Genomic DNA, 116540 nt, shown 5'->3' on the forward strand with positions numbered 1-116540 from the left:
CATTGCAGAGCGACGGCAGCAGAAAATAGGGATTAGCGGGATTAATTCTCTGTCTTAAAAAAATTCCCCCCTCAAAAATGCTGCACAGACTGAAGTCGGATAAACTTCTTTTTATTGTCTGAAAATGTCTGTCATGAGAGGATTGTCAAAAGTGAGTAGAAAATAGAAAAAGTCTTTTAAAAAGCTATATAAATAAAGTATAATGAAAGATTGGATGCAGAATTTCATGTAACGCCGTTTCCCCCGGCAGCCAAAGGGATGGCTGGGAGGCTCTCTGAGGTCACGGCTCTCTGTCTGGGTCTTTGTAGCAGACACCAGCTCCAAACCGACTGACTGAGTGAGATAAGACACTCAAAATACCAACCAGTCATTTCATCTACACCTATTGGTATGCCTGGTCTGTTTTCTCATTTCAACTTTTGGAAAAAGGAGAGGAGGTGCTCCACTTTAATGTGGCTGCTCTCCGTATCTGACATCAACCTCAGGCACAAGAAAGAGAAATGAACTGACAGCGCTACGTGGACGGAGATAGAGGTGGGGGACAGAGGGGGGTCTCACTGTGTGGATGGAGACCTTCAAAATAAATGTCTCTCTTACACAGCTTTATCAATGAGACAACATCCAACCATTTCTTTTCCAAATCATTGGGACGTCACTGGGACGTTCCTTATAAAGCGAACTGATTTGTTCGCTTTATATGGAAGGAGGAGTAGATGCCGGTGAGCCAAATAAACCAAAGAAAAACAAAAAAAGCATTTGCGGAGAGTGTGGTTTCCCCATCTCATATAAAATAAAATACACAAAAGAAAAACCCCCACAGAGACCATTCAGTTTGATAACAGTTTGTTTGTCAGACTGCTAATTTACGTTCTTGGTCCTGGAGGACGATGAAGTTGTGTTGCTAATGGAAGAAGAAGGAGAGCAAAGGGAAATAATCGGATGCTAATTTTCACACGAGGCACCGAGGAGTGTAGCCGATACAGGGCCTGGATGCAGTTGGCCTTAGAATTTAATTCCCTGCAAGCTGTCTTGTTTTATTTCTAAGTGGTGCACTGAAACAGGTTTATCAGCAGCCAGCACAAGCTGGAGGAGTTAGTGTGGAGTTAGTGGGAACGTGTGCTGGACGGGTGCAGATGGTCGAGCGGGGCTGAGATTGAGTAGATGTGGTCTACAGCAGAGGTTTTTCAGGCCAAGGACCCCCTTAGACTTATAGGGACCCGGAGGAGGGACCCCCATTGTATAAAATGGTGTTGCTTATTAAACCGGTCCAATAATGTGTATGCAGCCTATAATGCCATGTATAAAGGTAATTTGTAATGATGTTTGTATACAATGCGAAGCCATTAAAATAATAATAGTTGACAGAATCATTATATATACTTTATTATTTTAGGTTGTATTCATGTTAAGGTGTACTTTTGGACATATTCTAATTTTTGGAAGAAAACAAATGACACTCTGGTCTACAGTATCTGTGGGACTAGTTGGTTAGTTGTGTTCTTTATTGTCATACAGCCTACGTGGGCTGAAATGACACCTAACTGTTGCAGTGGTGAAATATTGGTTGAACAAGGAACAAAGATCTCTGTCTTCTTCTTCTCTGTATTCAACAACTAAAAACTGGCTCCTTATAGAAGACACAAGTCAATATTTTCATATAATTGTCAGACATGACAGACAATTTACCAAAAGGTGTAGCCCTTAAATGATCGTATAATTATATATTTCTACAGCGAATGTATCTGCATCTGACACAAATCTGTAATACTGATGTTTTTTCATGAGAACATATGTTTGTCATTTTAAAAAAAAGTGCATCTTTCCTCGTACAAAACAAATAATTTGTGAACATGACACTGGGTTTTTCTACATATAAAAATAAATAATTTTCTACAAATTAATGATGGACAGTTGAGGATCGTTGTAGGGCGGCGTTTCAAATGTTAACAAGTCTGTTGCAAAGTCAAATCCTGCCACATCAATCACGTCTGTTTTCTGCTTATGTGTAATTTATATGAGCATTATATCTGCGGATGGAGCTGAGCATCGCCACTTCATTTACACAACATGGTAGCGGGCCTCCCTGTAGGGAAGTGAGTGTGAAACGCGTCGTCCTATGAATAAAATCTCTGCATTTCTGCCGGTCAGCAAAAAGCAGCTTATTGGTTTGCACGTAACAACAGCACTTTGGCACTTGATGCTCTGCTCAAAGGCACTGACTGAGTCACAGACGCCCAGATTAAGATTCCTCGCAGAGATGAGTCCTTTTGCCCGACATTTGATTGATCTGAGCGTCCAGAGTCTTCTGTCTCTCACTTTATCGGCTCTCTCAAGGTCATAAAAGATTCATGTGCTGTGGCTTGCAGTGTTTTTCGATTTACTTTAAGTAGAGCACTGCAGAAAGACACCAAGAGAGAACAGCGGTGTGTTGATTTTATAAATGTATTTTCCAAGCCCAAAAAAAAAAGTTGTGTTGGAGCAGAGAACAAAGTGTAGGAACGCTGACTGATGAGCGATGAAAACAAGCTCTTTAAACCAAAGTAGCCATGAAGCAATCTCAGCTTTTTTATTTGGTTACTTTTTAAATGCAGAACTACTGCCAGGCTTTCTGCTTTCTTACTTTTAAACGAATGCAAACAAACTCACTAGACATGAAGTCGTGTTCCTCAGCATCTCCAGTGCACCAAACCACACACATTCAAAATAGTAGATGATGGGTTTTAATGCACACACATTTATATATTTTTACTGATATATTCAACCAGACTGATATGAATATGATTCCTTTAGCTGAAACACAAACCCAAAAAACTTCTGTGGCGATTACCATAAAGCTGCTCATTTTTTGGAGGTTATAGAAGTGCTGAAGCAGGCAGCTCCTCCGACAGCCCAATGAAAGCTCAGCCTTTTCCACTTGCAATCCATCACTGAGCTCAAGCTTGCTTTGACAAATTTCAATCTGTGCACTTTTCCCTTCATGCATATGATGTATCATCCACAGTTTCATTGGGAAAAGGACACCTGTCGGGATTCGTTCTAAAAGCTTGATCTGGAGTCAGCCAAGACAACCTGTGTCATCTCACCGTAAAACAATACATTTAAATATATGAGAATGGGAGAAACGGAACAGGGGGCGGGGCTTCTGCACATTAAAACAGTTCTGCTGATAATCTGAAGGTGAAACTCGGGTGATTGAGGTCGCTGGTGCAGGTGCACTTACTGCCCCATGGCTTATCCCACACACACACACACACACACACACACACACACACACACACACACACACACACACACACACACAAACCAGTCGATACACACCGGTGACCTGGATGATGTATTTTCATGGTGTACAGAGCCAAAAGGACATTTTGCTGCATCAATTTTCATTGTCCATCTCTGATAATGTGCAGTGGTGCAATGCTGGATTTGTCGATTGTCTGTTTTTAATACTTATTTTACAGGAATAATGAGCACACTTTGCTTTCTTGAGTGAGATACGTCTCTGCTCTTATATGAGCTGAAAGCAGGGAGAAACAGCTAGCCTTGCTCTCTCTCCACCAGCACCTCTAAAGCTCACAAACTGGCGCTCTAACTGGGTTTTCTTTACACTAAGCTAAGCTAAACTAAGCAATCAGCTCTGGAGACGTATTTAATGGACACAAGAGGGGTGTGGATTTTCTCTCCAACCTCTTTATCAGCAAATTGACGTTGAGTCGATGTCAGTCCAACTGCTCAGTTTAGTTAGTTCAAGGCCAAACAATGGAGACTGTTGAATAATTCAGAGTTGCATTTTTTTTTCTTGCAAGGCTAACGATTGTCCAGGAGTGATAAAACAGTCGGTGCTCACATATCTCTCTGCCAAACGGCTGCCTGGCGTCTTAACCTCCTACAGGCGAGAAGTCAAAACACAGCATGTGGTTAGGAGGAATGAAAACACCGTGAGAGGAGAGGATACAGCGCTGCCATCGTTGCAGCTTCGCAGACATTAAGAAAGATTTATGAAGGAGTTTGAATAGAAATGGTTTCAGGAAGGAATATTCTGCCCATCTGACAATTAAATCTGCAGTTCCCATATCGTGTTCCTCCTCAGTATAGTGCAGCGTTCTCGTAGCTCAAACACAATCCCTGACAGTTGTTTACTGTTTACTTGAGAACGGCATTAAAGAATTGATTAAGATTGCCACAGATGATTCCTTTGGAGCTCCATGAAAGAGCTTCTGGATAACAACGGCTGCTCCAAAGAAAGAAACGCATCACATCCATAGCATCTTCACTATGAATCAATGTAGGAGAGACAACAGCTTTGCTCTGTGAATCCCGAACTGGTACGTTTTTGGCCCGTATGGATTTTCTCCTCTCCATAATCCCACTTTCCTCATAAAACTGAGTGAACGGACCATTTTCCCACAAGAGGAGAGTACGTGTGAGAAAGGAGAGCAGCTTTATGAAGCTTCTTATGGGCTCTAATGGAAATTATGCAAATGAGGCCCAGACTTAAAAACCTAAAAAATATTAACAAGTTGTGAAAATTAGAAAAAATTCTTGATACTGGATAAATTATAGATTCATTTATCTCCCCATATCCCCTCTTTTACTGCAGTGGTTTTTTAGCGAGTAGCTCAACTGCAACTTTTTCCTCCTCAGGAGACGGGAGGACCTCACGCTTGTTTCTGGGAGGAACAAGGAGTTGCCTGCATGAATGTCAATCATGTTGCTGCTGCTGTGGCAAGACTTCGACAAAGAAATAAGAGTTGGCCGGATATGATCGGCATGTAAGTTATGTAACTGGTGACTTAGCAGCAGAACCGTTCTCCTTTTTATATCATTTTAGGGGAGGGGGTTACGCCCTCTAGTGCATCATGGAGCCACGATTTCAGGCTGAACACAAACAGTTTACAATCAGTCTTTTCACGAGTCATTTGGTTACAAATCTTAAATTTTACTTCACCCAGACTTTAAATGCAAAACAAAGTGGCAACCTCATTGTGGCACTGAAGTGAAAAGAGTGTAATCAAAATCAATCAAATAATTGAGACTGTTTCAGCCTGGACCAAATATGTGAACCTTGGCCTTGGCTATAGAAACAGTATCTACAGTGTCTGCAGAAACAACTCTATACACTGCATCTGCTGCCACCGAGCCCTGATTCCATGCATACTGCACAGATTATCAGCTCTGTGTTAAACGCTCCTCCGCCTCATTATTAACACGGGGACACTGCTGCAGATTAGCAATCGGCAAATATGTAATTATGCATCATCCACCACGTTGGAATGTGATGAGGCAGAGGCGGGGATGTTTTGTGTGAATGTGTGTGTGTGTGTGTGTGTGTGTGTGAGTGTGTGTGAGACAGAGATGGATGTAGTGACAGAGTGTAAATGTATCTGTGCTGTATGATTGTATGTGCACAGCAACACCGTAGACTGAAAGGATGTACAGAAAGAAAACAAACAGGAATATAATGAGAGAGTTGAAAAGGATCAGGCAGAACACGTTGTGTACTCGGGGTGAAAGAAGCAAATGATTCAATAGCAGAGACGATGTTCTTTCGCTGATTAATCCCCGGAAGGTTCTCATGTGTCTCAGCTATCGTAAAACAAGGAGAGGTGGGTCTGGAATCCTCCTTTGTTGTGTGAACCAGATCCCAGATCTTAAATAGTCTCATCCTGCAGGAGCTGAAACACCAGCACCGTCTCATCATTTTTAAAGAATATTCATTTTGTTATGAAAATGCATGCCAGTGGGGGGGGGGGAGAAATCGCTAGCAGGTGACGGGAAGAAGGAGGGAGAGGCTGAAGTGCGGCGAGTCTGCACGGTAACATCTGACTGCTCCAGTTGAGCAGAATGGAGAGGCCTCATTAAATTTTAATTGCAGCGCAATGCTGAGTGCATTGCCATCTACACCAAAATACATGTGACCTTCTTTTCTTTTTTTTTTTAGCTACTAAGTGTGAGTGTGTACAATCTTGTCTGCACTCTTGTCAGCTTAACAGCCTCGTGATTAAATAAAAAAGGATGTTTGGGAGGAAAAACCACAGGCTTGTTTATTTCCACCATTTCGATTTCTTTAAATTTGATAAAGCCAACAACACTCAAAGCTATTCGGCATCCCACAAGAATAAACCTGCATTTGCACCGTGTTGGAAACTGTTGCACACGTGTTTGGTTATGTGCTTAAAGCAAGAAAACGTGTGCAGCTGCACTCATACGTGACACCCGTGATCCTCCCAAGACGTGTTTCAGTGCGAACAATTTCCCACTTAAGGACAAGTGTGTGCAGAACACCACCAGGCCGTAACAATACTAATCACACTCCAGCATCAAGAATAAAAACCTGAGTCACGACGCTTCTTCACAGTTTGATGTGAGAGTCACGTGAGCAGGAAGCAGCCTGTTCAGTATGCAAGCCGGAGGAGATTAGTGCGTGTTTATCGTCTTCCTGTCCTGGATGGCTATTGCATTACAAGGTATTGTCTCCAAACTGCCAGAATCAATTAATATGAATAATGAATGCCGACTGGCGCTGTTGGTTTTGCGAGAGCTCTTTTTTTTTTCGAGCTCCCATTGTTTTTGTTTTTTTGGTTTCATGTTTGCAAGGAGCTGATTCCTTTAGAGAAGTAGAATATTCTTTATGGAGGTAAACAACGAGCCGCACAGCAGAGCTCAACCTGAACCATCCTGAAGGAGAAGGAGGGCGATCTCATCTGGAGTGAAAACAAAGAGACATGGCCGGCATGAGTCGCCCTACTAAGATCCCTTTACACACTTCAGCAGCCCCAGCTGGAGGAGTCACACATGGCAGCAGGTCAACGGGCACTAAACAGCGGCCGCCGAGCACCAGCAAACACTCTCTGCGGCTCGCTTCAGAGGGAGGGCACGAACCCTGCGTGTTCAGAAAGACCGCAATGTAAAAACATGTTCATCTGTGATGAAGGAGGAGCATCATTTTATGTTATCTGAGAATAAAAGAAGGACTGTACTCGCGGCTCTGTGAGGCTCCACTGAGCACAACTTTGAGCTAAAGGCTAACATCTCCCACAATCACGATGCAAACACACTGATGTCGAGACGTTAGCTCAGTGTGTTAGCATAGCAAAGCACAGCGGAGGCTGATGGGAATGTCACTTGTTTTGCTAGATAAACTCAAATTCTACCACATGGTGGCACTAGAAGTCCATCCATCCATTTTCTACGGCTTATCCTGTATTCAGGGTCGCGGGGGGGCTGGAGCCGATCCCAGCTGTCATTAGGCGAAGGCAGGGTACACCTGGACAGGTTGCCAGTCTATCACAGGGCTGACATGTAGAGACAAACAACCATTCACACTCACATTCACACCTACGGGCAATTTAGAGTCATCAATCAACCTATCCCCATCCTGCATGTCTTTGGACTGTGGGAAGAAACCGGAGAACCCGGAGAGAACCCACGCTTACACGGGGAGAACATGCAAACTCCACACAGAAGGGACCCGGGCCGACCCGGGAATCGAACCTGGTACTCTCTTGCTGTGAGGCGAGAGTGCTACCCACTACACCACCATGCAGCGCACTAGAAGTCATTTGAAGTAATTAATCATCTGGAAACTACCTGAAACGTTGTGCTCATCCATCTCCTGGTGCTCCACCTGCTGTTGCTGGGACTTCACCGTGATTTCACGGATCAATAGTACCGCTCTTTACATACAAATAGAGCTGGACACACTTCCCGATGTGTTGCCATGGCGATCGGCCAAGTATCGCGGACCCATTAATACAGCATGCGTCACACTCTCCTGAAGTGAGGAGGTTATAAAGAATTCATTATCATTGGTATAAGTTACCAGTGTCGTGTTATTGGTTGTTCTGTTCTGAATATATATTCAAGATGTTTGACCTTTGACCCTGTGTGGCGTCCAAAAAGTTAAAGGTCCGAGTTAATTTGAGCAAAAGCAAATTAAAAGCTTCATCGACAATTTTCGACCCATGTAACTTATTGATTGCGATGCCGTTAACGCCCACAGCTGCTGTCATTTACAGCCAAACACTCATTTCTCAGATTACTGTTTTTAATGAGCAGGAATTCATTTTCTAACTGGGTTTTTTTGTTGGGATATTTATTAAAATCAACAGCAAAGTACATACAATGTTTCTTAATTTTCAAAAAAAAAGAGAGAAAAAGAAAGTGGAACACTCACATGACACAGAAATTCAAATACAGATAAGTGGTAAAACATTAGTAAAAATGAGGTTTATATGCCAGTTCTCCCCGGAACCATAGTGCTAGTAGCGTGTTTAAACATGAACTGTTACATTTTAATTAATTAGTTCGGGGTTTGTTGTTGCAGCTCCGCAGGTTACAGCTAAAATCGATTACATTTCCATTATTGACTTTTATCTCAATGAGCAATTAACAAGTTGGTGATTAATTGGAACCCGAGAGCTGCAGGCGAAACCCGGAGCTTGGTATAGTTTGAGGTGTATTAGGTTTCACATGAAAGTGTTACGTTTGAGATGATCCATCCATCATCTGTAAACACTTACCGTGTTCCGGGTCGTGGATCCGGAGAATTCGGAGGCCAAGTCAACACCTCAAACTGGTTGTTTGTGTTCCTTGAACCTTTTTTTTGCAGTGTGGTAAGGCACTTTTTCAGCAATTTGAGCTCCAGTAGCTCTTCTGTTGGATCGAACAACACGGGCCCGTTGCTGGTTCACCGGTTTTCCCTCCTTTGGACCACTTTGATAGGTTCTGACCACTGCAGACCGGGAACTTATCACAAGAACTTTGGAGAAGCTCTGACCCAGTCGTCTTGCTATCACAGGTCTTCGTCAAATTTGCTCAAATCCTTACGCTCGCCCAGGTTTTCTGCTACCAACACGTCAACTTCAAGGATAAAATGTTCCCTTCCTGCCTGACCCCCCCCCCACTGCCAGGTGCCATTGTAACAAGATAATCAATGTAATTCACTTCACCTGTCAGCCGTCATAATGTCATGGCTGATCGCTGTATGAGGCAGTTAAAGCGCCCCGAACAATGGCATCGTCGCATAAGAGAACATCAGGACATTACTGATATATACACTGATGCAGTGTTGTTTTCAAGCTGGAAAGACTTCTCGCGCCTCATATAGTTTAAGTCTGTCTCGGCGGTGCAGCTGCTGTTCGTCTTACCCACCACATAAGCACACCTGTCTGACTTCTCCATCTGAAATCTGGCTGCTGCCAAATGGCTCCAAACAACACAAGGAAGACCCTTCATTCCAATCAAGGCTCCTCAGGATTCTTGTTTTTTAATGTTCAGGCAGCTGCTGGTGGGAGATGAGTTAATTAGAACTGACAACTAAGTAACATTATGAGGAAGATTTAATGCCATGGCTGCTCGTGTGTGAGCACTTAAGTCGAGGGTTACCACAGGCGACAAAGTGCTGCCGTGTGGGGGAAAAGTGGAAGAGCTTGATTATTTCTGCAGCAACTGTTCCTCCCTGCCGCCGCTGCACCGCGTTCACGTTTAACCCTGCTTGTTACAGCATTAATTAATGCATGACATACAAAGAAAAGGGTGATCAAGATTCAATGAAGGTGTTGAATCACTGGATATTTTAATTATCTTTTCACATGTGCATTTTTTTTTATTCTGGGAGTTAAATAAATCAGCGATAGGTGGGCTCATATCTATTATTTCCAAAAGATGCTCCACAAGGAATGGCCGTCTCTTTTTGAACAAATATCACCCTCTTGTGGTACATTTACTGTCTTACAAGCAGTGTTTTGTGGAACAAAGCCAACCTCATCAGACAAATAAGGATTTCCACCAATATAATCTAACCTTGGTGGATTCTCAGGAAGTGTCGACTGGCTGAAAAGGATTTGTTAAAATCCACAGTAAGATTTGGAATTGATTAACAGGTTGAAGGAAATGTTTGATGGCGGTTTAAAGGCCCTTTGCACTCATTCACAGGTTGTTGTTTTCACCTATTCTGGCTGATTAGACTTCTGCTCAGGTCGAAAACCTATTTTGCAAAAAGCAACAGATGTTGCTCGTAACGTTAATGATAGCTGTGCAAGCATCCCAGTTAGCCATTTATTTAATTAGGTAAACTCATTGAGATCAAGATGCCTTTTGCAATAGAGACTCGGGTACAACAGATAAAAATAAAAAAACACACACACAGCTCAGAGACGATTACAGGCTTCACTGAAGAGAGTCAAAGTTATGACTTTAGCAGGAGAATCAAACGTGTGCAACGGGAGAGAGACGTCAGCCAAACTCATCCACACAGTCATGAGAAGGTTTCTAATTCAGGAAAATAAAATAAAAGACACCTGTTGGGTTGTACCAACAGCTGGGCCTTTAAATGGAAATAACAACAACAAAAACACACTCTTTTCAGGATAAGCAGTTTTACATTTTAACGACCTCGGGGCCTCATATTCCATTTGTGTGCTCTGTTGTTGATTTATGTTTTACTGGTTGATGCATACTTGTCTGTAGGTCTGATCTAAGCACAAAACAACTGTTGGTCAGCAATATTTGTCAGCAATATTTTTCTGTACAATCTCTGGAGATTCAGCAAATACATTTCTTCCAGAGTCTTAATACCTTTGAGTCACAAGAGGGAGCCTGAATGTTTGTATTCTTCTGATACTTGTATTGAATTTAATATTAAAGGCTTGTGTTTATTGTGTTTGTTTTACTTGTGAGAGAAAAAAAATGATTAACTCCGCCTAAATGTGTGTATAATGTGTATGTGCATAAAACAAAGTGGTGAATTATCAAACGTATATCTATTGGTTCACCTATTCTACATAATATAACGGCAGTAAAAATGGTCATGAATATTAATTTACCCACAAATTAAGTCATTTTAAGGCCTTTTTGTGAATTAGGTCAGGATGGTTTGTCATTTGGGGAAATTTTTAACAACAACTAAGATAAGAACAGAGATGACTTGTGAATACATGCATACATGTATGCTTGTATTCACATATATTTACACACAGCACACAGTGGTGTATACCTCACACACACACACACACACACACACACACACACACACACACACACACACACACACACACACACACACACACACACAAACACAGGCCTTTTTAGCCTGGGTCACTTATTTATTGAGTTGTTCTAACCTGAGCTGAGTCTTTTATGCCATGAAGTTGTCATCCAGCAGCAACTCCTTCTAAACCAAATACATTTGGGATCATTTTGATTTGGATGAGCCACATATTTTGGAAACAAAAATGCAAAAAAAAAAAAAAATGATGACTCCTCTGTGACAATGAACAGCTTCAGGCATATTAAACCATTTCTTAAATGATTTCACATACGCAATTTATGACGCAATAAGACAGAAGTAGCAGTGGTGAGTCAACTGATTGCACTATTACACACACAGCAATACGATTAGCAGTAGATTTCTGGTATGTTGCAAGTCGTAATCAGGTTAAAGAAGCACTTCTAGTGTTCCACTATTCCAGATATAATACTTAGTTGAAGCCAGACCACCATAATATGTGTCCTAACATGATTCCAAGCACGCATGGTGAGGCCAGCAGGCTGGCAAATACACTTCAAACATATTAGGGTTGTCTTCTTTCTGCAAGTTAACCAAGATTTACACAAACAATCATGTCACACAGGAAGGATTACAAACTCCAACCAAGCAGTGGCTCTTAGAAGTTGTTATTGGAACCGTCCCCTCGGTAACCAGGCGAACACAATCATCATACCTCACAACGCGCCTGTCTTTCCATCAAGGGTCGAAGGTGACATCAACAAGTCGGTCCTCTCTTTGCACACAAACCAGCCGGCTGCTTGCCTCATCATTGATGTTCACAATGATCCACTTTATACATCATGACATCGGATTTAGTGTATAAGTGGATGATCAGATGTGACGGCCAGAGTAACACGGATGCTAGATTCAGATACTTCCTGGACTAAAGTGAAGGAGTAAACATGGTAACAGCTGAGCCAGCTGCTCGCAGCTAACAGTGCAGACAGAACGAAGAGTGTTAACCTGAGGGGGAACTGGAGGGTGGGGTGCCACGCTTCCACACCATCGGTGGGTCATGACGGCGTTACCAGTGGTAACCTCTGTATTAGTGCAGTATAGAGCAGCAGCCATTAGCCAGCCGGTAGGGCTCTACAGAGACTCACGTGCACTAATAGTGCATGTGCAACCAGCATAAACAAAGCACAGAATTCATTCACTCACTATTTCTTTACAATGCAAATAGTTGTTTGCTGCTATATTAATGCTCTGAATCCTGAATATTTACATTTTAAAAGACACAAGTTTCTGTCGATGCGAGACATGAACTCTCGTGGCCTTAGGAGCAGAGCAATGCCATAATTTTACAGGAAAGTGCTTCATGTATGATGGTTTGGTATAATCAACATCAAGCCCTCCTACATCTGACTGAACAACTGAGCCGTCACTACTCTCAGTGGTTGTTCTGGAAACATTGTGACTTTTTTCACTAAATTATCCATCATTTATTTCTGGGGAAATCTAAGGCTAAAAGGACATCATGCAGCTGCACTGCAGGCCTCATGTACTGACTGATAACACTAATAGTTTGAATAGTTATTTGAGAGGTTTGGGGAAAATGAAAGGCACAGTCTTGCTTGGATTCATCACTTCTCAGAGGGTGTTTTTCCAGACTGAAATCTTCACGGCAGTGTCGCCCTCTGGTGGTCGTCTCCCTGCCTTCATCCCCTCACTGTACAGTCAGTCACTACAAACTCACACTGTGAGGACAAACTTTTTACTCAAATCCAGTTATGTATTTTTAAACTGTAGTGCAGAGCCCAAAGTTTGCAAAGACACAACATAAAATCGTATAAAATGATGCACAAGACATGTAGAATATTTCAGTTTAATAAAATAGTGCAGCCACAACAAAGACACGGCGTCAGCTGGAATGAGGATCTGACACACAGTGTATTTGTGATTCTATCAACCTTAATGCTACATACAGTAAGATGTTATATAAGATGTCAAACAAAAATGGCTTGAATTCTGTATTCAGTATTTTTATTATATCGCCAACTTAATAGATTATGATTCTTGGGTGAAGCAGACATTTATCAGCCATTCTGTATTGCACTCATTATCTTTCAACATTGTTTTATAGCAGATTAATAATACATGGAACGGTTCGCCTCATTAGCCGTGATGCATGTGTGCTGCTTTTCTAATGTGGCTCGTACGACGCTGATGGAGTAAAGCTGGGAGTTAATGTGTAAAGCAGGCCGCTGTGTGAAGCCGAGAGGAGGAGGAAGGCTGCTGACTGGCAGATCGCCTCCGAGGCTGCAGAGAGAGACGTAGGCAGCAATAATTTCATCACCGGCAGTTGCTCTCGTCTCCTTATCATGAGCATGCACGTTATTTATCACACTAATAAAGTTACACGGTCGAGGAGGGAGACACTCCTCCCTTTTGATAACCATTGGCATGTATTTCCATCTGGCAGCAGAATGCTCCATCCAGGCTTTCGTTTTCTTGTTTAAATTTGTGGCTTCATTAGACCAGTTACTGCTCATCTCATCAAGTGTTTTGGGTCGGAAATGCGATTAGAGCCCTTCGTCTGCAACCTTTATTCATGATTTAATTTGCATTTGTATCAGGAGTTCAGGAGAAAATGGTTCATTTGAACACTACTGATGGTGGCTGACTCCAGAAAGGAGACTCTGCCGCCCCCTTGTGGTTTAATTATTCACACCCTAAACCTGCAGAGAGGAGTAGTGACAGAGTTCATCAGTGGAAGTCTGACAGGTCAAATTAATGTCCTTGAGTTATAACAAACAGCTTATTTACCCTGTGTTTGATTGAATATCATATAATACACCTGAGAAGTGTTATATGTTTATTATTATTATTTTATTATTCATTATGTCTGCTTGTATTCAAGTCTGTAATCAGACAGAGGATTATATATTTTTAGTATTAAGTCATACTATCTTTCAACACCAATTTATTTTTCTGAGTTGGTAAATTAAATATAGTCTGTATATTTAATTTACCAACTCAGAAAAATACAAATAAAAAAACAATTACTATGGTACATACATAACTATTATTCATGTTGGTCCCAATATATAGTGTTTTGTGCTATCAGCCTTCCTCCAGAACAAAAGGGGATGAATTTGTATTTTGTGTTTTTTCCTCCTGTATCATATTGGTTTTAATTTGATTTTCTTTACATGTACATGTGGGATTTAATATCTCCTTTTTGGGGGGTGTAGGTGTGTTATTCACGTTGTTTTATAATCCAAAGAGTTCTGCATGATTACCAGCCTTAAAACAAGCCACTGACAAACATGTGGCATTCACGTATTCAGCGTAAAATAAAATAATAAATTAAAAGCAGTGTGTAAACTCAAGTTAACAAAACAACCAAACTTCGACAACAAAACCCCACCCAGTTTGATAAGTGCGTCCCGATTGGCGCGCGCGTCTGTAAATCCGTTCCCTCTTCATTCGGCTCGCGCCATTGGTCGGCGGTGACGACAATCCCGAGACGTGCTCCCGCCCACCGAGCGGATCAAGTTTGAATGAACAACAGCAGTCCGTTCCTGGAGGTGGTACTTGCATTTGCGGTAATTATTTAAAAAAAAAAAGTGTGCACCGTGTCGCCGGGGTGTGCGCCGATCCGAGGATGGACATGAAGAAACGGATTCACCTAGAGTTGCGGAACCGCACTCCGTCAGACGTAAGTTGGCCTCGCGCCTCGCCGCTGAACGCTTACCACTACTCTCTCCGCTAATGGAGAATCTCTCGGCGTGGAGGGGGGGATGCAAAGTTTCCTCCAAGTTAAAAAGATGATGGGAGACGTCGGCTCACGTCGTCGCCTTTGCGGCCGTTGTTTGCGGGTTGAACTTTTGTGCACGTCTTTGATGTGCAGTTTGAGAACGCAGCGCGGCTTCTTTTCTTCCCCTCTCTCTCCTCATGCGATATAAACAAGGCGAGCAGCACGAGGAGCCATATTTGTAACTTTTCATCCACGATCGCGCCCCTTTCTTCCCTCTCCCCCGTTTTAAAAACCACCGACTTGTGTTTGTGCTCGTTATCTGCATGCTTTTTTTTGACGGGGGGGGGGGGGGGTTGGAAATGCGTTCACGTGAACGGCGTTAAGCCGCGCACTCACGCGGATGCGGATACTCAAAGTCATGACATTATTAATGATGCATAAAGATCACGGCATCGAACCGTCGCCTCGCAGCTGCACAATACACCCATGGGTGCTCGCGCAGGCCGGCCGAACGCGTTTATTTCTGCAGGGAGAGCTTTAACGTGGAGTGGGCTCGCGAGCCTGCAGCCTCGCGCAGCCTACAACCGGAGGAAGGAGGAGGGGGGGGCGGGGGAGCAGATGGCCGGGGGTTAGCGGCGTCAGCGCGGACCGTTACGAACCGCCGGTCTGGTCTAAAACACGGTGAAAGATGTTGAAACACCGTCGTTTAATGTCGGCCGTTTCTTCGAGACTCTCGTGGGTTTGTTTGTGGGGGGGTTTCGACGACGGGAATCCACGACAACGAAAACAAATCGCGCCGCGTCGTTGCTCTAGTTTTCCGGATCTAGGACAAGCCGCCATTTTAACCGAGACACAAAAGGACAATCCGACACACTCACACACACACACACATCGAATATCCCGTTCAGTCGACACACACACACGACGAACGAGTCGTCTTCGTCGTACCTTCGTAATAACGGAAGTGTACACGCGCGGTTTTCAGTCCAACGGGCGAACCGTTTTAGCACGAGCGACAATGGGACGTTTGCCTGGCAGCTATCTAATCCGCCTCGGCCGCCCCTCCTACTCTCAAATGAGCCTGTGCACGACTCGTAGCTCTGTTTTCTGCCTCCGACTTGTTTTGACTAGTAGCTCTGAACAGTCCGCGCGCACTAATTCACACGCACACACACACACGGCAAGAAATAAACACCGTGATATTTACGTAATGAGCCAATACATCGCGATAACTAGAGCGTAGAAATTGGTCTGCAGATTTTTTTTTTAACAGTTCCAATCGCAAGTGCCGATTGGTTGAGTCACTGTTAATTATTCCATAAATGTACACCTGTGATGTCACGATTCGCCTGCCCGAAAAAATAAATTGCGATCCACGATCATTATCAAAATGTGCTTAAAATGGCTCCAAAACCTACTGGTTAGAAACAAATGTTTTTATTGCATCGTAGCTTTTAAAAAATGTTTTTATGATTATCCCCCTAAGGAAATTTCACCACGCTCAACTTAAGGTGCGGTTTCATTTTCCTTTGTGTTTTAAAAAAGTTCTGCGTTTAGACGACATTGTGAGTGTTTTTTTTATTATCCTGATATGCAATAAAAAGCTGTGTCCTCCCATCCCCTTAAATATCAATGTGCCGGAACAAAATCAACACTCGTATTACCTGCTCTAGTATCTAATGTGTTTATCAGGGCTACATTTGATGGAAGGACATTTTATTTTCTGTTTAACAGCCGGCCACTTTAATTTGTGTTAAATTATTTATATTTATGAAACATTCAGTAGCCTAGAAGTCGGTGGTGGAAGAAGTATTCAGAGCTTTTACCAAAGTAAAAGCAGCGATGCACTACGATGGTGTGGAAATACTCTTTACAAGTCCTGCTTTCAAAACTGTGCTTAAATGAAAGTGCAGCAGTGAAGTACCAAAAGTACACAAAAAAATACTCTTGTCCACTTAGGCTACAAGTCCTCCTTTCACAATGTGTAGTACTCAAGCAACAGAAGGTTTGCATAATGTATTTTATGTACATTTTAGCATTTTAATGATGGTTTACATGGAGCTAATTCTAACTACCGGGTACTGTGTGTGTCTGCGTGTGTGTCTCTCTCTCTCTCTCTCTCTCGCTCTCTCGCTCTCTCTCTTTCTCTCTCTCTCTCTCTCTCTCTCTCTCTCTCTCTCTCTCTCGCTCTCTCTCTTTCTCTCTCCTGGTCAGTTTAATGTAAATATGGAACATATTTAACAAGTTGATCATACGTAAACAAAAAACAAAACTGCAAAGGAAATGGTTACCATACAGGTTAAATAAAACATGGAGTAAAATATCTCCCTCTACTTGATTAGTAAATCATCCTATTGTTTTCTTTTGTCTAGTCAGGAGAAAAAGTGCTTGCTTATCATTTAGTGTGCCAAATAAGAATTAACATTTTTAAGTTGTTATTTACACGGTTTTCCAAAGTGACTAACAAGTAAAGTCACGTTCAACCTCAATAGGAGCTGGAGGTCTTTATCGCTCAATAGCTTAAAATCAGACATATATATTTTTCACCCATTTATGTACTTTGTAATTTAGCAAATGCTGACTGGATGTATTTGTTTGCTCTGCAGGTCAAAGAACTCGTTCTAGACAACTGTCGCTCAAATGAAGGAAAGATCGAGGGTCTAACGGACGAATTTGAGGAGCTGGAATTCCTCAGTACAATCAACGTCGGACTGACGACAGTCGCCCACTTGCCGAAGCTCAATAAACTTAAAAAGGTGGGCCTTTTTTTCCTGTCTGTGACTTACGGCTTTAAGGTTTTGCACATTTTCATTGATTTATTTTTTTTAAATGATCAACAGCTTGAACTCAGCGATAACCGGATCTCAGGAGGGTTGGAAGTCCTGGCAGCGAAATGCCCCAACCTCACACATCTCAACCTCAGCGGCAACAAGATTAAAGACCTCAGCACAATAGAGCCATTGGTAAGCACCGCCTGAAACTGCTCGGAGGAAGAGCGCAACATGCAAAGCAGCCGGCTGTTGTTATTATTATCGTCAGTCAAACTTGTTTTGTTCTTGCAGAAAGAATTGGGGACCCTGAAAAGCCTTGATCTGTTTAACTGCGAAGTGACAAACCTGAACGAATACAGAGACAACGTGTTCAAGCTTCTACCCCAACTCACGTACCTGGACGGGTACGACAAGGACGACAAGGAGGCGCCGGACTCCGACGCCGAGGTCTACGCTGAGGGGTTGGACGACGACGAGGACGACGAAGACGGTGAGCTTGCAGTGTTCTTCCTCGCATCTCTCAAAGCTGCTAATGTCGGTGTTTGAACAGCCGATAAATGACCACCCGCTGGTTTCACCCGGATGTAGATGAGGAGGAGTACGACGAGGATGCAGCACCAGGAGACGAGGACGACGAAGAGGGAGAGGACGACGAAGAGGAGAATGAAGAAGAGGAAGAGGACGACCTCAGTGGAGAGGTGAGAATACATTAGATTCATGTTTAAAAATGTTGAGCCTGGAGAAAAAAAATGTGCTGACTTTCTCTTCTTTTTGGAAAAGGAGGAAGAGGAGGAAGATGTGAATGACAAGGAGGTTGACGATGAGGATGATGAAGGTGAGCAAAATGGTGTCCGGGTTTTTAAACCATGAAGCTGTCTCCCAATTCCACGCTGCCTGTTTAGTGTTTATAACACACACACTATGTATTAATCGTTAACGTATTCTGTTTTGCAGAAAAAGGGGAATGTTTGTGTCTTTGTATTGCGCAAACAATAGGGACCCGCTCAAAATCTGCTCGATAGCGCTACTAGTGGTCAAAAACTAAACAGCATTTTTATGCTAAGCAGAAAAGCTACGATGAGCAATGCAAAGGAAGTCAAACTAAAACTTACATAAATACATAATGTAGATTTGTGACTCAGCCGATTCAGAAAATCTTTATTGTTCATCACAAAGCGATGTGAATTTGTCTTGTAATGTGAAGGTTGTGTACAGTTTGAACCTGATGTCTTATTTTTTAACTTCTTTTGTAGAAGAAGAGCGAGGTCAGAAGAGAAAACGGGAACTGGATGAAGAAGGGGAGGAGGATGAAGACGACTGAGAGTCTTCTTGAAGCTAAGTTGTGAACTGTTTTAAACTTGTATCTCCCCGTCACTTCCCAACATGTATCCCCCCCCCCTCCCCCAGTTTCATATTGCAGTAGGAGTGGTTTTTGTTATTGGCCAGTCAGGTAGACGGGGTTGTCCGGAATAATAAGTTAAATTATGTACCTTTTATGCTCCCGTGTTCCAGTCTTTACAGTCCACTTTTAACGGCTTCGTGGACACCGATTTTTGTAATATCAAATAATAGCAAAGAAAACTTTTTAAGAAAATGTTTTTCTTTTCTCACTGTTTGTGTAAGACCAGTTTCTGACGACTTCTGTATTTTAAGAGCCCCCTTCAAAAGAAAAAAAACAAAACAAACAAAAAAAAGAGTGCATGTCTAATACATTTTAAAGTCAACTACTGGATTTCATGTATGGCTGTCCTCTCCTTGTCTTATTTTTTGCATTGTATTTTTTTTTCTCTTTTTTTTTTTTTTTTAAGGAAAAATGTAAGTTATGTATTTGTAGTGTCACCGGTATGCCAATACTCTCTGCTGTCCTGGTGTGAAACTTCTGTCTGAACATGCACAGTGTGACCCTCACAGGGCATATTTTTACATCATAGCAAAAAAAAAAAAAATGTCTGCCCTTGTCAAAGCTCCTCCTGCTTAAACCCTCAGCTTTGATAGTTCGGAAATTACGTGTTCTTGTAAATAATGACCAAATCTATTTTTTTGTATTCTCTTTGATGACGGCAGACATTGAACAGACAAAGGTGAAACTATGAATTGTAATAAGATATTAAATATGTATGCTGCTTTATCTAAAAGACGCAGTGTGAAATTTCTTGAATTTGAACATAACTTTGTATGCAGAATCTTTCCATAAAGAGAAATGTTCAACATCAGAACTCATCATCACCTTTTTTTTTTTTTTCTCCATGTTCTTTTTCCGTGACACACGGGTGGCAATGTTTTGAATTTGTGGTGGTAGTGTAGAGAAGTACTTGATTATAAATGGAGGTTACAAACGGCAACTTATGTGCATTGAACATTTATTGTTTCAAAGTGTAAACTCTGGAAAACGGTCAGTTATTTGGACTTTGTTTTCACTATTATACGTACTGGTCAAATTGGCCTACCTCAGTGATTTTTCACTCCATGTTAAATCCACTGTCATCAACCAAATTGTTTGTTTCCCTCCCATTCACTTCAATAAATCCCTTTTTATATATACGCTTTTGAAGTTTGTGGTCCTTGTAGTCAACTCAAACGGTGAAGTGTATTCATACAGGATTCCAGTTTCAGGTGTGAACTGTGGAACATTTCCAGCAGAGCGAGATGTGGTTCTTCTACTCTAGATTGAACAAAAGTATTTGAAGTACAAAGACCAAATTCAAGTTGCCTGCTCAGCTGCCTGCAAGGAACTGCCATAATAATGCTTGCATAAGCCAAAATTCAACCTTCAATTAGAAAGTGTACATTTTAAAAGCCTCCGTCCTGTGATCCCACCTTCCCAATCATTTGCCAGTGGAGTGGTTGGTTTTAGTCCTCGGTACACCTACACCAGAAGCCCTGACATAACAACTCCAACTGTCTCTCTGGAGCGCATCCATCTCTCTGTCGACGCTTCCCCCACTGTCTACTTTCACTGTAGCCTTTTTACTTCTCCTGCAAGAAACATTCGCGTTTACAATGACTTAGTCAGCGGATCAAGTCTACAGTTAATGGTTTTTATGTTGTCTGTTACCATTTTTTCCTGATTGTTTTAACTGAAGCTATAAAGCTTTGGACCCTCTGACATTCACAAATTAAATTCTTGCCTTTGATGCGGCCGATCCGGATGACCTGAAGTCTCCGGAGCAAAACTTGCACATCTACAGTAAAACACATTTCACTAATAGTGATATACTTAGTTTAAATGTAAAAGGATGGTTATTATTAGTTTTCTGCTGTTAGGAAAAAGGCAAAATTCTCTATATATTGTTTTTACCGTATGCAACGTTATGTTGTTGGAGTCAAAGAACTAATACCATATTTAAAAAAAAAAAAGGTACAGTTTCACACAAATCTGGCACCATTTCAACCGGAAAACATTCAGCAAAACCCATCAAGCATCACAATCGTTATTTGCGCAGCCACGTCATACAAAAAACAATGGGATTAACAAATATACATGTTATTAGCTATAAAGGTAAAATGTGACAAATAAATAGAAGTAAATATACATTACTCCCCCCATCCTCAAAGGTAGCCCTAAAAACCGATAACAGCCAGCAAAGGTTCCCATGTGACTATACTTGAGTTACATATGTGGATCCACGTCTCTCCTGCTCCCACGACTTAAATAAAGCATCAAATACTGAAAGAGAATGAACCATCCGTCCTGCTTGTGAAAAAGAAATGCTGTTTGGGTCGCTGTGTGTCAGTGCTGGGAAGTGGATTTATCACCAGCAACGTCTGTAGGCGAGGAGAGAAGCTACAGGATAAGCAGCTCGGTGAAAAACATGATCCGTGTCTGCAGAAAGCTCGTCTCGTCTGTCGGGCGCCATTTTGAGACGTGGTCGCAGCTCGCTGCAGCAGCGTCTAAGGCCTTGTGGAAGGGAAAGAGGAGCCAGTGACAGTCTCTAGTTTTGCCTTTTAACAGTGATCAAGGTATTGCCAGGTGAAGGATGGTAGTAGGCACAGTGAGACAAACACTCAGGAGGTCTGGCAGGATAGATAACCCATCAGCAACACTTGGAGAGCGTGCTGGATCACGTATACGTTGTAAAAACAGATCACACCCAAACAGATCTCAAACCTTCCCTTATTGACGCCTCGTCTCCATCACTCATCATCGTCGCCGTGATTACAATATTCCAGTAATTGCAGCAGTTAAAACATTATCCAACACTCATCACGTTATAGTGTGCTCTATGCGGGGGAGGGCAGCAGGAATGAAGTTATGATATATCAAAAAACTGAGGCATTAGGAGGGCTCAGAAGCTTGTTTGGAGGTCAGAATTTGGGGGGCAAAGGAAGCAGCTTTGCCAGTCCAGAAGGCTGCGAGGTCAAACGTTGTTGGGGCTAACGTTCTTCAGGTTGTTGAGCTCCAGCTCCAGCTGGCGTATCCGCACGTCCTTGGTGCTCAGCTCCTCCTTCAGCCGCCGCAGTTCATCCTGCTGCCGGAAGAACATCCGCAGGAGCTGCGTGACGAAAACAACACAAACATTCAGAAAAGCTCATGCATGTGACGATACACTTCAATCCGTGTGCTTCTCTGCATCCGTCCGCCGCTCATCTCGCATCCTGCTGCACCAAACTGCTCAATGTTTGGTTTCTCATTCATGGCTCGTGGTTGCAGTGACTCACACGCCATTGAAACGCCTTTTATTGACTGCTGACTCATCATTAAATTAAATATATTCATATTGCATCAAATCATAACCTCGAGACGCTTTTCATTTCGTGCAGGTCTAAACTGTGACTCTAGAATTCCCAGGAACCCCCCAAAACAGAGATGTGTGAACAGAACCAGGCTATAGGGCTGCTCGATTATGGCAAAAATCATAATCAAGATTATTTTGGTCAATATTGAGATCATGATTATTTAACACAATTACTAATACATGCATTTATTGAAAAAAATGTCTTTGTAAAGTGGATTTCCTTTCAAATTAAATATAATACAACTGAAAAAAAAAGTTAAAAAAAAACAGAGTTAAATTAATTAAAATAAATAATATATATAATACATACACATTTAAATAAATAATACAACAATAATATATCACAATAAATTAGATCAAAATAAATAACATGTTTGCCACAGCCTGGCTGAGAGGGAGTTTATGCTTTTTGGGAGGGGGAGGGGTGAAAGGAAAGGGGTGCGCTGGATTTATAACACATGACAAAACAAGAGCATCATTGCGAAACGGAATGCAGCAAAATAATCGTTTTACTTTGATTTATCTTGTTTTCATAATTGGAAGCCAAAATCCTAATTGAGATTAAAATTCAGCCCTATCAGGCTACAATAGTAATCAAACATAACAACAGCAGAATTAAAAAGAGGAATATGACTCATGGCCACTCATAGTATGAATGTGATGGTGGCAGCACTAGTGATACAAACATGATAATAACTCACTCTCTCCTCCTAACTGGCCCCCAGTCTGTCGGGGCCGGGAGTGATCACACAGCTGAGTGCACCGCTGCTGCTCAGCCACATCTCCCCGACCAGAGACACAACAACAGTTTGCTCAGTGGACTCGAAGCCCAAATAAACACTTCAGGAGACGGAGCTGAGACGCACGGCTGCACAGAGCCGTTGCAGACATCTGCATACATTACCATAAGAGCACATCTGTTGCGTGAGTTAAAACAACACGACCATTAGCCGACTGTGGGTTGTGTTCATTCACTCAGACTTTACAGCAGCGGTCACGCCCGGAGATCCGCAATCTACCCAGTACACCTTGCTATTTTAATTTGCTTCACAATTAGTTGTGATGCTCTGACTCCTTAAAAAGTCCTTTGCAAACTTTTTCTCAACCTATTTTTCTGTATTATTTCTAGAATAGAAGAGTGTTATGTCGAGTGATTGAGCGTCACACACACCTCGTTCTCCGTCCTGGGCGGAACGTTCTCCAGCAGGTCGATCCCATTCACCACCACGCTCTTCTTCTCCTTGATCGGGGCCTTAAACACCAACTGGTTGGGTCGGTTGTAACCCTCCTTCAGGGACATCAACACCGGGTCTGTTTGCACAAAGTGAGCAAAAGCATGTGAAAGGTTTCCATGGCGATATGTGTCTGCAAGATTTTACTAAATAGGAAAGTACAGTATAGTCAAGGTCAGACGTTTTAGGACACATAAAAGTGTCTCCTGTTATAAAAGGTAATTTTCATGAAGCATGAAAGGAGCATCAACCGATCCATCGTGTCTAAAGCAGGGGTTTTTGTTTTAGCCCAGCACCTGAAGACCATGGTTAGTTAATGAGTGTCCTTTACCTCTATTAATACCGCTCAGCCATTCACTTGCAGTCAGTGCAGGTTCTGTTCCTGCCGTCATGGGGTAGATGTCCTCCTGGTATGTGTCCGACTGTAAACCAGGAAACACCACAGATATATTTGTATTTTAACGAGTAGATTTGTGCATCTGCAAGAATAAAAAGCATGAAATGTAACCACTCTGCATAATAATGACTCAGGAGAGAGCACTTTGCCACTGACTGTGACTTTCCTCCTGCTGTGCAACAAACCACCAACACATTACTTCTCAAGTCAAACCAAGTAAATAAAAAATGATGCCTTTGCGTTGAGATTCATTACTGCTTTCGCCCTCAGCTCGGATTAACTGGCTTACTCACCATTTATTTCTGCTGATTACATGCCAGAATCCTTGTGTAGCCAAGAGATGTTGATGAAAGCCAGACCAAAAAAAACTACATTGGGGCTCTTTAACCCCTCGTGTGCTGGATAAAAGAGAGCACACTCACCCTCCTGGGGACGATCATAGAGATGGGCTCGATCAAACCCTTCAGGGTGACGAGCTTGTAGAAGCGGAACACCTCGCAAGCGCCCACCTCCAGCCCGTGCTTCGGCATCACACCTGCGGACGACAACGAGACGCGTGCGGTGACACAAACCTCCCAGAATTCATAGCCGACTGGAGTCACATCAAGAAAAACCTGCTGCAAAACGAGCTCAGGAAGCTTCACTGAGGGAATGCTTCTCTTCATCTGGCTTTGTTTTTCACCCTTCAGTGAATTTCATTTTTCATCTATGCAACGCCACTAAGAGTAAATCCCCCCCCCCCTCCCCCGTGGTTTGAATCAGCCATATATGATCCCAGACAGGTCAACAAATCTCTTACCGAGTCCTTTCTGCGGGGCCGGGGACCGGAACTCCATTAGGTATTGGAAATACGGCTTCTCTGTTGTAATTTCAAAGTAACGGATGTTGCCGTCTCCCTGCCAAGGCACCAGAATGTGGCTATTACACTACAGTTTAGAAAATAGCTCTTCAAGTTTCAACCATGTCATGTTTTTTTTTTTATATACAGCTTCTTAATGCGTTAATTACAGGCTAATCTTATTTGGTGCCATGCACCGATTCCCAGAATAAAGTGTGCTGTTTGAGATTCAAATTATTAAAATGCTTACTTCAATGTTTTGCCTGCAATTTTAAATCCCTGATATTATTTTAAAATTAAGGGAGGGCAATTATCCTACCAGTTCAAAACACAGACACACATAAAAACCTGACAGCACTTCTCAGGGTTTGTTGTTATTGCAGGACTGTGTTTGGAAATGTGTGAATTTGCATCTTAAAAGTGATAACAGACATTTGAAAGATGTTCCACACTGTGATTTTAACAACAACTTTCATAATCTGTCACCCAAACATGATCAGACACCTGACATAACCTCAAAGAAGAGCTGTATTAAGGAAAGTAAGGCTCCTGAATTGTAGCTCAAATATAAGGCATAAATAATATACATTATTAGATTAATATGAAAAGATCAAATTTATCTCAGCAAATTTCAGGCATCATTTGGATAAACTGACCACATCTAAAAAGCTAAAATACTCTCTCTTTTTAAATATAAATATTTGGCATCAGTGTATCAATAACGTATTGCAACAGGAAGTATCGCGATATTTCAATATATTGTCCCACCACTAGAACTGACAATATTTGTACTTATTGCTTATATCCTGTTCAACCTCAATGTGCTGTACAGTTTTGTTATTTTGAAAGACTTCATATTAGAAAAATATGCCAATATGTCTGAGTTCTAGTGGATGTGAATGTGGCACATCTGAGAAACATTACTGAGCAGAAAAACAAATTTCCTCGTGACCCGGCGAGGATCAGCGCTGACCTTGCCTGCCAGGTACAACATGTGTGTGTCGGCATCGTAGAAGGGAAACAACAGTCCTGAGAGGCCGTCTATGTCCTCCTCCATAATTGGCATGGACAAATCCTCCTGGGAAGAGCAACACACACACACACAGGGAGTTTAACACACACACACTCGCTAACTCCACCCCCTGAATGCACGAGCCATATGGAGGTGCTGTCTGACCTGATCCCAGAGAGCGATCTGCCGGGTGTTCCAGCGTGAAACCCCCGTGGTGAGCAGTCGCTTCATGTTGCCCAGGAAAACCACTCGGTTCACGCGGTGGTTCTTACAGCTGGCTTGCTGGTGGAGCAGAAAGATGGAGCATTAATGGTACATCCACCTACCAGCAAAAGGCCCTTCTCTTATATATCATCTGAATTTGTTCTTGTGACTATTGTGTTGATACTGAGAAAGGATGAAGGAGGTAAAAACATATATAAAGGTGGTTTAAAAGGACAATGCAATGGCTGTTCCCTCAGTGTGCCTCCCCCCCTCCCGCTGACCTGAAGGACCGTCCCGGAGCGCGGCTCGATGACACGCAGCTTCTTGTCTTTGCAGCTGGTGGCCAGCAGGCTGCCGTCCGTGTTGAAGGACATGCTGAGGATGACGTCGGTGTGGCAGTCGATCATCTTCACCGGCTCTCCGATCTCCAGGTTCCAGATCAGGATCTGAGGGAAGTCGGGAGGTTATTTGTTTGGGCGGAGCTGTTCGTTGGCTGTGGTGCTTGAATCTGTGATGTGATTGTGTTTTGCGAGTCTGTTCTATGAAAATCACTTATTTAGTTATACAGGCCTGTTAAGGGAAAGTTGATTAATATGTCTGTTAGGATTTTGGCAAATCTATTAATCGTCAGTCTATAAAATGGCATAAAATAGCAAAAATGCCCTCCATAATCTGTCAGAGCCCAATGTGTCATTTTACCAAAACCCACAAATATATAGATTTGTCACGTTTAATTAGCTAGAACCAGTAAATAGCTGCCATTTGTGCTTAATAAACGCCAACATTGTTAATAGTAAATGTTCTGTAAATCAAATCAACGATTCAACCTCCATTCAGTGTTAGTGAAATCACGTGCAGGTGATGCTCGTGGGTCTGTCGGTTGTGGCACCTTGTAGTCGTAGCCGGCGCTGAACAGGATGCCGCTGCTGGTCGGGTGCCATTCGATCACGCCCACCCGTCTGCTGTGGCCGTACAGCTCCAGGACCGCCTCCGTCATGTTGCGCCTCAGACCGCCCTCTGGGATCTCCCAGACTCGCACCTGCCACGTTCACATCAACGCAGGAAACACCAAAGAGGAAGAGACGGTGAGTCATCATAAAGAGCAGCCATCATGTCGATGAGGATTATGCTTTTTGTCAGAAGCCTCTTCAGATTTTGTTTTTTCTAATCTACTATCAGTATGACACAGCGAGATCCCTCTGATCAAAAAATAGCACATGGTATCAATGCAGCCCATTGCGTTAGGATTAGAGTGGATTACGGCTGTGGCTGGAGGCTCTGTGTGGGACCAGAGGAGATTATCCCTCAACAAAGTGAAAGTACTCTATAGGACACAGTGCTTCCACGGCTTAGCATGCTCAGTGGAGTAATGTAACAGGTACTGGCAGAGGCCAACAGGTTCTTAGCATGTGTCATGTCACATCCGAGATTAAGAGCGTGTAGTCAGCTACTGAACCGCTAGTGGAACAACAACAACAACAACCGGAGTCAAAATCCAGCACTCTGAATCAGAGACCCCTCCGGTCATAGTGACTGGATGACCTCTTTGCCTTCAAACAAACTCATGACCTCTCAGATACAGTGTGTGTGTGTGTGTGTGTGTGTGTGTGTGTGTTTGTCCTCCGGTTATATGCTGCCATCGCCCACGATGATCACTCTGAGCCCACCTTTGTGGTAAAAAGCAGACAATATGAAGTGGGTGACTCACCGAGGTGTCCTCCGAGCAGGACGCGATGATGTTTTCAAAGAAGGGATTCCACTTGATATCCAGAACGTTGCCTTGGTGGCCGCACACCTTCGGGTAATGAGAGTCCAGGCGGCCGGTCTGAAACAGAGATGGAATCTTACATTTAACCTTTTTCTGTTGAGGATCCAAACCATGTATCGGCATATATGTGAGCCATACCATGAAAAATAATGTTAGTGGGAATTAAATGGAGCAAAAATAGACAAAAAAAACGTGCATAAAAGGCAGCCAGTACACTGCTACACTGCATAAATCACATAAAACAATAGGAGAAAAGATAACATAAACTTTCTTTCCATAACCTAATAAGCAGTAATAAAAATGCAGTAGTAAAAAGTAATTTATTAAATCGTACTTTTTCCTAGACTCAAGTAATACGTCTGTATTCATCCACGAAGAACGTTAGCGAACAAAAATATTTTCTTTTATGGATGTGAACAGGAAAGACTAATATAATGTAATAAAAGATAAATCACATCAGTGAGTCAACTTCATAAATCCTGAACAGAAACAAAGAACAGACCTGCTTATTGGACAGGGAGCTCTGTTATTGCAATAACCCACAGAGTCCACGGGGGGGCAGTGGCTCATAACAACACATGACGGAAACCTCTTAATGTCGGTCATGTTGTCATCAATGTTTGATGTCACTTCAATCCACTGACCTCTTTTTTTTTTTTCCTCTGAGATTTAGGAGCGTCGGGTCACAAAGCAACATCCTCAGTGAACCGCAGAGATTCACTCCAGATGCAACACTTTAAGCCTCAATAAACACCATCAAATGCTTACCCATATCTATAAATATTAGCTTTCTACTGACAAGTTAGATAACATATAATATCACCAACATACATAACAGATGCAGTATATGAATACAAAAATATACACAAGAGCAAGCAGGTCAATAAATACTTTCTGAATGTTTCCCGATCGTCATCAAAATGACGGCCAACAAGATGAGGAACACAAAACCAATAAGAGTCAAGAGAAAAGGAGCAGCAACACAGAAGGATTCATAAACATTAGCATTAAAGGCTCTTATCTTCTAACTTCGGACCACAGTATTTTCTTAAATCTGCTCCATCACGTACAATTACACCTGCAAAGATTTCAGGAAAGGAAAGAATAAAACGAGCTCCATCTATAAAAACTGGGAGGTCACAAAACATTAATAACACGGGATCTAAGGGAGTCGTCATTAAAGTGGAACTAATTACCTGCAAAGACATAATGTCTGCTGGGAACTGGGGGGGTCAGGGGGTCCGGGAGGCGTTACGAGGACATCAGGCATTATAATGGAACATGATATGAATAAAAGATGGAGTGTTTGGTGTTTCGTTAATCTCTCTCTTCCTCAATCAAGGATTAACAACACGAGATCATGGCCCTGCAGGAGAGAGATTCACATTCGGCCTCGTTGTGTTTCTGCGTTTCCTCTGTGGAGCAGCGTTGTCCACACTGATAGCTACCAACTCACTATTGATCTGCAACTCCCAATAAATCCTGATTAGCAGGGCTGTTCTCTGCCTACAGTGTTACTACAGTACATCCTGTTGTAACGAACATGCAACACTATGAATCAATTACAGAACAGGAGGAAATTAACAATGAAAGTTGGGTCTTTTCTTTCCTGCGGTCGTTTCTTCTCTAATGCAGTTTCCTTAACTCTTTTCTTGGGAAACACTTTAAAAAAAAGACAAAGCATCACGAGCCAATTCACAATAGGTGTTATGAATGTGTGCGTAAGTGAATATTTCATCATTTCTGTTGCACTTTCTTCCAACAAATGTACTTATTGTAAGTTGCTTTGATTAAAAGTGTTTGCTAAATGCCCTAAATGAAAATCTAAAAGTAATTTCCAACAAACAGAATGTACACTCGTCGTACATTTATAACACGGCTGCAGTTATCAGAACGATATAAGCATTCAGGCTCCCTCGTGTGGCTAGAAAGTGTACCGCAGATATAAACGTTTAACGATTATAGAAGAAAATAATACGAAACTTATTTGGCGACACAAAAATGAAAACTCTTTTTGTGACCCAGAGGAAAAAGAACATGCCGAGTCATGCTTATGAAGTCGAACTGCTGTGGTTTATCACGCGTTAATGGTTCAATCTACAATCGACTCCACAGAAGGGTTCTTTATGATCACCTCACAGGGTTTCAGCAAATATCCATAATACACTGTAGCAAAATAACGTCCTCACTCGTGCACATTGTGCTCAATTTGTTGGAAACTCCCTTTATGAATGTGCAACATCACAACATGTACACAAACTGAGCAAAACCAGCAGTTAAAATAAACTGCAGGTGTTATTTAAGGCAGTAGATATTAGCTGACCGCAGATTATTTTCCTTTATTTTCTTGAAAAATGGAAGAAGTTGGAACCAAAGATTACTTGATGTATTTACTCTAAAATGGATTAATGATTGAGACATTGATGAATTCAACTCAATACGCCACACACACCGTTTACACATAATAATCCTGGTAATGGCATCATAATGGCAGTAAAATAATTGATCCAGTAAGCACCACGCCCACTGCTCTCCCTTTCTTTGTCTGAAGTGAATTTGTGACCTTATGTGTCGATTTCTTGGCTGGTGTGTGTGTGTGTGTGTGTGTGTGTGTGTGTGTGTGTGTGTGGGTGTGTGCCAGGTGGTGCCAGCGGTAGTCCTCCTTCCTTCCACGTTGTCCGGGGGGGAGGCGGGGCAACCATATGGCCGTCTCGCCGGCTGTCATCGTAGTATATCGTGCTCACACCTCGCCATCATCCAAACCTACCACAGATTTGTTTGTTCTTCTAATATGGGGGAGGAGCTCCGTTGTTTGTTTATTTTTTGTCATTTCTCCACCTGTTCTGAGTGATTCCGTACACATGGACTCCAGAGACTGATGATGATGATGACATCTACTAAACACCTATTGATTTTGATTCAAGTGTGACTGCTGACATCACTCTTCAAACCATACCTGCCTGTTTCCAATTAAGATTTAACCTCATTCATTGATCCGCGGTTGGCTTTTGATGAACTAACGTTTCACTCCACAACAGAAGCCCAAATGTTGCACATCTTGCATTTAGCAGAATGTTCGAGGCTCCGGCGGCTTGCAGCTAACGGTGCTAACAGGGCAATATGTCAAATTGCTAACAGTGCTTTTACCTGAGAGGGAATGGGCCAGGATGGCATTATCAGCTGTAACCGCCGTATGAGTGCATCAACACCATTCTGTACGCTGCTGTAAAGTACATCACATTTGAAGCCTCCAAATATAAGCTCACCAAAAAAAAAGATATGCTGATTTGATGTTTTGACCAAAGGACTCTGCATAAACACAGCCGTCATCTGTGCTGCTGAATAAGAGGAATGCCTTCCTGGACTCGTCAACTCAGCAGCAGCTAGAGGAAATGCTTCAGTGCAATACTGTGATGAGGAGGAAATCAATCAAGTTATGGTCTGTAGACGGGTCATGGATGGAGTCACTGCAGAGCATGAAAGATACCACAATAAAATATGAGTTTCTAGAATTATTAGTCATTGAAGTGACAATGAAGACACTTGAAGAGAAGAGTTTCCCATTTTGTTTATCTTTTTATGAGCAAGGAGAGTCTGAAATAAAACTATTAATAATATTAATATCAGCTCTTTTGTTTGTATTCACTATGTGAATTTAATATTTCCTCTACATGATAGACTGAAAACAATTAACTAAGTAAATAATATCGTTTGATTTACAAGAAAGTCACGTAGCAGTCTCCAATATGACCTTGTCTTTCTACCTTCTTCATAAATCAACATGATGCCAGCGAGCATTACTTTAATTATGGGATGCCGTGCGGCTCTTCTTCACACTCAAAAGCTATAAAAAAGAAAAATGACTTTCAGAAACAAAGAGTGCTGCATCTTAATTGCCCAGAGACCTCGGAGTATGAACTGCAGCCTCGCCAATTTTAAAAGCTGCATCTGAGGTATAAGCAGTGAAGGTGGACAAAATGAAAAAACACCTTTTCGTAAATTAATTTCGGAAAGGTGATATGAAATGTTGGCGTGAGCCCCTTTGTTATGTATTCTTGTTGTTCTGAATAGAAAATGATACAGCGACGCTTACTTTGTGACTTCAGATCTAAAAACAATAATAATAATTGGAGTATTGGAGAAAATAAACGTTTATGACACTTTTTTGTTCAGCAAAATGATTTTTGAAGCTTGAATGCAAATCAACAGAAGTAAAAAAGGTCATGTTTTTGGCTATAAATGAAATACAACCGTGGTCACATGACTGCGAGGACACACAACGAGGCTGTGGAGGCGGAACAGATGGCCTGATGACGTTTTTTTAGTGTAGTTATTTTTTAGGGGACTAACTGACGTCATAGGAAAAAAATGTAAAAATCTCTTAAGCTTGTGTAAACCACCTGATTTCAGAACACTAAAACCAAAATCCCTTTCAAAGTAAAACATCGACTTTAACTAATATTCCTGTAGCACTGCCTCATGTAGAGCCACGACTGAAACACCGCGTAGCGACGATGATGTAAGGTAAAGTGTAGCTGAGGTCTCCCTGCCTCACACAACAGACGTGCTCAGCTTGATCCTTCTTCTGCCTGATAACAGCCTGACTCGACCCCGCTGGCAGCAGAGAGCTTCTCAAGTACCTTGGCAGAGTCGCTCTTAAAGAGGCAAAGCACTTTACGGTCTGTCAGAGTGAGAGGCAAGCTGCATTCTAACCTTGGCGAAGATAACAACCTGATACATTAAAAAACGCAAGAAATACTCAGCATCACGTGCTAAATACACGAGCAGATTAATATACAATGGGCAACATTTAGAAACTATTCTACACTCTTCATATCAAACCCAAAATCACAGCCACATATAAAATGTGAGCAAACATTCTCAGTTAAATGCAGTTCTTGGGGAAAAAAGTCCCGTTCCAATAAAGTGATTTATCACCTTAGCATGTGCATAATACCTCTAAAATGTGTGAAAGCGAGGATTATCTTCCATATTAAAGTCTGCAACACAGTTTTATAATGAATAATCCAGCAAAGCAGAGTGTGAGGAGAACACACATTCCCTTTTCCTATAATTAGAAAAATAATTTCGCTTCCAACACAACAGTGCCGTTGTGTGTTGGTTTATAGGAAAATACCAGTATGCATTGATGGGATTCTATTGGCAAATCTAGCATGTTACAACTTTGGCTGTAAATTCTGGCTTGAATGTTTAGAGCTGGCACGCTCTGCGGGGGGAGGGAGGGAGGGTCTGTGGTGAAGTTGTGTCAACTAGTAGAAAATGGTCTAAGCTGTAAACAAATAAAGTATAATACCTTAAGATTTGGATCTGAATTGTACAGTAAAGTGGAGAGGACTTCAAAATTGAGGGAAAGACCCTATTTATCTTTGTCCCTGGTTGGCATAGCAACAAACAGCAAATGAAAAGTGTGGCGGTGGCAGTTACCTGGGATACAGGTATAACGATGAAAGCGCCGCCGCCGGCACACTCCGTGACGACTGCCAGGAACTTGGTGTTGACGGCACAGAAGTGGTTGTCGTGGACGTTCTTGGTGAGAGGGAAGCCGTCGAAGCAGTGCTCCCGGTTGCCCACCTTCCCGTAGACATTTCGAAACTTGGAGCTTCGGTAGGTCGGACGCCATGACATCTGAGGAAAATAGACAAAGACATTGATGAGTATTTTATAGAACAGCTTCTTTATTAGCGCTGCAACTAACCATTAGGGATGTATAATGATATCATCTTATGGCAACTTAAAAAAAGCCAAAGTTGCCAAGAACTCAAGTCTGTCAAGGTTGTTTTCAGTCTTGTATGAACATGTGACATAAAATAAATGCCATGTTTTACATGTAACTTAAGTTGAAGTAGGTTCCTTTGTTTTTCCCAATGAATGTTCATTTTAAAAAGCATTGTAATAAATGTTAATGGGTCATCGCTATAACAGTAAGCAAAATAGGGTCAACTCCAGAAGAGAGATGTTCTTTGTAATTATCTGAATCAGCAATCATGAGTTAAACACCAACATGTAGGATATTGGCAAAAAAAATCCAATATGTGCATTACTAACAATCATTTTCATTATTAATGAATCTGTCTATTGTTTGAATTTTTTTATCGTCTGTTAATGTCAGAAAAATGTGCAAAATGGCGAAACAATTTCCCAACAGCCCCGTGTATTTATGTTTATTTTATCCGACAAACAGCCCCAACCCCAAACACATTCAATCCATTGGCTCCTCCTTTAAAAATATGCACTAGTATGAAGTTATTCTCAGCAAAATTAGTACAAAAATGGTAACAGCTCTGACCTGGATTTAACATTCAGAACAAGTACGTTCAAATTACTGTCTGTACAAAAGCAGAGGCGTCGTCTGAAGGTCACAGCTCGATGTGTCCGGTGGAGTCGGACATTGTGTGGGCAGACGAGAAGCCAAGCTGGCTTTAAAACATCGTGATAAAATAAATGACTCTGTGAGGGCAAGTTTTATCTTTTAAGTATTGTCTGGACGATGGAGACAGAATCGATTAATACTAAAATTCCCCCCATCTTCCAAACCCACGGTTGCAGGGTGGGCCGTCCCATCTGTGCAGACATGATAACTGTCACACATACAGTTGTGGGAAATCCTCCAAATTGGTCATGGGTTTGAGAGTGGCTTTGAAGGGTGAAAGCGGAGCTTTGACACCATTTCATGTTGCCTTAGAGCCGGCGATTAACGTGTCAAGAGGAGAAAAACATCAAAATAGTAAAGATATGTCCTCCAAATAACTCGATCACAGAAAAAAAGACAGCTGTTTAAACCAAAATGACATGTTAGAGAATGTGCCGTTGTTTCGTCACTGTATTTTGTCTCGCACGGATCCTGTCGAACAGAAACGCAGCCTTTGTGTGCACACAATAAAAGAGAAGTGGTTACATTTGACTCAAAGACGCTTCTTTTGTTTGTCTCTCCACCACAAGAATGCATTGACGGAGCTCATAGCCGGCTCTGCACGTTGAACCCAGTCACAGGAAGTGGCTGTCAAATGCACTTTGTCCCATAAAGGAAAAAGAGCTTCTGTCATTTCTTGCTACTTGCTTTTGAGAATAGATTCTTGTGACACTATTGATGGACTATGAGGTCACAACAGGATCTGGCGGGACGGGATCTGAGGCGCTCGTCAGATCAGTAGCAGAAACGCCGGATGACATCAGGCAATCCTCTATTCAGCATTGTTCCTGGGATGTGGAACCGGTGGGAGTGGCGTACGCATGCAAATACAGACATCCTCGGACCATGCGGCTACCATTGTATTCCCCGTCCCCCCTCTTATGTCTCCAACCAGTCTGGGGAAATGGCATCCAGTCCCAGCAGTTTGTGTTTCACATGTGGTCTCAGACTGACTACATTATTACTCATTATTATATTATACTCATGAATCAACTATTTTCTGCTACTTAATTCTACACAGGCAAATATTGGACATAACTCCACTACATTACCCTGACGGCTAATTAGTCATAACATATAATGTTATATAATACATTTATAATGCAAACAGATTTGTCCAAAAACTAATCTGAAAACAAAAGTTCAACAACGCATCGTTTTAATGAAAGGTACCCAAACAAACAGTCTTCCTGTAGTGTATTTATCCTAAGGAAGCAAACAAAGAAATCATGGCTCCTCCTGTCTCTCTTCCTCGGGTAAAAAACAACAACATGGATCCCCCAAAGTACACGCCGGTCCAGTACCTGCCTGTAGACCTGATGTGCTGTCAAATTCTTACAAAACCAAGAACAAGCCAAATAAAATAATGTCTAAATACAGTCAACCATGTTTTTAATAGCTCCTACCCAACTGTGCATAAAGCTACAGCAATCAAATACTGCTCATGCACCAGTAATAATCACTTTATGTACATTATTTTATGTCCAATCATGAATTTTCTTAAATTGTGTAACTGCTTGTATTGTGTATTCTGTTTATTCTGTCAAGGTAACGGCAGATGAAAAGTTATTTTTTTTTGTGTTAATTCTGTCCCTGTTCAAATAAAACAATAAACTAAACTTAACTACTCTATTTTTTTTAATTCTTTAAACTAAACTACTTTTAGATGGGCTTCTTTTACTCCAGTCAATGATCCAAGTACGTTTTCCAAACCCCTAACAATTATTATATTGTATATCTTTGTGTTTTAGCCTGCTGGTCGGAGCTAACAAGCAATATTAAAAGGTTGATGATGTCAATAATCATCAGTTTCAGCACCACCCATATAAACGCCAGCAGGTTGTTAGCAGCACACAAACATCTCACCATCGTCATGTTCAAACCCAGAGCGACTGCTTCTGAAGCCACGTCTGTGTGAGCAGCATAAAAGCAGCTTGTTAAAGCACTAACGTAGAACAGAAGAGTTGCAGAGAGTTGGCCTGAGGGACGACGGTTAGAGGAGCTTTTGGAACGAGGAAGACTCGCCTGCTTTGAGCTCTCTTTACAACGATGCTCATTCATTGGTCACCGGGGTTTGGCACAGAGAGCACATCTGTGCGTTTGTGCCGCTCTTATCTCACGAGGGATTTTTTGCTGCAGCAGAAAACAAACCATGAGTAGCGGCGTGCTAATGTGCACCAAAACAACCCGGGGAAGAAAAAGTGACTCTGTATCCATCGACACGGATCACAAGACTGTGATGATCACAAGAGATGATTCCCACGAGGGTCAAACAGGCCTCAACTTCTTGTGTGTGCATATTTTCACCATAAAAACAATGCATGTGTGCCAAGTTTCAACATCATATTTGAGATTATCTAGAACCCACACTGATGTCCCTGTAATCACCCTGACTGACGCCACCTTACCTTACCAGTGTCCATGTTGCTGCGGCCTCCTCAGACTGCAAACATCCAGCCTCCTTTCTAAACGAGCCGCTGGGATCTCCTCTCTTCCTTCCTCCCTTCCCGTTGAAATCCTAGCAGGCAGTGTCTGCTCTACCTCCTTCTCTCATGCCCCCCCCTCCTCCTCCCCTTTAAACTCCCTCTTCTTCTCCTACTGGTACTGATAGCTGGAGGGCTTTGCACTCCCCCCCTTTCCTCTTCATACCCGTCTCTCCCATCCTGCCACTCAGCCAAGCCCTCCGTCTCTGTCTCCACCACAGTTCACGCTGCACCCATCCAGTAGTAGCCATTCATCCCCTTTCCTCTCCCACCCACTGCTTGTTTGGAATCGAGAGACCCTTTCTGGGCCGACTCCCAGCAGTTTTTCCAAAAGCCTCCATCCTCCCTCCTTCAGTCTCTTATCTCCACTCTCATCCTTCACTCCACAGGTCTGAAACCTACCTAACGTCAGCGCAAACAGGCGGACCTGAGGAGGAACGATGTGGACCCTGTTAGCCGCTACAGCACAGCCAAAGGCAAGATCATGAATCTATCGGAAATAGTTCAAAGCAACAAAGATCCCACTTTATTTAAAAAAAACTTGAAACAGTTAAAGACAAGGTTGGTAGCCAGAGAAGAAGCTACACAATCCACAGTTGTTTCAAAGCTAAAATAACTAAAGTTTACATTTTAGGTGCCATGTAATGAAAACAAAAATAGTAAATGAAGAAGTTGAATTCTCCCATCCTTTGAACAATCTTGTCGTAGAAAAGTGAGCAGATTTTTTTCCAGCATTATTATGTCAACATAGTTTAGAAGAGCAGTATTTTCCTTATTTGGCTCTTTGTGAGAGAAAAAGATGTCAAATCTTACACTTAATGCCATAAATCACAGCTGTGATTCTGTTATAAATCTAATTACTTAATACTGCCTTCAAAAATATACTTATGAGTAAGTTACTTCCCAGTATGGAGTTATCAACAGTGTATGGACATGCTAAACTCATATTTTTTCTAATTTGTTCTAGTTATTACACTCAAGTAATCCAAAGTAATAAAACATCATGTTACCATGGTCTGAGATGTATCAACAAACACTTGAAATTAGTTAATTTCAGCATCAGTTGTTTGTTCCTATTTAAATGAATACCTCCATTAAGAACAATAACAATAAAAAAATCACTGACTAAATCCCTTTGCCAGGAATATGTGCATGTTTCCCCTTTGACAACATTACATTTGGGAACCCTGTAAAATCCTACAAATGTCTTCTGCATCCTATTAAAATGCACATTTGAAGATTTAACGGAGCCAGAGATAATTGTGTGTGAGCGATTCCAGCTCTTAAAAGTCCCAGACGAACCCTGGAGTCTCTGCTCCTTCCCCACAAACGGCTCCTGGAACGACCCCCTGGTCAGATCGATGCACGGAGGCAGGTGTTACGGTGAAAATTGCCTCCCCTGATGGTTGTCTGTGTGTTTGAACTGTGAATGGAGCCCCGCAGGTCTGAGTGTGAAGCAGGTTTGGGCCTTGGCCTCTTGGCTCGGTGTGTATGTGTCTCCGTTTATGTGTCTGTGTCCGTGTCATGTAGCCGTATACATTTACTGTAGTTTTCTTGGCTGCAAGGCAGAACACTCCAGAGAGTAGAGTGTTTATTGAGTTGGGGTTTTTTTTACGTCTTCTTCGAGACACTGCTGCTGCTCCGTGCACATTAAATCTTCCTCTTCAAGGTTTTCACCCTCTTTCCAATGTCCTAAAAGCAGCAAATATTCTCAGTAAAAAATATATATTTTCATAAGAGTCGCAACATCACGTGGCATCCCACCCAGCTGCAGTCCAACGTCCTCTTTCTTCTCGAAATATCCTCAGGCAATGGCAGCAGACTGACTCATTATGAGCCATAAAAAGGCCATTCACATGCCATCAATGGGTTTGACTATTCACCAATCAAGATTGTCTCATTGATGGTGCCAAATAAGGAAGCGAGGCTCACATTCAATAGACACATGAAGGGAAATCCGCAGGGCGACTGCATGTCCTGTCACTCAGACCTGTCAAGTCTCCATGTCACCCCGTCTTTTCCTCCTCACCCTTGGCAGTGACACTATACAGTCATTTATGATGACTTCACATCCGCGGAGCAAATATCACAAAAAAGCGAGATATGCCATCGGTTCTTTTTAGCCAAATGTTCTCTCGGTGTGAAGCTGGAGCTCATACAGGAAGTGTCACAGCTTGGCCCAAAGCGCTGGAATATTTTCTACACTGCTGTGGCAATGCATGATGGGATGGATTGTGGTGATAAAATGCTCTTTGTGGGCTGTGAGGTCGCATTGAGTATTAGAGCGTTTGGCATTTTACTAGCTATTAGCTGACAGTCAGCATCCTCACCCCTAAGAAGTCACATTTTCAACTCAAGTGTATTTCATTATCAAGTATTATTACTTTTGCAGTAATGGCAGGCTCTCTCACATTATCACTATGTATATAAACTATACATGCTATATAAAGACATGTAATACGCTTTCTTTAAGCCATTTATACTGTTTATTCATTATTATTTATGGTGCTGGTTATTGGGTAAAACCTTGTGGACACAAGCATTGCATCAGGGTTTTAAATAATTGGAACGTATTGTTTTTTTTAGGAAAAGCAGTCTATTAAGAACAGTGAAAGTACATACTGACATCTGTGTATTTTTACATGATATTTTACATGATTTCTTATCAGCCAACAAATTAAATATTGAACAACAATGATAAAAAACTGCCCTTCTCGGTTTGTTTCACTTGATATATTTAGAAAAACAACATTTGTTTCCAAGAGGCTTTTCAGGAACACCATTTCCCATAATGCCCTCGCAGGCTTAACAAAAGGGCCATGGGCGAGTCAAGAAATAACAGCAGGGCAGAGAGGACTGAACGCTGTCAAGGCTTTTAGAGACAGCAGAGAGTGCAGCTAAAATCTTTGGGGAATATTAAGGACGAGGATGAAAACCAACTCATGATGATGCTCAGAGAGTTTCATGGGAGCTGTAGTTTTCTCTCTGCTCACAAAGTGACTCTCAAAATGTGTTTTAATAACGTGTAGTGGATTCTGAACTGCCACAGAATAAAGAAAGTAAATCCCAGAAGGACAGATGGAGAAAAATGCAGAATGAGAGATTACATTGAAGCGAGCGGAAGCAGAGGATAAGCCGTATGTGACGTCAGGACTGACTCTGTCTATAAGCAAGGCATTAAGCGAGTCAACTTCAAGCCTGCAACAATGAGCGGCAGCTGTTGTAAGTCAAGATGGGAGAAATTGGCAACTCCCTGCAGGGAAGGAACTCGCACAAGTTTCCATGAAGCTGCAGACTAGAAGCCAAATCCGTCTTTACAAAAACGATCAGCTGAAACGGTTGGATAATGCCTGATGCAAACAGCCACGCATGCAAACAAACACACACACGGAAGAGAACCAAGGGCACGGCCGACTGCAGGCGACTAACACACCTGCTCCACAGTGAATCAGTCCATCTGGATTTGTTGTCGGATTTTCCAGACGGCCAGTTCAGGAATGTTGGAAAGGTATAATCTTTTCATTTGAGCCCGCGTTCATTTCAGTTGAAAAGAGAGGTCAGATGAGCTCATTGGGTCGTCATTATCCAGACCATTAATGTCAATTATATCATTTTTGGAATTTGAAGAAGACACACAAAACACACCAAACAGGTTGAAATGAATGTGCACTGTAAGGTCAGATGACAGGGAAAATCTATCTGTTATTCATGTCAGCACTGATGATAGCTCATGTGTGCAGGTGGAGGGTTTTGCTTTGTCTTAATGCAAAACTACAGTATTCCATTGTATTACAAACGCTTTTAAACAAAGCAGACAAAGTCAGATTAAAGATGACTCCTTATACAGTCTATGCTCCATAGATAGCAACTAGTGCTGTTTGAGGAGTTTTGGAGTTTGTGTTCATGATGAGAGGAAATTTACTCAGCGATAATGACAGGAGATGCACAAGCTCAGCTAATGGCATGCTCTTAGGCGTCAAGCCAGTCCCATTAAGCAGCGGTAATGGGGCAAAGAGCTACACTAGCCAAGGACAGGAAACCCAGAAACCCAGCTGAAGGGCACTTATCAGAGCACAAGTACGCGGAGGAGCAGATATCCCGGAATCCATCCATCGCCCCGCAAGTGGAAAAGGAGGATGATGACAGCACTGTTATCATCCAGGTAAAATAATTACTATGGATATAAACAGTACTGTACGAAACATTTTGGATACGTTCACTAATATTTGTGATATAATATTTAACATTCAAGCACAAAGAGACACATTTATTGCCGATTCCCCTTAAAAAGAGGTCATCAAACACCAGAAGAAATAGATTTAAATTAATAATCTCCCCTGCTTCACCCCCCCAAGGAGTTTCTTGGATGTGCTTTTTGGAGCATAAATATGCGAGCTGGGCCTCGCATGATCGCGAGGTGTGTGTGTGTGTGGGGGGGGGGGGGGGGGGGGGGTGATGGTGAAGGACCAGGTCCAGAGGAAAGACAGAGACACAAAAGAAGACATGTGAGGTGCAATGACAATAGAGAAACAGAGATAAAGGAAGGCGGACGCTGAGCTTAAAGAGAGGATGAGGGGACTCGAGGTGAAAGAGAAAACAAGATAAGGGGAAGACAGGAAGAGGAGGGAGGGGACGACCAACAAAGAATGATGAAATATTTAAAGAAACAAAGAAAAGCAGACCGAGAGGAGGAGCAGAGGAGGCTTTTATCAGACAGAGATTAACTCCCCTCTGTCAGACCACCTGCCTGCACACACACACACACACACACACACACACACACACACACACACACACACACACACACACACACACACACACACACACACACACACACACAGCCAGCTGTCTGGAGACAAACATCAATATTTCCAGTCTCTAACTCATTGTAATGATTACATTATCAACATTCAAGGAGCCTTAGAGCTCAGTCTTTATTTTGTTTTCATCTTTATCCTGAAGGCAAATTCCCTCACATGATACATTTTTTGCAATGCCGGTCATTTACAACCTCCTCGTACCTGTAAATGTCATTATAATAGAGCAGCAAAAAGCTGTAACTATTCCTTACATGGCGGACATCTGTTTGAGCAAAGATAATCCTTAAACATAATTGAAATTGTGCTTTAGGAGAAAGCGTAGAGATTTTTCACGGAAGCGACGCGAGAAAAAGGACGTTGATTTATGTCGTAGTACACAAATCTCATCAGCTCCGAAATGAAATCCCTCTGGCGGCGGTTCAAATTGAGAAAGCCAAATGGCGGCGAGCCCAAGACGCGCGACCACTTTCATCAGATTATTGAAATCCATCACTGAAGTAAAGACCAGAGAAACAGCTCTGTGGAACCATTAAGCATTCAGCTATGATTTCAGTTCTGTCAGTTCAAAGCCTCAGGGTGACTGCTGATGGAGCACATCTTCTCGCATTGTAACCCACAGTAGCTCTGTGTAGGAGGACCACACTTGTTCTGGGGACTCCCTGAGAGGAACTGCCCCATTGGGGAGCCCCCATGGACCTGATTGGGCTGCAGGTATTGCCTCATGCTACAAGTAGTGGCAAGGACACTAGCAGAACAAAACTAGAGAAGAGTCAGTCTGGAAGGATGAGGAACTGTCACCACATCAAAACCTTTCCCTTTTTGGGGGGTTATCTTGCTTTTGCCTCCATTGCAAATTGTGAAATTGATTCACGAGCTTCCTAATTGGACAGATTGATATCTCTGAAGATTAACTGTCCAGGTGTTATACTGTGATGATTATGTGTAAATTCCTTTGATTCATACATTCAAGGACTTTTTTTAGGCCAATAGGAACGCTGTGATGTGACTTTACCCGTCCGGTATCATTCACACACGTCTCCAGCTGGGAGATCACATGACGTTACTTCTGCAGCGTAAAATTCTGTTGTTTTTATTCTAATCCACACCAAAGTTTTGTTGCCGAAACTTAACCGCGATCGTGTCACAACCTTTCACACCATTAACTGCAACCATGCATGAACCTTCTAAGTCAAGATATTAAGCAAAGAAGACTGACGAGTGTGGATGAAATCACGTTGCAGCAGCAGCTGGTTTCTCTTCTCCATTACAACCATCAATCAAACCATTTACTGGTTCAAGTATTAGTCATCTCTAAAGATTTTAAATACATCTGATCTTTCCAGTATATTTCCGGCAGCGTTTTGACACATCTGGGAAAAGCTACTGATTCATCCAAATTGAATGAGACCCAAAGCTTTGAAGTTCAGAACTACAGAGACGATGCTGCTCCACTGTGTCAGCGACCAGATGGACCCAACACCCTTTCTGGTATCTCTACCTCCTCGATCCATCACTTGTCTCTTTTCTTTCTGTTGTGTCCTCTCGCCATCTCTCTCTCTCTCGCCCCGTCTCCCTTCACAGGACTGATTGGATGGACGGAGAGTGTGAAAACGGGAACCCAGACAAAGAACGTCTAACGTCCAGCCAAGTGCCAGACCATCTGCCTGGCCAAGGACTTCTCCGTCCCAGACAGCGACCGTCTGAACCTTGGCAACGAGGACTCGCGCTGCTAGAATACTGATCTTCCTCTCATCTACGTGATAGCGCTTGAAAAGAATTGGAAGGATATGAAAATGTATAAAAAATAAGAACAGAATCAGAAAGATCTAGTTTTCATCAACTTAAAATGGTGCCAAAAAATACATTTACATAGCCATGGTGGTTCCAAGCTCCTTACATCAGACAGCATGGAGGAATTGGAGGAAAACATTACATTTTTTATTGTTAGGGCTTTCCCAGTGGGACAAAAAAATTTAAACATTTTCTGAGGTTCATTCTAACGTACAATAAATGGGTTTCTCTCTTTGTGAAACAGCAAATGTTAAGGCAATCACTCAATAGGAGAAGACGACAAAGGAGTTCATCCTCTGGGAACCTTGAATGAGTAAATCTCACGGCCTATCTGCTTTCTAGATTTGTATTTTTTTCTGATGTACAGGACAGAAGCTTGAGGAATCATCATGACGTGACCTTGAATTTTCAAAGCAAATTTCTAGCTAGTCTGTCTGCTTATTAGTGCGATATCTTTCTATGGACCATAAGTAATAATTAACGTACTGGCAGAAGGTGCAGACGCCGGATCCCTGCAGCAAAAGGATATTACATAGCCATTTGTCTGATAGGGTTACCCGGGGCATTGAGATAACGAACGTCCTTGTACAGGAACCTCATACACCAGGTCAGCTCTCTGTAACCTCTTTATCGTTACTCACAATTTAATGGACTCGTTGAGTCACACTGAAGGTGGGTCCGTGGAAAAACTACAGGCTCAAAGACATGTACGTGTACTCGCACTCCATAATATAAATGGAATTCATCGTTTGGAAAAAGGTGAGTTGCGTAACCAGAGAGGAAAGGAATAAAAATGTAGTAAAAGCTAGGAGAGCAGACCGAGCGTCATCCAGACGGTGAGAGGACTCATTTATCCAAAAAATCCTTGTAGGCTCTTCAACACTGAATTAATTATGTCACATGGCACATTCTATTATCACAGGCAGGATACAAAAAAAAAAAACAGGCAAAACCCATGAGAGACAAACAGACTGCAGCAATTCTGGCACCTTTGCCAGTTTGAAAGTGGGGGCGGGGAAAGTCCAGATGTTCCCGTTTATTCAGAGCAGCGGCCGTGAGGAAAAAAGACTTCTGATGGGTTTTTCTATCGCAGCAAGCAGGTTAAACCACAACTACGATGCAGGAAAACCGAAGCCGGTGCCGATGAATGTGTGGAGATGGTTCACCGTTCGAAATCTGACAGGTGAAATAAAGAAAGTATGCACTCATGCACATCTGGGATGCATTCACTAATGTCTCTTCAATATCGTCTTTCACAGCTTTCTGTTTCAGTCAAGAGGGGAAAAAAAGACATACATACGCTGCACTTTAAAAATGTTGAGAGAAACAGCGATGTGCGAGCCTCTTAAGCCACGTTTGAAACGACAGTATTCCCATATGTGGGTGAAGGTTAATGTGTTGTGAATTTGACCTATTTTAGAGTCACTCCGTTGATGACATCACCGGAGAGAACCAACCACGGGGACTGATGCTGCAGCCAGTCTACGCTTATTATATATGTTTTTTCCATTATTTTATGATAAAGTTTATATAAAAGCATGTCACTCACAGGGCAGGGCAGTGTTTGGCTAACTATTAATAAGCTGGATATCTATCATATGGTCACTCATGCACATCTTTCCAGTCTGTTGCATTGATCTGTTTATTGCCAGCCTGTCAAATGGACTTCTACAGTAGACGTATGTGTCCCAGTTTTAAAAGGCAGCTGTAACACACAGACCTCATTTATCCTCTAGGACAAATATATAAATGTGGCTGGTGTTACTCTGCTGACTTCCAGTAATATCTCCACCCTCCTTTCTGTGCATCTCAGTTGGTTTTGTTGCTTTCTTCTCTATTACAGCGGTGTTGCATTTCTCTGAAGCAGCAATAATAGGGGTTGGCTCAGACATTAGTTGCATTAAAAGCTTCTCATCCCGTCTTTCCACACAACACAGCGGACCTGTTAAATTTTGCATGCCTTTCTTTGCTGCTGCCCTCAGCATCTTTCCACCCAAAAACCACAACAGCCTTTTTTCCCCTGACGATAATGTCTTTTGGCCTTTATCGCCCTTAACTCAGGAGCTAACAGATCCCATGCTTCATGGTCAGGAGCACTGCCAAGCTGCACTCCTTACCTCGTGTGACACGAGGAACGCAGCAGGAAAATAACTAAAATACCTGTCAAGCAGATTGATTTTTTACATTTTTATGATTATGGCCAATTAGTGGTCTACTTAACGGCTCATTTAAAAAGACACACACCAAATTGATGAAGGTGGATGATGTTCAAAGCTTGCCCGTTAACATCCCTCATATTATTTATTTGTATTTGTATGTACAGTTTTTAAGGACGAGATGTTTTGAACCTGGTTTCTTAAAAGTTGGTGAATTCCTAAAAAAAAGGTGCGTACATCAGATGACCACAGGAAAAGGAGACATGACTGGAACAGCAAACATTTGGGTATAATGGATATGCGTGTTTATGTTTACTGCCATCTTCCTACAGTAAATCAACACTAATTACAAGCTTTCACTGTATTTACAATGTAAGTCTCCGAGTTCTTACAGCTGATTGTCAACAAACAACTGCATGCTTTTACATCCAGCAGAAAACAAACAACTAGGGACCATTTAAATTATCTTTCATCCCTGATTTGGCCAGACATCTCATGAGAAGACATGATGCCTCATGATGATGAAACAGGATGCCAAAGATGTGTCTTCAGCCAAAACAACTCACTGCTTACAACCCTGATTGTATTATTCGACTTGACAAAAATACTGAAATGTGCTATATTCTTTTATTTCCAGAAATCATCAAAACGCAATATTAAAAATGAATGGGCATTTAGTTTTTCTAGTGTGAATTTTAAAAAAAGTGGAGCATCCAAATCTTTGTTGTCATGTTTTTTACTTTGTTGTGGAGGAATGCATTGAAACACTTTGTATTTGAGCACAACTGTATTAACCCATGTTTTGATAGAAATGTTTCTATGTGAGCGAAATCCGTCACGCTCCCCTTTCCTCCGCATCAGTTGTGTATAACTCCTCCTTTCTACTTTGTCTCTTTCCACAAAATCTAGATCTACGTAAATAAACGAGCCTGGCACATCAGCATAGACGTCACCCAGCAAACCCTTCTGAGCTGCGGTCAGCGCCCACGGGGAAGAGGCAATGAGGGGCTAGAATGCAGACACAGCTGGCTCTCAGCTAGCGAGTCCATCCACTGAACAACAACACAGAGCAACTGCAGACAGCATGTCTGCATACAGTAATGTGGTGGATCCCCCTCAGCAACGGGGCTTTGTTGTCCTCCAAGCCACAGTGGATATTACAAAATCAACACAAGATACAAATACAGCTACTCCCAGGTAAACGCTGTTAGCTCTGTTAGCTGCCAGCTGCCGACTCAGCTGTCATCATGCTGAGAGCCGTGTAGAGGTCATCCTGCTGAATGTGGTGTGAAGAAGCTTTGTAGTTTTTTCCCCATAATGTTGAACTACAAAGAAAGGAGGTGACGTAGCGTTCTTATCAAACTAAAGAAATGTGCAGAACAACGTCCTTGTAAAGTTTCCTAAAGCATGTTAATTCATCTTTATAGGATTCTACATGAATAGTCAATTTATCAATATGCATGAGTTGTGTAGTAAAAATGTTAATTATTCCACAAGTAGCAGAGAATACAGTTCATGTCTGACGTGACTCGAGAAGTTTGAATCCTAATGTCCAATCATTTGTAAAGGCTCTTTGTTCCTCGCCTCCGCTGTTGGACAGTTTCTTTTTAGACAGGCAGGCATACCCCCACTGCGTTACCATGGCGACAGCAATAAAAAAAACATCACAGCTGGAATTTAGAACAGATTCTCCAAAAATGAAGGCCCGTTTGACATTTGACGTTTCTCATAAAATACAATCCCGGAAAAAACCAGACGCCGTCAGAATCAGAACAGTTGTGTGAAACGAGTTCATGCATGTAGAATGGTTGATTGTAAAGATACTTTATTTGGGGGGGTTATGCATTTCCTGCCTCTTCTCCCACTACTAACTCGTCTGTCAGTCTGAGGATTCGATATGACGATGAATCGTCTTCCAATAGAACCATCAAGATGTACTTAGCAACACCCTCTCGTGTCCCTTCTGGTTGCTGACGGCCGAAATAAATAATAACATTTTTTAAAAATCGAGGGGTGACCTCACGGTGACTACGTCCTACATTCAAATAAACTGCTGACACAACAGGCTTTATCTGTGGATCAGAGCGGACACGTTCACCATATACTGCCGCCTTTATAAGAGGCTTATGTATTCATGTGATCTCCTCATGAGCTCATCGGCTAGATCAGAGCGACTATGACCTTTAAATGAATCATTTATATAAGGTTTTTGCATCTCATTTTTAGCAGCATTGAACAAATCACTGCACAGATTGCAGATTTGTTATTAGAAATAGGTGACATATAAAAAAGGAGAGGTGATAGTAGACACACAAGCAAGAGCACACGGGGAAAGGAAATACATTTTGTGCTGCAGAGAGACGAATATCTATATTTACACGGCTATCGGTGCCCATAGGCGGAACGCAGAGCTGAATTTGACCCCAATGAACTCCCATGTGGATGTCTGTGTGTTTGTGTGTGGGAGAGGGGGAGAGAGAGAGTGGGTGGTAGTGTCATCCATCGTGGATGCCCCACTCATCGCTCTCTCATGTTCACTCAGCTCACAGTTGTTCCTGCAGCGTAACGCACACAAGGATAAATGCATAGTGGGTGTATGTATGTTCAAAATGTGATGCGTTTCATGTTTGAAGCCGAGCTTTAGCAGCACATCATACCCGACCACCACCACCACCATGTGTGAGAGACAGAATCACCAAACATTAGTTTGATAGAACATATCACAAATGTGAGCGATGTTGCACAAGCACCCAAGAAATGAAAACACGGCCCGGTCTACAGCGGCGCTATTGTCAGCCTCACGCCCGGGAATGTCATGTGGGATAAAACATTACATCAGTAGATTCCATGACACTTCATCAGGCTTCCCAAGCAGGCAGCTACTGTTTCAGGGAGAGGACGGACCACCCCGATTCTCCCACGTCAAACACATGTAATCACCACAGCAGCTTCACTAGTGCACCTGCAGTAGATCCTCCATTTCAACACAACACGGGTCTTATGGCCAATATTCCTGATGTTCATGAATAATCTGTACTCCGGGAAACATCACCAGTAGGATAAAACAAAAACAAAAAAAGAACATAAGCAGACATTTATTTTGTCCTAGTGCCGTTTCTGGTATGTAGCATAATCCCACTGATATAAATAATAGAAACATCAGAATAACATTGAGTCTTCTAAAATGACCTAATCCGTGCAGCTGTTGCAAGCCATTCAATCTGTTTCAATGTGCCAAAGCCAGGGACTATCTCACAAGACAGCCTCTTCCATCACTACAACAGGAGCTTTAGGACCCCAAGGGGGGAAAAAGGAAGAAGGAAAGACGATAAAGACGAAGACAGACGGATAGCTAGACATAAAAAAAGACATTTACAAGAGGAGCGAAGAGACAGGAGAAAATCGGAGATTTCAAATTTTCTTAAAATTCTCAACAAGGATGCAGTTGAAGCCTAGAAGTGTCGACCATTTATGCTACACAAGAAAAAACATGACAAAAAAACAGCCGTGCATTGCAGTAAAAAACACTGGTGAAGACTGAGGAGATAATATGGCTGGCAACTTAATATTAAAAATGAGGGAACTTTGAGCACCAAGTAAAATGTTTCTTTTTTATTTTATTATTTTTTTTACACCACACGTCACCAAACAATCATCCACCTGTTTCAATGCACTCACTGCTTTGGCCCTGCATGGGCCCACACACAGGAAGCACATCCTATGTCCTTTCTGTATAGACTGTGTACACACACACACACACACACACACACACACACACACACAGGATGTGCACCAAATCTCAGCTGGAGGGGAAAGGGGATGCTGGTAACGGTCACTCTCGCCTGGTTCCTTTATTTATAAATCTTTTTCCTCTTTTATTTCAGCAACCTCCCAAAGAAGGAATCCAGAAATGAACACTTTTATCCAACAAAGCTTCGGCCGCCCGGTGCACATTTCACAAAGAGTTCAAGTCATAAGTTGGTGAGAAAGTGTCCTATATGAGAGTCTGGATTGTGTAAATGCATTTACAGTGGAAGAATGATTTATGCAACCCCAAAAGAGTTTCCCAACTCTTTTGGAATACACGACAGATTCACACAGATTTGAAAAGTATGTTTTTTTTCACTCAGACACACACACACACACACACACACACACACACACACACACACACACACACACACACACACAGCAGAGTATAGGAAGCTTTCTGACAGGCAATGAGCTCATGAGATCTGAATGTCTTCCTGTGGTGAATGCTTTTTCTGTGGCTTTCTCACAACTATTTCCCTTTTCCTCCTTTTTTCTCACAGTTTGAGACCCCCCCCCCCGTAGTAATATGTGTATCTGCTCCAACAACAAAAAAAGACTTCATTCTTGATTTCGTAATCTACCAAAACTGTTGTGTATTTTTTCTACGACAAGGAAAAGCAAGTTTTGGGTTGCTATTGGCGATTTAGCTGTGAGTTTAATTTGTCTGTGTGTGTCGGTGTGTGTGTGTGTGTGTGTCGGTGTGTGTGTGTCGGTGTGTGAGCGTAAGGGAGTAAACACTAAGCTTGACAAATGGCCAGTGGTCTAAATCAGACTCAATTAAGATTTATGGTGGGCGAGGTGCCCCGAGTAAAGAATTTAAGACAGCTTGTGTGTGGATTTGTGTGTCTAAATGTGCACAGTCTGCAGCAAGTGTTTATTTTCCATTTTGATTGGACAGATTAAATATCTATAAAAGAAAATCTGTTAAGAGCTTTCACATCGTGATCATTTTATTCTACGAGCATCTTAACGGCCTTACAGTTGACAGCAGAAGCTGGACCATAAACTCCGAAAATGGCTTTCAGACGACTTTCCGACCACATGTGTGCGCCTGACATCGGAGCAGCGTGGGCCTCCTTCATAATTGGGCTGTTTGCAGATATGTAATTGCAAACACACTTAACACAGCTGGAATGCTACTTTGAATTATATAGAATTCACGTCAGCAGGGTTAAATATAAAGCTCCCACGCACACAAGTGCATGTGTGTGTTTGTGCTTTCATCTTTGTGGGGCTGAGGTTCGAACCTATAGAATAAAGACATCTTAGGAGACGGAGTACATTTCCATTCCTCATCAAGTCTGCAAAATAAGCAACTTCAGACCCTCAACTAAACAAACACACAGTCTGGACAGGAGCTGGTCTTCATACGGGTTCAGATTAATGACACAAGACCTAAGTTTGACCTTTTTGGTGCATTCATTCAGGGGTGTATCCTAATTGGGTTTTCAAAATCTTATTTGAGGACGAGGCTTTTAGGGTGTGAGGGTTAAAGTTAAAATGGGATTAGGGTGGAGGTTCAGATGGATACGGTTCAAGTATACCTGTGTGTGTGTGTGTGTGTGTGTGTGTGGTCAGTCCTCTGGGAACAGACAATCATTTATCACCACACACGGACTCCCTTTAGTGTTAGCTGGGGAGCGTTTCTGCTGGTGTCTAAAAGAACAAAAAAAGGGTACTCCAAAGGCCAGGCCTCCCCCTCCTCATCCCGCTCACTCCTCTCCTCCCTCAGCGTCCCTCTGTCCTTCTCCACAGCTCCATTCTGTGGTATCCAACCAAAAACAACTGGACCATTTTAGGGGTTGCCGTGAAAAACACAGCTTCCGAATCAAAGGGGGATTCAAAAGATCAGCCCAAACGGTGCGTGCGACTTGCTCTACGCCAGCAGCTTGCCGTCACGCTTCACGGCACGGTTCAATAGTTGGCTAGATGCTGAGAGATTGAATATGACAAAGATCTGCGCTTTTAATTTGCCAACGTCTCCGGCTAGAGGTCATCGTGCAGACAGAGGGCTGAGTGACCCCTGCCTTCTGGAGGGGTCAGCTTCTTGCACAGGGAAATCCCGCTGTGGCCATTATGCTCCTCCTCCCTTGGGCCCTGTGGACTGAGACCAAACGAAAACGGACAGGAAGGTAACTCAGGGCAACGATCGATGCTACGAGTTAGCCCCTGTTGCCCCCCAGTGTTGTTGGAGGACTGGAGGGGTCTTTTATTGACCAAACTATAGGCCAAGAAGTTTTACTGTATGGGTCTGTTCTTCCTTCTTTTAATCTTATGTAAGGGGAGCAGCTGTGAGCTGCAGGGCTTCATAGAGCTACTCTGAGAAGAAGTCAAAACAGACTTGAGGATGTAGACACACACACACACACACACACACACACACACACACACAGACACACACAGCAGAAAAACAGGTTTGTCCTTCTGCTGATATCACACTCTCTACTGCGCTGTACCGATTTAGTAGTAATGGAAGTTATCCACCCACGTACACATAACGTGTCTGCCAACTGACATCCGTAGCCTCCCTCCCACGTCCACGCACGGACGCCCACACAAACCACAGAGCAAAAGGGAACAGCGTGTCCAGATATAGTGATATTAATCCCATGCCGTGCCCTGATGTCCCGGCTGTGTTGCCAGTTTTCTGCTCACTCAAGATAAACAAGTAAATTTATTTTATTTTCATTTCAATATTCTACTCATATTCATGCCACAGCCAAAGGAATTTGGTGTATGACTATTTTGCATATAAGTATTGTGGCAGCAAGATGATTTTCAGTCGATATGAATGGAAGGAAATTTAAATGCTTTCGAGAAACTGCTAAAACTAAAAACTAGAAGTAAACGAAATTGCATTTTTAGGGGGAAAGCAGCAAAGCAGCAGCAAAAGCAGCTTTCTGTAGATTGTGCAATAAGGGAATACAACTAAGTTCAGATGGAATAATATTTTTTTGCTCTCATGGGCGATCATGCAAACAATGTCATGGATTTAGGCCTTTGTTGCATCTCATACCTCTTTCTCTTTTCCTTCCTACCTTTGTGAGACTTTCAAACAAAGGAAACCCTTCTTCAGGCCTTGCTGTATCTGGAGGTTTCTATGTATGTATTTATTTATTGATGCCATTTTGTTTTGTTTTTTTCATTTGCCACATACATCCCCCCAGAATAATCAACAAATGTAACCTACAATATATATGCTATTGGTGATTGCCATACAGTAAATGGATGTTTGTCATTAGTGTGAAATATGGAGTCTGAAATGTTTGGTTGTAGCATAAAACGTGCAAATAAATGTACTTTTGTAAGTTAAACAGTGTGAGAGATTTTGAATAAAAAAAAGACCTTATTTGCAATTTGTATGTTAATTCATCAAAACTTAGTAAGTAGTGCATACAAAGTATCCAAGTTCTGCTCATATAACAGTAAAATATAACCCCATTGAGGGAGGGAATTATCCTCAGGCATTTTACAAATCACATTATAATGTTTAATTTCAGCCATTATGATATTCGGTCGTGATATATGGGATAACGTACAATTTCCTGAGGGATTAATAAAGTATTGTGATTCTGAAACCTCCCAAGGCCCAAAGAAATGATTGCCAATAGAATAAAGTGTCTGTTAAAAAGCTAAAGAGCTTATAGTCCCCTCTCACAGCGTCCAGAAAGGCCAAGTTTGAAAGCAAAGGCCACGGATTTAAACATGCAATGACCCATTTTCACTGTCAGCGTTTTATCAGAGGAGCCAGTTCTCCATTTGTTGATCTGATTATAATATGTGCAAATGCTGCATTAACATTAACCAACACACATTAACCAGCTACAGTGTCTTGATAAATAAGAAAATACAGATTTATCATGGCAGAAGGTAAGAAACAGAACTGTTACACTGGAAGTGTGTCATGTAAACACATTTGATTTTGAAAAACCTGCAACTGTGAAAATGTGAGAATCTGGTTTACAAGCATAAAATGTTCTACAACAGTCAGGAACACAACAGCACAAACAAACATCTTCAGGACCACTGATGTGAATTTCATTGCGTTTCACTGAAATGTCCTGATATATGATTGTATACAGATTGTTTTGGTATCAAATAATGCATCATATACATGCTTAGACCCTTAAAAACACAAATTCCCAATTAACTAACATCCCTTGAGAGAAAGTCTAATAAGGGAGAGATGTATAGCGGCTCAATATCGATTATGTTGTTGCTGTTTTGACATAAAATACATGAACTGATTTGTAAATGTGTAATAAAACCACATATCTAAAAACGACTGAGCTTTTGATGAATCAAGTATTTGCTAACGAGTCTGAGGAGATCATATACGTTTAAGTGCTGGTGCTGATAAGCCAACAGAAGCATCACATGCCACATCACGGCCACTAAAGAGATGACTTCTCATGCTCCATGCCCAGATGTTGCAAAGCTACATTGTGATGCTAAGGAGTCACGCCGGATCACACGACTCCTGATACTAAGTAGGTATTGCAGGGACTGTCTGTCCAGAAGAGTGTCGGTCTGTATCTGTGAGCGGAGGGGGAGACGGCAGTTTTAGCCCCGTCAGCACAGAAGCTCTCGGCCCGTTTCTCTCCCAAGGTGACTTCTCTGCTGTTGGCAGGCATAGCCGTGAAAACAGCTCCCGACTCTCTCTCTCTGCTTCTCCCACACACCAATCACCTTGGAGATGCTACTGTGATGTCTTTTTTTTTCTTTTTTTTTGCACAGATGTCAAAGCACATTTTTGTCTCTCTTTTTTCCCACTACTTCCTCACCTCATTTCCGTAATTGCAGGTAGGAAATCACCATCCAACAACAACATGAGCAGCATGTGTGTGTATTCATTAAAATTCTCCTCGACGCCTTCGGCTTTGTCTACAGTCAGATTTAGCCTTTGGCTCGGTGCCAACGCACGAGCACCTGACCTTTTCCTCTCTGAGTTCTCGTAGTGGGGAACGTCCACCTACGCAGCGGCGCACACACACACACACTCCCACACAATCTCTTTCACACACGGGTAGGAAAACTGTACTTTGAATATGTTTTTCTTGCATCCTGGAAACACAAACCACGCCATGCTGTATTAATACTGTGTGGAACTTGCAGCTGTGTGAGTAAATAGGCCGTTGTCCTGTGTCTACAGTAGGTCATCTATTCTGGTCCAGGTTAATTCTCTACATGGGAGTAGGTGTGCTAATTTCCTCTCTCTGTGTCTCTTCCCCGTTACTCTCTCTCTCTCGCTCCCTCTCTTTGTCATCTCTCCCTCAGTTAATTGATTAAGAGGATTTCAATGGAGGCTGCAGCTTTAAGCACAGACTGAGACCACCAACACACACTCGGCTGCACGTAAACAGTCAGCCAAGCGGGCCGACACACCCACTTTAACTATTTGTTGCAGTGACTTGAGGACACTGCATTGACTTATTATATTGATTTACTGCAACACTTAGTTTGCCTTGTGGGAACCTACTTTGCTTGCCATAATGGGGGCTGAGTTCCCACAATATGACTGTTTGATCATTCATTTGATGATAGATGCTTCTGTCCAAAGCGATGCACAAATGAAGTCCAATCCAAGCTCGAGGAAATGCCACGATATAACTGAAGCGCACCGGCGAGGAAATCCAAAATCCTCAAGTTGGGTTTTCCATGTGATGTACGGAGAAATCCTCTGCTCGAATTAGCATATCATAATGGTAATCTCTCTGGTTAATTAGCATTATAAATCACCATTTGTCAAAGCCACCATCGGGCTTTAAGAGATACAGTTTAGTCCCTGCAGCTGCTAGCAAACAAAACACCAAACCTGCTGAACTGCTCTCATAGTCTTTGACAGAAAGAAAGAAATGAACGAAACGACTTCAACAACCAAACCTGCCAAAAATGATCACCAACGCGACATCTCAATCCTGCACATAAAGTGAGTTTGAAGGGGCAAAATTACAGCACCGAAAAGCAACGCTTCAGTCGTCAAATGCCAGGCCTGATACTGACTTTCTTCTCTGATCTCTCTCATCTAAATAAAGTTTATACAGCTCCTGCACAGATACTGAAAGAATAACTTCTTCATAACCCAGAATGCATTGTTACCGGCCTGCACTCTGCAGATTAGAGAATGTATTCACAGGATTTGATTTTGGTCTCATCATAACCGGACTGCATTAACGTACATCCTCAGGCAAACTCCAGCACTACTCAACAAAAACTCATCTCCTCCACCGACAAGCACACACACATACACACACACACACACATGCAGAAATTACACCTTAAATAACCCTCCCAGTACAACTCAACCACCCTAAACCCCCACTAGTGACATCCTGAAAGTTGCACCCCCTGTCCACAGCGCTCTTACCTTTGTGACAGTCATGCAGAATGGATGGGTGAGGAGCAGGCCGGTGTCCCCTTCAAGCAAAGAGCAACGCCGCAGGAGTGGCAGAGTGATGAGGAGGAGAGGAGGGCAGCTCTGCTGAATATGCAGAGAGAGAGAGAGAGAGAGAGAGGGAAGAGGAGGGGACAGACAGGTTAGTGTGTCTGGCTCACTAAATACGTAAAGGGCTGATTGCTGCTGCTGCAGTGAAGTAATGGCTGGCAGCCGGTGTGCAGTTGGTTACTACAACAGGGAAAAGCTCCCCGCTAGGATACACCCCTCCCTCCCTCCTTCCTCCCTCCCTCCCTCCCCCGACTGCACACACGCAAACACACACTGATGATGCACAGAAAAGTCTGGCTGCCCTGCTCTCTCACTCTCCCGTCTCCCGCAATATGATTAGTGATGGGCTAATACAGCTTATTGATGAGCAGTCAAGGCAGGGCTGCAGGAGGAGGCGGGAGCAGTGCTGCCTGGGACAGGAGAGGAGAGAGGACTGCAGAAACAGAGGGAGGGAGGGAGGGAGGGAGGGAGTTGGACGCTGTGTCGCAGTCTGCTACTTCTGCATGGAGCTAGCTGCACGTCATCCAGTGTGTGTGTGTGTGTGTGTGTGTGTGTGTGTGTGTGTGTGTGTGTGTGTGTGTGTGACACAGCCACTGATGGGAAGAGACAAGAACATCTGATTATTTTGAAGCCCTAACTAAGCTGAATCCCGTCATTTCTATATGTGAAAACATTATAAAGGTCCAGACACATGGAGAAAAAGCATATATGGTAAAAGTTGTAACACACTTAAGAGGATACAGATCTCTCCTTACCCTTCACTCAACCCCTACATGCATCCTTTAACCCTGAGGGCAGAATAAGTGTTTCATTGGAATCAAATGTGACGATACGATCATGTCGTGATATCATTTTACCAAAATCTGATGTTTAAATCAATGCCTCCAGTGAAATTTGAAATTAAATATGTAATTGAAGCTTTTGTTTGAGTGGAACACAATTAATAGCAATGAACATCTGATTTATTTTGCACAAATTCTGTCTTTTTGTGATATATGTATATTATGAAATATCATGCAAACACTTCCAGTACGCCCCCCCCCCCCCCCCCCCCCCCCACACTTACTTTGTCATCTTAAATGTAAATGTTGCTCTCCCAAGTCTTAAATCCAAGTGAATCCATTAATCTCACAAGGGGAAAGGACACGAGTACACAAGCACAAAGGCACCCACCCACACTCAAAGAGTAACACATCTTTGTCATACTAATTGCGTAAATAGAGGGATGCGAGAGACACGGCCAAGATTCCAACTCAGTTACCATGGCTCAACCTCCCATAGCCGTGCGAGACTCTTCTGTAGTGGCTGCAGCCCACAATACTGGCTTTGTTTTATGCATCTACATGTACATTTGTGTGTTTGTGTTTGTTTGTGTGTGTGTGTGCCACTAAGACAGCAGTTATTCATTGCAGGTATGTCTTCATGGTTTCCTGTCTGACGGTGTTTTTATCTCACATTGCCCCAAAGTCAGTCAGTGGTCACTCCTCCATCTCAGTCTTTAGGAGTGTCACTCTCAGCATTTCCTGTCTAGAACAATAGCATTTCCTGTGTCTGTGAGCACGGGCGGGTCTTCCTAATCTATACCAGAAGATATCTGGACAATCTGCATTTATTAGTATTTGCCGAAGCTTAAATAGTAACATGACAGATTGCACTTTATTATAAAAAAACATAAGTGCAGAGACAATCCCAGACAATAGTTTCATCACATTTTCTAGAGCCTTTACAATTTACATCCTAAATAAATATAGAAGGAACAGACATCATGGAAATACAGTGACATGCAGACCAGGAAGCCATCATGTCTCACATGTTTCACCGGATGTCTACATGAGAGAATTAAAAAAAAAATCCTTAGAGAAAGCTAACATGTATATGGGTGTCAACAACATTCATTTTGCTAAATGAAATATCTAACAACAGAGGTGACTGCTTGGCTTGACTGTATGTTTTAAATCCATGATTCCTTTTTGTTCCAGTGAATCACAGCAAGTCTGTTTTTTATTAAGAATTGAATTTCCTTGTTTAGTATTCTGCCTCTGACAGCTTTGTAACCTGAGGGAATCCACCATATTTAACGCTTTGCTGCCATCGTGTGGGGAAGTCACGTCATTACCTCGAAGTAGTTCAGGTATTGCCAATGTATATAAAGTTTCCTCGTTTTTTCAGTACTTTTCGAAGACTTAATTTAACAATATTCATACAAAAGGTAAAAACACCCTTTTTTTAATAAAAACTACAACTGGGCACCCCGAACTACAACAAACACAGCACTGCACTCTATATCAAAACGCACAGGAATCAACCATTTGTCCCACTAGGGGGGAGCCCAATAAGCCACCGGCGTTGCCGCTTAATGAGCCCTCCGACCGGGTGTAAATGTGCTACAACAGTGTGTCGAGTCACAAAGATAAAACAAAAAACGTGAACACAAGGGAAGGCATTTACTTGTGATGGGAAGTTAGTATCGAGCACCCCTCCTAACACGGTATAGGACCACCTGCTTGCTGCTTTTACTGTCGGCAACATTAGAAGTGGGGAACAACGACAGTTTCCCGCCATAGTGATACGAGCACGAGCACGTAAATCTCTCTCTCTCGGTCACGCGCCTGGCGAGCGACGGTCATCTTCATCAGGTATCCGCAATGAGAGAAAGATTGATATCCTCAGTACAATTTCAGACAGCTTAATAAATTAAAATACAGAAAATTACATTGTTTATCTGGACGAATTGTTTGGTTGTTATAAGTTCCAAACGCAGAGCGTATATGTTGCCTCAAAATACTCTCAACATGGCGGCGACTGGAAGCTAATGGCGCTAACAGTGCAAACAACGACAGAAGTGCTAACAGAGCTAACAGCCCGAGAGGGAACCGATAGTAGGCGCTACGCTTCGCATTGCGGCCTTGTGAGGGCAGCAAGCGGTAGCTATGAGCTAGCCAGCGGGGGAGCGGTGGGTGGACGTGATGCTTCCGTGACGGCTGGATCAGGAAGGCGTTACCAATGGACACCACAGGAGTGCTAGCAACAGTGATTAGCTAGCTAGTGACTTGATTATCTGCTCAGGTAGTCGGTCATTAATGTTACTCCACTATGTCTTCACATAGCATATAGCACTTTACTGCTATATTAATGCATTAATGCTGTTAATGCTATCACCATAGCCTACCTATTGTTTATATAAATTAAAAAACGGCAGTGAATTGCATTTAGCCTGGTGTATATTGTATAAAGTATGTCTGTGCTAGTTCTATATTTCATGCTGGAGGTGTTGTAGTCTGGTATATTCATAGTGCATGCTAATATATTGTTTATATTGTGTATTCTCTCTATATATATGTATATGTAAATTCACTGTACATCTATCTGTCTGTTTGTCTATAGAAAAATTGGGCTGCCATACACCTCAGAACATTTTCTGAATTGAGATGAAGAGGATTACTTTTTTTACTACGACCTGTCAAAGGTAAATTAGACTCAATGCAGGTTTAGCGAGAGGTTAAATCATGGGTTTGTCACCTTGCCCATCAATATTTACAGATGTATGTAGATTGTATGTAGTAATCACTCCCCTCTCAGTCAGTTTGGCAAACCTTTCCAAACAAACAAAGGTCTGAGGGCTACAACGGAGAGCCAATCATCATCTGTGTATAATGGCTATCAAAACATTGCTGACTTTGTTTACGCAATGATTTATTCATTTCAAGACGTTATCAACAAGACCTTTGATGAACATGAATGTTGTGTTATATGGATACGTTTACTTCACTTCATCATTTATAGCATTTTCATGTTTTACGTTCTTTACAGCAGATGTAAGCCACTTTATATCCAGTCCCTCACAACGTGTAGCTTGTACACATGCAGGGAAATGTATGCAAGTACTAAAATAGATTAATTAATCCAAAGGCTGTACTACTGGTTATACGTTCTTGCAAATTTGTTTAACTGCTTTGAGCTTGTGAGCTCCCCATAGCTGATAAACCCCGTAATGGCAGCATTTTGGAAAATAATTGGCAGCAATAAGATGCAGTTAGATTCCTAGAAACCTGAACCGTTTTATTAAAGCCGCTGATGCACATCGGTTCTCAGTGGAATCCCTCATGATTCAGTCTCACTCCAAGTAAATGTATGAGGCAGCGTTATTCTGCAAGTCATTATTTAATCAATCGGCAGAGCAGATGACTGTTACAGAGGACAAAACGCCTCCTGTAGGGACCCCTTTGCTTTGGCCCCCCAGCTGACTCACCATTCAGAGACCACATTATACCAACAGTCAATGCGATGAATAATCTTGCAGACACAAGGCTGCTTGCAGGAGCAATGTAAAAACAATTATGTGCTTGAGGTAGAGCTGACAAAGAGGGTTCTAATATCGCATGGAGGAACTGTGCCATCATCGTGTATCATTCAGTGTTTAAGGTCTTACCTCAAATACCGTTTCACACCAATATATAGCCATAATCTGACAAATTAGATACTTGCTCTCCTCAGCTGCTCTTCTTATATGGGCTGAGGTCAGCCCTCTATACAAATCTGTAAATCTGTTGGGCATCACAACAAATCCACGGCACGCAACTTCCACAATGAGCCTCGCAACAAATTGAAATGAAATGTAACACAATGTGTCCCAGATTGAAGTCCATCCACAGATGGAGCTGTGTTTCTGTGTCCTGAAACACTAACAGACACTCTTTTTCTTGTTCCATGTTTCTGGCCAGCTGACAGCAGAGGGAGAGATGAGAAGGATGGATAAGAAAGAAGACCATGATATGTGACAGAGGTATGTGATCAGATTTTAATCCAGATCTATATGGCGTGCACTAAAACCAACTCAACCACCAGAATGGCCAAGTTATTCTTTAGAGGCATGGTTCCCCCCATTACTAACCCCAGCTCTCTCTCCCTGCTTCCTACCCTGACTGAGCCTCTCTTACCCCCCTTTGTGGAGCCTTTAACACTGACCCACTGCATGATTTCCCCTCACAGAAATTGTTGCTCTAGTGGAACATTTAATGCACAGGGGCTCAAATTTCGGCTTCCCCGGTGCACAGTACTCTGTTCCAGCCACAGTCTGCACACAAACCACTTCCTCTATCTGAAGCAAAGTGAAGGAGAAGAAAAAGTGGAGGGGGTGAGTAGGACCACGGAGAAAGGGTTATAAGCAAGCAAAGCAGCTGATAAAGGTCGACAGAAAATAGGAAGCAAGTGGGAGGAGGTTCTAATTTATCGGTCTTGTGCATTTCGTAGAAGTGCACTCTGCAGAGTCCTCATCAGTATGTGCCTCTTTGTGTAGGTGACTCATAGCTCAACCATGAGTAGACAGTTCCAGTTTACTCACTCAACGTATAAACGTATGGCCGTCTCTTTTAAGTAATTTTCCACTGGTTTTTAATTCGTCCAAGCCTCCTCTGCATCAACGTTTCCCTTCATGGAGCCTCTCATCTGCTCTATTTTTTCACCTGCCGGTCATTGGGGCAGATTTAGGGAGTCGTCTGATGGGGGGATAAGGTCCCCTCCACCAACCCTCACACTGTGATTCATGTCGGTGTCGAGGAGAGATGCTTCTGAATTTATTGCTGTTATTATGTTGGTAAAAATTGTAAAAACATTGCATAACTTCCATTTTAAATGTCATAGCCCGTTGTTGAGTTAAAGATTTATAAAGGTAACAGATAATGCAATTAAGATGTTTTAAAGAGGTAGATTTAGGGTGATTTATGTTACTCCCCCCTTTTTGGGAAAAGACCCAAACTAAGTAACCAGATGCACGTTTATATACTTTCTTTATTCTTCTCTCTTTGTCCCTGTGTATCCATCTCTTTTCCTCTCTCTCATACACATTCACCACACACGGAGTCTGGAAAACAACACACTCACATTAAGGCAATGACAGCAGTACAAAGGCTTAACATGTGGTAGCAGTTAAGCAGACCTTTGCAATCGAATAGACCTAAAATAAAGGGGGGAAAAACACTGGCACATAAATTCTTGTCAAATATATGTACAGCAGGAAAAAGATAACTTTCGCCACATGTGCTTCGTTAAGGTCTCATACAGATGTTCTTCTATTATATGTCATGAGAGACAGGAAAGCAAAAACTGCTACCCTTCTCTATTTCACTCATTTTCTCTTCACAATAGCCAAATACTATATCTTTGGCTCTCGTAAAAGTCGCTAAGCAAGGAGGGAACGCATTCAAAACTTCTCAGTGGATCATTCACTGACCTGATTGTGTGAGTCAGTTTGGCAGACACCGTGCATTTAAATATTCCTTTGGTCAGCTCTGTCCCCACCAATGAATATGAAGTGCCTTTTATATTCATTTGGTTTCCATCTGGGTTACCACATTGGCACCTGACAAATTTCTGACTTATATTTTATGGCGTTGCTGTGCCAAAAAGGTGTTGCTGCAGCCATTGATATTCCACAGATAATTGAGACCTTGTTATAAAGACATATAATATGTATTTTTTTTAATAATCCCCCTTGATTTATGGGTAAGTGACACTCTAGATCATTAATTAAGTGAAAATATCCTGACAGATTCAATTATTACCAACTTTTGAGAGAAACCAGAACTTCAAAAATGTCAGTAGTCTCATTTACATTCACTTTTTCCGTCCTCCATCAGTACAAACACAACAAAAGGAAAGGAACTTTTTTTTCCTCCTTAACAACGTCATCTGAGCAAGTTGCTTCAACCCTCCGTTGAGATGATAGTGAAGCAAAAACAAAAGTGTGTGGTCTTCTCATCACCAAAGCAAAAGCAACAGAGAGGCTAGCTCGTAGTCCAGCGCTAAGTCCAGCGCTCTTTCTTCAATTAGTGCAGCTCCCGTCATTGCTTACACAGCTTGTTGACCGGCCTGAAGTTTTCACTGCCAGGCTTAGCACTAACAGGCCACGGCTTATCATAAAAGCAGTGGAATGCTCTTGAACCTTCTGTAGATGTCTGCATCTCAATCTGCCGCCAAAAGTAAGAACAGAGACTCTCGAATCACGTTGGCTTACATTTGAGGGTCAAAAAGTCGGGTCAGTTGCCTGAAAGCACAGAAATGCCAAAAGAAAATGCATCGTCTGCTATTTTCTGACAGAATAAGGAATACTAGCGGGTGGTTCAGGAATAAAAACACATTTTTGTTGAAGATGTTTGTTGTGGGATTTGTTGCAGTGTTGTTAATTTCACTCTGCTCTTGACTCTTGTTTCCTGGTATGTTGTTGCTTTGTTTATATCTGACAAATGGCATGAATCCTAACTGCAAGAGATTGATTGCATTCCGACTTTACTCCTGATTGTGTTTGATGGAGCTGGTAATCAAACTTGGAACGCATTCGAGGTCTGATTAGTGGCAGCCGCCTCAAACCAGTGGCATATTTCTGCCACATGGAACAAGTGACACAGTGTTCAAGCCGGGCATTTGTCTTGATTGATTATGGCATAAAGTAATTCAGATGGAATTTCTGTACAGCAGCGATATTAGATCTTATTAGAAAGCTCACAAAGGTGTTAAACAATCAACATTACTCCAGGCTTTAGATTTTCTGGAGAATATTTAGCAAAATGTTTCTGTGAGTTGATGACTAAAACTTATTTCATATAGAGAAAAGTTAGGCTTGCTCTAGATTGACATATGAGAAATGACCACATAGTCGTTCAGAGAGTTAAAAAAAGATTTAAAAAAAATAACATACAGTATTATGTTCAAAACACTCCTAATGTTTCTTTATGTCGCAGCTTATATTCTGTCACATCTGTGTGGAAACAGCTGGTGTTGGGAGCATGTATTGAAGCTCTGACAGACAATACAACCACACTAATTTCATGAAAAGGCCATCACTTCTCTGTGGGTTGAAGATCAAAAACGAATTGAATTGTCTAAATCTGGTCTATAAAGGGTTTGAGGCAGCCTCCTTTTACATCTAAATTCTGTTCTATTCGATCAGACAAAAGGGACACCTAAAGGCATGTGGTGCCAGTGATATAAGAGCAGAAGGAGCACTTTCTGAAATTCAAGACATGTTTGGAACCACAAGCCTTCAGGTACAAAATGGACTCGGTGCTCATGGAGTGTGTAATTGAACAGGGGCTTCCAGCTGTCAACGTGGGGCATACATACTGTATTTACCTGGAAAGAGGCTCAGCATGCAGGGACCCTGTGCAGGTCTGGACCCTGCTCCTGGAACCATGCCATCCTCTTGCTGTAAATCACAGAGCAGCAGGGGTCGTTGAGAAAGTTTAAAAGTCTTGAGTCGGTATTTCCAGCTAAACATCTCATTCCTGGACACCAGCTGTTTGGGAGAGTAAAAACGGGCCACCGACCAGCTATATATCTCGGTGGTTTTCAGTAAAGGTAGTCATTTTTCTGACTTTATTGTGAAGAGAATGAAATGTTCATTATATTGATAACGTAGTGGGTTTGCTATAATTGCAAATGCTGTGTTGTGTGTCTGTATGAGCTGTGTGTACAGACCCACTCAATGTTATACAGCCCAAGACTTTACATCTGATTTCATCCAAACACCAAATGTTACAACATATTATTCTTCCGCCTGATTTTTCGTCATCTAACTCCTTCCACATTTTTCATTGTAGAAACTTCAACATAAAAACGTTCCGCTCAATTAGGACATGTGTAACGACTGACATGTTCCCCATTAAAATAATGGAACAATCTTCAAACTTGACACAAATTCATGCATTTCCATTCGTCACGTCAGTGTGGTGTCTGCTTTTCAGCATCCAGCTTTCATACAGCAATTTCAGAAATGGTCTCTGGCAACAGACCTGTAGGCTCGGTGATTTGTCCATCCCCAATGGCATCTGGCACAAATGACAATCTCATACATTACATTCAAACTAGTTGCACGACTTGGTTTTTGTGTTCAAACTATTACACCCAACATTCACTCCCATTCCTTCTAAATTATTGTTGTTGAACCACAATTGGTTGGAAAACTGCTTTCATGGAAATTCACATTTGCCCAGAAGATACACAGCTTTAAACTATAATGTGGTATTTTGATGTAATCTTCATCCCAATTTTAAAAAATACCTAGAATCATAAATATATTTATCCTCTGTTTCTACCAATGCAGGATATTTCATGTTTAATTTATGCTGACTTAATCGTACTTCAATATTTTGTTTTGTTTTTAAAATGGCAAACTAAGCAGTGAATGCTCACTCTATTCTTGGCAGGTGCTTTTAAACACAACGTGAAGCACAAACTATAACTGGATTAGGACCCATTTTAAGACAGACACCTTCTGCCCGCCAAATTAAATAGTTCTTTAAAAAATACAAACATACTTATAGTTGGAGAAACCGAATCTGTTCTCTGCTGAGCAAACTAACTGCCAAGCCCGGTTCGAAAATAAACAGGGTTTAAACTCTCGTTGCAACGGTAGCTGCCAGGGTGTAAAACAACATAAAATACCATCACACATGGACTTTCCCATTGGAAACGCCACACCGCAAGATGTGTTGCATCAAGCGTTGATTTGTTGTCATAAGGACTGCGTTTAAAAAGTCTGCGAGAAGCGACTTAACTCGGTGTTTGAGTGGTCGACCTGCAACAGACAATTGCGTATGAGCGTTGTGAAACCTAATAATTACAAGCAGAAAAATTCTAGACAGTTTGGTTTTCCGTCGAGATCTGAGAGGAGAGAAAAAAAAAAGCTTAGTACAAGTTTTCCATCTGTCTCGCAATGAATGTAAATGCAAACGCAATGAAACAGGAGCGTGTGTTCTCCCATGATGAAGACATGACGGAGGCAAAAGTTTATGTGAAACCACAGGACCGTATGACCTGAGTCTGTGTATGAGGAATTTTGAGTGGTGGCTTGATTGGATATAATGAGTGAGTGACAGTAATTCATTTTTGGTGATATTTTTTTCTTCTGGAAAAGGAAATACAAGAATGTGGTTTGTATGAGTGCTAATTGCATATTATACGTCTATGATGGTCTCACACTCAACATTTGTATTATTAGAAAGCGGACAGGGTGGGGGGAAGAATCCTTACTCACATATAGCAAATTACTACGTCCATGGAAGCCATTTCATATGTGCAGCTAGGACATGTGTTTAAGCTGGGTGTCGAGAGACGCGGCTTTGCCTCGAATCTGGATGTGTGCGCGTTGTGGCGTTCCATTGTCATCCATCTTGTGGCGTGTGGCTTTAGTTTCCACATTAGTCTATTTCCCATTATTGCTACTGGCACCACTCAACCTGCACGGTGCTCTGCCAGAGATCTGGAAAAGTTAGAATGACTCACTCGAGCTCAGACAGAAACATTTACTTTTCTCATTCTCAGTATGGGGCTCTTTTTTAATATCTCCATTTTTAATATATTGAGACTCTTTCATAGGCATTAAACTAGTAATGCGATTGTGTCAGTTAATTTATTCTTTGGAGAAATGAGGCAGTGGACACGAAACAAAACAGAGCTGAATAGTGCGCTAAGGAGGCAAGATGACTATTGGCTGATCACCATTTCATTGAACCACCAGTAGATTCATGGTTCCCTGTGACTTTTGTTCCCCTTACAAACTCCTAAATTGATTTGGACCTCCGTGGTGGGTTCAGCAGTAGCAGCAGCAGCAGATGATTGAAGTACAGCAGCACGCCAAATCTCCAAAACGCTGAGTAAAGGTCCTCTGAGACTGATGAATTTACATCCCCAAAGTGGCTAATAATACGGGGCTGTAGATACTTCGACAAGTTTTTCTTCGTGAGCTATAGTGTCAACACAGCATAAGTACTGCGGTGACGTTAATGTTTTGGACGCCAATGGACTTTTAATATCAAATCAAGGTTCTATCCAACAAACCCAGATTTGCGTGCCTGAAGAGGACTTTGTAATTGGGCGAATGTTAACGGCAAGATCGACTATCTGACAAAACCACAGTCGGAACCTGTTATAGCTAATGTGTTCTACTACGAAATGTTAAATAGTGAGTATCGATCAGCTTAAGGTTGCTTTAATTCATTTGTAAACACCAGTTTATAAAGTTTTAATGGATTAAGTTGATGGAAATATGTATATACCTATACATCGACATTGAACAACCTTCACATGCATTTGGAGTTTTCTTCCACCTGACAAACCTCTCCTTTAAGCTCTGGTTTGGTCTCCAGGAACTCCCCGATGTTTGTCTTCTTGTGTGCAATGAACCCAAAAACATCTGAAAAGAGGTTCAAAAGCTCCATAGAGCTTCAGGTTTGAACATTAAGTTTTCATGTTTCCTCACGTTGAGCATCCCTTTCACATGGCAGGTAGAGCATGTCCTCCTCTAATTACCGGGTTGCTGGGTGGATCCCTGGTTCCCCCCATCCATATACTGAAGTTTCCGTGGGCACTGAACCCTAAATTGTTGCAAAGGCCATTGTCACTTTAGCTTGCTCTCATTGGTGTGTGTGAGTGAATGAGAGGCAACTTTTAAAGTCTGTTTAAATGTCACAGGATAATTTTGTTTTAATTATTTTTGTAAGAACATTGCTAACAAATAACTTAGATTTGGGATTTGACAGCTTTTATTAAATTAAAACTTTTACAAGCCAGTCCTCAATAATGACCATTAGAAAGTGCCTTAGATTCAGGTTTTAAATGCAGGCTCATAAGACTCTCTAACTGAAGCTAAAACTCTCTAATTGATGGGAAATGACTGGGGAAACCCTCAAATTCCCTACAAAGTTTGTACATTTTATGAGATAATATTTACTCAAAGAAATAGTTGTGAATGCTTAGGGACATCGCCCAAAGCCATGAATTGTGGCTGCCTGTGCCAAGCCTGTTCGACTTGTTTGTGGGAACTTTCTGCCTTTTCTCTAATGCATCTTAGGTCAGGCTTCAGCCCTCCATGACCATGAAAGGAAAAATTAAGCAAATAAAATGAATGATGTGAGTTAGCCGTCTATGTTTTAGCCAGCTCTGCTTATTTACTCCTCAAATGAACAGAAGCTCAGCATAAAACTCTGTGTTTCCTTCCGATTTGCAGTTCCCCAAGACACCACAGTGAGTTGTGCATAATGATATGTGGGAAGTATTACGTGTTTCCACTTCAGCTTAGCTGTGGGTGGACAGTCTTTGAAGCTTAAAACCATACATTAGATCTCTGGGTGAGTTTGCATGTATGATAGACTGTTTATTCTAAATGTCATCTTTAGGAAACATCTACAGAACACATACAGAGCAACCAAAGAAAAGATTGTTTCAGTTTAACACACGCACAGAAAGGGATCTCTGCTCTGTTTATTTACTCATCAAAGTATAATCTTGCTTATAGGCGGAGTATACACATTTCTTTCCTACAACAGAGGAAAACTTTCTAAGCCACATGCATACTCATAGCATACGGTAATGGCAAGAAAGGCTTCAAGATGCACCGTAACCCCCCCAAAATGATACAAAAAACACTGTCTGCATTCTGTAAGGCAACAAGATTTCTGCAGGGCAGACTAGAAAACCACTGAATTCCTCTTGGCCTGCATTCTGTCACTCAAGATCTCCTCATGGAAATCCGCTCATATTGCTTTGATTTGCATTGCCTCAACATTGGTTGACCGTCTCCTCTCATTCCTCAAAGATGATTTAATACATTTGGTAAAATAAAAGACCCGGCTTTAAATCTTTAACCATAACAAATACAACCAAGGATACAATTTGACCATCTTTGCGTTTACATTTTTAAGACAAGTTGTCTTAACATTTAACATTTGCATCAGTGAAAATGCTCAAAGTAGTTTTACTCAAATACATAATTCAAAAAGTATAAATGTGAGTTATGCAACTTAATATTTTACATTTTCAACATTTCAAAGGAAAAGATCATTCTGTTTAACTTCGTTTATCACCTTTTTAAGTAATATTTTGTGCTTATAACACAGATCTGACTACCTCTTCCATCTCTGAGCATTTGTCCAGTTTGCTTGTTTTCACACTGACGTTGGTGAAAATACATCAGAATACTGAAATGTTTAATCCGTCAAACCACTTCCATATTGTATAATGGATGGATTCTTGTTTGGTTCATGTATTCCGCAGCACACAATGCTTGACAGTAGGGGTGGGCGATACACCGAAAATGTACCGATACCGAAATTTACGACGACAACCGACGTCATTTTGCCCATGTCGGTATATTCGGTTTAAAAAAAAAAGAAAAAAGAAAAGTCGTTTTTTTCTTGTTTGGCTGTGTGTGTAGGTAGGCTACCAGTATGTTCATGTCCCTTTAAGACGCTCGGCTGTACTGTACTACGTATACAGCGTGTGCAGTCACGTGACTCCACCCCATCCAGTCTGTAACAAGAAGGGAAAGTGTGGGTGAGACGAAAATGGAGCCCGCCGGTTTAAACGATGAAGCGGCTGCTGCCGCGGCAGCCGAAGTAACGCCTGGTTCACACTGGACGCGGAAGCGCCGCGGCGCGCCGCCGAAAATCGCAAGCGATCCGCGCACCCCCCGTTCAGACCCGACGCGTATTTCTCCGCGGCGGTCGACAAGCGCTTCTGCTCAGCTGTTGTTCATTCAGAGCTATTTTTTTTCATTAAACCCCGTACAATTAATACACCATGTTTCTGTAACCGCGAGTTGGCCGCTCCTCATTTGCCTAAAGTTGAAGTCGAATCTACTTTATGCTAATCAGAGGCGCCGGGCTCGACTCGCCGCCTCGGGAACGCTCGCGAACGCTCGCAAAAATGTGTTGTTTAAAGGAGAGCGCCTGTCAATCATCCTCTAGTGGCAGCCCACCAAGCGTGCAATACTGGGAAGCGGCGCGTCCACACGCGTTTAAAATCGCCCCTGTGGACACGTACCTTAAATCTGGTCGAGGAGGAAGAGCACCTCGTTCCCAAAAGAAATGCGTCAGATCGTTTGGCAACATTTTGGGTTCAGCGAGGACGATGTCGATCAGAAAAATGTGAAATGTATTACCTTTTCACAAGTCATTGTTTACTTTTCCAGTGGCAAATGTGAAATGTATTTAGAATTTGTTTATAGAGACTGTATTTTTAATACTTTGTTATTTTATACTACCAAATAAATAATATAAATCTTAACTACAGTGTAGTTTCACAGTCCTTTAAAGTGGCATTTTTTTAGGCGCGGGGGGGGGGGGGGGGTTACTTATCGTTCATTTATCGTTATCGAGGTGAGTTCCTCAATATATCGTGATATTGATTTGAGGTCATATCGCCCAGCCCTACTTGACAGAGAGCTTCCTGTAGATGACCTCAACACTTTCTCCAGGTTAATGCTTTAAGCAGCATTCTGTCCCTGCCGTCCTTGCAGCAGATGCTACAGGGCCAAAAATGAGCTGCTGGAACAGCAGCATGTCTAAAGAACGCTCCTTGGAGGACTGAGTGTGTGCTCTATTGCTATAAAAACCATTCATTGTTTCATCCTGCTGCTGCCTAACTTGGCTGTGATCTGTGGAAAGTAACATCTCCACGGGCAATAAGCTCCAGCATGTACAGTTGAATGTTTGACTTCCAAGAAATATATTAGGGGGTCAGAGAACTGACAGGATATGGGAAAATAGACTGTATGTCGACCTTCCAGTGTCAGTAGAAGGTGGAGGCTTCCCACCCAGATCTGATATTCTGAATCTCTCTCCCAGTTGGTTCATCTTTTTGAGTCAAAGTGTGAACACTTCCTCTGAATTGTTATGTTGCTTTTAGATCCCTTCTTCTTTGGGAAAGTCCATCTTGGAGGCAGAGAGAGATCTGAGAGCAGAGCAGAGAAGCTCACAAGAAAATTTTAGCCAAGCAGGCAAAAGCTCTACTGTATAGCTTTCATTATTAGCAGGTTGAGGAAAAGTTAGTACTTATATGGTGATATATAGGAAACGGGTTTTCCTGTTTTGTTTTTACACTTGCTGTTGCTGGTATTGTTAAGCTATAACTCACATGCACTAAGATGCTGTCATTGTTGTGTGCATTTGCTTTCCTGCCCCCAAGTGGCCACAAATCAAACAAACAAAGAGCCTGTGTTTCAGTGAAGAATTGTGTGTCTCTTAAACTGTCAAAATGCAACTCCAGAGTCCTGAATAAAGTCGCAGAAACACAGAATCAAATTGAAAAGAGGTTTAGTCAGGCATGACTTTCAGAAGTGGCATAGCCCTGCATCACTCATCTCTCACCGTGGCTGTGGCTTGATGCCTCAGAAAGAAGCAATATTGAAGTAGTTGACTAAAAGCCCCAGAGACCAGACTTGGAGGTCTCAAACATGACAACCATTATGATGGGTGATAGATGCCTGGGCTTAACATGAGGCACGCACCAAGCCTGAACTCCGACGAGGGTTGGCTAGTTGCTTCTTTACCGCTGATCCCAGAGGACTTGTCCTGTGTCTGGCTAGAGCTGCTTTACTAGCCTGAGGAGACAGTCCATATATCCCACACAAACAGATAATCCTGGGCTGATTGAGGTAATTGCTAGCAGTTGTGGTACGGTGTTAGAGAGGGCCACGAAAAGGTGAGGTAAGTGCAGCTCCTGTTCGGTATTGATTTCAGGCTGCACTTCACAGTGGGACTCTGTATGGTTTTTTATGGGCTGGAGGAGGGAAGACGAATAGGATTTCAAAACCCAATCTTTCACACTTGGTTTAGATCACCTCTGGTCCCCCTAACTCCAAATATCTACATGGCAATTTAGGTTAGCAGCAAAGCAATCGGGACAATTACCCACCGGCCCCTTGTAGTGCTGACAAAAAGAGCCCAACTCCTTAACTGCACTGGCACACTGCCTTCATTCAGAGAGCCAGATCTTAATTGTAGGTTCCTCTCCGATCTATGATTTCTTCTGTTACATGCTCGCTGTGGGAGATTCCTGAGCCATGAGTTTGTACCCACAATACTGGAAGAAACGCTCCTTGTTATGAAACTTTTCATGTTTATGGAGAACTTTATAATGACTGCCAAACCCCAGTAACTTCTTAATTTCCACGCCAATTTGGAAATGTTTCATTACGACAGAGTTTGATGGGCAGGAATGCTGCCCTTTTAAAAAAAATTTTTTTTTTTTTTTTGCATTGTCTTGTTAGTCTGCCTGAGGAAATCCCTGCGTGCATGTGATGTAGTATACGTTGAAGACTTGGTTTTGCTTTCAAACAATATAATGTCAGCAGGAGCATGATGTCAGCATCATGTTGATGCTTTTATAGTTTAAATCCTAACGTCAAATGCAGACATTTGTAATGTGTATAGTCATGAGATATCACTTACTTTCACACACCTATTGCGGTAACTCATTTCAAGAACCCTGGTCATGGATATTTACATGTATGTGGATATGTTCAGGCACCAGCAGTAGGCATGAGGCTTAATTTCCTGTCTTGAAAGAAAATAATGGGCCAGCTGTCTGCTGAGGAGAAGTGATAAAGGAGGGAAAAAACCCAATGTGCTTTTAAGCATCCTTAATGAAAGCAAGGCTGGATTCTCTTCATGTTTCTGAAGGCTTGCTTACCCTAAGTTGTTTTAGCACAAACACTGGCTTGGTTTGTGTGATCTGTGGTTTGCTCCGTGTTGAAAAGAAAAAACGGGGGCCATGATTGCAAACTGAGAGGAAGTATCTGTTGGAGCCAAGGATGTATATTTATCAGTTTGAAAGATAGACAGCTGCTCATGTGATGGATATCAGATTTGGACGTGTGACATGGATTTAGCTCCATGATGAGTTTCACAGGCGCTTCACAGTCTCTAATGGGCTGTTTGACCGCCTGTCTGCTGTCTGTGTAGTACTTGTGGAAAGATGTATAGGACACGTATTTCTGAACGCTACTAGGCCTACGCCCTAACTCCTTCATCCTTCTTGAGTTATTATTATATTTACCTATAGTAGCCTGCCATTCTGTCCTTTAAAACCGAACATGCAAACACCTTCCTTGTACTTTTTTCTCGTGTATCCACACAGAAGACAACCACGAATAAATCAAAATAGTGATGGCTAAACTGGGATTGTATTGCCATCTGAATATGGAGCTCGTCTCCCAAGACAAAAATACATTCCTACATTATATACCAACTTTGTTTTTATGTTGCAAAATAATCAAATTGAGTTTAGTTGTATTTTAGTCATGCAGCACCTTAAACACGCAATAACTGATTGTGGCCACTTGGGTGCAGCAGAACAAGCTGTAAACACAACATTTATCATGTCATCACCTCTCAAGTTGATATGACCAACCTGTTTGCAAACAGTTGCTTATTTACATAGCAAGCAGTTACACAGCAACATTACCATTCACTTGGAGTCAAATGTCACTCCCTTTTAGCTCTATTTTTGTCTCCACCAACTATTGAGGGCTCTTTCGCCGTTAAATTTTCCATTATGTTCACCTGCTAGTCGCTAACTTTGTCTGCCATAGCCTACAGTGGGGTTTGGAGAACATTTCTGCTGGAACCGCAGGCCTGCTGCAGCTGACGATGATGCTAACGAGACAGGTGGAAGTGTATATATTATTAATTAAAGCTGCATGCCGTTACAAAAAAAAGGGAAATGCAGTGTCGAGTGACACCTTTCACAATTCACATGGTCAATTGATCCATTGATGATATAAAAACGATTGTTGTTTAGAAGCTTTAAGTTGTATTTTATTCATATACAGTAGCGTCATATTTAATCCAACATGCCTGAAAGAACAGAAGAAAACATAAATGGAAATCTCCATAAAAGGATATAGGCAATAAAACCAATACCAGTAATTAATGCATTTTTCTTGGTTGTATTTTCTTGGTTGTATTGCCTATATTGAACTTCAACTAAAACCAATACCAGTAATTAATGCACTTTTCTTCAACTATTGATACAATCCACATATTTGAGCTACTGGATAAATGGTATATTAAGCAGATGTTGATGTTTTTTATTCTAACATAGTCTCAGTGGCTGGCAATGCCAGTGTGAAAATCCTTTTTTCCAAAGTGAAAACGAAGCCAGCGTTAAGAAAAGATGTGCATTTATGTGACATACAGTGGTTAAGTAGTGAATTGGAGATTTACCAGGTGACCACAAATGGATTTCAGGAGAGCTAATGTACACAAACGATGTGTTATTACGTAAGTGGGGTCATTATACATTCTGAAGTTGGGACTGGATGGTTCAGCTGCAGGGGTATGAGGTAACGTACAAAGCCCACGTTGGCGTTCCACTGTTAATACACTGTCTAGCTTGTGGTCGGGCCATGACGGTAGCGTTTGTGTTGTGTAGCTTCAGTCTGCCAGAAGATGTTTTAAGTGTATCATGACAAAAACTAACTGATCTACTGTTGAAATATCTTCGGAAATGTTATTTTGCTTCATTATTTAAATTTAAGTTGTCTATCAAGAGAATTCCTGCTGCCGAAGAAGCTGTAAAAATCAGGCTTTTCTATCCACTGACCTCAACGGGAAAAACTAAAGTGTTTAACTTCTTTTAATTCATTTTAACACCTGAGCAGCTCAAAATGCCATTCCCATCATAAATATTCACTGAATAAACTGGAATTCAGTGAAGGCAGAAGTACACTTTTTTATACTTAATATGGTTTAAAAATAGTCCTGAATTCAACTTGCGAGTAAAAGAACAAAAAGATGATCACATCAGAGTATCAGCATCTATTATGCAGCATGACTCCTTTCAAATTATTATATTATTTAAAAGATTGATTATATGTAAGATATTTGTGTGTGGAGTCATTTTTTTCTGTAGAATACTGGGTTATAATAGGGCACCATATCATATAAGCATAAAATGTAAAAAGTAACAAACTGTTGGATAAATATAGTGGAGGAAAAAAGTATTTCCTTGAGTTGAATTTGAAAGTACAAATATGTTAACATTGTAACTGTACTTAGTTACATTGCAACACAGAAGTGTCCAGTACAAAAAAAAAGCCACCATTGGCTCAGAGTGTGGGAGAGACTGAGTATTCCTGCCTGGTGTGTCAGAGTGGACCTCCTTCTTCTCCTTCTCCTTCTTCTTCTGCAGTCCCCTCCTACTTCCCCCAGATATAGGCAGCGCTTTAACTTAGACCTACAGTGAATCAGAGCGGGATCTTTAACTGAGCCCGTCACCGGGTCTCTCTGCCTCGGCCCACCACATACACACTCACAGCAATCATCACTCACACACACACACACACACGAGCGCATGCACACACACACACACATGCACACTCGCTTGCACCGGCTAACTTATGGAGTACTACTGCTTCCTCCTGCTCTGGATCTGCAGCCAGAAGATAGGTGAGTTTGTGAATGTGTGTTACTGGGTCAGTGTGCGTGCCCCGTATGCATCTTTACATGCTCGTGCTGCTCTGATGTACGAATCCGACGTCTTCCTTTCTGCTTGCAGCTGTGCAGTATAATAATGGCTCTCTAATTGTTAGTTATACTTTCACCCGTTCAGCAACTGGAAACTTTGAGACTTGCTTTTTAAAGTTTTTTTTTTTTTTTTGTAAAGTGCACACAAATTCAGTACTTTAAGGAGAAGTGATCTCTGAATATGTTAATGAATGGCTGCCTGTGGGAATAACATCATAACCTGACATATTGACCCAGTATCATGGTGAGAGGCAGGAAGGGCAGAGCTCGGTGGATTTACTGAAGGATGTGTTGTCCCCCCCCCCCCCCCCCCCCCCTTCAGGTCTACAGAGGTGCTGTGTGTGTCTCATTGAAAGCAGTTCTCTCAAATGAAAGTTGATGCTATCTTTCTAGAGTCGAGGCTCCAGCGACTGAAGAAGTTGTTGGTGCTCAGCCAGAACTGTGGTCAATTACCAGTGAAGTCCCTGTACCAGTAACACATGTAGACTGGAGGAAAGAAAGCCAGACAGCGAGTGAATAAAAGGCATTTAAAAGGCAGTATTTTTCTAAACTAATCAAACCTTCTGCACCCTTTAAATGTAAGTGATGCAGTCATCCGGCAGAAATGTCTATATGGTTCGGTTTGGAGCTCACCATGCTGGGGACTGTAACCACATTGTTTAAACACACTGTGTGCAGTAGAGTTTTCTCAACAATGAAGCATTATTCGCTATTTTCTGTTATCCTGCATCACCCTGATGTTAATACGGAGCTCTACAAGACGGGGATCTCTTTAAGCAGAATAAATCAATTAATCTTCGATTTAGACATTTGGTAAATAACACAGAACTAAGAGGTGGAGGAGAGGAAATCAGCATTGTAAATATTTGGTTTGGTTTTGGAATTTGTTGGAAACAAGTTTTGGACTGATGCCCCAGTGAGGGAGACACTGACCTTGTAGCTGGAGTCTGTGGAGAAATACTCGATACTGGCGGTGGTGGGAGATGTTTTGGCAGGGAGATATGAAGGAGGCTGCATTTTTGTCTGCTGTTTGTAGAATCCTGGGACTTTTGGACCAATCAGATACATTTGAGTAGGGTCATTTCTTATAGAGGACGCATTTAAACAGTGGGTACCATTTGCCTCAAAAAGCTACAATTTGACTTCAAGACACACTATTTCCCCCCCTGACATAACGTTGCCCTTGTGACACACTTTCACCAGATTTGTCCTCATGAGACACGTCCTTTTTAAGCACCATTCCGGCTGGATATGTCAACAAGTTTATTTCTTATGTAACCTCATTTTTAATGGCCATTTAGTGTGGCCACTCCATCCAGGGTTGACCAAGTTGTCGGAAAGAGTTTGCACTATGACTTCCATATTGACGTAGAAAGTGAAGAGTGCACTGAAAATGACAACACTAATCAATTCCCGACATTCTCATATAAATGAGCTATTGCTGGAGGCCCTCCAAAATACAAAATGTATATCCCATAATGTATACATTACAGATTCTTACTGGATTATGTAAACAGTAATACTCCACAAGGTGTCCTGATAATAAATGAAATAGAGGTCAAGTCCATATTTTTCTTCATGGGTGAACCTCATAGTGCATGGTAGCAATTATATGAAGGCCACTTCCCTTAGGAAATATAAGAGGATGTATAAATCATGCTTAGTTCTGTTTCAGAGTTCACTGACACATGACGTCTTACATATCTGCCCTATTGTCATCCACCGTACCTTAATATTACTGCATTAGTTAAAGCTGCATTTACACTTTTTGACCACTAGAGGCCAGATGAACTCCAGGACTAGCTGACAGACACTCAACCCTTACATAATCACCTTATACAGTCACTCTGGCTAACATGAAGCAGCATAGTTGTCAATTTGAAGTAATTATTCTGCTATTCAACTCCTACAATATCCGACTCTGCTAGCTGCTCAATGCTCCAGCTCGTTGCTACATTTTTCCATCTTCCGTTTTGTCCCGGGCAGGTAGTACATGATGGGTTTACAACAAAATGCCACAGATAAGTGATTTTCTTTGATAAGCTATCTCTATTATGATTTGGTTCGAGTTAACTTAGAGACGTGCGTTCATTTGACAGGCTGTTGTGTTACGAGCATGAATGTCACATTCAAATATATATATATATATATATATATATATATATATATATATATATATATATATATATATATATATATATAAAGATGTTCAATCTTGATATTGACTAAATTATATTTTGGGCTACACGTGAAGATTTCAGGATTAAACCTTGATAAACTGACCTGGAAACACCTATACCCGTAACCATAGTAACTCACCCCTGCCTGATGCTGCAACAGCAGAAGCCGCTGAGTGAGTTTACTATGAGCAGCAACACTGTCTGAAACTGTCTATATGATAATAACAATAATATAATACAGACTTATAATTCCTATGAACCCTAAAGGGCCTTGCCACTTGGACATAAATCTGTTGTTTGTTTTGGGGCATTTGATGCTGCTGTTTGTCTCTAAAGAAAACGGTTTGCTGCTCTTAAGAATGTGTTTCGTGACAGCAGTGAAACTGAGCCACACTTCACTGCATGAAACAAAACCGCTGACTTAAACAGCTCATAAATCATTGGAGGTGGATGATAATTTTGGCGTCTATGATACTCTTCACATCACACATTGATTTATATGAAAACATATCATCAGCGTGTTAAACACTTGACCCAAGCTTTGTGTAAAGTGTCCTGCGTGATTTTAATGGGCACATGAAAACATCAGTGGCCACTGTAGAAAACCAATTAAGTGTAATTATCACATTTACAAGAACCAATTTTCCAAGTTTGACATCCCCCCCTGGGAGGTCCAGCAAACCAAGATATTTACTGTACCTCTGCCAGTGCATTGGTGGTTATGTTTCATACATCTCTGCTGTTTTCTTTGTAAGATAACTTGATTGATTACAATATGGTCCAAAGATAAGTTGATTATAATTTGGTGGTATATTTTCATCTGTGATTCCTACATTCTTTCATGCTTCGTCGACATGCCTTTTGGATTTTACCTCGTTCAAATCCTAATTTTTCAAAAGTGAGTCCTTCTCTGTTGGCATCTACTGAGACGCCATATGTCAGTAGCAACAGATATCTCAGGGTAGTTCATATTTTAAAGATTATTTAAAATAAATGGGTTGAATTACTGTCAAAATGTTGTGAAAATATCTACTCATTAATCAGTACTAGTTACAACATTTATAGGCGGTTGGAAGTTTTAGTGCTACAATAAATTAATGTTACACTTGCCTAAAGCAATTATTGTTCTACCTCAGACTAAATCCATGTTAATTCTGTAATAACAAACATACGCTTACTAATTCCATGCACGTGTTTCGACAGTGTCGTGTAGTTGTTTGTGATATCTGGTGGTGCACGTCGAGTATATCGCTGCCCGAGAGACTTAGTTTGAATCCCCAGAGTGACTTCTGTTGGCTCAGAGGCTTAACAGCTTGTTAATCAGTGCCCAGTTGGCTGTTGCATATTGGGAACATCTGGTTTTAGATACCCGTACCTTCTAGAGTATTTACATTGGCTTAGGGTGAATGTGCTATAAGGTGCCAAAATCTTTGAAAGGATATTGTCAAGTGTGAAGTGTCTTTCCAGAGAAAATACATTGTAATGGAAACCCAGAATGCATCAATGGAAAAACAGTATGTTCTGTTGCTTTTCAGATGGGTTTTATGTGGAGCAGCCATTCTCATATTTATTAAAACACCAGTCAGATGCAGTCATAGTGCCGCGTCTATACAGCGTCACGTGCTGCATCATGTCTCTCTGATACGAGGATGTCTCCAAGCCAGCAATTTGCACAATGATACAGGCCACGGCTGCTCTGTCGGTGGGTCTGTGGTGGAGCTCCTGCAGCTTGGTGTTGGGCCAAAGGCAGCAGCGGACTAATGTGGGTCGCACCGGCAGCCACTGGCCTGAGGGTTATTTATCTGGGCATGAAAGGCGGTACACAGGAAACCCAGCAAGTCTCTGACCTTGCCTTAGAAGCTGCTGATATTACTGGGAATATTAAATAGCTCTGCCACATTAGTAGCTTGAAATGGAAAGTGGATCACCTCCATTCTCATGCTTTTGCTCCGACACTTACCTTCAGCATTCGCTCATTTCTCGAGTCAGACTTTAGTCTTTCCGTGATTGAATCTTGCGATGTTAATTTTAAATGTTCAAAATCTATCCTAGCATTACATCTTCATGGCACAGCCCCTTTTATGCTGTGAATTACTGACAGATTTGTATTTATTATTCATACACCTCTCTGTTCCCAACAATCTATTTCCAATCACCCCTTTAACGTTTCTAGATAAACAGAAACTTTAGGAGGATGTTTGGGCGGAGGATCAAACAACCAGCTGAACATGTGAACCATTCATTTAACAGGAAATGAGCAATGTGGAGAATGTGTCAATATTTACATGAACAATCTGCATGGCAGAGATGGTCATTTATTTTTATGGAGGCATTTCATGAAACAGAACAAATGGTCTATGTGCCAATCGAGGTGTGATTTACTCCTGGTCACTTGTCAGACTCACATAATGCCCTGTGGTGAAATTGTGATGGTTTTGGCACCTGTGTCACAGTTACTTGAACAGTGGTGGTAGATATTTAGTTTGCTATCTGTTTGGACAACCTATTAACGTTCCAGAATATTCAGTATCTAAGGAATGCAGACAACTACACATTTCTTTTGGAGGAATACAGCTGCTCAACATCGACAGTACTGTACGTTAGTCCTCAGTTGAACCGCCACAGCCACTTTCCCAGTAAGTCTCACCGCATCGACTAGTTTAACCGCAAGGTAGTCAGCTGTTCGTCTGCCTGGTATACTATACTATACTACTATAGTCAAGTCTAGAAGGTGTGTGTGCATGTGATGGGAATGAAACAGTAACATTATAGCTGTGGGGGTAGCAGTGCTTTGTGTATACAGATTATTTGGCGGTGAATAAATGTCAAAATGCTATTTTATTCTTGTCTATTTATTTTAACCGATGGCATGAATCGGGTCAAATACAGTTAATTATAGACATACCTAGTTATCGCGTCAATGTGAAGAAAGAATTGGACGTGAATTCGACATGGGTGACAAATTGATGCAGACTCCCGTCCACATGAGTTGAACTGCATTCAACTCCATTGAAAGATTTGCACATACGCCAGGAAATCCGCTTCATAAATGTACAGAAATGCAACAAAAAGGAGCGATTGGAGGAAATAAGTGTTTCTGATGAGTTCTAAGAAAAATCAGAGCAGAAAAAAATAGTTATTTTTTATGGTGGAAAAAACGAGTCCATACGAGGTGCTGTCCGACCACGTCGTATGGACCACACTCCATGTCCTGAGAGGCATTCATGGCTTTCTAAGTTGACATGAAACGTTCCAGAAATAGTTACTTGCTTTGCTCAGCTGGTTAATGACTGCATAAGTGTTACGAAATCAAACCACAAACCGCCGCACGACAAGCTTTCGTATTTGAACCCACTCCAAACCAACACGTTGAGACTGAGTTGACAATCAACTTAGTAAATCTATCAAATCTATTCAGCTTTCAAAATGTTGGTTTGTTTTGTTTTTTAAAGCCAAACTTTTGTCTCCATCTAGCTGACACTGTTATTGTTTTCCTTGGATATCCAGGAAAAGCAAGCGTCTCCTGTGAGATGTGTTTATAAAAGACTTAGCTGTTGCTTTCCTAATGGCAGGCTGGTACATATTGTTACGCCTGGGAAGGACACGCAGTCCTTGACATCAACTAGTTATGTAATGTGGGTTACTCGATTTATCTTGGCAATACAGATGAGTATTTCTGGGATACCAGTGAAAACAGATGCTGCACTCGCAATTAATGCGTTATTGGATAACACCGCAACAATACCGGATAACAGTAATCACATTAAGAGACTGCTTTCTCTGCCTAATAGTGAGTAATAGCACGCTTCTCTTCATTAATATATGCTTAATGTAATCTATCCTGCACAATCACATACTTGTGTTCATGAGGTTGGTTGAGTCCGCTTAATAGCTGCCAATGAAAAAGCAGAGTTTTACTGAAGAACCGTCTTGAATTTTACCTCCGCTATCCTTTTGTTTGTGGTTTAATTAAAATGTTACAGGTTTTTTCCAACTTTGTTGAGCATTCCTTCACCTTGCTGTTTACATTAAACTAAGTTTCTCCTTGCAGGAAGAAAAAAAGAGTTAACTTGACGTGACCCCCAGAGTGAGCTGAGAGTGGGGTCGTTTAGCATGAGGGGGGAAATCGAACAAGCCCAACAGTGTGTTGACAAGAGCCACAGAGATGTAAGAAGTGGGGGAGTTTGTGGTGGTTTATAGCAGAGGTCTTTGTGCTTTCAGCTCAACCCTGAAGATTATACTGTGAGAAAAAACGTCATTTTCAAGCAAGCATCTTCAGCTCCTATAAAAGAAACCTCTGTGTCTCATAAACATAACGTTTGCTAAACTTTCCCTCCTGCTTAATTTTCTTCCTGCATTTTATTTACCTCTTTCACATAATAGTTCCCAATCAAAGTTGGTATATTTGGGGATTTAGAGCATCAGTGAGCTCTGGCTGAAACATTAATGGAAAGAAAACCGATCAACGCACGCACACATATGATAGGTTTGGCAACTGGTGAGACAGAGATCAGCAGGAGATTAGGTTGAAGATGGATGAACGGAGAGAGACGGATCGAGAGGAAGTCAGAGTGGCAAATGGTTACGTGTTTTCCCCTTCTCCTTCGCCAAAAGAAAATATCATCACCTCCAAGTCCTCACATAGTCCTCCTCCTTTGATGGAAATTTAAAAGCCAATAATGCCATCACCATTAATTCGCCGTAATGGTTAACCTAGTGACATGCAAAAGCTGCTGGGAAAAATACCTCCTCCAATTGGCATTTTAATTGAAAACAGACTCTCACTGCTACTTTCTACCACCTGGTACGCTGTCAAGATATGTGAGAGCAATTTAAGTACACAATCGGGAAAACAGATTTGCTTTGATCAGGTCCCACAGGAGCCTTTACTTTTTTTTCACGCTCTTGCTACTTGTCAGGTTACACTTCTACACGTCCATTAACTGCAATATCAAAACAAAACCCCCTTGCTGAGTATCTCTAACAATCTTATAATTCACCCACTGCCACCTCCCTCCCCTGGAAAACAGACTAGCCAATCATAACTAAGCATCGGCCAGCTCTGACTGGGGTCCAACCACTATATGGGCCTGCTCCATGGACTCTCTTCCATTAGCTTCAGATTCATTTTCAGGCTGGTTTTGTGGATTCTGAGCTAGTCATGGTTGTGTAATGGTGATACTTGCTGACCGGAGACGTTGGAAGGAGATATCCGTTTCTGTAATGTTGCATTTCTACGTGTATATTACCCATGGTGCCAACATTCATGGTCGCTCTGACAGCTTGACGGAGTTGTGGTGGGGGTCTGTTGCAGTTTCAAAATATTAGGTATTGATATAGTGCAGTTTCTTTTTGTAATTTCTTCATAAGGACATTTTCAGAGGCTTTTGAGCTCCTTCACCACTGAATGCAAATCACAGATTTGTCCAGCTGTCATGCATCGGCTTTCGGCCTGTCATATGTCATGAAGGTGGTCGCGTTGATACGACGTTGATCAAGAAAAACCTGTCTGGGTCTGCAGACGTCTGATGGCAGAATGTCAGTCATATGAGACAGCTGCTCTGCAACACGTATACAGTTTATATGTGTGTGTCTGTGTCTAGACTGGCTGAGGGTGACAAACAGACACAAGGCATGGTAGGGATTATTTCAATGATGAGTAAGGATGAGAGTGCAGCTGCTTGTTGCCTTTACACCAGATGCTGAGGTCATATCATTGTGACTGCAAATGTTGCTTTCAGTACAGATGTCCATGAAGCTGATTAGGTACAATACGTCAGGTCATTAATGGCATCTCCTCCTCATCTTTTCTTTTTCAAGGCTTCCATGACTGCTTCAATATCGACACAAAGAACCCCAGGATCATCAAAGGCCCCAAACAAGCCCAGTTTGGATACACTGTTCAGCAACACGTGGCTGCTGGAGGAGAAAAGTGGTAAGAGGCTGATATGATTTACAACACACTGCTGCTTTGCAAAATATTATAGCTTTGTGACTTTTTTTTTTGACCTGTAAAATACAAATTGTACATTATTTTGACTTCTGACACCACAGTGACCGCTTGAATTACAGTGACAGTGTCATCTATGTTGTAACATAAATATCACTTATTGTGATGCACGTTTGTGATCTATGGCTAAGATAGAGAGGTCAAGTACATTACGACTGTAAAACACATGCTGCGGCAGACAGACTGTCCGTCTTGACGGTGAGACATTTTTCACCAGAAAGATAGTGATCTACTGTACTGCTCCGGCAGTCTGTGCAAAGTTTCCTCCCATTTATTTGTGCTTGCAAAGCAAACTGTAGTTCTGAGCTGGATACCTCACATTCATCACGTTACCTCATAGCACAAACAGACTACTGATGCACACTATTATTAGGCCAACTGGCACCGTGTGGTGGCCAAAAGTAGTCTCTGGCTTCCACAGAATCTCTGGTAGCAGACAGCAGTGCTAGGACCATGCTGAGTTCCAGCTGTGCTTCTGTGTGTGCTTGTATAAATCATTAGTTCTGTTTATATATATCTTTTTTTATGTGTGTTTTGTTTTGTTTCTCTCTGACTACAATGGCTTCCAGACTGGCGTTTCCAGAAAACATTTTAGTCGTTTGTTGAATGCTTAAAACCTTTGGTTTACAAACTTTACAATCAAATAACGACTGTGCCGCCTAAATATCTTCATTCGTTAGGTTGGATGCTGAGCCGTGGTTCACATCGTGTCTACTTCAAACGATCAACCCTGTTTTGACCATGAAAAAATAAGATATTTCCCTTTCCATACGCACAGTCTCATATATTTGTTGGGTTCAGACAGACAAAAGCACTGCGTGAGGAAATGCAGCCCCCTCATTCATCTGAATAAGAGTGCTGCAGTGATAGGCCTACAGAAAATAACCGCAGGGCTGTTTGGCAAAAAAGTAGAACCTGGCTCAACTTTTGCATCAATGCAATATAGCTTAATTCAGAAAAGGGCGTTGTGTTGGCCAATTAAAGACATACGAACTGACATTGCTGGTACGTTGTTACGTAGATGCTGGATTACGGTTGACCTTATTTGTGCGACGACTGCTGCTGTGCTACCTTTCCAGAGCAGTAAAATCATCCCTCACAATAATGTTGCCGTGTTTTGCCATCAGAATCATGATCACATACATGGATCTGGACTCAAACTGGGCCTTTTAGGATCCTATTGTCATTATTTTACAAGTACCAGTTCAATAACTACCTTTTAAATTAACATCAACTTGATCCAAACTCTACTGGGTACAACGTGTGTCCAGGTAATGAGCGTCCAACGATCTAGTGGGGAACCTCAACCATGAAGTTCATAAGATTCAGGAAAATACTCACATCAGTGACAACATAAGCGGAACATAAGCGTTGTCTGTGGTCATCTGATTATTCTGATAACATTGTGGTAGAAGCGGGCTACAGTTCATTAAGATTTTATCAGTCATCATTTCTCTCAAAGACCAGCTTGATTGTGTCATTCTAAACGTAGCGCTGTGATTTTCTCTGCTAACATAATAGGACCAGTGTATAGGAAATGCCTCACAGCAGGGTTTACTTTCCCAAGTTATCCATCCTGTGTGTGTGTGTGTGTGTGTGTGTGTGTGTGTGTGTGTGTGTGTGTGTGTGTGTGTGTGTGTGTGTGTGTGTGTGTGTCTGTGTGTGTGTGTGTGTGTGTGTGTGTGTGTGTGTGTGTGTGTGTGTGAAAAGAGCATTGTATTCATATAAAGAAGCTTCAGAATATTTCACATGGGATTGAAATCACTATATTCTGCTGCTTTATGTCATCACTGATCACAAAGTCTGGTTCTAGCATCCAAGTAAACAAAGCTAGAAGCTGAAGCATTCCGATTTTAGACTAAAGATTTTAGGGTTAAAGTTTAATTGCAGGTGAGTTTATTTGAGATAGGAGGAATAGAATCAAGCTCAGCTCAGGCTTGTGATGGTTAAGTGATGTCTGTTGATTTTCATTTTCTCTATTATTGTCAACAAAAGCCTGTGAGAAGACCAGAACCAATCGATTGGTCCTCCTAACAATGTCTATGGAGCCAAATCATGATGTGGCTTGTTCCTTTGTATTGAGCCAAAAACTCCCTGGAACAGCCAAGGAACGATTGAAAAGACATCAGTTAGTCACACTGTCTCACTCGGAGAGATGTCCTGTCACTGTCATAAACGCTCACTAATATATTAAATATGTATTAAAATAATCCCCAATAAATACACACTTTAATTGTGATTGTGTCATTTGCCAAAAACTACTTCTTTTAAAAAAAAGTGCATCCTGTTGTTCCAGATTTATATCTTCAGAAGGAACCACACACAGTCGGACAGTATTTAAACACATTGTTGGTTCTGGTCTTTTCATGCAAATCAAGCTACAGTCTGGGGAGTGCAAACGTGTGTGTTCTTGTTGTACAGACAGGGCCAGTGACAAGGTGACAAACTTGGAGAGTAAACAGAGCTGCCGGCTCATGGAAGCCAAAGTATTCCTCCTGCACATGTCATTTTCAGAGTTGATTACACTGTAAAATCCAACGTCTTTACCAGTCAAAGCAACCGTGACTACTGGAATTTAAAAGGTCAATACAATACACTATTTGTAGTGTGGAAGATCACTAATGTGCTGAAAATGATACAAGAAAAGTTTTCTGTAAATGCCTCTTAATTTTTCTATGTTAATGTTATAAAGCGGCGTTTCGATATTGTGGCTATTTAGTATACTGCCTCACTCAACCTTCTGTGACCCACACTGCTGACTCTCTCCCGTTTTTGTTAACGCCTTGCTCATGACTCGTCCGTCTCCCCGGCAGACAACACAGCTGCATGCAGCAAACTCAAGCTGTCGAGTATATTTGTGTTTGTGTCTGTGGGAGTTTGTGTGCGATGCATCGTCTGACAGTTCCCAGCTGTACCCAGGAATGTTGCAGGATCTGGAAAAGATGTGAGAACGCTCATTATCTTAGCTCTTCATGTTCAGGATCGTCGTGTCTATCACCAGTGGGACCATCCACTATTTATCAGACCGTTATAGGAAGTATTCAGATTATTTACTTAATTAAAAGTAAACATACTATAACATAAAAATAGGCCGTCCTTACAGCGAGTCTTCATTTATGTACCGTTTATAGATAAAATTATACTTTATGATTGCACTTAATTAAACATTTTTGACAGATTGTTTTCTGCAATGAAACAAATAACTTACAAAGCATGTGTGGAGTGAAAACAAGTATAGGAATTCACTCACACCCAATGGCAAGATTCAGTACTTGATACAGTAATTTAATCCAGTTTTTTTCCAGATCAGCAATGCTTTGTTGTGGAGAAATGATGACTTTGGCTCCACACGACTCCCATTTTCATGCGTGTCTGCTAAGAGGTTTGAGAGGAATTTGTATTTGTTTCCCCCAAGATTAATGTGTTGATGACTCGATGAATTATGCTGATTAGGACGGAGTCTGTTATTTTTGGTTTCAAGCGTATGAAAATGCATCTTTGAAGTGCCAGACAGCCACTCTGCAGTGGAACATATGCTCACCAAGTGACTTCAGGGGGGCCATTTCTGCTGATCGTCTGGGTTTGCGTCTGGGTTTGCGTCTGGGTTTGCGTCTGGGTTTGAAGCTTGTGTTCGCTGTATTTACAAATGGGACTTCATGCTTACGTTTCTCAATTAGAGAACTGCATTTGAGTGATACGTCCTGTCCAGGGTGTACCCCGCCTTCGCCCAATGACAGCTGGGATCGGCTCCAGCCCCCCCGCAACCCTGAATACAGGATAAGTGGTAGAGGATGGATGGATGGATGGCATTTGAGTGATAGGCTCATTTTAAATTGCAATAGACCATCTATGCAGTCAGTGACCATGTATGCCTTTTTAGCTCTCTAACCTTCACTTTCCCCTCAAGTGGTTTCACCTCAACTGAGCCTTTGAGACAATTTAAATTGTTACAGTTACTGATGTTGCCTGTGAGCATCTGTACTGCGATGCTGTCAACTTTTCCAGTCGGTTTTCACGAAACCGTGAGCTCTGTGTTTGGATAGAAACAGGATCACAGCTGGAAAGGGACTAAAAAAAAAAAACTTGTTATGGCCCGAAACTTAAGTAAGATAGGCATCCAGTTCAATTCAAAAGGATTTCTTTGAGGACCAAATTAAGTTTTTATTGATTCTAGTGTGCAAGTTTTTGACCAGAGCTTTTGTGTATCTGTATAAAAACATATGTATAGAAGACTTGTTTCACTTATCCAAATGTGATATTTAACTGACATGGGAAAAAAATAATATTCTCACTTGTTTTTGCTGTTGCTTCAGAGACATCAAGGAGTTGAGACATCTTAGTCAGGTCTGTTAACAGGTTCTGTCCATGACTGCTGACGGAGCTACCAAGTTGAGGAAAGGTCAAGAATGTGTAATTTCCTCACGTGTCGACTGAGCATTGTGATGCTCGAGACACTCTGCAAGAGCGGACACTCTTAGGGGAGTTGGGAGGAGGCCACTTCACCTCCCAATTGCCAAAGAGCTTGAGGTGTTTAAACCTGATGGGATACACTGACCTGCATTCTTGTGCCGTGCGCCACAGAAGCCTCCCCCGTTCTGTTCCCACTGTTTATTTTTCTACAGTTGTACCAAGTCTCCTCAGTGGAGACCTGACCTTTCACTCTTCAGCTCCACAGAGAACCACAGGGAGTCTGTGAAGTCTTTCAGCACTGACCTTAAATCCTGTTGCCTTTCTTAAGCTCCTTCACGAAGCTGCAAAGAAAAGTGTTTTTAGCGCCTCCTGAGCTCGTTAGGAAAACAGATTCTATTTATTGACTTTTGTTTAGACGACATTTAAGTCAGAGGATAGCTCCCTGTTAGATTGACTATAATGAAAGCCGGACACACTAATTTCATCCAATCCATCTAATACCTTTTTAGATATGAAGGAAAGTGATGGACTGACATACAAATATTAGCACTAGCATTGCAAAAAAAATATATACATCTTTATAATGGGACCTAGACAGCTCATTGTTTGAGCAACATTCTTTGTGGGACAATAACTTAAAGGAACAAGCATGTTCTACCTTAAATGTCACTGTCTGGTCAATGCTCTCAAGTGAAGTAGACACGCTAAATGAATATCCTTGGCAAATGATCATTACTACGATTACAATTCCTCAGTATTATGAGGCAGTATAACAAAAGAACACATATCCAGTCAATGACGACAAACGGAATGTGATGACCAGGCGGGAGTCGTGACATCGGAGGAGCACGCTCATGTTTGGAGCAGGGATGTGGTTTCACAGCTTATTCGTCTCTTCCTTCCAACTATGAAAAAAACATAACCACATTAATGACAGCCTGGGCTTTGGGATGGCGCTTCCTCAAAACCCCAAAATCCCGGTAACCATTGTAGAATATGTCCACGCATTCATTTTGGGTAGAAGCTATTTCTTCCAGTGTCATTACCATTCCTCCAGTGAGGATGCACCGAGGCTAGGATTCGACCCTAATGAGCCCTGGAACATGATTGTTTGAACAGCTTCTGGTGTAACTCAGGAGGTCCAGAGACGGGCGTCCAAGTCGGAGGCAACAATGGTCCCTTTTCAGCAAGGTAGCTGTATCCTGACCTGAACTTGTGCTGCAGTTTCTCCTCTTGCCAACAGACAGCCATAAGTGAAGTCATAATCATGATATTAATAGCTATTAGAAATATGAGCCGTTTTGGTGAAGACATCCTGGTCAAAATGACTTCCAGAGTCTTTGAGACTTTAAAAAGAAAACACTGAAGCTGACTTCCATATGAGTCGCTCTTTGATGGACTGTTTGAACAACATTTCCTCTTGTCCGACATCGCAGCTGTAAAATGTCAAAATCAGAACTAATGTGTATGTGTCCTTAATATAGCACACATCTCGTGTATAGCTGCCCTAAATTAAGCTTGCATATAAAGATGACCTGCCACATGACATAAAAAAATAAACTCAAGACTGAAAGTTTGTTTGTGATCCCGGAAACAGTGGTTAAAACAAATCTCACCACAAGGTCCGCTTCTGTTCTGGGACTTTATTTTATCGCATGGTCTGCCTCAGCAGGAGTTTGCCCAGTTTTCATGAAATTGTATATTCAATTTCCATGCAATCTTGACTTTATTCATCCCTGCTAGGCCATAGTCCTTCTGGTGATGAGCTCTATGCACCAGTTATGCTCTGTTTTACAGTACATTGCAGGGTTATGGCTTTTATAGCACAAGCAGATGAAACCATTTGACATTTGAGCTGAATCATTTTAAAGTTCTGGTCGAGTGCAAAGTATAAATGCCTTTTTCAGGCTGTGCTCATAAGACGTACAGAAAGACAGAAAAGATTTCTGGACAAGGCATTACTGTTTTGGAGAAACGTCTGATTGGTTGGTTGCATATCTAGTGGTGGTGTTGTTCTGACCTGATTAGTTTAATGGTGGTTGCAATGATGAATACAGGCTTTGTGTCTGAAGTAATGTGTTCTGCAACAAATGCATACATTGTATCAAATGCATTGTTAATAATCAAGTGTATACTTATTAAATGCCTAACCTCTACTGAAATCATAGACATCCTGTTATTTCATACGAACCGTATGCCGTTCTATAATTGAGTTACACCTTTCTGTTACCAAGAATGTTTTTGGGGGGGATTTGAAGAAGGTGGGGGATCATGAAGCTGACCTCGAAATCCTAAAACTTGAAGATCTGTCTTTCTTTATTTATTAGACTTTGACCTAGAAGTCCACGCGGGAGGTTGGACACAGTCTGCTTTTGCTATAAAGTGGTGTCAAGTGTCTTTCCTTTGGGGCATCACTCGCCTGGGAATTTTCCTCTGCCCGCTACTTTCCCTGTGATTTACACTTGGACAGCAGAGTTGTATAAATTCCTAGTTGACCATCTTGAAGCTTCTCCAGGAATGTGATTAGTTTACAAATTCCCATGGCATATTTGAATTAGTCAACGAGTAAATTGTAAAATGTTGCATTTATGTAGCACTTTTATCCAAAATGATTTGTAGTTGGCTTTTTATTCACTCATTCTCTGCCTTTTTATAGAACAATTTAAATCCATCCATCCATTATCAGGACAGGTCACACATAGAAATGTAGAGACAGACAACCATTCATGCTCACATTCACACAATCAATTAACTGGATTCTCACTCAGGCCCCATTGCTGTGATTTATACTTATTAATTTAGTGTTAATTTAAATCTAACGCTAAATTACAGAGTTTATTGCTAAGATTTGATGATGATTGAAAGCATTATGAGGACAGTTTACTCCATTGTCAGGATGTTAGGTATGGTCTATTCTTAAGATTATACAATAGAGCTGGAGGTGTTATACTGTGTTATTAGTGCTGTTTTCTGTATTTTTTGTAAATGCTCATGTGAATCTTTTTAAGGTTTAGGTCAACTGGTTTAATACTTTATACTGTATCATGGGTTGTACTGTATGTACAATGTAGAAAAGGCCCAATGGAACAGAGAGAGCTGATGTCAAGTTCAAGTATGTGTTGACATATATGTGAAAACCTGAGGCCATTTGGACAATTAGCCTTGTGACTGTGACAGTGTTGATATGTACAAGTAGGAAGGCATTTTATCTCAAGATAAGAAATGATGAACACACATCACAAGACATAGTGTGGAACCCTATGGGCCTTTTCTGAAGACCGTCAATAATGAATAAAACGGCTCGAAGCCCCTTTTCGTTTTGAACATTGGAGAGTTTGTATCTCTGACATGCATGTGAATTCTGGCTCCCTCTGAAGCCCTTTATGCCCTCCATCGATCCTGAAGTAAACACGCCTGACGACTTTATATTCTCCAACACATCAAGCCATCTGAAAGCTTTTAGGGACTTTTTATAAGACCACACTGACCCCACAGAGGAAACCCACTGGGAAGTCAAGTGCAGGACTGACTCCTCACAAACGCTACATCATGTGAAAAGAATGTCCAGCACTCCAACAGGCTACGCTTTGAGGAAATACTATAAGTGTCTATGACGACAAAAGTCCTCTGATTGAGCATTCTTCAGAAAATTAAATTGTTATTTCCTTCACGTTTCCCAATTAGAGCATCATTGCGGCAGTGATTGATGGGAGAGTCAATGCTGTTGTATTTACCTCAAAGCTGTACAGGGACATTGGAAGAGTAAGAAATTGGCACACACTTTGCCATATTGGCAGTATACACGGGCATATATGTACTATGTGCAATATATGTTAATGTTTTGTTAATGCAAAATAACGTTGTGTCTTGAGGATCTGACTTGCAGGAGCTGTCTGGTTTTACTGGGTGAGACTCTGTGGAACTATTTATGAATGGGAAGTCTGGTGCTGCTGGACATAATTAAACATGCTTGGTTAACATCCGTGGATAAATATACGTTTAAAACCCTCTAGGTGAGCCCATGTGTTTTTCTGTGGGTCACCGGTGTTAACAGCCTGTCGTATTTCCTCAGAGGTTTAGACGCCAGACAAAGACTCTCAGATAGAACAAAAGATTGTTTTCAGTCCTGCTCTTCTGTCACCAGTTAACTGTTTCCAGACAATGAATAACAACTGAGACATCGTGTAAAGCACACTTTTAATATTGTGGCACTAACTTTGGGATTTTGTGTCATTGCAGGTTATTAGTGGGTGCTCCGTATGAAATGAATGGCCCTTACCAGACGGGGGATATTTATAAATGTTCATTGAGCCGACGAACCAATGGGAACAGTTGTTCCAAGCTTAACTTAGGTAAAGTATCACAAAACACCACTCAGTGTTTCACCAGAGAATCATACCATACTCTACCCAAATAACCGCAATAATTCTGAATGTAAAACATCTGGATGTATGCATGTATAAGTGTTTATGTGCCAGCACGCTTTTTCTGCATGTGTCTCAGTAAACATCATGGTGGCATGTGTGAGACACAAGTGTGGGTACCATACCAATCATTCCACACTTTTACAATTTTTTTTTAAATGGTTTATGGACATTTCCACATGTGTGTTATACCGCACATCTCACCGCATGCTTCTTCATACCGGTTGCACGTGTGCGGTGCTGGTTAGGAAAGGCACAAGTAAACGTTTAGGTCTCAGGATGGAGACGCTGCTTTGGCTACCCAGACAGCAATAACAAACCAAAGTCCCAGATGGTGGAACTTCTGTTTGGTCTCCGAAGGATAGTGCATGTATTTATGTGTATACGAGTCTGTGCATCCAAGAGCCTCTCAGTGAGATTGATTTTCCCTCAAGGAAGGATATCTCTGACCAACGTGTCGGAGCGAAAGGACAAGATGAGGCTGGGAATGACGCTCACATCGAACCCCAAAGACAACAGCTTTGTTGTGAGTTAAACACCCGTTGCCATTACCTTCTTGACAAATAGCATAACAGTAACGGTCTGTTGCTGCGGAACCGTCCGGGTAAGTAAGAACACATTTAATAAAATAGCGATGGTCAAAATGGAAAAAAAGCATCCCACAAGATTGTCTTTTGATTACACAGTAGTTATACTGCAGCTCTCCCTACGGATGTTCTCTTGAGAGCATGAACCTAGCTTTCTATAATATGCTGAGGTCAATGATGCTGCTTGTATAAATGCTTTCTTTTATATTTCTGTATTTTTTAGGCCTGTGGGCCGCTCTGGTCCTATGAGTGTGGCAGCTCCTACTACAGTACTGGCATATGCTCCCGAGTCAACTCGAGCTTCAAGTTCTCCAGAACGATTGCGCCGGCCTTTCAGAGTAAGCCTTCAAGTGTTTTTTTCCTGTTTGACAAACATTCATGGACAGTTTGTATCAAATCGGGATTATTTCCTCATTTATGAACATCTGTTTTCGCCATGTGTGCGCTCATGATTTGAGTTTCTTCTTTAAATGTTTTTCAGGATGCGAGACCTATATGGACATAGTGATTGTTCTGGACGGCTCAAACTCCATCTACCCCTGGTATGAAGTGCAGGCTTTTCTCATCAACATTCTCCAGAAGTTCTATATTGGACCGGGTCAAATACAGGTGAGTAAGAAAGAAAGGAATACTGCAAGAAGATACGATAATTGGTTATGTTTATGTTGGATATTATGTTGGTTTATTTATACAAAAGTATTTTCTTTATCTCCGCAAATTCTGGCAGCTTTAATGTGCCTGTGATATATTCATGAAAGTTATGCCAAGAGAATAATATATTCAGTCATTACTTTAGGTGACTGCTAGAAGACAGAGCTCGAATTGTGATAGATAATTGCCGTCACACAGGTTGGAGTTGTTCAGTATGGCGAGAAGGTGGTCCATGAATTTAAACTCAGCGACTACAAATCTGTTGAGGAAGTGGTGAAAAGAGCACGCAGCATCGACCAGCGAGGCGGCGAGGAGACCAACACAGCTCTTGGCATCAACGTAGCACGGTACTAATGATCGGCACTACTTTACTCCTCCTCCATTCTGTGATTCGCCTTAATGAACATATCAAACATGTTCGCACAGCTCGGAGGCTTTCAAACAAGGAGACCGGCGAGGCGCCAAGAAGGTGATGATAGTGATAACCGACGGAGAGTCACATGACAGTGCGGATCTCCAGCAAGCCATCGAGGACAGTGACAAGGATGGTATCACCCGTTACGCCATTGCCGTGAGTCCACCTGAACTATTATTTACCTTTTGATTGATTGCTTTCTGATGGCACATACATATCCATTAAAACACCATAAACATTAATAAGGTGACCTCATGGAGTTCAGTGAAGAATGAAGCCAAAATCACTTGAGCCCCTGAAGAGCTCCAAATGCTGTATAAGTGTAGTGAAATGTGTAAATGATGTCCTCCAAACCACATGCTTCTTCGGTTTGGGCCACTGCTGGAGCAGCTAATGGCACACATGAATCCATCCACTGAGGTCATTTGGTTGAAAACCGACTGGAATTTGGCGACAGCGCTGGCATTGGTGCAGAAAACCTAAATCATGTCAAACCTCCTCAAAGAGCACTAATGTAAACGTGTTTTTAAAATGTGAGTGCCGAAACATTGTTTAATCTGATCCTCACAGGTCCTCGGCTACTACAAACGTCGTGGGATCAACCCTGAGGCCTTCCTCAATGAAATCAAGTACATTGCCAGCGACCCGGATGACAAACACTTCTTCAATGTGACCGATGAGTCGGCACTGAAGGATATTGTGGACGCACTCGGAGAGCGCATCTTCGGTTTGGAAGGTCTGGCAAGGAATTCATTACAACAATGTTTTGTCAGATATTTTTGTCCAAAATAACTCACAATAAGTGCATTCCTCTTAAATAACTAAAACAACTAAATGTGTGTTCAGAGCAACAGTGACAAAAAAAATAAATCACTTTCTCTGTTTTCTATCATGGTAAATAACAAATGTTGGTTTCGGGACAGTTGGTTGGATAAAATAACCAATTTGGTCACTTTGGTCTGTGGAAAATTATCTTTGTGATTCTTTAAAGGGGAAATCATTTGTTGATAATTTGTAAATGATAAAGGGGTTAACAAGATAAATCAGTCATGAAAGTAATTATTTATTGCAGCCTGCTAAAATGAGTAGCTGAGAATTGAATAGTGGTTTGAACTCTAAAAGACCGGCTTGTTTACGCAGGGACCAGTAAGAACGGGACGGCGTTTGGCCTCCAGATGTCTCAGGCTGGATTTTCCACGCACTACGTCGAGGTGAGTCTGACGTCTGCTACCACATCGCCTCATATTATCTGTCAACATGTAGAACAACGCTCTCAATTTCTGGCGCATCATCAACTCCTCCCCACAACCTGCCATTTATCGCTTTCCAGTCCCCCCCCCAACCCTCCCCTCCCCCCTGGAGTGCCTGCTGTGTGGGCCCCAGAGGTTTAGGTCATCCTGATTTAGGAGCCCCTGACAGCAGAGACAGCCATTTTTCCACTTCACTTGGTAATAAGACACCACTTGTTCCCCCGGGAAACATACTGGTGAGACGCTGAGACGGTTCTGCTGCAGACTGGATTGTTTTTCCTCCTCCTTAACTTTTTGTATCTGGGAGCGGATAGCTGCAGGTGTGATGACTTTAAGGGTGACGTAGCCAGAAGATGGAGATAAGACGCCTCCCTTCTACTGTACCTGCTGTTTCTTACCAATTCAAATGGTTTCTCTTCCTCTCTCTCTTGCTGGACTAGTGCCAATGCTGCCACTTTGATTTTCCAGTTCCCCGTGTGATTTGTGAAGGGAGGATTTAAATATATCCCATTGATGATGAAAATAAATATACAGCAGAATTTGCAGCTGGGTGGCAGGAATGGCTGGAAAGTCTGTCCACGGGGCCAGATTCCAGAGATGCTCGGCAGCAACAACCTGAGTGTCGAGAGTAGGATAACTTATTGGAAAGAATGTCGGGACTTTAAAGGAGAAAAACAGCACTGAAAGCCCAGATGGTTTCGCTAAATGTGACGTGCCAACTCCGAAGGCTGCTTATGTCATATCCTATCCATATAGACGTTTCATGCATCAGCATACATAGCAGTTTCTCTGCCTGCTGTTTTGTTTGCTGAACTGTGATTAAATGGTGCTGAATCTCATTTGCTCAACAGATTCCTGTATTTACCGCAATATAGAATACACTGTACGTCCCTTTTTTGTTTGATTTGTATAAAATATGTGTATCGTCAATACGCTTTTGCATGTTTATGCACAGCCACAAATCTGCCCCTCTCCCATGCAATAAAGAGTCAACTTCCTAACCACAGCGAGGCTCATGGCTGTACATACGACTGCAGCAGAAATAGGTCACTGGTTTATAAGGTTGAACTGTTTTGGGGTTTCATGCGTTTGCCATGGAGACCGTTCTGACCCAAACAGACAACCACATTGGCGTAACGCTGCTGTCGGAGAGTGACGTAGTGCAAGCGTGGTGAGCACACAATTCCATCTTTCAGGAAGGAATCGCAAGCCTTCCAGCATATGCTCCAACGCTGGAAAATGTGTTGTCGGCATATTGTGTACGGTAAAAAAACAAAAAACTGAGCTCGTTAAGCAGAGTAACCCTGTAATTAGAGTGTCAGTGATACAAAGTAGGGTGAACCGAAGAGATAGAAAATCGCTGCTTGCGTCTGCAGCTAATTGCACACTGATCAAGATTCAGCCGTGATTTTATAATGGACTTTAAAGACTTACTTCTCTTTGTGGTTTGTGATTTTTTCTGTGAAAATGTTCCACTGTTGCTTTTGTGACTGTTGATGAGGTAGTTGTCATGAATTCCTGGAAAGAAGAAGTCTTAAATCCAGTATGGACGAGCGGGGTTTTGGATGAAGATTTATCGTGGCTGTGCTTTTCTCTGTTTTATATCATGTTTAACTGAATCTATTTGCATGACATCACCCCGGACTGATGGAAACTCTAATTTATAAAAGACAATCAGCACATTCATCGATAATTAAAATAACCATAAGGCCCTGCAACCAGATGTTAGTAGTTGGACTATGCTAATGTTAGCTAGAGTGCTGATGAGCCACATTGATTTCGACTAAAATTGTAAGCTGTGGATAACAAGTTAGTCTGTGTCATCTTTTATTCCTAACCAGGCACAAGACATTTGTCCGGTTACATTCTTGTAACATTGTCATTGCGACAGTAATAGAGAAACCAAAGGAATGAAACAAATATGAGCCTGGATAACTAACTTCTATGATGTGTGTAAGCTGGAGTAGATATATGTTGTATCTCAAAAGGAGAGAAGGATTCTCAATGTCAAATATGACTGGAGAAATGGAGTAAACCAGAGCTGTGTAAATTTATATTTTATTAAATGTTGGTCATAATCTATCAAAGAAAAAAAGGCACTTTTTCTTAAGAATGACATTGGCCTGTATGCTGCTTTAGATGAAAAATGTAGAAGTATAAAAATAAATCTAAAGTATATGTCTTCTTTATTTTCCAGGACGGGATTGTGGTGGGTGCTGTCGGGGCTTACGATTGGAACGGAGCGGTGTTGAAGGAAACACGACAGGGGAAGGTGGTCCCGCCGAAGTCTTCCTACGCAGAGGAGTTCCCTGAAGAGCTCAAAAACCACGGTGCCTACTTGGGTGAGTAACGCTCGAGGATTCATTTCTAACGGAGTGGAAAAAACCCAGACCGGATTGTGATGGATGGGTCTATAGCGGGAGGGGAAATGCAGAGAAAATACAAAGACAAGCTTGAACACCATTTATAACATTTGCTCCCACAGCCACCAGCCTTTTGTTTCTATTCACATGATCTCGTCCCGGTAGAAGACCTGCGGTTTAACGCTAACTGTATTAGCTGCAGCCCGTCTCTAAGTGTACCCATTGCCCCAGTACTTCCCACCGTATCCAACCCCAGCTCCCTCCACCACCACAGACCTCTGCTTTTGCCATCAGTGGTTTGTCTCTGAGCTTATCCACCAGGCTGCCAATGGACGCCATTCTAGACTCAATAGTAATATGAGGTGGAAGCATAATTTTGGACAGCCAGGGAGAAAGTTAAAGCTGTGGGGGAAAAAAAGAGGGTATGAAGATGAGCGATGAAGGTGGAAAAGTATACGAGGCCTAAGTGGAATTTTTAGTGGGAAAAGACGAAATAGAAGAAGAAATCTGAGAAACCTGAGAAACCAGGACATTCGGTTCTGTGTTACTGAATGCGCTCACTGAGATTTAACTCTAATAGCAAAGTTTTACTATTTTTCCTTAAGTCATGCAGATCAGTGCTATGAAATTAAACCTGAATGTCAGACCAAAACGCTCTTAGTAGACTCAAACCGTGGAAGAAAACTTTATTACCACACTTTACTTGATTTACAGATTCATAGTCAGTAGAAGAAAAATCGAATTACGAACGTCGCAAGTAATATCGTTCATGGGTTATTTTGGTCTCAATCGACAGAATTAATGGCAGAATTAATGTGTGTGTTTTACATAACCAGGTTATACTGTGACGTCCGTGGTGTCGGCCAGAAACGGTCGTCTCCTCGTAGCCGGCGCTCCACGATTCAACCACACCGGCAAAGTCATCATCTTCACTCTGAAGAACTCGGGCAACCTCACCATCCTGCACTCCCTCAAAGGCCAGCAGGTACTGTAGCATCCTTCTACTTGACCAAAAAGTCTATCAGCTGCAGGCCAGGCGCACAGAGATGTGTCTGCTTTGGACGAGTGCTTCAGTGCATCAAGCAATGTCGTAAAACATTGTTGTAAAAGACTGCTTGCACTTCATCGATAAATCTAGCAGCAGCTCATTTGGTTATTAAACTTTAAAAACTCTTTAAGTGGATTTATGTGATTAAACAGTAGCCTCTTACAAATTATTCTCATGTCATACATTGGTGTCTGCCACAGTGATGTTTGGAATTTTACCACTGGGGGGCACTAATGTCTGACCTTTTTTAATTCTATATTTAATGGCTTTAAATTGGAAAGTATGCTCATTAAACTTTTTAAAAGGTTAAATTAAATTAAGGCCCACGTGCCCTGCATTTAAAACACCAAATGGAATCACTGCAGTCATTGGATTTGTTCGCTGGGGTCTTTTTTCCCATCAAGTTCAACTTTTAATTGACACACAAATTTGCATCGCTGATCAATAGCTAGCTGCGTTGTGAGTGCAAACCTCTGAGAGATCAGAGTCCGGAGAGCCTAAAATGGAGGAAGCTTATCGTAGTTTATTGGCTGTGTTGCACCGTTTGGTTTTATTTAACATGAAAACCAGAAACACGACTGGCAGTGGGACGCTGCTTCAGTCAGATTTTGGGATCGATCTCCTCTTTCTCTCTGTTTTTGACATTTTAATACCCAGAATATTTTGTTAAATTTGGAAAACATTAGAATTATTCCAATTCATAACCATATAAAAGAAGACAAAATGGCCAGAAAAATGATCATGACATGCAGTATTTTTCAATGGAAAGGCTAAAAGGATTTTCATTGTGAAATTTGACCGCAATAGAACAGTCCAAATGACATAAACACAACATGCTGCACTGATGGTGCAAGCATATATCGGGAGCATTAGGTTTAAAAATAATCATCATTTCAAGGGGATGTGGCTGTGCGTGTTAATGGCCGCTACACTCATAACTGGCAACTCCTCACAGGCTGCAGGCCTGAGGAAGTGATCCTGCAGCAGCTAACATTGTACCTTGTCAGCAACAGCTCGTCCAGAACAGCAGATGTTTTTCTGCAGAAAACGTTCTTGATCTCGCAATTCTTGAGAAAAGAGAGGTTTTTTTTATGGCCACATGTTTCTAATCTGAAAACCAACAGATGATGTTCCATCCACTCCAGTGGCTGATCCCAACAGCTCTCACAGTCTGCATCTACGTAATCATTAGGACTCTGACCACATGCTTCCACACGACACGGACAACCCCCCATTTGTTTATTCTAAATCAAGTTCATAAGCCACGCCAGATCATCAGCAGACAACATGTAGTTCAACAAACAATTTCAGGGCATATTATCAACCGGTTTGAAGGGATTAATCAAGATTTTAGAATGACGTGATGCACACATCTCTTTCAGATTGGCTCCTACTACGGCAGTGAGATTGCACCCGTGGATATCGATGGAGACGGCATCACTGACAACCTTCTGGTGGCAGCACCCATGTTCTTCAGCGGAGGCCTGGAGAAGGGAAAGGTCTATATCTACAGAGTGACAGAGCTGGTGCGTATAAACTCTTAAAATCTTCAGCAAATCTTCAGAGGAGGGACACATACAGGGACGAATCCATTTCTGACACAGAAGTGGGTCAACACCTGTTAAAACTCCAGACATTCCCAGTAATTTCTTCCTCACCAGAAGTGTCCGGTAACACTTCGCCAAACCAGAGTTGCATTCCAGCTCCACAGTTGACACGCTCGCATGCTGCAAGTACACATTCGACACATGACCGTGTCCAGATCAAATGAGCAGATCAAATGCAGCCATGCCCGTGTGCAGACTTTCATGGATGTGTAGCATGAACTCAACGGGAAGGTATTCTGCCCCTTCCGAAGCCATTTCCAGCAAACCATTTGAAGGCGAGAAGTCTCTTTTAATAGAAGGAAATTTCCCAGTGATCCAGGTCTGTGTCGCTCGTTGGAATAATAAATGTCTTTAGCTGTTTTGAAGCCGTTGAGCAGGCATGGAAGAGGCATTTAAATATCTGGTGTGGCCCCAAACCACATCACAGGTGGGAGGCCAAGTTTAATAGTCAGACGCAAAACACAAACAGAAAGAAATCCCTAATTCAAAATGTCTGTCGGCAATAACAGTCATGATGAGGTTGATTCAGGTGGTTGCGTTAGATTTATCATAACAATATTTTTCTGGAAAACCATTTAAGGTTGGACACCCTGGTTTCAAAAATGTGTCCCTGTGGATCCCATGAATATTACACATCCATAACGTGATTCTCCAACCAGACTTCATAAAAAGAAATGCATTTTCATTGGCACTGAGCATGTATGGTACTCTTGCTTTTTAACCATGCTAGCATGTTTCATGTCTGCGTGCCGGATAGCCCCTCACTAGAATAGCTGATTGAGCATTATTAATATCTGATTGATCAAACAATAGATCATCTTGTGAACCTGCAGCCTCACAGAGCTGCTAGCGTGGCTGGAGACTCTTATGTTTAATCTACGTAGATATTTATTTTAATCATTTTAGCACTATATGAGTAGGGTGTCTTAACCCATCACAAAGGTATGGGTGGAATAGCTGCAGTCAATTATTGTAAAGTTATTGTAAGTACACATAATCAATGACAAGCCATTACTGAGCTGCCTTTGCACCGAGGGCTATGATCAAAACTTAGGGGATAATAACTACAAGTCCAAAGCTAAACAACGTCGCCTGCAGTCTGGCAGCAGGTCAAAAAAATAAAATTCCACTCCAACGCCGCTGCAGACTGGTCCTGACCCTTCATAGCCTCAAACCATATGTTTCAAATTTTAAAAAACGCTGAATATATTTCCCCCCGCTTTTCTCCACCAGTCTCCCTCTTCGTCACACTGGCGCACATCAGGTAGCCGAGAAGTTAAAAACGACCTTCCTAAATCAGCTCCCTTCCCATTTACTCAACTGAAATAACAAGTGATCTCATGTTCCGTCTGCCGACACTAAATTATATTATGAGCCGGGATGCCAAGTGGAGCAATGATATGCATGACTTCTGATGACTGAGCTATTTGGCTCCATTTTGTCCAGTCGGCTAGTTGCTTTCAGAGAAGTAGATATTTTCCATCTGACGCTACACTTGCTAAGAATAGAACTTCAAATAAATACACTGAAGCTATACGCCGTTCTTTAGTTCTTTTTACGACCTAGAAGTAAAAGTCCTCTTTATTTTGTTGCCAGATGTTTGAGATATTTGAGTTCAAAAAGACTGAATTAAAGGATTATGTAGCAAACACAGGAGCTGCTTCAAACTTTATCTTTTGTTTGATTGGAAAGATTATAAAGGAATTTTGTTTGTTACTTTTTCCTGTAAAAATTCCAACATGATTACACTAAAGATGGTTTTGAGATCATTTAAATAACAAATCCAACTGGAGGGGGACAGAGAGGACAACAATCTCTCCCTTGGTCTTGTTATGAGATTTCTGACGGATCAGTTGAAGAACAGATCAGCACTTTGACTAGAAAAGTCTGCCAGAAGGCTTGGACGTCCCCACTACTGTAGATAAGACTTAGAGCAGGACTTTCTCACAGTATATGTGCTATTTTTCTAGTTGGCTGTAACATTAACTCCTAACACAAGCTTATTTACTTGCTGGCAGTAATATTGATTTATTGAATTTGCAATTATCTTCTCATGTATTTGGACACAGTGTCAGGGAGGAGAATCAAGCTTGGATCATTTTGTGTTGTGATTATAAAAGGTTTTGGTCCACTGAGCTTGTTTGTTGCAGTTCATTTTTCGGGAATAAGCAGCCAGATCTCCCGCTCTGGGACCCACCACCGATCTAAAATATCCCTGAGGGGCAATTGCCTTCAGATATTTGTGAAGTGGGAACCAAGGGGAAAAGAAAACATTTGTAACAAATTAATGAGCATGCATCACGATGTTTCCCTTCATTCTCCAGAATCGCTTCATCTTTGAGGGGGCGTTGGAAATCCATAACGGCGGCCAGAACGCCCGCTTCGGCTCGTCGCTGGCTCCTGTGCCTGACCTGAACGGTGACGGCTTCAATGACTTGGTGGTGGGAGCCCCGCTGGAAGACGACCACAAAGGAGCCATTTATGTTTTCTTCAGCCAGCACAACAGAATACTGCGCAAGTACAAGCAGGTAGGGGGTTTGCAGTCCAGACTTTAACAAGCACATGACTGCTCATCAGTTTCCAAAGAATACCTTACGTGTTGCAACACTAAGTGACTATGAGATAATGAGGGGGAGGGATGCAGGTGGGTGATCATGTGACAATAACTCTGCAATGACAAAGGCATGAAACTGACAGCCTACTGTAAGTGACAACACTGATGTAAACAGAAGCAGGAAGCTGTGGTGACCAATTTAAGTCAATGCTAGAATAGAATAGAATAGAATAGAATTCTTTATTGTCATTGCACACAATACAACGAAATTGCTTCAGAGAACGGCTGGTATTAATGTGAAATATAGTTTGCAGTACATTTGGTAAAACGTACAAACACAGACCACAAGAGGTTTTGCTCCCACTTGAAATAATGTCGTATGAACGTTACAGTTTAATTCCACACACGACCGCTCCGGTGATGGCTTTAACCACAGCATTGTCGTCATTCTGATTGCTCATTGATTGATTTGCTCGGATCTCTTTTTCTGCCTGTTTCCCAGAGGATCGCAGCAGCAGATTTGGCTCCCGGCCTGCTGTACTTCGGCCGCAGTATTCATGGCACAATGGACATGAACAATGATGGTTTAGTGGACCTGGCAGTAGGTTCCCTTGGTGCTGCTGTTCTCCTTTGGTGAGTATTCCACCTAAGAATATTAAAAACACACTGTCGAGTACACAGCTGGCTCCAAATAAATTTCATCAGTTACTTTAGAGACATCTGTCTTATCCCCGCGGTTCTTAGCTTACTGTTACATTTCCTGTTAAAACCCTGTAATAGAGAGTATTATTTACGACTTCAGAAAGAATCATATATTCAGAAGAATATTCCTGAGTCTCACACGTCTTTATGCCCTCACAGGTCACAGAGTGTCGTGCGGATATATACCACTGTTAGGTTTGAGCCCAGTAAGATCAACATCTTCGTGAAGGACTGTCAGAGGGGTGGCAAAGATGTGACCTGTATGTCAGCCATTGTATGTTTCAACATCACGGCCAGGACAGCCATTCCTCCGACACAGGAAATTGGTAAGTCAGTCAAAATAATCCGCTGCTGTGGAAGAATCTCAGTAAACCTTCAGTTCGTCCCCCCTATCTTTACCCGATGTTTGGCATCATTCAAAGGTTAATAAAACTCCTTTTTATCGATTAGTAAAGCAGACTCTTTTACTTATTGCACAACGGATCAAATCGAACACCAAATCTCAAGAAAGGAAAAAGTATTTTTCCTGAGACAGAAAGATGCTGACACTGCCAGCTGTCTTGTCAAACCTCTGGAAATTGTCAAACCTTTAACACATAATTTTTACCGTTCCACTTGGAGCAGAGAGATTTATATTTGGGAACTGTAGTTCAGCTGTAGTGTGGATCTGGAGACATGACAGGATGAAACATGGCTGGCTTCAGTGAGAAACGGCGTTCAGCCCTGTGAATGTATATCATTCATGTCCTCCTGGCTCCGGCAGACTTTTCAGCATGCGGCTCTCCATAATATCTGTGATTGCTCCTCCGTTCAGAGCGGCGCCAAAGCGATGTGTTTCTTTACCAGCAGTAAAAGATTCTGATCTCACTGCCGTTCTCTGCCAAAGCAAACGATGCCGCCTCCAAAATATCTCCGGGTATATCACAAGCCCACCGATGATATAAAATGTTCATTTTAATGTGTGAACGCAGGTGGGAACGCAATTTTATCGCTGTATTAGTCGTCTCAAAAGAGAGAGTTGTTTCTTATTGTTTGGTGGTGACTCAGTCCTTCACATGGGTGCTGCAGGGTGTCTCTGCTCACAATTTGTTTTCAGAGATATGATGGCAGGTTTCAGTTTCACTGTGTATCGGTTGGGAGGAAGCAGAGGTGCAGGGGGAGCGTGTTCTGAGTTAACCTGTTGACCCTCTGACATCTTTATCAAATCTACCAGATGTGCCAAAACAGGAGAAGAGGAAGAGTGAGAGGGACTTATCTTGTCTACACTGGTTACATCCAGTGGAACACGTTTATTTAATTTTCCTCTCGTTGTCGTGTCTGGCTCATAACGCGTGGCAGATGTGCTGGTGTTTGTGAGTTCGCTGTGGTCTGTTGCAGAAATGGAGCTCTTTTTCTGTCCCGGCCAAGTTAATCTTATTTATGCAAATATATATATGCAATATTTTTAAGGAATATAGTGATGACAAATGTTGCTGTTAGGGGTAATAGCTGTTTTGGATGGGAAACGTCCAAGATCAAACTTTATTTATTGGTATTAAGAGTTTCTCTTGTCAAAAAGGGGAAATGCTTTTTTAAATGGGTGATACTGACAATTGTGGTGAAGTGGAGAAAATCTGTCCATTATGCATAAGATTTCCCCCTTTAATTCTGTAGTTGACCCCAAACACAACTCATGCATAAGTTCACCCTTAGTCGATTTTTCCTCATGCCATGAAAACAGGCAATAAATGGTAAGCCTTTTAAACAATGTGGCTTGGAAATGACTGTACTTAAGCCAGAGGGTTTGGATTCTTGTATATCTTGGTAACACATTTGTCATTTGTTCAGAGTAATAATGCATCGCATGGCTACGGTGATGTCATTTACCATAGCCTGATGCCGCAGGTTGTTAATGAGTCTGCCCCAAACCCAAGTACAAACCGAAACTATCTTAGAAACCTTTTAAACAAAAATAAAACAGGATCATCTAGGATTTCATGTCATTTCTTAACTCTTCCCGTGACCCACAGGGATTAAATATAATGTCTCCATTGCGGAGAGGCGTTTCAATCCTCGGGCCATACTGGACAACCCGAACAAGCTGCAGCCTCAAAACCTGACGCTCTTTCCTGGAGAAGAGACCTGCGAACACATCTACTTCCACGTCATGGTGAGCTCCATGATGATGTTTACTTATAATTAATAATTGCTAAATGGACCTGCATTTGGGGTTCAGTGTCTTGTCCAAGGCGTGCAGACTGGAGGAGCCGGAGATCGAACCACCGATCTTCCGATTTGAGGTCGACTCGCTCTACCTCTGAGCCACAGCCGCCCCATCCCAAGGCTAATGTTCACTGAATAGGCGAGACGGCGCTAAGATATATATTTTAAGTGGGATTCTGTGGAAAGTTATAGTATCATGTGAAGGTTAAAATACTGCTTTTTGACAATAATTCAATTCTGGCAGGTTCACTGGATACTTGTGGGATTTTTCTTGTTGAATGAAAAGAGTCAAATTTGAACATGTTGCATTTTAGCAAAACATAAGTCAGCTACCTTAGTTTTAAAACATCATTATTACAATTATATCGATCTTCCCCATGGCCAAAAACAACACAAACTGCACATTAAAATGAGATCATAATCATGTGTTTTTAGTATTTCTGCATCTTGTATATTTGTGTAAACGTTAGTGTGAGTGTATTTGAGTGTCATAGATAAAGTGCCATGATAAATGAGTGAATCCACAGGCTTATCTTTGAACTTTAATGTTTTATATTAGGAGACTACAGACTATGCACGGCCCATAGTGTTTGCTGCACAAGTGGCCCTACAAGATCCCGCCCAGGGACCAGTCCTGGATGACAGCTGGCCTACGGTTGTGAGGACTGAGGTGAAAGAGCGTCAACTTATCTTTGCATTCAAGTTCTAGTAAAATGCACTCAGATGGAAAGAGTTTCTTTGACTTGACAAGAGCTCTTGTCTTTGTCCAGCTGCCCTTCTGGAACGGCTGTGACGAGGACGACCACTGCACACCTGACTTGGCTCTGCAGAGTATGACCGACCTGATGACTCGAAAGTAGGTACACATGCGTTAATAAAACTGATCCTTCGCCTGCTCTGTTGCTTAAGATTTCACTTGTCTTTCCCTCACCGCCTCCCAGGCAGTTCTGTGCGCAGCCCGTACAGTCTCGTGGCGATCTCTGCCGCCATCTGAGTGAAGGAGGAAGCGAGGGATCTCTGCGGGTTCTGGAGGGAAACAGGAGGAGGATGGTGGTGGATGTCCGGTTGGAGAACAAGGGAGAGAACGCCTACCATGCCCGCCTAAATATCACCTATACACCCAATCTACGCTTCTCCAGCCTCATAGTCAAGGTACATTGTCATCGGCCATTTGGTTTATTATGAGAACATTTTTCCCTAAATTGTGTGAAATTGTCTAAAATACTCTAAAGAGTAAAAACAACACTTTCGATGAAGCTTGTGTCTATAATGTATTACAAACATTCTTATGGTGTGTTGTAATCTGCTTATAGCACTGTATAGTTACAATCAACAGATCTGTAATTGTACTCCATCCATACAGGCAATATGCATTACAGCATTAAAATATATATATATATAGTAACATATGACAGCACCACAAGAAGGCAGACATCCTTATAAGTACATCCACATCAGCAATAAACTAAAAAAGACAACAACTACTAGCCAATCAGAGGCCAAGTAGGACAGGTCTTCACATATATATAATGACTTAAAAGGTCAAGTATCGTAATACTTCATACTTGCTGCTCACTCAATTGCATTTTAGATTTAATTATTTCACTGTACGTATGTTTGTAATGTATTATAGACATGGACGTCATTATTATTTTTGATTCAGGACAACTCTGACATCAAAATCGAGTGTTTCATTGAAGACAAACTGAGGAATGAGAAGATCTGCAATGTCAGCGCTCCGTTCATGAGGGCCAAAAGTCAGGTGAGATATCACACACTGAATCAGTGACATTATTTTTAATGTATAAACCACGTTTCACTGTGGAATTGTGACTTTGTTTATAATTTGCTCTAATCTACTATCAAAACACTTAACTGGGCACATATTTTGCCGTTCTATTTTAAGTCAAATCAAAATGATGGATTTGCAGGTTTTGCACTAAATATTATATACTATATATTATACCTGACAGTTTGTTCCTGGGTGATTTAAGTCCAAGAAATCATATTTGTAGGTGAGAATCATCGATTCTGTGTTTGAAAAACATTTTCAAATTGAAAAACAACAACTATTTAGCAGGGGACACTTCCACACACTTCCCTGTCAGAGCAGCCTCGAAGCCCACACATTATGTGATAAAACGCTTCCAATGTGGGCAATATTCGATCGCAGCAGCCTAAAACACATGCTGCAAGCGTTAGATGACCATGACAGACCACACTAGTAAATGTAAAAACCCACAAGCCAACCAGAGGAGCCAAGTTTAGTTCTGGTTTGTGAGATCCAGTGTGACATGAAAGTCCCCACCGTTGACACTAAAACTGTTGCCGTTCTCTATTTAACTTTCTAATTATAACAAATGTGATTAACTATAATATACATTTTAATCCTGAACACTTCCTCATTATTGCACCAGTTTAAAGAGATTTCAAGCCAAAACAACAACTTATTAAGCATCATTATTTACAGTTCTATGCGTAAAGGTTTCCCCCCACAAAGCACATTACGATGTTGAAACGTAATACTTTCTGAGGTTTCCCAGAGCCATCGCATCCTCTTAAAACTTAAAACCTCAGCTACACTCGGCATCAGGCACCAGTGTCAAGGATTGTTTTGTCATCAGATTGTGTAAAACTCTAAAGAGAGCCCTGGTTAATACAGTTCAGTCCCTCATTGATCAAAATCTATCTAGTAAGGCGCCGAACCAGCAGAGTAGTGCAGCGTTCCCGGAAACCTGACAAGTTGTGATGTTCTTCCAAACTGGGAATGTGTTCACTATTTCTTAACTTCAGTTTAACATGTTAAAAGTCGTGCTTTTTCCAGAGCTTTTGCCTACATCCCACTGCCTTCTTCATGGAACTGAACTTGCTCAGGCGGCAACCTCCGGTTTGAAAAGTGAAGCCCAAGCTGAAGTGCCTTAAACTTGCATTCTTTCTAATGGCCATCAGGATGTGACTTCTCCGATTGCAAAAAGAAGTCTATGAGAACATTACCCTACGTCTTACTTGATTTATTTACTTAAACATGGTCTCAATCGCTAGTTTCACGTCTTCAATATAGCGTGACGTTCATGATGTAAGCGATCTTTCCATTTAGAGTAAAACATACAGCAGGGTAGGGGAGGGCTACTTGGACTTGTTCAGTCTGGGCGTTGTCTTTGTTTTTGTCTTTCAACTTTACCCCTTTCACAGTGTGTTTTCAGCTTTTGGTCGCCTAAAAAATGTCTCATTCACAATTTAGTTGTTCCACACTATTGTGTCACTGCTGGTTCCAAATGCCGAACTCAAGGCTTCCAAACCGTAGTCCACAAACCAAAGGGGGACTTCACGGCGACTACATCCGCTTCTTACTACTACTTACTAAGTTATTGAGGTCATATGAGTTGATATTTTATGTGTTCCCAAGAATGAACCTCCACATTGTTCCTATGTTTAACATTCAGCTAGAACGAGGACACGCTGTCACTGGCACAAAAACATATTGGTGGAACTGAAAACCTACAGTGTGTAGTTTGGGGAATTTCTAGGAGACGGACCAAAACGTTTGAGTCCACAGTTTTGAAAGCATTTTCTTAAAAGAAATGAACTGTCCCTTATTCTGACCGTCTTAATACCGTCGTCCTCTACACACAATAAAAATTCAAATTAGCCACCCTATTTGCTTGTTATTAAATCTTTATACCAAGATGCATCTTACTGTAGCAGCGCGGTACGTAGACCAGAAGCCATTAGGAAGGTTTTCTCTCCACTTTGCCTAGTGCACCAGGTAAGACATAGTGAGAGATACCGAGAGGTTATTTTCTCATCTGTTACTGATTCTCGCGTTAAATGCTCCCGTTTCCGAGCCTTTCCACGGGCTTGTAATGTCAAGGATATTTATGAGACCCCAGTGTGTTTTACAGCGAGGCATCAAGTTTTATTTTTAAGAGGGTGATGTTTGAATTAACTTTGATAGGGATGACACTGGTAGTGCATCGCACGGTGCAATTAAAAGCTATTAAACAGTGGGCAGATTATACCTAAGCCGTCTTTTCCATTGATGTCAGAACAAAAGCCTGCAGGAAAGAGGTAATGAAGGGGATTGAAAGCATTCACGAAATGTCCTGACCACCACGTCATTATCACAAACAATAGCCGTCTCTTTGGCAACGGAAATATTAGCGCATTTCTCCGTAACGCTCCATAACAACTGAGCGATGAGGACTCCGGTCACCCTTTAAAACTGATTCATACCCACTCATTCAGCCTGAACAGCATCCAGAGCCACATAGCTGATCTGCTCTGGTGGGGAGCCTTTTAAAAATGTGGCATGGGGTTAAACAAGGCTGATTGTCCACCGGTGCCGCTGCCAAGCCTGCCCCAAACCGCTGCTCAGCTGAAGGAAAGTACAAACCTCAGGGCAAGCTTTTTTTAAAACAGCCAGTTATCACTCTTGTTTTGACTTTTCCGGTTGCATTCGACCAGCGTGAAACTAGCATGTGTACCGTAAACCTTACTACCGCCGAAAGCAAAGTGAGGTCTAGAGATCATGCCGTGGTGCTGACAACTGTTTTGTTGTCAGCACCAAAATGGACGACTGTGGATGAACTACGTCAAACCAGAGGAGGACGGGAAGCTTCGTGCTCTGTCTGAATTTCAACGTCCAACTATGCTGCCGCACAAACATCCCCTTGTCACAGACCATCATGTCTTTCAAACCCCTTACCGCTTGCGTGTCTGTGTGTGTGTGTGTGTGTGTGTGTGTGTGTGTGTGTGTGTGTGTGTGTGTGTGTGTGTGTGTGTGTGTGTGTGTGTGTGTGTGTGTGTGTTTTCATCTAACTGTCTTCTAAGTGATTGTCAACTGTCAACACAGATCTTTCCAATTATTTTGAAAATGGACAAAATGTCCCAGGATTTATTTTTCTGGGGCTTTCATAACAAAAACAAGGGATTATTTCCTCATAATAGGATCCGATTATATGAACAGTTTTTAGTAAGACTGAAAAGGTTGAGAACCAATCAATGTCAAATTAACAAGTAACTACTTTGGTATCTCTAACTGTCAAATGCTTTTAGTGGAGAACAATATTTTTGAAGTAGAAGTACAAAGGTGCGGAAAAGTACATTTAGAACCATACTTTGAGCAAATGTACTTTCCAGCACTTAATACAGGTCATTACTTCTGTATATCTGTACTATATCTGTGGTCTGTCAGGGATGAGTCAGGCTATATGGAGGAGGGAAGCCACAGTAAACCTAGCGTCTTCCTCTCTGGTCAGACGGAGTCCGTCAGGATTTCATTACGACATGGAGTTCTGTAAACAAGGATCAGCTCGGTTTGCTCTCGGCTGCCAATCAAACCTCCACTCCTCTTCTCTCCTCCCCTCCTCTCTAGACTTGGCCTCGCCTTCGGTTTTTTGTTTGGACTTCTTCTAATGATTCCCATTCTCTTACATACCCGTCATCTCTTCGTCCCCCGTTTCTGTCCGTCTCCTCTCTTTCCTGCCTCTGGCCTTGCATTTTATCCTGAACCTGACTCTTACTGTTAGTCGTATGTGTGTGTGTTTGTGTGTAGTCGTGTTGATTTTGCATTTACTTTATAGTCCTGGACGAAGGGGAAATTCCCTGGCTGTGTTTAAGCAGCACCAACTGTGCAGCTGGCTGCCTGGGGTCAAAGCTGGATACATGGTTATTGCAGACTTTACTCCTCAATCCATAATGCATGGCTTTTACTGTTTGGTGAATAGAGACACGTGTGGAGTCAAAAGAAGCGCTTTTCGTGGTTTTGTTTTGGTGGTAAAAATGAAATGATGCTAAAATGAATTTATTGTTTGAACCTTTATTTTCTCTTCTGTGTAGGTATCATTCCGTCTGGAGTTTGAGTTCAGCCGTGCTGTCTTCCTGGAGCACGTCAGGGTTATCCTGGAGGCCAGAAGGTGTGAACCTTTATCTGTATTTCACAGCGATAGACATTAGGTAGACTTCCTGTTTGCATAGAGAGAAGTCTGTCCTCAGCTGCCGTTTATTGATGCCAAAGATCAACAAAGATTTCTCAGAAGGCATTACGTTCACCGTACATATCTTGGGGAGAGTGAGATGGAAATGCTGCCACGAGGATAAATATTTTATCTGGTGTGTCCGGCTGTCACATCACCGCTCACGTTCTTCCAATGTTTGTGTCCCGTTCTGTCAACAGTGATGGCGATGAGATGAGCACAGCTGATAATTTCAATGATATCTATTACTCACTGAAATACGAGGCCGACCTTCTCTTCACAAGGTTTGTCAGTTTCTCAATGTCCTTCCAAACGATGCATGCTGCTGAAGCTCCGCATTGATGAATGATTATTGATGATTGTGGAAGCAACAAACTTAGAAATGCAAGTCACAGGAGCAAAGTGTGATTTTTTTTTCCAAATGCTGTCAGTTCGGTGTGAGAGAAGTTGCAGATGCTGTAGCCGGTTAGGGACTTGGTTGTCACGTATTAAACTTGAGATTTCAAGCTCTGATAAACGGAGGATGATAGCTGTCTCACTTGTTTATTGTTTGTGCTCGTTCTGCACTTCAAAAGGGATTCAAATCCGACCCGATATGACATCAAGTCAGAGCTGTCGCTGGAGGAGCCCGGAGTTATCGGCCCTCCTTTCAACTTCACTTTCCAGGTGAGAATCTTTATCATCATTATTATTACTGCAAGTAACTGTACAGGAAAACATCCACCCGGCCATTAGCTCTACACACTTATCCTAACTAGACAGATAGATAATGTACTTCACATTGTTTTTGCTGCAGATCCAGAACCTTGGCTATTTTCCTGTAAAGGATCTGCAGCTGAACATTGAGATCCCAGAAATGACGAAAAATGGGAACCAACTCCTGCAGATATCGGACTTCTATATTGACCAGGTGAGCACCGGTTTCCAAAGGGGGTCCACAATGGAAGTGAAGACAGGCCCTCTTCGTGGATCCTTTTGTGGCTCTGACTGGCTTTGTCATTTACGGCGGAAAATCCTTTCTTGGACTCACTGTTAATATTTGGGAATATGGACAAATATTTTTAAAGATTTTAAAGACCATTTTTTTAATGTATGTGCATTCATTAAGTAATGCTAATACACCTCATCTCATCTGGATATTATTGCACTCTTTCACTGCAGATACAAGGTTGTAAGATACTAACGAGTGTTTCCCCTCTCATGTCACACCTCAGAGAGACGGTACTCGCTGTTTACCGCCTCAGCATGTGGCCGAGAGCAGAGCGTCACCTGAGGACCTGTCACGCTTCTCCCGCTTGGTAAAGAACAAGCCAACCTAATTCATTCCCAAATAAGATTTTTCTATTTCCAACTTGGATGCGTTTCTTTACACAGAACCGGTCCAACACCCTCACGCTGCCAATCCAATGTACCGTCAACGTGGCCTCCTACAGGGAAATTGCAGTTAGAATCACAGGAGCTCTGCGAATAGACACCTTACACGCAGTGAGTATAAAACCCAAAATATGCATCCATTAAGCTGGAAGTCCCCGGCATTTTAAAAGCACACACGTGAATGCAAGTGCTCTCTTTGTCTTGCTGTTTTTCTGCTTTAAGCTGTGTAATGGGTTTGTAAAAAACTGGCAGCATGTTTTGATTTCCTCTCCAGCTGAAATTTAAAATCCTGGAACTGGGAACCAGCGCATCAGTGGAGCTCCACTCCTCCAGCCCCATGTTTTTACATGAAGAGAGGCCTGTCAGACATGTGAGTCAACAAACAATTATGCTGTGAACTGCCAGGTTTGACTGATCACACCCTTATCCTTTTGAAGGTTAAGTGTAAATAATAACGCTAAACAAGACCATCACTTTCTGCAGTGACTACTTTCTAAATGATATCAGTGGAGTTAGCTACAGTTGAGCGTGGCCCAGCATCAATGAAGCAGCGTATATACGGCGGGAAAGGCTGGTATTGGAGCACACGTGTTGTGTGGTGCTTAGGGACCGAAAGGACCAGCGGCACAACATGTACAAGTCTGGACCCGTACGCTGATCTGTGCCGCCATCTATTGGCCATTTCAAACAGCCATATAATATCTCTTTATTGTGCTTGTATGAGCAAATAGATACTCATTTATATTAGCTCATGTAAATGTATTATGAGTATAAAAAGAGGAATTGGTTCTGTGGTAAACCTGGTTCTGAGCTGTGCTGCAAGTATGCCTTTAATATGATAAGAAGTCAAGTTTTCAGAACAACTTCAGACCAATTTCTAAGTTTGCACACATATTGTGCTGAATAAAAGTACGATTCTGCAGATGATCATATAATATATGATCATATTTACCCAAGGGTAATCTATAATTATATATTTCTGTATGTGCATCATATTTTTATTTGTGTACAAGATGAACACAAAAAGATATCAGTCCATTATGATTCAAATATCATATCGTCCATAGATCATATTGGAGATCCGGAAGGAGGGAGATTACAGGATCTCAAACTGGATTATCATCGGTAGCACGCTGGGAGGACTCTTGTTGTTAGCACTGCTCAGTCTCGCTCTATGGAAGGTAAGCCGTCATATAACGCACACTTACTAGAGGTTATTACATCAAGATCTACAGTATGTCTTTGTTGAGACTATCAAAGATCAGCTCTGCCTCAGTGTTATTTTATCTACAGTAGGAAATAGCATGTCGTTCTCTTGCTGCCTTGATGTCATCTGAAGTCTTTGTAGTCCCTGTTAAAATCTAAACCAGTCACAGCCAGCGTAGGGTTATGCTGCCCCCCTCTGGTCAGGAATAAAATAACACTGAAAGGTCAAATCTGTGATATTAACTGGCAGAATGTCACTGAAAAAGTAATGTTTATATAGCTACGTATAGTTAAATGTGTTGTTTTGTTTTCTTTCTTTTAACCGTCTCGTCACAATCGTCCTCTCAGAGATGTCATAGTGTTGCATAATAACACCTGATGCTCAAGAATGACCTTCTGTGCACATCTGGTCTAACTCCCCGCTGTGTCTAACTCCCCGCTGTGTCTAACTCCCCGCTGTTTCTAACTCCTCTCCCTCCCAGCTCGGCTTCTTCCGGAGGCAGAAGCCAAGAGACGAGGACGAGCAGGAGGCAAACGGGAAAGTGGGCGAAGAACGGTAACGCAGGCTGAGGGCCCCCAGCAGACACCTTTTCCACAGGGGACCCGACACTCAGGGACCAACTCACACCCCCCATCCCCCTGCTCCCCAACACCACAGTGGAGCCGCATAGACAGCGCCGCATGGCCGCATAAGCAAGGCTTATTCAGTGCACTGGATCTGTCGCACGCCACGACCCCCAAGAGTCAGCACTGTCACACTCACTTAGCATTCCTGCACTGTTGCGACATCAGGGCCTTCTTCTTCGTCTATGTATTCACCGCCCTCGTTGTCGTACCTTCCACAGACCTGTGAGCTCTGCTTTTCTTGGCTTAGGGTTGGAGCTGTGATGCTTTTCCCGGCCGTTTGAAAAGAAGAACAGAGCGAGCTTTCGATCGATTTGTTTCAAAAAATGTCAGGCCATTTGCCCTTCAGGCAAGCGTTAGCCAATCACTCTTTTGTCTCTTACTGATGTATATTTATTTAACTCTTATGGTAAATTTTGAAATACAAATGAAAAACCTCAAGGGTGACATGCCACCCAAATGTAAAGTTACTATACTGTATATTGAATTCGATGTTTTAAAAGATTTTTTTTTTATCTGCAACATGTTCAGCTCACTTGCATAATAATTTATGAAGAAAAAAAAACTGAACTAAAGTCGCCAGAGTACAAAGAAGATTCATGACGTTTTAACTTTAACAGAGATGTTTCTTGATCTTTTTCGACAGCAAAGAATCTCCTTTTCTCCTTTTTAATATTTTCATCCTGGAAAACATTAAAACATTTGATGCACTTTTACTTTGTACAAAATTAACTTGAATTTTGTAAATAGTCAAGTATCTTTTTATACCTTTTCAGGTCCTATAATGGTTTTCAGTACTTTTTCCACATGGTTTATAGCTAGATTATTATTACTAGACTTTGTGTTACTGAACCTGTTAGGAGATGTTGCATGCCTTCTAACATGCACTGCATCAGAGCATAATGATGTGCATTAAATACTGCAGACGACATGGATTTCAACTAAGTAACTAAATGGTAATCGGATGCCACAAAGATGAGTCCAGTAGATGCACAGTGCTTACAGTATGTCAGCACTCCCGCTGGTGTTATCAAAGAATGTCAGTTTGTCCTGTTTGATGAGGTGTGAAGAGCTGTAATAAGCCTATAAATAAAACTCTGTATATGTCTCTGGATGTCTTTTTAATGAACGTCTGAGGAGTTTGAGCTGCACAAAGAGAGTTGTGTATTAAAATCCTGTCAGTTAATGGAATACATCTCCCACAATGCAACCAATCAATATATTCGACCGACCTTGCCTCAAGTCTTAGAAACTTGGAAGAACGCCAGGCTGTTTCCTCAGACTGCACCTTTTTAACAAGGAAATTTAGAGAATGAGCTCTGTAATGCTCTTCATCCACCAGTATGGGGCAGTGTTCAGCTTCTGATATCTGAGACTGCAGCCACATACAGTTTGATTATCACTGTTTCATTAGCAAATTATCAAAGTGAAGTATATTAATGATTATGAACTTTACGACAGCATTAACAGACCATATGCCTGCCAGTGTCAAAGCTTCAGGGTGTGATATTTAGCTGAACGCTGTGTGGATAAAAGTCAGCTTTCAGTAAAGAAGTAAACTGGCAGGTTTGCCACAAGGGTCCTAATTCAGTATTCATTTCAGCATCGCAAACTACAGTTCACCTTCCAGCACAGCTGTGACTGTGTGGAGGCCGCTGATCAAAGGCTTGTTAAAACAGAGCCTCCCACATGTGTGTGAGTGAAACTGTCATTTGTGTTCAGGGATGCAGTTTGATTCTGTTCCGTTGGCACGCATGTTAACCATCTGCCCGCTGACACGTCCAACAGTGTCGAGGTTTTCATCCCCGAGGGGAGAAAATAGATGTTTGCTTTTGCAAATGTAATTAAAAGATGGGAAAGCAGCTGCACAAACAAAGATAATCAATAAATCCAAGTATACAAAACACAGACGAAAAGTGAGGTTATGTAAATGTGCTGCAGAACATGTTGCAGTAGATAGACTCTTAAGAAATGGAAATTAGGAAAGATTAATTTCAAATGATTCTTATGG

The 116540-nt window shown here is 41.9% G+C and overlaps 3 protein-coding genes across 4 annotated transcripts; 2 read left to right on the plus strand and 1 right to left on the minus strand.

The window, feature by feature from the left end:
- Positions 1–14515: 14515 nt before the first annotated feature.
- anp32a (acidic (leucine-rich) nuclear phosphoprotein 32 family, member A) lies at positions 14516–20054 on the plus strand. Its single transcript, XM_084013328.1, has 7 exons — positions 14516–14711; positions 17357–17506; positions 17591–17713; positions 17813–18011; positions 18110–18219; positions 18302–18356; positions 18775–20054. Exons 1-7 carry the CDS (start codon positions 14658–14660, stop codon positions 18840–18842), a joined length of 759 nt encoding a protein of 252 aa, XP_083869454.1. The 5' UTR covers positions 14516–14657; the 3' UTR covers positions 18843–20054.
- Positions 19333–55860, minus strand: coro2ba (coronin, actin binding protein, 2Ba). Of its 2 annotated transcripts, none has more exons than XM_084013296.1 (12): positions 55569–55860; positions 33154–33354; positions 27649–27765; positions 26830–26979; positions 26222–26386; positions 25902–26018; positions 25698–25802; positions 24686–24782; positions 24309–24421; positions 23821–23911; positions 23429–23568; positions 19333–22014 (listed from the first exon to the last, which is right to left on the minus strand). In XM_084013296.1, the coding sequence occupies exons 1-12, from the start codon at positions 55581–55583 to the stop codon at positions 21880–21882; spliced, it is 1446 nt and encodes a 481-aa protein (XP_083869422.1). In that variant the 5' UTR covers positions 55584–55860; the 3' UTR covers positions 19333–21879. The 2 variants fall into 2 exon arrangements, with proteins under 2 accessions (XP_083869422.1, XP_083869423.1); XM_084013297.1 differs by lacking the exon at positions 55569–55860 and adding an exon at positions 36547–36655.
- An 18787-nt stretch (positions 55861–74647) lies between these two features.
- On the plus strand, positions 74648–115631 carry itga11a (integrin, alpha 11a). Its single transcript, XM_084015211.1, has 30 exons — positions 74648–74869; positions 82948–83062; positions 91787–91899; positions 92406–92497; positions 92782–92896; positions 93040–93167; positions 93408–93556; positions 93636–93780; positions 94195–94360; positions 94765–94835; positions 97072–97216; positions 98074–98222; positions 99668–99811; positions 102217–102420; positions 102949–103079; positions 103308–103474; positions 105158–105297; positions 105910–106020; positions 106121–106206; positions 106292–106502; positions 107014–107112; positions 111189–111265; positions 111526–111609; positions 111901–111991; positions 112122–112235; positions 112540–112623; positions 112700–112810; positions 112974–113069; positions 113767–113880; positions 114388–115631. Exons 1-30 carry the CDS (start codon positions 74821–74823, stop codon positions 114463–114465), a joined length of 3579 nt encoding a protein of 1192 aa, XP_083871337.1. The 5' UTR covers positions 74648–74820; the 3' UTR covers positions 114466–115631.
- The last annotated feature ends 909 nt before the right edge of the window (positions 115632–116540 follow it).

This window comes from Eutrigla gurnardus (genome assembly GCF_963514095.1).
Source record: "Eutrigla gurnardus genome assembly, chromosome: 1".
NCBI lineage: Eukaryota > Metazoa > Chordata > Actinopteri > Perciformes > Triglidae > Eutrigla > Eutrigla gurnardus.

Excerpts from the sequence above, each read along its gene's own strand:
- itga11a (XM_084015211.1), top strand. The coding sequence starts at position 74,821 with ATGGAGTACTACTGCTTCCTCCTGCTCTGGATCTGCAGCCAGAAGATA. Across the intron at positions 103,080-103,307 it reads GGTGCTGCTGTTCTCCTTTG|GTCACAGAGTGTCGTGCGGA; the intron begins GTGAGTATTCCA and ends ATGCCCTCACAG. Across the intron at positions 106,207-106,291 it reads ACCGACCTGATGACTCGAAA|GCAGTTCTGTGCGCAGCCCG; the intron begins GTAGGTACACAT and ends ACCGCCTCCCAG.
- anp32a (XM_084013328.1), top strand. The coding sequence starts at position 14,658 with ATGGACATGAAGAAACGGATTCACCTAGAGTTGCGGAACCGCACTCCG. Across the intron at positions 14,712-17,356 it reads GGAACCGCACTCCGTCAGAC|GTCAAAGAACTCGTTCTAGA; the intron begins GTAAGTTGGCCT and ends TTTGCTCTGCAG. Across the intron at positions 18,220-18,301 it reads AGGACGACCTCAGTGGAGAG|GAGGAAGAGGAGGAAGATGT; the intron begins GTGAGAATACAT and ends TTTTTGGAAAAG.
- coro2ba (XM_084013296.1), bottom strand. Across the intron at positions 26,019-26,221 it reads GCTCCGGGACGGTCCTTCAG|CAAGCCAGCTGTAAGAACCA; the intron begins GTCAGCGGGAGG and ends CTGCTCCACCAG. Across the intron at positions 24,783-25,697 it reads TGTTGTACCTGGCAGGCAAG|GGAGACGGCAACATCCGTTA; the intron begins GTCAGCGCTGAT and ends GTGCCTTGGCAG.